Source organism: Notolepis coatsorum, assembly GCF_963971535.1.
Source record: "Notolepis coatsorum genome assembly, chromosome: 4".
Classification (NCBI taxonomy): Eukaryota; Metazoa; Chordata; class Actinopteri; order Aulopiformes; family Paralepididae; genus Notolepis; species Notolepis coatsorum.
In genome coordinates this window covers 54,201,617-54,340,137 of record NC_140168.1, presented here as the reverse complement: position 1 = coordinate 54,340,137, position 138,521 = coordinate 54,201,617, and the positions used below count along the sequence as shown (strand labels likewise).

The following is a 138,521-nucleotide window of genomic DNA, read 5'->3' as shown; positions in this document are numbered from 1 at the left end:
CAACTTATGAGAGGCATACAGGCATGTTATCCAGCCTCAGACCAGTTTCTCTCAGTGGAACTGCTGCAACCCCTCGCCACACATTACAATATCCAACTATTGCCAGAGGAGATCACAGTTGCAAAGTGTTTCCTGGTCAGGACAGGCAGAGGTGCAGTCCCTACTATCCAAAGTGTCTTTTCCCTCCTGGATGATAATAATAATAATAATAATAATAATAATAATAATAATAATAATAATAATAATAATAATAATAATAATAATAATAATAATAATAATAATAATAATAATAATAATAATAATAATAATAATAATAATAATAATAATAATAATAATAATAATAATAATAATAATAATAATAATAATGCATTTGATTTATAAAGCGCCTTTCAGGACACTAAAAAAAAAGTCCACAAATCGGTGAATGAAAAAATTATAGGATCAAATGAAAACTACTTACTAAAAATGGATGTTTAAAAGTACTAAAAACCAACAAAAAATACCAAACACTAACAAACATTCAGCACAAACAATGGGAATGCTGACATAAAAAAAAAAAAAAGTAAAAAAAAGTAAAAAAAAAAAATTATTTTTATTTTTTTTAGATCCGGGGCTAGGAGAAAAACATCCGGGGCTAAAGCCCCGGAAGCCCAGGCCTAACGACGCCACTGGTACAGAAGGGGTATAGAGTTGAAACTAATAAACCTCCGTACTGAAAATATCATACTTAAGAGGGTTTCAGACAGTATATAGGTGGCGGCTGCTGACCAAATTTCTTGGTGAAGCACAAATTATTATATTATATTTTTAAAACATCCCCAAGGCTGCAACACCCCCATTCCTCCCAGGTGTCAGGCTCCTCATTCGCTTCCATTCATTTTGGGGACCATGTTTAAATATCATACTTCTGAAGTATAAACAAACTATACTGCTGTGACGATTTCAATAAAACAGACCATTCTGAGTCAATGGTACATGATTGTACAACTGTACAAGCAAAACTGTACATTGGAATATCTAACATGTATTTACCACCTTCTCGAGGCCACAGATGGGTTTTATGTAACACAAGGACAATTACGTGGGTAATTCGAAAGTAAACGCATGCATTTCAGCCACACACACGTCACTGACACACTGGACGCAGCGGCCCAATATATATATATTTTTTAAATCCACTCACCATTTGATGTACTTCTTTACAAGGAGTGTCCCTCCCATCTGATCACTTGTAAATTAAATCCATCCTTCGATATTTTCTGATGAAACGTTCAATGACCTCGTCTGCTTGCAAACAGTTGCAAATCAGGCAATGCAACAAACAGCAGTCTTTTGTGATCTAATCGATCCTTCATTTGCATGAGGATGCTGTCGAAATACACTAAACATTGTTCTGTTGATGCGTGACACACGTTCCATTTTCGGGACTCCGACTCCGACAGGTGGTCACTCAGACAGTCACCCAAGCGATTGCCAAAGCAGTGCACTCATCAAAGCTGTGGGCACCTATCCCATCTTCCTCTTCTTCTTCTTCTTCTTCCTCTGGGTGAATGTTTCGATGACTTAGCTATTAGCTCACATTAGCTACAACATGTTAGCTTACAGAGTCGGCACGTTCACGTCAATTACACTACTTCAACTGAGATAAAAAAATATATATATATCATCAAACGATGCACAATAAGTTCATGAACAATTGAATAAAGATCTTATTCTCTATGTCAGTCTCTTTCAAGACAAATTGCACACAGTCAGTCTCAGTGGTGAGATGATGACAGAAAGATCTAGAACATTAGATGGCTATTAACGCCACAGTCAATAGGGTCTAGCTGCAGTTCCGTAGCATTAGCTGGCACCATTCTCTGATTGGATTTCAAGGCTGTCAACACAATGTGGTACGACGTGAACGCCAATCAATCAAGTGCGCTCTGTCTCACTACCCGGATTTTTTAAACTCAAATAGCCTATTTTGATTGGATAATTATATTCTTATGCCCAACCCGTTTTTTTTTTTTTGCAGTAAGTGATTGACAGCTGGCCATTACTGCAGTCAGGTCAGAGAGCTCAGAGCTGTCACTTAGGGAATTTTTGAAGAAAAAAAAATTCACTGGCATTGTTTTTGTTCAAATTCACTGGCATTGTTCAGAGAGGAAAACATTTCTAATACAAAAAAATTATAATAATAATTAAAAAATATATAATAATAATAATAAAAAATAAATATATATATATATGTATATTAATAATAATATATATATGTAAAATACTAGTGAAGTACTGCCTCACTAGTTGTCCTGCAATAACCTCTGACTGACTGCAGTATATAAAACACACTGATAAAACGCAATCTAATCATGACAACAGACATGGTCATACCCATGGAATAGGATTTGTCTCCAGAAAAAGAATGCATTATTATTAACTAACTTTTGTTTACCTACTGCCCTCCACCCCACATTTCTAACAGATATTATGTAACAGATAGTATGCAGCGTCAACAGTGGTCAGGAGGACGGGCCCTAATCTAGACCCTGTGTTTTCACAGGGGGTCTGTCGTGTCAACAAGGTTATATAAGCACACAAAGCCATTTATTCTCCACATATCGGTGCTGCAACGCTTTCTCGGGGGCAGTGGAACATTGTAAATTATGTAAGTCCAGTCCAACTGGTGGTGAGAGATTGAAATGAAAAGGGCCATCTGCCTCGACTATGACAGAATGGAGCACTGTTGCTGAGCAGACTTGAAGGCAACTCAAGAGGGAAGAAGCAGCGGAGACTGTGTTGCTATGAAATACACCGATGGTTGTGAAGCTGGGCTTAACATTAGAAAGCACTTAAAGCAGAGTGCCTTCCATGACCCTGGACTGTTTTCTGTGTTTGTTGAGGAGAGGAGAGGAGAGGAGAAGATGGGAGAGGAGAGGAGGGGAGAAGAGAGGAGAGGAGAGTAGGGGAGAGGAGAAGATGGGAGAGGAGAGGAGGGAGAAGGGAGAGGAGAAGATGGGAGAGGAGGGGAGAAGAGAGGAGAGTAGGGGAGAGGAGAAGATGGGAGAGGAGAGGAGGGGAGAAGAGAGGAGAGGAGAGTAGGGGAGAGGAGAAGATGGGAGAGGAGAGGAGATGAGAGGAGAGAGGGGAGATGAGAGGAGGGGAGATGAGGGGAGAATAGAGGAGAGGAGAGTAGGGGAGAGGAGAGTAGAGGAGAAGAGGGGAGAGGAGAAGAGGGGAGAAAAGGGGAGAGGAGAGGAGAGGAGAGGAGAGGAGAGGAGAGGAGAGGAGAGGAGAGGAGAGGAGAGGAGAGGAGAGGAGAGGAGAGGAGAGGAGAGGAGAGGAGAGGAGAGGAGAGGAGAGGAGAAAATGGGAGAGGAGAGGAGAGGAGAGGAGAGGAGAGGAGAGGAGGAGAGGAGAGGAGAGGAGAGGAGAGGAGAGGAGAGGAGAGGAGAGGAGAGGACGGTTGGAAGTTTAATAGAGACCTGACAGGACGGCACACCCTGACAAATCAAAAACCCTGGGTAGACAAATCCGTCCGTGAAGCTCTGAGAGAGCGCACCAAAGCATACAATGACGGCCTAGTGGCAGGCAACATGAATGACCACAAGGTGGCGCAACACAACGTAAGGAGGACAGTGTCAGAGGCCAAACGGCGCTACAGGGATAAAATTGAACTCCAGTTTGAACAAGCTGACTCTAGAGCTATGTGGCAGGGGCTCAAAACGATGACAGACTACAAAGGCGCCTCCCTCAAACTGAACAGTGACATCTCCTTAGCAAACGACCTCAATACCTTCTATGCGAGGTTTGATGCTGGTAATAACAACACCAGCTCACAAGCCTCGGCAATGGGGGGGGGGGGGTCGGCTGCTGATGGAGGCGCAGTGTTCAGGGTAACAGAGCATGAGGTGAGGCGGACCTTTAAAAAAGTGAATATCAGGAAGGCAGCAGGTCCGGACGGCATCCCCGGCCGCGTCCTAAAAGTCTGTGCCGACCAACTGGCCCCAGTATTCACTGACATATTTAACCTGTCCTTAGAACAGGCTGTCATCCCCACCTGCCTGAAGAAGTCCACTATTATCCCTGTACCCAAAAAATCCAAGCCTGCTTGCCTCAACGACTACCGCCCTGTAGCTCTCACCTCCATAGCCATGAAGTGCTTTGAGAAGCTAGTAAAGGGCTACATCTGCTCCTCCCTCCCCATCAACATGGACCCCCTGCAATTTGCATACCGCCCCAACAGGTCCACGGAGGACGCCATATCCCATGTGCTGCACACAGCAGCATCACACCTGGACAAGAGGCAGGGGAACTATGTGAGAATGCTATTCATCGACTACAGCTCGGCATTCAATACCATAGTCCCCTCCATACTCATAGCCAAGCTCAGGGACCTGGGCTTGGGCTATGACCTCTGCCAGTGGGTCTTGGACTTCCTGACTGGCAGACCCCAGGTGGTGAGAGCAGGCAACTGCACCTCCTCATCCATCACCCTCAACATAGGGGCCCCCCAGGGCTGTGTTCTGAGTCCCCTCCTCTACTCCCTGTACACACACGACTGTGTGGCTCAGCGGAGTAGCAATACAATCGTCAAATTTGCTGACGACACAGTGGTGGTGGGCCTGATCTCTGCCAACGACGAGAGGGCCTACCTGGAAGAGGTCAAGGTCCTGGCGGGATGGTGCCAGGAAAACAGCCTCTCCCTGAACGTCAGCAAAACAAAGGAGATGATTGTGGACTTCAGGAGGTCGGGGGTCAAGGACTACAGCCCCCTCAGCATCGACGGGGCACCGGTTGAGAGAGTCAACAGCTTCAAGTACCTCGGAGCCCACATATCCGAGGACTTGACATGGACCATACACATTAACAGTGTGGTGAAGAAGGCACGACAACGCCTCTACTTCCTCAGGCGCCTAAGGAAGTTCCAAGTCAGCCAGAAGATCCTTAAGAACTTCTACTCATGTACAATAGAGAGCATCTTGACCGGCAACATCACCTCCTGGTTTGGGAATAGCACTGCAAAAGACCAAAGCAGACTACAAAGAGTGACACGTTCAGCCGAACGCACAATTGGAGGGGGGCTCCCCACCCTCCAGAACATTTACTACAAGCGTTGCAAGGGGAAGGCTAAGAGAATTATTAAGGACTCGAGCCACCCGAACAACTGCCTCTTTGAACTGCTGCCGTCAGGCAAGCGATACAGGAGTCTCAAGGCGAGCACAGAAAGACTCAGAAGTAGCTTCTATCCCCAGGCCATCAGGCTGCTAAACGAACAATGAATGAACACTACACAACAACAACCACCAAACACACATAGCACACACATCCACACGCACACACTCACTTTAAACAAACACACTGTAGCACCCACTACACACACTTTATAGCACACACCCACTTTAAACAAACACACTGTAGCACCCACTCCCCACACTTTATATTTATGGATGAAGGATTGCACTACAACTCGTACACCTTACTGTAAATTGTACCTAAAATTGTACCTCATCCCATTTCTGCTTTGCACTAGATAGTACTGTACATTAGTACACTGCATAGTATTGTGTATTGTATATTATATGGTAACTCAGAACATTGTACATATGTCTATACCGAACAACTGTGACCTCATTTTCTTCTTCTAAATTCATGCTATATTATGTTATTATGTTATTTGATACTATCTTGTCTAGCACAGTCTCTGGAGCGTAACAGTAAGAAGCATTTTGTATGAAAGTATTCTGTACTTCTGTATGACAACTATTAAAGAACTTGAACTTGACAGTTTCAAACAGTGGGAGGAGAAGAGGGGAGATGAGAGGAGGGAGATGAGGGGAGAATAGAGGAGAGGAGAGTAGGGGAGAGGAGAGTAGAGGAGAAGATGGGAGAGGAGAAGAGGGGAGAAAAGGGGAGAGGAGAGGAGAGGAGAGGAGAGGAGAGGAGAGGAGAGGAGAGGAGAGGAGAGGAGAGGAGAGGAGAGGAGAGGAGAGGAGAGGAGAAAATGGGAGAGGAGAGGAGAGGAGAGGAGAGGAGAGGAGAGGAGAGGAGAGGAGAGGAGAGGAGAGGAGAGGAGAGGAGAGGAGAGGAGAGGAGAGGAGAGGAGAGGAGAGGAGAGTCCGGTTGAAAGTTTAATAGAGACCTGACAGGACGGCACACCTTGACAGTTTCAAACAGTGGGAGGAGGCGGCGGATAAATAACGGTTACATAAGGTTCGGCGGAGAGGGAGACAGACGCAGGGTATGAAGATTATTTTGGGGAAAGAAAAACAGCAGGGGTTGGACACAAGCTCCGGCATGCAGGCTAGTCTGCACACATAAATACATAGCCCTGCTGCACGATGTGGAACAAGTTACATAAGAATCAGGGCTGAATAGAAAGGCACAATGTTTACCGCCCAACGGGGCTGTAATCTTATCACCTGGTGATTCACAGATTTGTTGCTGCTGCTGTGTTTTTGACCTGTTCTTCGGTGCGAGGGCCTGAATGCCTCCGTGCCTGTGCACATTGCTGCTCATCCTGGTGCATTGAAATCAAACTGTAAGGCCCTCACTCCTCGTTTTCATTGTATTCCATGGCTGGTTGGCCAACCTGTTGTCTTAATTTATACGGCCAGTATGGGGAAAACTTCCCTCATACTTGAAAACACATAGGACTTGTTTTCTATTGAATGTTACCCAAAGCTTAAAGTGTGATGGGCAAGAACGGTGCCCCTTTTCAGCTTGGAATAGCCTACAGAGAGCTGTGAAATGTAAGGAAATATCGACATAATCACTTAATTTAAAGCAAATAGCGAAGACCTCTTAATGGAGTGACTCTGCACAAACCGCACCCTGAGCCTGTCAACGGGTGAAATGCATTTGACTTACAGTGCAATTGGACATTACCAGTGTTTACTTTATGTAGACGCTGGCTGCACTAGATTGCTCTATAATACCATGGAGCAAACTTTTCCTGGGAGTTTTTTTTTTATGGATATGGTCGCTCAAGTCTTACATGGATGTATGCAATGCACTGTTACATTCTAAGGGGTGGGGGTGGAGGTGGGGTTGTGTTCTTCCCACTGACTCACACACTCACCCACGGACAATCTGGCAGGGACGTTTTGGGACGCATGCGCAGTGCCGTGGGTTTGCGCGGTTTCGGGCTTACATGTTATTATATACGCTTAAATGTCCTTGTTTTTAATCATTATTCTGCCACGAGCATTCCCAAGGTACATTTTCTTCCTAACAACTGAGGTGTATCAATAACGTATTGGATCTGGAAACCTCGATCTGTCAAAGTGTGCTTAAGTTGTTCTTATCTCAGAGAGGAAACCCAAAACACCAACAGCCATCTCTGTCGACTACTTTCTGTGTGAGTAAGACGTCACCTCTGAACCCCGGGAGAAGCCAACAGGTTGAGAGTCAAGGATCGAGGCCGGAAAGCCAAGATATTCCCACCCTCTAAGTTAACAAAAGTCCGCTCAGACCAAATAGAGCAACCCAGTTCCCGGCCTGACTCTGCCCTCCTCTACCACCCCCCCAACCCCCCCCCCCCCCCCCCCTCCCCCCCAAAACCAACACATCTGCCAGCCACTGCTTTATCATGGGCGAGTGGGTGCAGAGGGATCCGGTCCAATTCAAAGTTTACTCTAATAAATTACATAAATATTCTGACCCCTCCCGTCTGGAGCCACCGAAGGTAAACAGCCAATCACTGAGACAAATACAAGACGTATCACCCTGGTGAGTGATATAAATATGGAGATGTTATTAGAACGGCGCTGGAAACTACTGAAAAAATGGCCTACAATGTCTACTGAGTCTGGTTTTTATTCTGGTTGGTTCTATATTGTGTATTCAGACACACACACACACACACACACACACACACACACACACACACACACGCACACACACACACACACACACACACACACACACACACACACACACACACACACACACACACACACACACTGCACATCAGAGGATTTTCTTTGGTCTGGATAATGATCTTTTCGATAATTCCCAAAGATACAAAATTACCTCTAATCAGAGTTGCCTTTAAATTGTATCTGGTGTACACAGCATTGGCACATCAAATAGACTTGTAAAAGGTATTTGATTACAGTTAGAATATCATTGAAGTGTAAGGTTCACTTAGGAATACCTCCTTTCGCAAACAAGGAGAAACAAAGAGGGAGAGGAAGAGCAAAAGCAAGGGAAAAAGCGAGAGCGAGAGGGACACTTCTGTGGAATTGGAGAGTGTAATGCCAGTAAGCCCTGGCACGATAAAAACGTGGCCTTTTTTACAACTGCTACAGAACACAGGGTACAAGGTGGTTTGTAACCCGGCTTCCTGAATGGTGGGACTCCGCAGAAACTACACTCCCACAGGGGCATCAACGCGCCAGTTCACACTTCAGCTTTCATGTTGCCCGTGGCTGGGAAAATAAATCCACCGAGCGAGCGAGCCACCGCCCTCCTCTCGACCACTCGTAGTGGGGAGCCAGCTTTGTTCTTTTTAAGTGTCAAGACAACTAGGGCAGAATCAAAAGCTTCCCGCCTTTTGGATAGAGAAACCACAGTGTTAATAAAGACAGAAATAGCCCCTTTTGTAAAAGATAAACAAGCAGGAACATCAGGTTTGTGTAAACAACCACTGACTTTGATTCAAGTTCAACAGAGATGACTAACAAGAACAATGATAGAAAAAAAAGAACCAGGATGTCCTGCAAAGTTCATGGTTATGTAACAAGGTGGAGTAGCCTACTTTTTTGCTGTTGTTACAGGTGTTCTGTGCCAGCGATGGGACATCATATGTTTCAACCGGTTTATTGCATTGACATCTCTTGAATTAGTATTAGTAACTTAAAGTTTCCATGCATGCTGAATCAAGTCGTGATGAAACAATGAGGTAATGAGATAACATTGAGTAGAACAAACTCAAGTAGAACTGTCTACGTCAGTCACCTGAAATACACTAAAGAGGTTGTTTTTCTCCCTGGAATCAGGCTACACTCTAAATAGTGACTACATGTCCAGCAATCAAAGACACGTTAAAATGCTTAATTTGACGGCAATTATGCAACTCGTTAGAGCCTTTAGTCATTGTTGATAACAAGCAGGCCTGGACTGGCCATCTGGCATACCGGGCAAATGCCCGGTGGGCCGACGTATCTTTGGGTCGTTATGATTTGATAAATAAAAAATAATATTTTTTTTTTTTTTTACTTTTTTTTTTTAAAGTTTGGTCAACGACCGGCCCACTACTAGGCTGGGACAGCGGCCCATTGGTACTGACTGACACTGGGCTGGCCCAATCACATCTCTTACTAAGCACCCCCCCGCCAGTCGTGCAGGTACATGACTGAGAGGGGGGCTGGGACATGACTGAGATGGGGCTGTGGTACATGACTGAGAGGGGGCTGTGGTACATGACTAAGAGGGGGCTGGTACATGACTGAGAGGGGGCTGGTATACATGACTGAGAGGGGGCTGGTATACATGACTGAGAGGAGGCTGGTACATGACTGAGAGGGGGCTGGCTGGTACATGACTGAGAGGGGGCTGGCTGGTACATGACTGAGAGGGGGCTGGTATACATGACTGAGATGGGGCTGGTACATGACTGAGAGGGGGCTGGTATACAGGACTGAGAGGGGGATGGTACATGACTGAGAGGGGGCTGGTATACAGGACTGAGAGGGCGCTGGTATACATGACTGAGAGGGGGCTGGCTGGTACATGACTGAGAGGGAGCTGGTATATATGACTGAGATGGGGCTGGTACATGACTGAGAGGGGGCTGGTATACAGGACTGAGAGGGGGATGGTACATGACTGAGAGGGGGCAGGTATACAGGACTGAGAGGGCGCTGGTATACATGACTGAGAGGAGGCTGGTAGATGACTGAGAGGGGGCTGGTACATGAGTGAGAGGGGGCTGGCTGGTGGTACATGACTGAGAGGCAGTGGCGGCTCGCCACCGGGGGCGCTAGGGCGCCGACCCACCTGTTATATCAGAGAAGAAGAACAAAAAACTTTTTTGTTTTTTGTTTTATAGCCCTATAAATAATATAAACATGTTTAAAATGAATAATATTTATTAATATTTACTAAAAATACTCGTTTTCCTGAACAGGAAGTGACTCACTTTTTTAATTTTTTTTAATTTTTTTGTATTTCTCGGCCCGGGCTAGACGTGATAGCGCTCTGAGTGCGCATCACGGTTTGATCGCTGTATCCGTCGCAGCCAATCAGTGTGTAACGCGTTGTGCGTTGAAATATGACTATTATGTTGGAATCCGGGCGCGATTTGAAGCGGTCTAGGCAGCAGCGTCAAGAATTTCTGTAGCCGCATTTCGCGGAGACGCTCTCTGATTGGCCGACGCAGTTTTTTTTCCGTAGCAGCATTTCGCGGAGACGATCTCTGATTGGCCGAATCCAATTTCTAATGTTCCAATTCTAGCTTATTCCTAGGTTGGTGGTAGAGATAGTTGTGTTGTTGTGAGATGCAGCTGTTTGTCTTAGAGCGCGACTGCAAGTTCTTTAGACGGTTAAGCTTAGGCACTCTTTCAAAGTTGGTTAAGGTTAGAGTTTGTCTTAGAGCATGGCGATAGAACGCCAGGTAGTTTGCAGTCTGTTCGACGCGGAAATGGACAAAGAAATGAAGTACTTGTGTTGTGTGGTGCTAACTGCTAACAAGCTAACACTTGGCTAACAAGCTATATGGCGGATGCAGTCTGGACACAGTGGACAGTGGTCTGGAATACATCAACAGTGGATTATACACTTTATCAAGCCCTCCTGCCCTGGACGTTTCAACTAAACAGTGAGTCTCTCTCTCTCTCTCTCTCTCTCTCTCTCTCTCTCTCTCTCTCTCTCTCTCTCTCTCTCTCTCTCTCTCTCTCTCGCTCTCGCTCTCTCTCTCGCTATACACAGCTGTCTCCGCGAAATGCGGCTACGGAAAGAAGTATTGACTGTGCTTGCTGAGACGATAATAGGCTAGCGATTCAAAACGCGCTGCTGTGTTGTGAACTATAACATTAATTTAGCTGCTGCTGATGCATAATGAATGAATGGTGAGTTGTTTAAAATGACAACATACATGTGTTAATTATTTTATTTGATTGATCCGAGAGACAGAGAGAGATTGCTCCAGAGCATCTCAGAGCATTACATTTTCAACTCGACCTCCTAACGTGAACTGCGACCCACAAGGCACCAGCGGCACCAGCCGCTACTGCTGAGAGGGGGCTGGGACATGGCTGAGAGGGGGCTGGTACATGACTGAGAGGGGGCTGGCTGGTACATGACTGAGAGGGGGCTGGTACATGACTGAGAGGGGGCTGGTACCATGTATTGTCCATCATTGTAGGTCAAACCATTAAAAAGTAAATTTCCACAGCAGCCATTTTGGATTTTGGTCTCTCACAAATTTCCCTCGCCTTTTTTAAAGATACATCCCGGCTAAATTTGTCTATTAACCCTCCTAGATGACAAATCCATTGAGAAACGAAGTGCCATAGATGACCCAACTACTAGGTCCATATCGTATCATCATAATATTATTAAAAAAATCATTAGGATAAGGGTTCCCTTGATAAAGATGCATGAAAAGGCTGTATAATATACAACACCTGTTGCTCAACTGCAAAAACAGCTTTTTTGATTTGATTAGATTTGTATTTGGAAATTAAAAACACATCATAAAAACAAATTATCTTGACCAATTTGTATTCCTGAGGATATCACCTAAAAGCATTCATTAACACTTTGAGTGCCAAGGGTCCGGTGCCCCGGAACCCTGTTGCTTGTCAACACCCACTTCAAACATAGAGCTCTCATATTTGCGAACGCATAAACTATATCTTAAATTATAGCTATGTGTATAATATGGCCGTCGCTTATCAATGACTTATTGTTTGCAGTCAACATTGTCAAAACTGATTGTTTTTTAATCGGTTAATTTCCATTTTATACCATTTTGAAAAACGCTCGTTTCTTGAAAGTTTCAGAAAATTTCAGAAGATTCTGTGATAATCGCCCTTTACTGGAATATACTGGAATACACTAAAAACGTAGTCATTTTTCGGCCTATTTATGAATCGTTTTCAAATAAACGCTAGATTATCGATAGTATATGTGTACTTATGCACGCTAGGGAAGTGGGCTGAAAAATCGATTATCTTATTTCCTGATCAGGACACACACACACACACATACACACATAGGGCCCACGTTGATATATCTGTGAAAAAAGCTCTGATTATCCCAAGACTGGTAAAATAGATTCCTTACCTCAGATCAGATGTTCTCCAAAAGAATTATTCCAATTCCTGATCGCCATTCCAAATATCAATCGCGTTTATTGATCCAACGCTGGGTACTGGAAACACACATTATCCGCTGTTCTGGTGGTCGGCGATGACTTCGATCGTCTCTGGTTACTTGTCTGACAAGTAAAATGTGGAAGCAGGACTTTTTTTTCTCCATGCGTTTCATTCAATCCAATCCAAAGGGGTGCAGTACCATCCGGAGAGACGATAGGGGGCGGTATTTTCCCAATGGAGCTCAGAGAGAGTACCAGTGGTAACGTGAGGCTAGATTGATGAAATATGAATGGAAATCGCTAATCTCTCGTCTCTCTGGCACTCAGCGGTTGGCATGAACTAACGAGAAATCTCGTCGTTGGCACTCAAAGTGTTAAAACACTTATTTCCAAGGTGGTCCTCGATGGAAGACATAAAAACACAGCACGTATAGCCTACTCAACTGCTAATTTTTGCTCAACTGCAAAAATGTATGCCTACTTATGTATTAGCCTACAGGGAAAAACACATTCACAACAGGCAGCAAAGTTTATTTTCAGCCAAGTATGGTAATATGGTAACTATTAGGATATATATGGTATGGATTACTTAGTCTTATTACTATTTGTGGTAGCTCTAGTCTCCACCTACACAAATTGTTTTTGTCCTGTCCATTGATCATGCACCTTCACGTGGTAGGCACATTAACTGTAGGTCAAACTCCCCAAACAAACAAGCACACCATTGATTTAATTGCCATATAAATCACATCTAACTCCTCTCTATTAACTGTGTAAACCTTATGCAATATTCATCATTGATATTTGAATACTTGAAATCTGTATGAACTGAGTAGTTACTATCAAATTAAATAAGATGGAACAGCTCCATGCATTAATTGAATAAACAACTATTTGCTCATTACCAGTATGGTATTGTTTAAATTGTACAGCTTTTTGCACATCTTTGTCAGGGAATTCCAACAATTCTGGAACTGAATGTACCAGTTAATTGTAATCATCTCTCTCTCCTTATGTCTAGTCAAGCCAGGTTGTGGAGGAAAGAGACAGGGAGGAACAGGTTATAGACTACTTTGCCCATGATCCTGAGCCTGCTATGATGCAGGTGTTTTTACATCACCACCCAAAACAAGATTCAGCCAAGAGCGAGTGAGTACACTGGTCCACTTGCACTTAATACAAGATACAAGATACAAGAGTTTTATTTGTCACGGCATACAAGTATACAATGAAATGCGGGGGGTCTTGCCCGCAACGATGTGCATAATTACAATAGTAATATATAATAATAATCCAATAGAATGACATTGTCACGACAGGCACGACAACGCCTCTACTTCCTCAGGCGCCTAAGGAAGTTCCAAGTCAGTCAGAAGATCCTTAAGAACTTCTACTCATGTACAATTGAGAGCATCTTGACCGGCAACATCACCTCCTGGTTTGGGAATAGCACTGCACAAGACCGAAGCAGACTACAAAGAGTGACACGTTCAGCCGAACGCACAATTGGAGGGGGGCTCCCCACCCTCCAGAACATTTACAACAAGCGTTGCACGGGCAAGGCTAAGAGAATCATTAAAGACTCCAGTCACCCGAACAACTGCCTCTTTGAACTGCTGCGGTCAGGCAAGCGATACCGGAGTCTCAAGGCGAGCACAGAAAGACTCAGAAGAAGCTTCTATCCCCAGGCCATCAGGCTGCTAAACGAACAATGAATGAACACTACACAACAACAACCACCAAACGCACATAGCACACACATCCACACGCACACACTCACTTTAAACAAACACACTGTAGCACCCACTCCACACACTTTATAGCACACACCCACTTTAAACAAACACACTGTAGCACCCACTCCCCACACTTTATATTTATTGATGAAGGATTGCACTACAACTCGTACACCTTACTGTAAATTGTACCAAAAATTGTACCTCATCCCATTTCTGCTTTGCACTAGATAGTACTGTACATTAGTACACTGCATAGTATTGTATATTATATGGTAACTCAGAACATTGTACATATGTCTATACCGAACACTGTGACCTCATTTTTCTTCTTCTAAATTACATGCTATATTATGTTATTTGATACTATCTTGTCTAGCACAGTCTCTGGAGCGTAACAGTAAGAAGCATTTTGTATGAAAGTATTCTGTACTTCTGTATGACAACTATTAAAGAACTTGGACTTGAACTTAACAAGTAACAAAGTAGGGCATATCAGTGAGTTATTTACAGAGCATGGTAGGACATGCTAGGTCCTGTGGTAGTGCAATACACTGTTAGCTACAGATGAGGCACTGGGTCTTTATGTACACTGCTATACAATGCTATATTTTACAATCTCAAGCTATACTATACTATTCTTAAAGTGACCTTTCCTTCTGTAAAGTGACCATAAGTGTGAGCGTGTGCAGCATGAGTGTGTGTGTGCTCATGTTAAAGTGGCTGCTAGTGTGTGAGCGTGTACAGTGTGTGTGTTGTGTGTGTGCTCATGTGTGCTTGTGCGTGGAGAGTTCAGTGTTCAAGGCTCTGATGGCCTGGGGGAAGAAGCTGAGCCGAAGTCTCTCTGTCCTAGTTACTGGTGTTCGCAGGCGTTTGCCTGACCGCAGCAGCATGAACAGACTGTTGTTGGGGTGGTGAGGGTCTTTCATTATCCTGCAGGCTCTGGATTTGCACCTCTTGTTGTATAGGACCTGCAGGGTTGGTAGTCCAATACCCGTGGTACGCTCGGCTGAGCGCACCACTCTCTGTAGGGCCTTCTTGTCCTGTGCCGTGCTGTTTCCATACCAGGCAGTGATGTTTCCAGTCAATATGCTCTCTACAGCTCCGGAGTAGAAGGACTGGAGTATCTCCCCAGATACTCTGAACGTCCTTAACTGTCTCAGGTGGTAGAGGCACTGCTTCGCCTTTTTTACGACTGAGTCTATGTGTGTTGTCCATGTCAGGTCCTCTGAGATGTGGACCCCCAAGCTGCTCACCCTGTCCACGGTAGCCCCGTTTATCCTCAGTGGTGTGTGTGTCTCCTGCTGTCTCCTCCTAACTACCTAACTACCTAACTACCCAGCTTTGTAATGGTTTGGGGGAATAGTACAGTAGGTACGCATATTTAAGGGGAACGCAAGGATCGTGTACTGTCGGGTCGTGTCCGACCGATTATGGTGGGCCGGTCTGGGCCAAAAATGCCAGGGCCGATTTTTGGTCCCAGTCCAGCCCTGATAACAAGGCACACAATTGATTACTGTTAATAAATGTACAGATATATATATTTTTTTATCAAACTAATGTTGATACTGCAGGTGAAATGATTGACAACATTTAACACTAACATTACAGTAAACTCAAATAATTTCCACGACATTTCCCTCCTCGGGTCAGAGAGAGACACGCAAATACTGTGGAAAAGGAAGGGTCAAGGGGGGGGGGGGGGGGTGTTAACCCAGATTTTAACAATGCGTTCCAAAAAGCTCTGATGTAATTTCCTGTTCTCTGTCCCAGTGTGAAGCCAAGGGTGGATACCGTGTGTCTCTTTGGGGCTGAACAGCAGAGCAGCGGGGCTCTTCTCAGGAAACCGAGGCAGGGGAGCGGTTCCTTATCAACATGCGCCTTCCTCTGCTCTCTGACGACCACGCCGTCTACGCCCGCCCTGAAATCTAGGGGGGGGGGGTTAGACCAACGGTTTTTATTAAATCAGCCTCCACCATGAACAATAGACACAAGTACTGACACATTAGCACCTTCTGTGAGCACTATGCGACGACAGTTGCAGCTGTTTTTACAGTGGCAGGCTTCAAATGTATGGTAATCCTTCCAAGGCCATTTCCTCAGCAATAAGGCAGAGAGAGATCAAAGGACAGAAGGACTGTATGAGCCTGAGACGGATGACACACTGTCTCTACTGCACACTGGTGTTCATATCGTTTCAATCAGCCCACTGCCGGTAGAGTACATCCAGTACGATGTTCTCGAGGAGAAGGAACAGAGTGCTACTTAGTCCACTGCCAGCGCCTGCGTTTCGCTTCAGTTAGTCCCTGCGATGGAGAAAGAAGTCTTTAATATGTCATTGAATGTCGTCTCTGAGCTTATTTTACTGGGGGGGGGGGGGGAAGAAAGACAGCATGAAAGCGGAAACTATTTCACTTGTTTCAATACAGGTGAGATTGTGTTGCAAGGAATTTATCAAAAACGGGTAACATCTTAAAAAAACAAGGCATATTACTTTACTTGTTTCAAGGTCATTTAGTTAGTTTTGAGATGAGCCATCCTTGAAAGCTGAGCTGTATCGAAACAAGTGAAACGACCCCATATTGGCAGATCTTATCACTTGTTTCAAGAAACACAAGATGTTGAGACTGAATAGAAGATGAAAATGTGAAGACGGAGGCTTTGTTTTCGGTATGTGAACTGTGTTGGCTGGTACATGTCAAGGGCAGCAGGATCTCTCTAACCAGCTGCAGTAAATGAAAAGGTTAACAGCACCAGATTGTCTCCACATTCCTTCATGGCAGCCTTTAATGACCATGTGCATTTTGGGCTTTTTTATCACGGCAAGCTCTGACTTTTATTACCGTATGGCCGAGTACAACGCCATGCAGAGGATTGGCGGGCCCGGGGGGAGTGGCAGGGGTGGGTTCTGACGCAGCCTTGTGGGCCAAAGTCGGAAGCCCTGCGACACCGGTGGGTCTTGGGGTCTCGACTTGGTCCGCTCGTTGTACAGTAATCCCATGTTAATTACAGCACTGGGGATCAAAGGGAAAGGGGCCCAGGCGGGCAGGATTTGTGCCGTTCCGGGAAGGGAGGGAGGGGAGGCTGATAGCAGGGTATGGGAACAACCAAACCCTGCGGCCCCCTGTCACTCCGATAAACTGGGTTGGTTTCTGCTAGCTGAGGGCCATGGGAACAGGGTTGATAAACTGGGTTGGTTTCTGCTAGCTGAGGGCCATGGGAACAGGGTTGATAAACTGGGTTGGTTTCTGCTAGCTGAGGGCCATGGGAACAGGGTTGATAAACTGGGTTGGTTTCTGCTAGCTGAGGGCCATGGGAACAGGGTTGATAAACTGGGTTGGTTTCTGCTAGCCGAGGGCCATGGCAACAGAGTTGATAAACTGGGTTGGTTTCTGCTAGCCGAGGGCCATGGGAACAGAGTTGATAAACTGGGTTGGTTTCTGCTAGCTGAGGGCCATGCGAACAACAGGGTTGATAAACTGGGTTGGTTTCTTCTGGCTGAGGGCCATGGGAACAGGGTTGAGGTTTAACCTGCCATGCCACCCAGCCCTGCGTGAGCTCTCTGTGAAAAACAAAAACAACGGGGGGCCCCAGGCATACAGCCATATTGACCCGGAGGAAGACGAATGGAGGCTACAGCTGCTGTACGCAGCCCCCCGCCTCCACCACCACCATCAGCTCCCCAGCTGTTACCAATCACTTCCTGCTGATGAGAATTTCTACTTCTCCAGGTGTCATTTCAAAACGTTGATGCTGGTACGTTACTAGTGTGAAATATATTTGTGACCTTGTTATCAAAATCAGTTCACCCCTGTGTAGTTGAAAATGATAGAAATGTGGAATTCTGATAGATGTAAATATTTTAAAAAAAGTTCACATAAGTAACTCCCGCCATTTTACATTTTCTTTGGGCCTGTCGGACTCTGAGGATGAGTGGCGTGACTGGGAGCACATCATCACCTGCATTTTGGCGAGACAATCCGCCTGCATTATTTCATCATCTCTGAAAAAAAATGTAAGCGCGTGCCAGCGTCTAGGGTTCACGGAGACCTGGGTGACCTGGAGGCACTGTGCCTCTTATGAGAGCGCCACTCCAGTCCCAGTTACCAGAGAGGTCCCAATCAGGGGGAAAGACTCCAGTGGAATCACTCCTAAATGGGTCATCCGCTTTGACCAGTCCCCCTCTAGCTACCCCCACCCCCTTTCTTCCCCCATCTCGCTTGTGTCCGTTATTGTTGTGAGGAGGGCCGTGTCCTGGGCCAGAACTGGCTGTGCCCACACTCAGAACCCCGTACCGCTACCAAAACCAACATCCCAGGACAACTAAAACCGGCCGGTACATCCGAGAGCAACCCGTTCACACTGATTCCAAAGCAAATGAAACCAGATAAGAGGTTATTGCTTAGTAGAAACAGAACACACCGGGTTCAACAAATGCTAACCCAGAGAAAATGTGCCGGTCTCTTATATAAGTTTAGACAACTTTTATCATGTTTTTATAAGTATTTGATTTGAGCTATGATGATTGCTAAGAGAGACAAGTGCATGTGAGAATTAGAATCCCGACGGTCAGGGCGGCGTCGCCCCCCCTGGATCAGAACTGGTTCTAAACACAGCTCCTCCCACTGTGCTTTTCACGCATCTACTCCCTCTTCCTATTGCACATCCTCACCCCTCAATGGTTCACTGTTGAACTTGAATAGGTCTCATCAGAGAGTCTGTGGTATGGGAGTGCGCACGGCTGGCAGTAAATCTAGAGTGGTGAAGGCTAAAGTAGAACACGGTCTGTGTGAAAGCACATGACTGCCAGGGATGGAGTTCACCGTGTTCCATGATGCAAAAAAAAAGGAGGCCGTTGTGTCCAGCTATTCCTAACAGGTTTGGGATCAATTCACTTTAAATTTAAAACGTGAACACAAACGGATGTTGGAACTTGCAGACGATGATGTAACACCCATACATTTTTTCTCACCAGTATACAATTCGAATTTTTAAGAAAATCCACTTCGTGAATTAATTTAAGTGATCCCAACCCCCGATTTCCCAAAACCCTCCTAGCACTAAGATCAACCGAGTGTCATTTGGAATCAGTATGCAAAGATGCTTTTCGGAAATGGGCCCCAGGAATATCGTCACTGATTGTCATTAACTATCTATTGTGTACAGTCAGTGTGTAAATGATGTCATGAGTAGAGAAGTGACCTAGTATGGGCTGTGCTCTGATTCTGAACCACCCGTTTGCTACACCGATGAGATACAAAACAAGAAACATTGTCATGATGTCATAATCACCGTGTCTCATTTATTAAAAAGGTGAACAAATAGGATGAAACACATAAATATGAACACCCCACCAAACACACAGAAGGAAAGGGTGACATGGTAACAGCAGCCATCTTTTAACATCATCTTTTTTTTATTATATAGAAACGCTTCTTTCGAAGCAATAGTTGTACTTCTTCTAGTATCATAAACTTCATACAAGATTTGATCAACGAGAGTTCCATTTGAAGGTCAGAAAAAAACAGACCTATAAAGTGCTTTTTTTTTTTACACTCCCATATCTAAAGTGAACGTGTCTTTAGATACAGTAATGAGGTTGGCTCAGTTTGACACCAGTCCGCCTCTGATTGGGATGGAGACTTGACAGCAGGCCAAGGCGTATTCCTGCTGAGCTCCACTGAGCCTGTCAATCAGCAGAATTACACCAGACAGATCGGTCGAGGCTGGGGCCGGTGCTAAACTCTTACCACCCCACCCAGCACCCAAATCAAGATAGTCACACACAGTGACTGATCACCGCTGTTCCTTTGACATTTTAAATTGAACCACCTGTGTTCTCTACTTCGTGAATCATTAAGCTATAATATAAACCTCTGTGGTCCCTCCTTCCACTGTGCAACATGGAGACAAAATACTTAAGATTGAGACTAATTTATAGTAAAAGATTGACATATGCACCTTGTTTATAGTTCCATCTTGTGTCTACTGTGTGTCCCCATCAGCAATCTCATCTCAAGCTTTGGTAAACAAAACAATACATTGAGAACAGGTAGGTTACAAAATACTTCTTTTAACACTTGAGATATCAAAGTGTCTATTCTGAGCTTTTTCTTCGACTTTTGACACGTTTGAGTGTTCAGTGTGGGAACATGTTGTGGCTGGTCACTTTATGGCAGAATACTTGCTTTACAAATTACATTTGTGTCCTCTGCCACTGGCACAGGATCAGTGATATCCAAAGTCCACAAGGTAAATCAATTCCATTGGTCTCTGTGAAAACAGCGCCTTGCTTGACCCGAGCAAACAGTTCCGTTGGACTAATCAATCGCACTCTGCGACCAATCAGAGTATCAGACTTAACATGGCAGTCAGCTGACTAACCACTCGTGGTGAACAGACAACAGCCAGTAGCTTTGGATCAATCTCCCATAAGAGTTCCCATCGGCTACCTTGGGATGGGCCCTTCATCATCTCTTCTTCTTCTGTTGCCGGAGCACCTTCCTCCTCTTCATGATCATGGCGTGGAGCTTCTCCAGCCCTTCCTGCAGCCCCTCGCCGATGATGGCGCAGGTGGGCTGCAGGTGCCAGGGCGTGGAGGAGCCCAGCTCTCCCAGGGCCAACATGCGCTCCATCTCGGCCAGACTGAGAGAGTTCCTCAGGTCCTGCTTGTTGGCCACCACCAGCACCGGCACGCCCTGGTTCTCCGCCAGCCGCGTGATCTTATGCAGCTCAGTCTTGGCCTCCTCCACGCGCTCCGCGTCCACCGAGTCCACCACGAACACGATGCCGTCGGCGCAGCGGGTGTAGGAGCGCCACAGCGGCCGTAGCTTCTCCTGGCCGCCCACGTCCCAGAAGTGGAAAGACGCCGTCCGCCGGTGGGACCCCAGGGACACTTTGATCTTCTCCGCGTTGAACCCCTTGGTCGGGACGGTGTTCACAAACTCATTGAAGCGCAGGCGGTACAATACGGTGGTCTTGCCCGCACAGTCCAGTCCCAGGATGACAATGTGGAGCGCCTGGAAGGACGGGAGGCAGGGCAGGAGAACATGGTGGTCGGAGAGTCCATTACCCATGTTGATGGGTCACGTTTGAGAGGAGACAAGCAGCTAGGAGGGGAGGGGGTGGTGTCACTCTTTATTTCACCAAATATTCACGAGCTCTCATTCCTGGGGGGCTGCAGCAGGAACCTGGAGAATAAAGAGAGGATACACTGTAAGCAACAGTAAAAAGCATTATGCAAACAACTAGCAGTCCATTGCTTCACAATCAATAGGACAACCCAAATACACTTCCTCTCTCTCTATCATTCTAAAAAGGCCATGCATGTTTAAAAACTACCTGGGCAGTAGCAGCAGTAGGGGATCAAATGAATGAGAAATAAAACAGTGGGGTGTATGGGAGCTCATTTACACATGTAGCGCCGCGGCGGGGGAAAGGGGATTTGATACGCTAATTTATATTCACGGTAAACAATAGGGTAGCAGCTTTTGATCCTAACCAAAAACAGTTTAAAACGCCTTATTTTTGCGCACAGGGTTGACAATCGGAACTGGGGTATTTTGATGGCCGCAGCTCGTCTCACGAACCCACAAATTAAAAGGTGTTGCCCGGCAACATAGCAAGCCTACTACTGGCAACAAGTGTGTGTTACAGTCCTTACAGAATAAAAGCTGGAAATAAATCATTTAAGACCGAGCCTGGCATGTCACAGGCAGACAGTAGTGGTGTGGCAATAATATCCTGAATACACAGGTAACGTTATGGTTATGATGGTATATCAATATTGACAGCCAAATATGATATTCCGTGCGCACTGTGAAAACTGAAAAGCAGGAACCCTGGAGCCAAATAAATGTCAGCCTACCTTTATGGTGTATCAGCCGCTTCGACACATTAGACATCTAGATTGTTGCTGTAGTAGGGAGCGTATCCTTGCTTGATCTCCTCTCCATGTCTCCACACACGAGCACTAGGAGATAAAGTGCGTCGACTCCCTCTCTGCACTCCGCGGCTCAGCCCACTCATTAGAGGACGCGGTGGTTGGTTGACGCTTCAAGTGGCGCTCCAGACTTCTCGTGATCTGATTGGTGGAGAGCAACGCCTGTCATTCTCCACACAACACACCCCCACACACACCACCTGTTTATGTCTGTCAGCCAAGTTTGAAGCAGCCGCGAAAGAATTTACAGTAGTTCAGCTGGAGACTTGTGTGGAATATAGCCTGTTACATGTATCTGCCAATTAGATTATGCAATAACGTTTCAGGACATACCTAGGTAGGTATGAATTGAAAATGGGGGACCCTGATGTAACAAGACGAAAGTCTTTCTGGTCTCCATCCCCTTAACAATTATTGAGCTGTACTGTACTGTACCCATTCTGCAATATATTAATAAAGTTTTCAATCAATCAATCAATCAATCAGGTTGAAGGAGTACAGTTCTGATGACTTTCCCAGCAGCACTGAATACAAAATAAGGCTTAATTTAACGTAATAGTCTCAAACAATTTCATATAAATGCAGTTCATTTTTACTACTATCACTGATTTAACACATGATTTCACGAACTATTTTACATTTGCTATATTTGTTCTAAACTGGTGTCTTGTTGGACATTCCCAGGAAAATGATCTGGTGCACAGGAAGTGGTGTGTTTTACATCACCAGCAGCGAAAATGCAACATGAATGACTGCTATATTGACCATAATATTTTATGTCACACTCAGGTTGGCTCGGGTTGGGTCCCTTTCCACCCTGTTCCCACAACAAGTTGTCAATGCTGTGGGGGTAATTATGGGCCATGTAATACATTCATAGTGTGTAGTTCCATAGCAGTATTTCATAAGTATTAATATGTTAGACTTTCCTTTGGCAATGGGAGTGGGTTTCTTCATTGAGCATTTATCCTTATCATTAGGGCACAGGTATCTTGTGTTTTTATTATGAACTGCTAATTGTCACAACAACTAAAATAATGGGTATCTTGTTTACTTCGTGTTAAATATGTGGGACAGACCATTGATTTAAGATTATTTAATTTAGACGGGGATAAAAACTCAAATCAGACATCAGATCAATCGTTGAGAAAGTGTAGCCTTTCCACATCAATGGGTTTTGATAAGTGTCAGTCAAACGGCCAGTCTGTCATTCTATGTTGTTTCAAAGGGTTTGATCTCAATTGCCCATAGATTACATCAGGATGGTCCATGGGAATAACTAAGTACTCTGGGGCAGACTGGCTATTCTTTATTCCAAATGAGGAATGGGACAGACCAGACGGACAGTTGTATCACAGGTTATTCTGACCAGTCGAAACCAGCCTACCCAGTTCACCTAAATATCGCACTATTACAGTATTTGAAGAATAAATGCACAACGCAATCTGTCAATCATGCATTATGAAACACATAGTTGTGGATGAATTTGGGAGTCAACACGTGTCAAGATCAAAGCATGTGAAGCGTGAGCACCACCGTGTGGGCAATGACAACACAACCACACAGTATCCTACAATTCAGTCTAAACAGCAGAGAAGGAGATCCTAAACATTTCCCCACAGAGCCCAATATTGATACAAAATGATGTCAGATTTTGCCCCAGGATTTTGCCCCACATCTGAGGATATTTGATGTTTGATAAGATTTCGTACATCACATAGCTGGCTATACGATAGTTGGGTAGAAGTTTGAACAGTGTGGAAACTGGAAAGTGAAACTTACGACCAAAATAGCCCTCTTCATTCTTTGAACGAGGAGTTATGCTTTGTTTCGCTGGGGATCCCTGAAGATCTTTATGACTGATGGTCAACAACCCTATTCAAGATCCAGAAACCAGACTTAAGACTTAAACTTGTGAAGCTGTGCAATATGTTGAGTCTGGCACTCCTCCATGGACATTGAATGGGTAAGTAATTTAGTTTGAGTTTTTGCTTGGGGTTTACAACTTGATGACATCACATACAGTTGTTAAAGGTCCGATCAGTAATCCAACACCAAAAATAAAGAAACAGGAATATGAGTCATGGTGTCATTCTGTGGTTGAGCTCTTTATACAAGGACTAAGTAGCCTAAAACAGACCCATATTCTGATTTACAATTGATTAAAAAAGTTCCAAAAAGCCAATTTTTCATTTACTGATCAAACTCATCAAGAATGTATGGTAAGAAAAACTCTGGATTCAATTATATAGTGTTTAAAAAAAAATATATATATATAACGGATGGTACCACGAAGCGCAGCCAAGTAGGGCTGCGGTGAGTAGTGGTGCTATGGGTTAAACTCACTCTCATCCTCAAAAGACACATAGACACGTTACAAAGCAGTGAGTTCACTTCTTGGTATAGCGGTCTGTGTGGGTCCTACTAATCACCACAAAGTACCAGAAAATACCCTAAAGTACCCCAAAATACCCCAAAGTACCCCAAAGTATACCCCAAACTTTAGTATACCCCAAAAATACCCCAAAGAACCTCAAAGTTCCCCAAAGTATACCAATACCTCAATGTACCACAAAATACTGGCTCAGAGGTAGAGCAGGTCAACTAATGAGTAATGATCATATGGTCAATGGTTTGGTCAGTGGTTTGAATCCCAGCTCCTTCTGTTACCATGCCAAAGTGTCCTTGGTAAAGCTCTTTGTGCAGGTAGGAAAGCGCTATAGGCCTATATATGTGCAGTCCATTTCCCATTCCCAAAGTACCACATATTTTCAAAACAAATGTTTATTTTAATATATTATAATCTCCAAATGTAATAACATCTGTATTGAACACTGAACAAACAGTATAATTTTTTTTTTTATAAAATCTTTTTTATTTACAATTTTCAACAATAATTTCTGTTTGGAAGCCTGGGAAATTCTTCAGAGAATAGTGAATCATAGTTGTTGTCATCATCTTGTCTGAAATTGTTTACGTTAACCATATTGTCTTGGAGGTCAGGGTCACACTTCCTTTTGTCATTGACTTTAATTGTTGTTTTAGTTGTGTCATGGTTGTCTTCAGTGTTTGCACGTTTTCTGGTTGGAAGCCTTGGAAAGTCTTCTTCACTGAATAGTGAAGGTATGTTCATGCATGCTCATAAGAGATTTGATTTCGTTTTTTCAATTTTTTTTATGTTTTTTTTTTTTAATATGACACAGAATGTAATGTAATGACACAGTTAGAATGTCCTGTTATGTTGTCACGTATAGCCTACTGTTGTCTCTTTTCTTCCGTCATTACTGGAATTTGTTAAAAAAAATTATGCTGTTCTGTTATTATTGTTGTTGATGTTGTGTTGTTGTTATTGTTGAATTTTTTAATAATTAATAATAATAATATATTAAAATAAACATTTGTTTTGAAAATATGTGTAAGGGGAACGTCAAGGGCAACGTCAGGAAGACTAGCATACATGTATTTTGGTTAAATAAAAATGGAAAAACATGTTTACAATACATGATAAACGGATCTTAATTCCATTAGTTTGCTGTGTGCATGAAATAAAACAGGGAGAGCTTGTGGAAACCTGCATATCTCAGGGTTTGGCATATTCTGTCCTGGTTCGAACAAACATCATAAAGAAGAATAATACGGACATCTTTATTCTACATCATTTATTATAATATGGCAAAACCTGTAAACTCTTGAATGAGAAAAGAAGCAATTGGCATTTTATGCAATCATATCTGGCTGTCTGATTTAGCTAGTAATAATATGTCAGTACAGCAAATTCTTGCACATTGGCCCCATATTTCGAAATAATAATAATAATAATAATAAAAACAACAACAGGGTGTGCAGTTGGACAGGGTGCAGTTGGACAGGGTGCAGTTGGACAGGGTGTGCAGTTGGACAGGGTGCAGTTGGACAGGGTGCAGTTGGACAGGGTGCAGCTGGACAGGGTGCAGCTGGACAGGGTGTGCAGTTGGACAGGGTGTGCAGCTGGACAGGATGCAGCTGGACAGGATGCAGTTGGACAGGGTGTGCAGCTGGACAGGGTGCAGTTGGACAGGGTGTGCAGCTGGACAGGGTGTGCAGTTGGACAGGGTGCAGCTGGACAGGGTGCAGTTGGACAGGGTGTGCAGTTGGACAGGGTGCAGCTGGACAGGGTGCAGTTGGACAGGGTGTGCAGCTGGACAGGGTGCAGTTGGACAGGGTGTGCAGCTGGACAGGGTGCAGTTGGACAGGGTGTGCAGCTGGACAGGGTGCAGTTGGACAGGGAGTGCAGCTGGACAGGGTGCAGTTGGACAGGGTGTGCAGTTGGACAGGGTGTGCAGTTGGACAGGGTGTGCAGCTGGACAGGGTGTGCAGCTGGACAGGGGGTGGAAGACGACTCCTGCGTTTCAGCTTGGCCAACCGAGGAAGTGATGGATCAAACAAACATGCCATGTACAAGCGAACCGACCGATGGACAAAACCCCACAGAACACGGTGATTATGAAGCTTTTCCTTCCAAGCAGGCAATACATAGAAAAAGAGCGGTGTCTTATGTGTGGACGGATCTCTACAGCTTCAGTGGACGGATCTCTACAGCTTCAGTGGACGGATCTCTACAGCTTCAGTGGACGGATCTCTACAGCTTCAGTGGACGGATCTCTACAGCTTCAGTGGACGGATCTCTACAGCTTCAGTGGACGGATCTCTACAGCTTCAGTGGCCTCCTGTGTGGACGGATCTCTACAGCTTCAGTGACCTCATGTCAGTGACGGCTTCTGAGACCGAGGCGTTCCATCCCAGAAACCAGCCGGTGAAGGTCGGCGGCTCGTGGCCCTGCTTCACTATGACCACGGGGGTCCGCTTGTCACGGCCCCCTGGGTCTGTCTCTATGTACTTCTTGGCTGCAGAGAAAACAAAGACATTTCCATGAAATGTTATCACTCTTCCTTATTTAGGATATGCAAAACATGGACACACTTATTTGTTGTGAGATGTGTGTATATACATTATATATATATTATGTATGTGTATGACAGTTATGTAATTATGTAAATATATAGAATATATACGTATATTGTATATGTCTTGATGCAGTCACAAACCAGAAACAACAGCAGTTACTGTAAGAACATCCTGTGTAAAGCCTGGTTAACAACATCTATTTTGCCCTGTTTGTGAATGCAAGGAATTTATCAATGACCTGTTTAGTATTAACTGCTCTTGATTTTCACTGTCCAACCTGATTGGGAATTGGGATTGATTGGGAGTTTATCAGAGGACTTTCTCAAAGCGTGTTTTGTGGTGTTGTTCCAATCTGCACCGCTAACGTTGGCTCTAGATTCTGATGAGTTCCTCAGCTGTAATCTAACTAGCAAACATCCCAGGAACCACTGAACACGTGACAGCACTGTTAGAAGAACCTCACCAGATTTAACGGATTCAGTTCTTTCCACCTCGTTGGCGTCCTTGCCGATCCAAATGAACACCTGCGACAGGACATTAGCAGTGTTAGTTTTATGCCACCTGGCGTCTCTGAGGGGTGGGTTTGATTTTCTCTCTACAGCTCCATACCTGATCCCAGACGTCTAGCAGCATCACGTCATCTTCAGCCAGATCCTCCTGGGTGAACTCTCCCGGGACCTCCTCAATCTGCACAGGACACATCATCATCCCACTGAGTACTGCTCACTTATTATTCAGGTACTGTACAATATTTATAGTAGTACACGACTTGCCACTTCCATGTCTATCATCATTGGTCTCAGTCCATTAACCTTCAGGTTGACCCGTTTCAGCTTGAGTTGAGGGAAATGCTTTTTTTTTTTTTTTTTTTTTTTAACTTAATTTTTTTAGCGTTTATCGCTTTTCTGGTCAAGCATGACCGACAGTTGTAGGGTGAAACGGGAGAGAGAGCAGGGGGAGACATTCGGCAAATGACGGCGAGTCCGGGAATCGAACTCGGAGTCAACCAGATCCGTGACGCAGCACGGAGTCCCGCGACGCAGCGCACCCCTTTTTTTTTTTTTTTTTTTTTTTTTAACCACTTTCTTTGCTCCATTACATCTCGTGACTTTTCCTTATAAGACATGCAAAAATACTTTTATTGTGAGATGTGTATTATGTGTAAGTGTATGTAGTTATGTAATTACATACCGGTAGACCAAATATAAACATGTCTTGACTCTTAATGTATTTTATAGTTATTAAATGTATTAATATTTGGACTTTGCAGTCACGGTTACATTACAGTGTTTGGAGTAAGACTTCAGCCTATACTTAACATAATAGAGTTTTTTACATTTATTGAAATTTGACATGAAGGTTAAATAAAGTAGGTGTTTCTGAAGGCATAAAGCTGTCCCGTTCTCTCCTTACAATGAACCTGCCGGTCTTGTTGGAGCCCCCAAACAGGCGAGGTGGCTGAGACAAGCTCAAACTCTCCAGCCTCTCTGATGTCTGGTACTCCTTCCTCCCCCCTAGTGCTGCCCAGAAGTCAGCTGTAATACACAAATAAACCCGTTAACTGGTAACATTAAATAGTCAGCTGTAATACACAAACAACCCCTTTAACTGGGAACATTAAATAGTCAGCTGTAATACACAAACAACCCCTTTAACTGGGAACATTAAATAGTCAGCTGTAATACACAAACAACCCCTTTAACTGGGAACATTAAATAGTCCGCTGTAATACACAAACAATAATAATAATAATAATTACTTGCATTTATATAGCGCTTTTCTAGACACTCAAAGCGCTTTACAATGTAGGGTGGAAACTGCCTCCTTCACCACCACTGGTAGCACCCAACCTTGGGCTACGCAGGCTCAATGGCTACCATACACTGGCACCCGGCACACATCATTGATTGATTGATTGATTGAAAACTTTATTAACAGATTGCAGAATGGGTACAATACAGTACAGCTCAATACACACAATTGTTAAGGGGATGCAGACCAGAGAAAGACTTTCGTCTTGTTTACATCAGGGTCCCCCATTTTCAATTCATCAGGACATATATGACATACATGACATACAGATAGTCAGTACTGCTACATCTATACATTTATGACATACCAGATTTGCAAATACAGTACTGTTTGTGATACAGAAGGAGTCAAGAAAAGGGAGTATATACATTTGACGTAGAAACTGTACATTGGAGGAGGTTGGGTGGGGGCCCGGGGGGTTGGGTACATTGGGATATTGACAACCATACTGGGTAATTTACATTGGAGGTGGTTGGGGGGGGGGGGGGGGGCACACTGTATAAACAAGTAAAACTGTACATTGAGGGGGGGGGGGGGGGAGGAGACACTGTACAAACAAACAAAATTGTACATTGGACTATTGACAAAACCATACTAGGTAAATGACTGTACATTGGAGGGGGTTGGGTTAGGATATTTACAGGGGCCAGTGTTGAATTGCAGTCTCCCGTAGGTGTCCCTTGAGAGAGGTTTTGAAAGTGGGTAGTGATCCATATTCCTTTACAGCTTTGGGTAGGGCGTTCCACATTGATGTGGCATAATTGCGAAACGTGTTTAGTACTACACAATGGCTGAACGGCTCAGGAGACAGGGATTAATATCAGCCAATTAATGGGAAGGGATAATTAGGTGGCCTTGATGTCAGAGACCTGATTGGGAATTTGGCCAGGAACGTCGGGGAACCCCCTACTGCCTACTCTTTACGATAGGCGTCCTGGGTTTTTTAACAACCAAATTCAGTCAGGACCTCGGTTTAGCGTCTCATCCGAAGGACGGCACTCGCAGCTGTACGGTGTCCCTATTACCGTAACAGGGGCATTGTTACTGACAAGTCCAGACAGAGGACAGAGTGCCCCCTGCTGGACAACAACACCACTTTCCGACAGCAGCCTTGACCGGGGCTCGAACCGGTGATCTTCCGATCATGAGTCCGGAGCTCTACTCATGTAGCCATGTTAAAGGTGACATGCATTATAAATGTCATTTTTCAGTCTCTAGCATTGTATTATAGTAATAGGAGTTAGTATCAATGTGTTTTAGTGTCTAAATACCATATTGGCGGATTGCTCTGATTCAGCTCAGATCATTTCCTGCCCCAGTAAATTAGGCCATCCTGATTTGAAGGCCTGAATGACGTTACTCAGGCTCTGGGTAGCAGACAGTGATGTGATTGGCTCTGTGGTTGTAGCTAATGCCCGCCCACATTCAACCTAGACTGACTGTTGTGAAGGATCAGATTAAACCGAATATATATATTTATTTATGGATATATATTTAATAGTATTTGTATATCGTTTGATATCCCTTGTATATTCCTTGTACATATACACTGAATATCCCTTTAGTCTACTAACAGCCCATAATAGTTTCATTCTCTCATTGGACAAGAACCTGGCGCCAGCAGCCAAGCCCCTTGGTTCAAGTTCAATCGTGCCGACGAACATGTCGTTACAAGCCCGGTTCCGCGTAGGAATACGTCTGGCGAAATACGAATGGTACTATTTGTTCACAGCGCATATATATATGGCGCAAGTAAAGTAGAACTTTCTTTTAGTCCATTAGTCCTTTACCCTCCAACCTAGTAACAGACGTGAAGCCTCACCCACGACCCACGTGTGGTGCAGTATGGCCTACTTGGCCTCAGAATAGGCATTGAGACATTGTGTGGATTAATAGTTGAATTGTCATAGTTTGGCACTATACCGTCGAGTGGGACGTATTTCTATTAAGTTAATAATAGTCTATTATGTATGGTGCATCGTTCGGTTAGAGTTATAAAGTGAGCAGTACCCCCATCGTTCCTGGCGTTATCTAGAGTCTTAACCAGGCTGGGCAGACCACGTGTGGTGCTTTCATCCGAGGAGTTCTGGGCCAGGACGAGTGGACCTGCACATTGGATTACTTTACCCGGACGACGGCGAGCCCTACACGGCTTGGATTATCTACTTGCTTTGGGTGCTTTGATTATGCCATGGATAACAGCCAACACTGCTGAGTGTTGGAACTACCCCCCGAGAGGAGTCCAGGTGAGACGGCGCTCTACCCCGAGTGAGGTCGCCTCACGTCTCTTCGTTGTGGACCGGCAGCTACCGTCTACAAGAGGGCCCAGCTGTATTCATCTGTGGACCGAGGTTCTGTGGGCACCGTGTTCAGCACTCTGAATTCTCCCAAGAAATCGTTGGCCAGATGGGATATCGCCGGCGGCTCTCCTAACCCCCCCCCCCCCTACTGACTTACAACCAGCGGGACCCCCCTTTAGTGTATCCAGCTATAATCATTTAAGTACCATCGCTATAGTTCCCTAAAGAACCAGGTTGTATACTTGCTCCCTGCGTAACCAGAGATTGGACATTCAATGTTGATTTGCCTACGAATACTCATTTGCCTTACAAGCAGGGAGCGAAATTAACTTTTTGACTCACCGGCCAGTGGCGGGTAGATGGGAAGAGTCTACCCGCCAATCATATTTCTTACCTGCCAAAAAAATTGATTAAAAAAATATATATATATATTTTATATAAATTTTTTTTTTTTAAATAAAATATATATTATATAATCATGAATGAATGAATGAATGAAAACTTTATTTAACAGATTGCAGAATGGGTACAATACAGTACGGCTCAATACATACAATTGTTAAGGGGATGCAGACCTGAGAAAGACGTTTGTCTTGTTTCCATCAGGGTCCCCCACTTGTAGTTGTATTATCTGCGAGACATCGCCACCACGCAATAAGTCAAAATGCTTGCTATCTGCAAACAGCTCCACTGTCTGTGTGTATACTTTAGCCTCCAGCTCCAGCAAGGATTCTCCGGCCCTGCAGCTAGACCCTATATTCAGCTAGACCCTACATTCAGCATGCAAGGATTCTCCGGCGATGCAGCTGGACCTATTTATAACGTTACCGTTCTTTTGTCAAATCACATTCAACATGCCCTCAGCTAGAATACGCATTCAATCAATGTTATAAGACATTGATATCAGGAGCTATCTGTAGCTACTGCTAGCCCGGTAGATAACGTTAAGACAATTTAGTTTACTGGGACAGATGGATCAACGGAGCTAGCTAAGCTAGCTAACGAGGGACCGGAGGTATTATGCACTCGAGTAGACTATTGCTGGAGCATTTGTTGATATCAGCAGCTATCAGTAGCTAGCCAGCTAGATACCGTTAGACAATGCCTCGTCATGTATTAAACTAAAAGTGAATAGTTGACTGGGTCATTGTTTAAACAGTAACGTTAGCTCTTGGAGGTCCGATATAGACTAGAGCAGATGGAAGTAAACAAGCCATTCCAAATGATAGCTTCCGATTGGTCATTTGCTTTTTTTCTCATGAAACCAGTCACGTTACTCTATTGTGATTGGACCTAGTGCGATGTGGGACTTGTAGTTTTTTAACGATCTCGCGGCGGAGAAAAAAAAGACGAGCGGCTATAATCTGTACTCGCACAAGAGTATCGTTATGAAGTTATGAACTACACGTCAACACGCCACACGGCGGGCAGCTCTCTAAGTGTCATGCGCCAAAGGTAAAAACAGCCCGCCCCTGGCGGGCGGCGGGCTTTAGTTTCGGTCCCTGCTTACAAGTGCATTCAAATCATAAATGTCATTAAGTGAACGTTGTATATACCCTTTGCTATATAAAATATTCGATTTATACATTTGTGTGGACTTCGTTTCATGGTGGGAAAGTGTTCATCATATCTATATCATGTACTGTGTGGCCAGTAGTTAAAGTACATAATCGGTAGTGGTTTAATGATACCATACTTATCAATACAGTCAGGGAATTGTACCCCTCAGTTACAATTGGTCCTTCGAGCCGGAGGGTAACTAGTGTAATATTAATATAGTGTTATTAATATTGAAATGGCCTATGATGAACACTCCACGAAACGGTCCTCCTAACGTAGAACGCCCGCGGCGCAGACGACAGACACCTCAGTACTTAGAGGATTACGCTGTCAGTCAACTACCTAGCCTTCGACAAACGGTAAACGCGGTAAAAGTAGAAAGTAAAATTATGTCTGACCTTAACGACCAGGTTACCCCGACCACAGAGGCCCTAGTGGGTTCTAATGTAACTGACCAAGCTCACGGTGGGGACCAGGAGGGAGCTGACATGCCTTTACCCCCCGCCAATACCGAAGAAGTAGTCCCCGACCAGCCCCGGGAGGAAGACAACCCTACAGAGAGAGAACTCTGCACGGAAGAAGAGGAGGAGAGCGCAGAGGAAATAGAGCTCCAGGACTCCCCAACGAGTACAGCCAGGAGCGGCTCACCTCTACAACCGTCTTCCCCCAGCGAAGCGGAGAGGATGCTATCACAGGCGTTCCTCGCCAGCCTGACAGCCTCTACCGAACGCGATCGACTTCAGGGTGAACGCGATCGACTTCAGGGTGAACGCGATCGACTCCAGACACAGCAACGGAGCGAGGAAGAGCGCATACGCCTGGAGATGAGACGCCTTCAGACGGAAGAGAATATGGCAAGAGACCGGGCCGACGCCCAGCGCGCCGCTGCCGGTGCCCAAAGAGAAGCAGATCTCACCAAGCGCGAAGCCGAGCGCGACAGACTACAAGCGCAGCTAATGGAGCAGCTGATCCTCAAGGCAACACCCTCTCCCTCCGCCAGGGGTTCAAGGAACTCGTCGAGACAACAGTCAAGGGCAGCGTCTCCTAACCGAGCAAGCGACCCTGAACTTGACCAACAGACCAAGCCTATACCCCCCGCAGACCCCCTTCCCAGACCGGTCCAAGCGAGACCCAGCTACAAGGAAGGAGCGGCATACACTGCGGAGAAGCTAAATAAACGACTACAGGATCTAGAGGACCTGATAGAAGAAGAAGAGGGAGAGGAGGAGAACCAAGCCCGACGACAGCACAGTACTCCACCGGACCAGGAGGTCCAGTACAGCCCAGGCTATACCCCCGCGGCGCTGCGCTACAGACCCCCGACTCTATTCACGGGTGAGCATGACGCACGACCAGCCCCGAGGAATAGCACCTGGACCAGCGGGCCATGGTACCCTGCCGGTACCAGCCCACAGAGAGGCGCAAGAGGAGACTCGCCTAGGAGGTCTCTCCCCCAACGCTCGCCGATGTATCAGCCATCCACGGCGTCATACATTGCCACACCGACGTTTCCAGACTTCACCTATGAGAATCGAGCACAGTACACGGAGCTCCGGATGTGCTTAGAGACAATGATGGTGGATGTCGCTGATGAACGCCACAAGTATGCAATACTACTGAAGCACCTGAAAGTACCGCGAGCGCACAATATAGCGCTAGCCTATGCCACCTCTACGACCCCATATACCGCGGCTCTAGCAGCGCTGGACCAGAGATATGGACGTATATGGGATTACGTAATCCAAGAGATAAGGCATATTGACCGCCTACCCCCAGCAACAGACAATCGCTCATTAGACGACCTGTCTATAAAAGTGCAGTCCCTGGTAGGGATGCTGGGAGCGCAACGGGAAAAGGGTATGCACGAGCTATACGCCAACTCTAACGTCGAGAGGATTTTAGAGAAGCTGCCACCCGCCAGACAAGAGCGCTTCAGGCGGCAGAGAGACCACCGTGATCCTAACGGTCCCGAACCATCCCTCCTCGATCTAGCCGACTTCCTGGCGAGAGAAGTCAGCAGCCTACGACTGGATACGTTCGGGCGGAGCACACCAAGCTCCAGAGAGGGACCCAGGAGAATAAACGATGGAAGAAGATCGGTGACTGTCATGCACCAATCAGAATCAGTACCGAGCAGTAAGAACCACAGTACCCCCTCGAGAAAAGAGAAGTGGAAGATGGTGTGCCCGTACTGCGAGAAGGAACACTGGCTGTCACAATGTGACCTGTTCACAAAGATGAATGCAGAAGAAGTGAGTCAATGGATAAAGTCCAACAGGCGCTGTTACCGATGTGCGCGCAGTCACATGGCAGCCGAATGCCGCCTAAAGAAGAGGTGCAGTCGGTGTGACGGAGCCCATCTAGATGTACTACACGACAGTAACAGAAGAAAGCCTGCACCTGCACCATCGAGCAGCACCAAGGCAAGTGTCATGTACATTGACCCCGCCAGCAGCAGCGGCGCCCAAGTGCTCTTAAAGGTAGTCCGTGTAACATTGAGCTACCAAGATAAAGTCATGGACACTTACGCCGTCCTTGATGACGGGTCAGAGAAGACCCTTCTGCTCGCGTCCGCTGCGGCCCAGCTGGGACTGCGGGGGAGCGAGAACCAAATGACGATTCGGACAATAAGAAGAGATTTAAAGACGATAAAGGGCGAGAATGTCTCCTTCACTATCGCAGCAAGCGGGCAGCCAGAGCGACGGTATAGGATTACAAATGCTTTCACCAGCCAAGAAATAGGACTATCACAGTACACCTACCCCATCGCCAAGCTGATGGATAAATATGTGCACCTGCGTCAACTACCTATCCCGCTCATAGACGGCGCCACCCCGACCCTGCTGATAGGCTCCGACCATGCAGACCTCATAGTCCCGATAGACCGGGTCCATACAGGACCCCGAGGCTGTCCTGCAGCAGTCGAGACCCGCCTAGGGTGGACACTACAAGGCCCCCTCGCTAAATCTCTCAACCGAACAGCAGCCACTAGCTGCCTCCACTCCAGAGCGACAGAAGAAGACACCACTCTCCTGCAGCATGTCGAGAGGCTATGGACACTAGAGACAATGCCCTTTAAGAACGAAAAGAAAGACATTCGTTCTAAAGAAGACATTTACGCCATAAACCTCCTCGAGCAAGGGACAAAGAGAGTCACAGTCGGCGGAGTGATGAGATACGCAACTCCACTCCTGAGGCGAGAGGGAATGCCCACCTTTCACGCAAAGAAAGACGCCACGGAGCGGTATCTATTGAACACAGAGCGGCGCCTAGCCAAAGACCCCGCTCAAGAGAGTGTGTACCGCGCTGAGATTGAGAAGCTAATCACAGCGGGACACGTGACAAAGATTGACATTAAAGAGGCCGATCAGACGACCGAATCATGGTACGTGCCGCACCACAAGGTCCACCACAACGGCAAGGATCGCATTGTGTTTAACTGCAGCTACCAGATCGGATCCCAAAATCTGAATAAAGAGCTCTTGCCCGGCCCCACACTCGGCCCCTCTCTACTAGGCGTGCTACTACGCTTCCGCCAGGACAAGGTGGCTATCAGCGGGGATATCAAAGGGATGTTCCTGCAGGTGAGACTAGTGGAGGAGGACAAGCCCCTGCTGCGGTTCCTATGGAGAGAGAGGATCGGAGATGAGCACCCAGCCATCTACCAGTGGGAAGTCCTCCCCTTCGGAACCACATGCAGCCCGTGCTGTGCTACATTTGCACTACAGAAACACGTCGCAGAGGACCCAGCAGCAGATGAAGAGGTCCGACACAGTGTGAAGAACAGTTTCTACGTGGACAACTGTTTACAAAGCGTTTCGACTCAAGAAGAAGCCGAGGTTCTCCTACTCAAGCTACGCGCCTCCCTGATCAAAGGCGGCTTTGATCTCAGGCAGTGGGCCAGCAGTGACCCGCACGTATTGCGCAGCCTCTCCCCCGCGGACAAGGCTGCCAGCAGCGAGACCTGGATGGCGACAATCCCAGGAGAAGCCCAAGAAATGACACTAGGACTAGTCTGGCGCTTCAAAACAGACTCGCTCCACTATAGACACAAACCCCTGACCACGGAGCAGGGAAGGTCGACGGCGATACCGACCACCAGACGGAGTGTGTACAGAACACTCGCCAGACAATATGACCCGTTGGGATGTATTCTACCTTACACCACCAGGGCAAAGATGATTGTACGAGCACTATGGGACAAGGACCAGGGCTGGGACGACCCAATACCCGCACACCTTGCCTCCACATGGAGAGAGTGGGAGACGGAGCTCCGCTCACTCCCAGGCGTCAATATACGCCGCAGCTACTTCCCACCCACAGTGAGGCCAGAGACATGCAAGATGGATCTACACGTCTTCAGTGACGCCTCCGAAGTAGCCTATGGATCGGTGGCCTACTTGCGTGCCCAAGAGAAGGGAGGAGAGATACACACTGCTTTCATCATGGCTCGCTCAAGAATAGCCCCACGAAAGCAACAATCTATCCCGCGTCTAGAGCTCTGCGCAGCCCTAGCAGGAGCGCATCTAGCCACGTTAATCCAACGTGAACTCACCATTCCGGTGCACAGAACAATCTTGTGGTCAGATTCCACGACAGTACTCACATGGATCAAGTCTGATTCATGCAGATACAAGGTCTTCGTGGGAGTCAGAGTCACCGAGATTCAAGAGTTAACAGAAGCAGCGAGCTGGCGGTATGTGGACACCAAATACAACCCAGCTGACGTCATCACCCGGGGAATGTCCCTAGATGACCTCACCCGTCGCAACATCTACAGTGACGGACCAGAGTTCCTCAAGCTCCCGGAAGAAGAGTGGCCTACGCCCATCCCACGGGAAGCGAGTAAAGAGGAGGCTGAGAACAAGAAACCTATGTTCTGTGGACTGAGCACAGTCGCCTCCACAGACCCCAACATAGATGATTGCATTACCCTACAGAGTGCGCAGCTAAAGACATTTCTGCGGCACCACCCAGAGATTCAGCCCACTGCCGACATTTCAGCAGCTGACTACGAAGAAGCAGAACTTCTTCTACTACAACGAGCCCAGAGAGACTCGTTCCCCGATGAGCTAGACTGTCTACAGGGAGGAAAGCCCGTCCCATCAGACAGCAGACTGCTCCACCTGGCACCCGAGAGCGACGCCCATAATCTCATCAGAGTGGGTGGTCGTCTGCGGAGAGCCCCCAATCTACCGGATGACGTTAAGTACCCGATAGTCTTGAACAGCCGACACAAGGTCACAGAGCTGATCATAAAGAAATACGACGAGGATGTACACCACGCAGGAGCAGAGAGAGTCTTCGCGGAGATCAGACGTCGCTATTGGATACTTCAAGGAAGAGAAGCAGTGCGACGCTTCCAGCGAACCTGTCTAGACTGCCGAAAGTGGCGCGCGCAGCCCAGCATACCCCGGATGGCTGACCTACCTCCCTGTCGCCTCCGACTCGGCGACAAGCCATTCCACTCCACAGGCATGGACTGTTTTGGCCCGTTGTATATAAAGAAAGGAAGAGGAACCGAGAAGCGGTGGGGTATTGTATTCAAATGCATGACCACCAGAGCGATACATATCGAACTCCTTCCGACCATGAGCACAGACTCATTCCTTATGGCCTTCCGAAGATTCACATCACGGAAAGGAAAACCGTCTACATTGTTGTCTGATCACGGGACAAACTTCAAAGGCGGAGAAAGAGAGCTGAGAGAGAGCTTCCAAGCTATGGGCCCAGAACTTAAGACCCACCTCGCTCCATCCCAGATTGACTTCCAGTTTAATCCCCCGAACGCACCCCACTTCGGTGGAACCTGGGAACGAGAAGTACATTCTATAAAGACAGCCCTGTACGCCGTGCTTGGGGCCCAGACTGTGGCGGAAGAAGTCCTAATGACAGTCCTCACGGAGATCAAGGGAGTATTGAACTCCAAGCCCCTCGGCTACGTCTCCAGTGATGTAGCAGATGTCGACCCAGTCACCCCCAACACACTCTTGATGGGGCGGCTGGACCCCGCGCTACCCCAGACAATGTACAGGCCTGAAGAAGCGAACGGCCGAAGAATGTGGAGGTACAGTCAAGTGCTAGCTGACAAGTTTTGGAACAGCTTTCTACTCCACTACCTACCGTCTCTACAGACCCGCCAGAAGTGGGTAAAAGAGAGAGACAATTTGACAGAAGGAACAGTCGTCATGATTATCGACCAGTCACTACCCAGAGCTATGTGGCCGGCTGGCCGCGTAAGCAAAGTGATCACCGGTGCCGATGGCAAGGTCCGAGCAGCTGAAGTGCTCGTCCAAGGGCGAACTTACACACGACCCGTGGCGAGGCTAATAGAACTGCCCAGACTCCCAGACACTATCGATGACGACCATGACCCCACGACTTTGTGAGTTGACTGACCCTTACAGCGGACCTTGAGTGGTAGACAGTGCGGTTAATCTGTCTCTGCTTAGCTAATTAGGTGGGACTAATTAGGGGGCGGCTGTTGTGAAGGATCAGATTAAACCGAATATATATATTTATTTATGGATATATATTTAATAGTATTTGTATATCGTTTGATATCCCTTGTATATTCCTTGTACATATACACTGAATATCCCTTTAGTCTACTAACAGCCCATAATAGTTTCATTCTCTCATTGGACAAGAACCTGGCGCCAGCAGCCAAGCCCCTTGGTTCAAGTTCAATCGTGCCGACGAACATGTCGTTACAAGCCCGGTTCCGCGTAGGAATACGTCTGGCGAAATACGAATGGTACTATTTGTTCACAGCGCATATATATATGGCGCAAGTAAAGTAGAACTTTCTTTTAGTCCATTAGTCCTTTACCCTCCAACCTAGTAACAGACGTGAAGCCTCACCCACGACCCACGTGTGGTGCAGTATGGCCTACTTGGCCTCAGAATAGGCATTGAGACATCGTGTGGATTAATAGTTGAATTGTCATAGTTTGGCACTATACCGTCGAGTGGGACGTATTTCTATTAAGTTAATAATAGTCTATTATGTATGGTGCATCGTTCGGTTAGAGTTATAAAGTGAGCAGTACCCCCATCGTTCCTGGCGTTATCTAGAGTCTTAACCAGGCTGGGCAGACCACGTGTGGTGCTTTCATCCGAGGAGTTCTGGGCCAGGACGAGTGGACCTGCACATTGGATTACTTTACCCGGACGACGGCGAGCCCTACACGGCTTGGATTATCTACTTGCTTTGGGTGCTTTGATTATGCCATGGATAACAGCCAACACTGCTGAGTGTTGGAACTACCCCCCGAGAGGAGTCCAGGTGAGACGGCGCTCTACCCCGAGTGAGGTCGCCTCACGTCTCTTCGTTGTGGACCGGCAGCTACCGTCTACAAGAGGGCTCAGCTGTATTCATCTGTGGACCGAGGTTCTGTGGGCACCGTGTTCAGCACTCTGAATTCTCCCAAGAAATCGTTGGCCAGATGGGATATCGCCGGCGGCTCTCCTAACCCCCCCCCCCCCTACTGACTTACAACCAGCGGGACCCCCCTTTAGTGTATCCAGCTATAATCATTTAAGTACCATCGCTATAGTTCCCTAAAGAACCAGGTTGTATACTTGCTCCCTGCGTAACCAGAGATTGGACATTCAATGTTGATTTGCCTACGAATACTCATTTGCCTTACGAGTGCATTCAAATCATAAATGTCATTAAGTGAACGTTGTATATACCCTTTGCTATATAAAATATTCGATTTATACATTTGTGTGGACTTCGTTTCATGGTGGGAAAGTGTTCATCATATCTATATCATGTACTGTGTGGCCAGTAGTTAAAGTACATAATCGGTAGTGGTTTAATGATACCATACTTATCAATACAGTCAGGGAATTGTACCCCTCAGTTACACTGACTGTACACAGCGAGTGGAAACCATTTCTTCATACTCTGCATGCCTGCATGGGGAGAGAGAGAGAGAGAGAGATAGAGAGCACTTGGGGGGGGGGGGGGGGGGGACCTGCAGCGCGCCACACACACGCAAACGGGAGATTGAAAGAAAGAAAAAAAAAAACCACAAGCTGCCGAGCGGACTCTCATCACCGAGAGGGAGAGAAAGGAAGAGAGAGGGAGGGAGGGAGAGAGGGGGCCTTGTCAATAGGCCTGTCTTTTTTTCTCTCTCTCTCTCTCTCTCTCTCTCTCCCACCCCCTCCCTCTCTCTCTCTCTCTCTTCCTTCCTTTCTCTCCCTCTCAGTGATGAGAGTCCGCTCGGCAGCTTGTGGTTTTTTTTTTCTTTCTTTCTTTCAATCTCCCGTTTGTGTGTGTGTGGCGCGCTGCAGGTCCCCCCCCCCCCCCCAAGTGCTCTCTCTCTCTCTCTCTCTCTCTCTCTCTCTCTCTCTCTCTCTCTCTCTCTCTCTCTCTCTCTCTCTCTCTCTCTCTCTCTCTCTCTCTCTCTCTCTCTCTCTCTCTCTCTCTCTCTCTCTCTCTCTCTCTCTCTCTCTCTACCAGTGCAGACTGTGGACTGACTGTCACTCAAAGTGCTTATGGGCGGAGCCAGGCCATAACAGCCTGAAATCTTGAGGCTGAAAAATGATGGTTTTGAGTACTTGATTAGAAATATAAAACAATGCATTTTTTTGAAAGAAACCTTACAAATGTCTTCAATAGACTAACAGGAATTGTGTAAAGTTGCCCAAATAGTGCTAGGAATAGCAGTACATAGCCCCTTTAAACAACCCTCTTAAAGGGTTTGTTTGTGTATTACAGCTGACTATGTAATGTTACCAGTTAAAGGGGTTGTTTGTGTATTACAGCTGACTATGTAATGTTACCAGTTAAAGGGGTTGTTTGTGTATTACAGCTGACTATTTCAATTCGCATTAAGGTTAACCCTTTCACTGCCACATGACAGCCGGTTAACCCTCGTCGGTTGTGTGATAGTAAAGGGTTAACCTTCTGTCGTGTGGCAGTGAAAGGGTTAACTGGGAACATTAGATGCGTTGTTCGAAACAAACAATGTCTCCCAAGCTTAAAGCTCTGCCATGTGGTTTTGGGATAACTAAATTCTCAGAAACACACCATGAAGCTACAGTAGACATTATTTGTTTGACTGTGGTGTTCCAACCCACCACATTTACAATACAAGGCTGATGTTGGGCAAGGTGATTGGTTTATGAACGTCATTTCTTGAACTTGTGTTGTGATAAGAAACAGAGTAATTCCCACAGGGATGGTTACCTGGTTCTTCACCTTCCATGATGCGCTTGGCGTTGCAGTTGAGCACTTCGCTAATAAACAGTGCCCCCTTGACCTCGTCCTCGCTGGCCCCCTTGCCCACCCACAGGTACCCTTGCGCCTGGGGCATCTTTAGCAGGTAGGCATCATTGGAGTTTAGACTGGCAGCATTGGCCTCAACCTGTTAGCATTTGAGATGACACACGAATCACGATATGATTCAAGAAATTATGTGCAATTGAGCACGCTCACACTTTAATCCTTGAGATCTATGAGCTTGCTTACCTCAGTGATTCTTGTGATAGTGCCCAAGTTCTTGCGCACCTGGAAGAGGCGGGTTTCGGGCACGGGGGCCTGGCCCCCTAGGCGTGATGTGCCGTTCTTATACACAATGAGGGGCTTGGATTTGAACAGGCTCAGGAGATGTGGTGGCTCTTTACCCTGGGACACTCTGACCTGATGCCACAGTGAGGACAGAAAACAGAAAGAACGACAACATGAAAACAACACAAGCTGGACTGAAAGCATTGCTAATACCATCCACTAGATGGTGTTTTATTGAAATTAGTGTTCAGGACTCAAGCAGGAGATCTCTCCTCTAAGTAAAGAACTCGAGCAGGAGAGCTGTTCTCTCTAAGTCAATTTACACAAGGAATTAATAACACTCGTGTGTTTGAGCAGTGCTGCTCACTGAAAATGCAATATGGTAGATTGGATAGACAGTAAGCAAACACTGACGAACACACCTAGAACCAATACCCCCCCCCCCCCCTCCAACACTGACTTACATATTACAATTACAATTACTAGATGGCATATTGAAATGTAGTGTGAAGGACTCTATAGGAGATCTATCCTCACTAAGTTCAGTTACACAATTCATAATAATACTATTGTGTATGAGAGGATCCACATAGAAATGCAATGTAGATGACACTGACTAACACCTAAAAAAACAAACTAAAAAAATCCCCCCACACTCTAAGGAAATCACCCTGATATGACTGTCAAATGAGGGCATAGTATGCAACTACAGTATATACTATGCTAAAACAGTGACAATATCCCTCAGCGTTGCCAGGCTTACACAAACAACACACCCCAGACATGCAAAATGAACACGACTGACAGGGTTTGTAGGGATTTGTCCAGACAGCCTTTTGCATATGGCTGTGCTTTTCCTCACGATGGTGAAGAAGGCACGGCAGCGCCTCTACTTCCTTAGGCGTCTAAGGAAGTTCAAAGTGGGTCAGAAGATTTTAAAGAACTTCTACTGATGCAAATTAGAGAGTATCCTGACTGGTAACATCGCCTCCTGGTTTGGGAATAGCACTGCACACGACCGCAGCAGACTGCAGAAGAGAGTGGCTCGATCAGCCGAACACACAATTGGAGGTGGGCTTCCTACTCTCCAAGGACATTTACACCAGGCGTTGCAGGGCCAAGGCTAAGAGAATAGTCTAGCCACCCAAACAACTGCCTATTTGCACTGCTGCGGTCAGACAAGCGCTACCGGAGTCTCATGGCCAGTACAGAGAGACTCAAAAGGAACTTCTATCTCCAGGCCAGATATCAGGATGCTCAATGACTCTATGCAACACTAACCCATCCATTCTACATTCATTGCGCACACATCCACATGCACACACCCACTTTAAATATTCACCTTTAACATTCACTTTAGACACTTTAAACACTTTTTAACACTACACCATATTTGATCTATTTATTACGAAAATATTTGCTCTCTCTACCTAATTCTAGCATTTTGTTTGCATTTTTTACTTTAGTTTTGTATAATGTATATTATTTTGTATAGTGTTTGGTCTTTATTCTTTTAATCTTTTTTATACATATATTCAGGTGCAGGCAGCTCTCTGCACAGGTGAGTCTCATAAAGTTAATGAGCCATCCACTCCACCATTTGCAGGTAGAGTGGGTGTCGTCACAACGAAGCACACTCTCAGGAAGCTCATACAGAACCAAGCATTTCACTGTAATGTACATGTATCATATTTAAATGGCAAAATGGTAAATGGCTGCATTTATATAGCGCTTTACAATTTGTTCCTCACATTTTACCCATTCGCTCACACATTCACACACCGACGGCAGAGGCAACCATGCAAGGTGCCAACCTGCACATCGGGAGCAATTAGGGGTTTAAGTGTCTTGCTCAAGGACACTTCGACACACTGCCCAGGAGGAGCGGGAATCGAACCGGGAACCTCCGGAATACCAAATGAAACAAAACTTGAACTGGGTTATTCACCTGAACCGCGCTGCCTCCCAGCGAGCGGTCCAGCTCCACCGTCAGGAAGGCGGAGGCCGTCAGCTCGTCCATAGTGCTGCATGCCCCCTGCCTGAGGACAGGGACGAGGAAGGAGAGGAGAGACAACAATCTGATCGTTACCTATACAAACAAGGAAGAGTGGTTATGTGGAGGAATTCAGAGCGCCGTGTGTAATCATGCAAAACCAGTGGTGTGATTCGCTTGAGAGGCTCGCCAGGCTCACCATGATCATATAAAATAATTATGTACTTTTACTATTGTCTTTTTTAACTTTCACTTAAGAAGTATTTGGAGATGGAGGACCTTTACTTTTACCAGGGTACTATTTTATCTGGATATTTACACTTTTACTTAAAGGTAGAATCTGTAATGTTGTCAAACAGTGACATCTAGGGCAAAAGAGCCCCCTTTGGTATTGTGCTTTGTTTATATTTTTAGTTTTGGTCTGAATTTCTCCAGCCCTCTCTTGGTAGAGGCTGAGGTGTGGCAAGCAATAGCAACTGCTCCCCCCTATCTCCCCACTCAACTCCAACCAGCACATCAGACCAAAACAAAATAGGTAAACAAAGTGCAATACCAAGCGGGGCAATTTTGCCCAGAGAACGCTGTGTGACGGCATTACAGTAAAGGAACTGTGTACTTCTTCCACCACTGATGTTACCTATACAAACAAGGAAGAGTGGTTATGTGGAGGAAGTGTATATAATCATGCAAAACCAGTGTTGTTATTCGGTTGGGAGGCTCACCAGGTGTAAATGACCTGTCCCCTGTTGTACGTGTAGAGGATGATGTAACAGTCCCCTCCGAAGAACTGGCCATAAGTCTTGGGGTCAACAGGAACCCTGCCGCTGCTTTCCACCCTCCAGATCTGCGAGGGTCAAAGAAACAAGAGGACCTCTAAAGGTTTAGACCACTGGGCTGTAACTATACGTCACAGCCTTTGATCTCATTGGCCGTACTGTGATATAATATTATTCGATTTGGAAAAGTCTAAAATAGTTATCATGACAATAGATTTTAGTCTGCATAGTACACAAGTAAAATAGCCACAAAGGGGTGGCAGGATGGCCCAGAGGTCAAGAGGCCGGCCAGTAACAGAAAGGTTGCTGGTTCAAATCCTGGCACTGGCAGGAAGGTGTATTCCAGCTGTGCATTTTTGATGGAAGGGTGGCAGGTATTACATCTACTGTACCCACCATCTCTGCCTGTAAGTACCCTTAAGCAAGGCACGGAACCCCCCCAAACTGCTCCAGGCGACCCCGCACTCTGACCCCTGATGAAACGCATACGTGACTACGTGTCTACGTGTAACTAGGAGGGAAATGTGAAAAGACACATTTAAATTGCAAATAGCAGCAATCTGTGCACGTTCTTGGTCAACACAGGGTTTGCATTGTTTTACATGTCATTTTGTGATTTGACGTGTCATGTGATTATTGCTTGGAGATATCTGATTTAAATTAACTAGTGGGTGTACAGTCTAGACAGTCTTTCATACAGTCCAAGAACCCAACGGAAATGTCCTTTAGGTACTTTTATTGAGCGTGGGCAGCGATCCAACACCAAAGGCCAACAAGTTGTGTTGGATCGCTGCCCACGCTCAATAAAAGCAGCAAGGACATTTCCGTGAGTGCTGGCTATTTCTTTTCCAACATATCTGATTGGCCCTCAGGTGGAATGCAAGGGTGATTAGGAGTTCTCCCATCAGTCTGGCCGAGGTCATGGCTGGCGGTAGACACACCTCACCCGAGTCTGTTCTCCCCCTTGTGAGGTATTGAGCTGCTAATAGACCTTGGAGTCCCTGAAGTCATTGTCTATGGTTCCCTGAGGTGGAAAGTATTTTTACTTTAACTTTACTTTACATGAATTTTTTTTTTCAAATGCAAAAATTACTTTTTGAGTATCTTTAAAAGCCTGTATTCTTACCTCTACTACAGTAAAATGGGATCTGTCATTCTGGAAAGTACTGATAAGAGCTTTTTTGGTATGATTAAAAAGGGTCAATCACAAATCTTGCATTTATAGTGTCTGATCAAGGTGGTAACCCCAGACGGCAACAGTGAAGAGTTTGACATTCTGGCTGGGGTGATGCAAGGGGACACCCTTTCCCCCTTCCTTTTTGTCATAGTCCTCGACTATGCGCTCAGGAAGGCCATCAATGGACGGGAGCAGGAACTTGGTCTCACAATAACCCCAAGGAGATCGAGACGACACCCCGCCATAGTCCTAACAGACCTGGATTACGCGGACGACATCAGCCTGCTCTCTGACCGCGTAGAGCAGGCACAGGAACTCCTGTGCAGAGTGGAGACGGAGTGCACCAAGGTTGACCTTAAGCTAAATGCCAAGAAAACCGAGGTCATAACGTATAACATCCTCCCGGATCATCCACCTCTAACAATAGGAGGCACTGCTCTAAAGGAAGTCAGTGACTTCAAATACCTGGGCTCGTGGGTCAACTGATCCGAGCAAGACCTTAGTGAGGAAGGCACTTGCGTGGAGGGCTCTGAACGGCATGACCAGTGTGTGGAAATCCAACCTCCCCCGTCAAATCAAGCTCAGCTTCTTTTATGCAACAGTAGTGTCTGTTCTTCTGTATGGGAGTGAATGCTGGACCCTGAAGCCCACCCTGCAGAAGTCCCTTGATGGGTGCTACACCAGAATGATGCGTGTGGTGCTTAACATCAACAGGGATGAGCATGTTGCTAATGCAAACTTGTATCGGGGGGGGCGCTAAGGGTGAGTGGGAGAATGAGGCTGGCAGGTCACTGCCAGAGACACCATGAGCTGCCAACCAGCAAACTTGTGCTGTGGGAGCCAACACACGGGCATCGATCACGACTCACGAGGACGTCCCACATTAATGTATGTGGATGTACTCAGGAGAGATGAAGGAGCAGAAAGTACCGGCGAGCTAGCCAGATGCATGGAGGATCGGGATGACTGGAAGCACCGATGGAGGGCCCGTCCAAGGACTTCCTAGATAGATATAGCCCTCTCTTGGCAGAGGCCGCTCCCCCTATCTTCCCATTCAAACCATCAGACCAAAACAAAATATGTAAACAAAGTGCAATACCAAGCGGGGCACTTTTGCCCAGAGGACGCTGTGTGACGGCATTACAGTAAAGGAACTGTGTACTTCTTCCACCACTGATGGTTTCCTCGTTCTCCTCATTGAAGCGTTACAGCAGCCACTCACCTGCGTGTCTCCGGTGCCGTTGTCCACCATGTTGTACTGGGCGGCCATGTGGCGAGACTCGTGCAGTTTGGAGGCGTTGAACTCCACCTGCTGGATCTTGGCGATCCTCTCTGTGACGTAGACCTTCCCAAAGCCCTCGCTCTGGCCTCTGTCCTTCCACCCCCGGAAGAACTGCTTGAAGATGGGTGTCTCTCCGCCCTCTGGGAGGACCTGGATCTGGAAGGAACCATTGGGACTCCTTAAGAACTTGGCATCTCATGTATAAACCTATGCCTATAGGGGCAGTTCACCTAAAACCTTACAAAAACATATTCAGATATCTCTACGGATAGATATGCCCCAAAACTCTGCAATTCCCACTGAAACTATCTGGATGGATAGATAGCACTCCGGGTAAGGGGGAAAATAGGTTTTGGGGAATTTTGGGTGAACTGCCCCTTTAACCCTAAGATTAACTTCACTGGACCTAATGCCCCACCTTAACCCCACCTTAACCCACCTCAACTTCCTTCAGCTAAATGAAAATAAAACAGAGATCATTTTGTTTGGCCCCCCCTCTTCCACCAAAACACTCTCCAACAGCCTAGGACAACTCTCCACCCACCTCAAACCCCACGTCAAGAGCCTGGGTGTAATATTTGACCCAGAGCTCAAATTCGACCGGCAGGTAAATGCCGTAGTCAAGTCATGCTTTTTCCAACTCTGCAACATCACTAAAATAAAACCAATCCTTTCCCCCATCGACCTGGAAACAGTAGTTAATGCGTTCATCACTTCACGCCGTGACTACTGCAATGCCCTCTACACCGGCATCAGTCAGGCAGCCATGTCCTGCAGCCATGTCTAGCACTCTGCAGCTAGGTTGCTAGCCTCCCTACACTGGCTCCCAGTCCCACTTAGAATAGACTTCAAAATCCTCCTCCTGACCTTTAAGGCACTATCGGGTGCAGCACCCCTATACATAACAGAGCTCATCACCCCCTACGCAGCACCCAGGTCACTAAGATCCTCCAACCAGGCTTGGCTGGTCCCCCCCGCACCAGACTCAAAAAGAGAGGCGACCTTCAAGGCCGTGGCCCCCAAACTGTGGAACCAGCTACCCCTGGAGATCCGATCTGCCCCCTCGCTGGAGACATTTAAGGCCCGTCTAAAAACCCACTTTTATTCCCTAGCCTTCACACACCCTAACTTCTGACGTCCGCACGTCAGAAAATAGGAGCTTCGCACTTGGACTCTGCTGTGGTTCTGCTTTGAGTACCCTTTGGGTCAGCTTTGAGCCCGTGGGAGTCTGCTCCGTGTATGGTCCGCTCGACTATGGGAGGGGCGTAACTCACACACTCCCATGCAATTTTATCCTGGCCCCTCCCTTTTGCATCTCCTCTTGTGCTCCTCTGTCCCCTGTGTGCTATATTGTGCTTTGTGCTCCCCTATCCGCTTGTTGGCCTACTGTTGTCCTATTTTCTGAATGTACTGTCTTGTCCTGTTGTGCCTTTTTGTATTTGTGAATTTTATATTAGGACATTGATCTTATGCTTTGATTGTACAGCACTTTGGTTGGCTCTTGAGTTTTTAAACGTGCTTTATAAATAAATTACTTGACTTACTTGACTTGACTACTTAACACATTGACCGCCAGCAGCAGGGGGCGCTGATACCCCATTCATCGCCAGGTCTTTATTCAATGGATATAGTTTTAGACTGTGAGATTTGCGAGTGCTTAAAATATATCTTATATTATATCTATGGGTCTAATAATGCCGTCGGCTCTCAGTGAGTTGCTTTTAGTCAACATGCCCGAGACAGATTGTTTCATCCGTACATTTCCGTTTTATACCGCTTTGAATAGAGTATGGTTTGGGTGTTTTTCAGTAATCCCAGGAAAAAAGGCGAGAAAAATGCATTTTACTGTAATCCAGTCATCACGTTGTAATTTTTCGGCTGATTATCTAATCATCCTGAAATCAACGCTAGATTATCACTATTATGTCTCCTCGTCCATACATGAAATGACCGTCGTAGCGGGGTTAACTCGTTTATGGCGCACATTGTGTTAACCGTCCATCGGACCCAGTGCATGACACAAGTCCCAGGAACCATTATTGTTAAAGGGTAATGATCTCTCAGAGGGCTACTTCCAGTTTACATTCCAATCAGTTAGTTTGTGAGTGAGGTCCACAATAAGACATCTGACATCTGCGAGAGGAGGTGAACCGAGGGTCGAAACCATGACGACCAACTCGACGCAGGATTTAAACATCTCAACACCCGATAGCCGGCTAGCCAGCAGAGCTAACAGCGAAAACATCCAGGAACAAAGGACTCTGGAACGAGTCCTTTGTTGTACCAGCACGGCGCGGGACCCGACCCCCCCCTCCACCCTTCCCACCCACGACAACAAAGCCCCCCCAACCGGCAACCCCACGGTCAAATCGGCTGCTAAATTAGCCAACCTAGCCAGGCTGGCTATGTTTACCAGCCCAGGAGGACAAAGGGTTGCCGCCAGAGAAGACACAGGACAAAGGACTCCCCCCTCCCCACACACCAACACATAGACCTCACGGAGACAACAACAAAGCCCCCCCCACCCTCCCCCACAGCAGCACCAGACACAGACGAAGACAATTACCTGGAACTTGACGACATCAATACCACAGCAAATAAAAACGGACTACACATTTTTCACCTGAATGTAAACAGCATAAAGCATAAGCTGGATGAGATAAGAAACCTGTTTATGAGCGGTAAGGTAGACATAATATGCTTTACTGAAACTAAACTTGACCCATCTGTAACAGACCCTGAAATAGAGTTAGAAAACTATACTATAGTCCGTAATGACAGAAACCAGTATGGAGGTGGTGTTTGTATGTACATACATAAGGACACCAAATTCATTACCCGTACTGACCTTCATCATGAGACAATTGAAACTGTATGGGTGGAAATTTTATTTGAAAGGGCAAAATCTGTTCTAGTCGGCACAATATACAGACCGCCAGATCAAACTGGCTTTTATGATACTCTGGATGTGTGCTTAGCTGGAGCTGAGGATGCGGAAAAAATTCTTATTGGGGATTGGAACACGGATATGCAACAAAAAGATGCACCCGTCTTCAAATCCTTCAATAGGTTTTGTGATCTGCACGGCCTCAGCCAACTAATCACCCAACTCACAAGGATATGTGAATCAACTCAGACTACCATTGACCTCATACTGACCTCTGACAAGTCCAAGATCTCCAATAAAGGGGTTATAGCATGTGGGTTAAGTGATCATTATATGATATTCTGTACCCGCAAAAAGCTAAAACTAAAGGCTGGCTGTCACAAAACAGTCACATCTAGAGACCTCAAAACCTACTCTAGCGAGGCCTTTAACCTTGAACTGGAGAGTCTGGACTGGTCAGATGAACTCAATGGTACGCTGGTTGAAGAAACTTGGCTTGGCTTCAAAACCAAATTTTCATCAATACTAAACAACATGGCCCCCCTAAGAACCACCAGGGTAAAAAATCGCGCTGAGCCATGGATGCACACTGAAATACTGACCGCTATGAAAGCCAGAGACAAAGAATGCTCTGAGTTTCGTAAAAAGCCAGTCAAAGCTTACCAAAAGCACGAGCAGTGAACTCCAAGACCACATGACTGAACTCAAACTAGAAAGAAACAGACTAAGAAATGACGTAAACTCCATGATCAAAACTGCTAAAAAAAAATGCATCAATGACAAAACCGAGGAAAACAAAAATAAACCACGTGAACTTTGGAAATTACTCAACAATCAACTAGGCTGCAGTAAAAAACTTAAAACCAGGTTCTCAAACATAAACATAAAGACGGACAACACGCTCATCACAGACAAGCTGGATGTAGCCAATTACTTAAACACTTTCTTCACAAACATAGCCACAACACTGGTAAACAAACTACCCTCCCACTCAGGGCAGTATGGGGTAGAACACATAGTAGCATACTACAAGAACCTAGGCGTCCACAAAGACGATTTCAAACTGGAAATGGTAACTACAGATGAGGTACTCAAAAAACTGAGCGCCCTCCAACCAAACAAGGCCACTGGCCATGACAACATCCCCTCCAAATTCCTCAGAGACTCAGCAGCAGCCATCACCCCAGTCATCACACACATAATAAACCTCTCCATAAAACAGGGACACGTCCCCAAGGACTTCAAAATTGCGAGAGTAACACCCCTGCACAAAAAGGGCAGCAAATTAGACCCGGGCAACTACCGCCCTGTTTCTATCCTTACATCCATCTCGAAAGTCATGGAAAAAATAGTATACGAACAGATCGAAAAGTACCTTGCGGAAAAAAATCTAATCTACGAATTCCAATCTGGCTTCAGAACATCCCACTCCACTGACACATGCCTTCTCTACTTGAACGACCACATCAAACAAGAGGTGGACGTGGGCAAATACTGCGGCATGGTCATGCTGGACCTACAAAAGGCCTTCGACACTGTCAATCACACCATTCTGATTGACAAGCTAAAAGCAATTGGTTTTGATAGTTTATCAGTGAGCTGGATACAATCATACCTGGAGGGGAGGGAACAGATGGTGGAGGTAAACGTACCCTATCCCCCCCCCCCTCACAGTGAGCTGTGGTGTTCCACAAGGAAGCATACTAGGACCGCTACTATTCCTAATTTATGCAAATGACATGTCGTCAGCTTGTGACTGCAACTTGTTCCTGTTTGCGGACGACTCAGCCCTGCTGGTCTCTGACAAGAATAAGTTACAGGTTGAAAAAGCCCTCAGCTCGGAACTAGGCAAAATCTGCATATGGCTCGCCGACAACAAACTATCATTACACATGGGCAAAACAGAGTCCATTCTCTTCGGTTCAAATAACAAACTCAGCAAGACCGACGGCTTCTCGGTTACAGTGGGTGACAATATTATCACAAGGAAAGATGAAATTACCTACCTGGGTTCCATCCTAGAGGCTAATCTTTCCTGTGACAAAATGGCATCCAATGTAATAAAAAAAGTCAACCAACGAATGCGATTCTTGTACCGGATCTCCTCTCTGGTAAACAAGAATACCCTGAAGACTCTAGCAGGAGCACTCATTCAAGGGTACTACGACTATGCTTGCACCTCATGGTACCAAAGCACCTCAAAGGCACTAAAAAACAAATTACAAACATCTCAAAACAAGCTAGTCAGACTACTGCTTGACCTGACTCCTAGAACCCACCTCACCCCTGCCCACTTTGACAACCTAGGATGGCTTAGAGTAGACGACAGAGTACAGCAACTTGCAATGGGCCTGGTCTACAAGATACACTACGCGACCAAGGTACCCATGTACATGTCAAAATACTTCCCAAAGGTCAGTGAATACCACGATCACAACACCAGAGGGAGCTCCACAAATCATGTAAAACCCAGATTCGGCTCAAACAAGGGACTAAACACGTTTCGCAATTATGCCACATCAATGTGGAACGCCCTACCTAAAGCTGTAAAGGAATGTGAATCACTACCCACTTTCAAAAACACTCTCAAAAAACACCTACGTGAGACTGCAATTCGAAACTGGCCCCTACAAATGTCCTAACCTAGTTGTACAGTAAATGACCAAGTAAGGCTTTGTCAGTATTCCAATGTACAGTGTAAAATGTGTGTGTGTCCCCTACCCAACCCCCTATCCCCCCCCACCTCCAATGTACAGCCCTCACCCACCCACCCAACCCCACCCCACCCACCCAACCTCCTCCAATGTACAGTTTCTACGCCAAATGTATATACACTCTTTTTCTGGACACTTTTGTATCACAAACAGTACTGTATTTGCAAATCTGATATGTCATAAATGTATAGATGTAGCAGTACTGTCTATCTGTATGTCATGTATGTCATAGATGTTATGATGAATTGAAAATGGGGGACCCTGATGTAAACAAGACGAAAGTCTTTCTCTGGTCTGCATCCCCTTAACAATTGTATGTATTGAGCTGTACTGTACTGTACCCATTCTGCAATCTGTTAATAAACTTTTCAATCAATCAATCAATCAATCAATCAACATCAAATATACATGAAATAAACAACAACAACATTATCACCCAGAAAACACATAATACCGTATGTAACTACCTGTAGGTGAATTCCCTACAAGTTCAAGTTCTAATACAAATGTACTGATGTTATTGATTTGTTGCTAGTTTTAGTAACACACACACTGGATGGAGTGAAAACCAAGGTTGATTGTCACAAGATGAACACTGTGGACCATTAATTGTGATGAATAAATATAAGGGAGTGATGAAAGATAATGTTCATGAATGGCCCAATCCGTGACCCAAATCAAATGTAAACCAATGGGCAGCCCCACCACAAACAGAAAGGGAGACTTCATTTTCATTCATAGAGGACTTTCATTTTCTATGACAACTCTATTCTGAGTGATGGTGGATTAAAACGTTTCTAAAAGCAAACTCCTCCTATATATATAAAGGAAAAAATATATGTATACACTTATAGTATATAGTAACTGCGGTATATAGTTAAAAACGGATTGGGGCTTTAACCTGTGTGCTACTAAGAATAAGTGATGATGGATGATAATGTTAACCTGTGTGTTTGCTGGGTAGCCCATCTGTTTTATGAAACCCTCAGCGCTCTTCATGGCCTCCTTCCTTTCGCTGGGGTTGGCGTTACGGCCTTCAGACATCATGAGAGTTGTGATGGAATAGAGGGGAGAGCATATAAAAGAGATGAGATTAATCCTTTTTTTTTTTATCCACTTTTTCTCCCATTTTCTATATTTTCTCCCATCCCAATTTTCGTATCATCCAATTCAACCCTCCCCTGTCACGAACGCTGTTTCTTGCCTCCCACAAGCCGGCTGCAATGTGGACTAAATCATACATAGCACAAGTCCCCTCCGGTACTTGAGGTAACAGCAGTCGCATCTTTTCACCTGCGCAGCTCGATCTCTCAGTGGCGAGGAGTAACGCGTGGGAGGCTCACGCTGCCCCCGACACTTCCTGATTCTACTGCGCAGGCGCACCAACCGACCTGTAGGAGTCGCTGTCCACAACGCCCGATCCCCACCCATCAGTTTCCCACCCCCTAATACGGCCAATGTGTATTAGTACGGACGACCAGCTAAACTGAAAGCAAATGTGGAGCGCTGGGCTCGAACAGGCAAGCCCAGCGTCTCCAGATTTCGTGGCGAGCGCCTTGCCCACTACGCCACGTAGCCGCCCTAGAGATGAGATTAATCCTTATGTGAAAAACCCAAATGACAAGCTATTCAAAACAACATTGGAGCCATGAAGGGTTGCGTCCCAATATTACTGTCCAATTACATTTACATTTTTATCATTTAGCTGATGCTTTTATTCAAAGCGACTTACAGGTTCTGTACAACAAGTCAGCAGGAAGGGTACAACTCTTTCAGCTGAGTAGCAATGTTCAACAAACAGTGTTGAAACTTGGGTGCTGCAGTGTTGAGTGCATAGTAGTAGAGACATATTAGTAGGTAGTAATATAGGCAAGGAAGATTATTTAGTGGAAGAGTGCATGATAGTAGAAGACAATAAGAGGTTAGTGGGTTTTCTTTTGTGTCTTTAACTAAATTGTGTTGGTGATAGTAGAATTTGAGCTTTAGAAGGTCTGCCTAATTCCTAAAACATCATGCCAGACCATGTTTAAACAGGGCCTGTGTTAAAAGAAAAAAGTGAACCTTGTCCTTTAACAGTGGCCAGGAAAAAACTAAACGTTTGAGTCCTTACAGCTCAACATCAGATAAGATCAGAGTAATTCAGGGAGGAAGTGGGCGTCTCTATTTTTAAGATAGTGTGAACCAAGAGTTAGATTATTCTCCGATAGTAAATATGAATTGTCAACTAAATTGTTCCAAAAAATATGGAAATGACAGAATAGTCCAATAGATTTTGCTACCATGGTTCAATAGAATTAGGTAGAGGACAGAGGTACAAAGATTTACAAGAATATAATCAAATACTGTGATTTAACCCCATTTGGTAACACTTAATAATAACACTTATGCAGTTATAAGACATTTATAAGGTATTTGTAGATGAACTAATCATGAACAAACCATTTACATTCATAAATGATTATTAAATCAGTTATAGCTATATTTGTATAACATTTACAAATGATTTATAACTCATTATCAACATTGTTTGTACTTGATTTGTTCATCATTAAATAATGTTATTTAATGTGTAGTAACACATTTGTAGATGCTTTGAAAAATGGATATGAAAAAACTACTATACCCATTTATTTGTTCATGTTCAACAAATGATTCGTAAAACATTCTTAAAAGATCTATAAATCATTTGCAGATGTTATTGTGTGCCCTAATCTAAAGTGAATACTATTTATCGTTAACAAATGTTTAATAGTTTGTTCATTATTTGTTGACTTTTTCATCACATAGGTCCAATTTCAAGTCTAGGGGGCGCATGCTTTTGCTGTCGCAGCCCCTGACCTCTGGAACAGCATCCCCATGTCCATAAAATCTGCCCCCTCCATCGAGTCCTTTAAATTGAAACTCAAAACCCACCTATACTGCCTGGCCTTCCCTGACTCACTCTGACTCTTGCCTTGCTTTTTGACTTGTTGTTTTGTTTCCTTGTCTATCCGTTGGTTGTTTTTATTTTCTGTTTATTTTATACTTCAGCACTTTTCTTTGTTTTGAGCTATGTGAAGCACTTTGGTTGACAAGTGTCATGTCTGAATGTGCTATATAAATACATTTGATTGATTGATTGATTGATTGATTGATTGATTGATTGATTGATTGATCACCTGTTATGAACGATCTGGCTTTTATGAATAGACACGAAGCAATTACCAGACTTGTCTTTTCATGTTTAAGGCGCCCCCCAAAATTGGCCATTTTAGTTTTCGTTTTTGAGGACTGCATACTTCTTTTGCAAACCAAAATACTATACTTTATACTTATAGCACATGCATGAGCCAGGTCTCTTTTGAAAGATGACATTATTTTTTATTTTTATTTTTTTTATTTGTCTTTTTTCCCCTCCATTTTCCTCCGATTTTCTCCCATCCCAATGTTAGTCGTATGCCAGTTCCCAGTCCCTTCCTGGTCGCTGCGCACTTACCCCCCACAGTCAGATCATCTGGGAGAGTGGAGGCTACCACGTGCTTCCTCCGACACACACGTCCAGCCAATCACCGCTTCTTTTCACCTGGCAGCGCGGATTCTCATCGAGAGGGCGTAGCGTGTGGGAGGATCACACTATCCCCCTCAAGTCCTATCCGCGCTTAGCAGGCGCCCCGACCGAACTGTAGGAGTCGCTGTTTACAACGACCCGGACCCACCCCGCCAGCTTCTCCCACCCTCTAATACAGCCAATTGTATTAGTGCAGACGGCCAGCCAAGCTGGTGACAACCCCGGAGCTGTGAGCTGGATTCGAACAGGCGAATCCAGCTCACAGCTCCGGGGTTGGTGACGAACGCAATCTCCGCTCGGCCACCTAACCGCCTTGAAAGATGACATTCTGACGTTTCAGATGCAATAAAGAAAACTCACTTTTAGTGCTAATGAAATAGAGTAACATAGGTCTGAACTTGAGTTGTAGAAAAACTTGTTACTCATATTTGAAATTCGTTCAGAAATGAGTAATTAGCAGCGGTTTTGGTAAAAGGTGAGAGGGCTCGGAAAACGATTTTCTCATAGACTTCATAATTTTTAATATTTGAAATTCGTTCAGAAATGAGTAATTAGCAGCGGTTTTGGTAAAAGGTGAGAGGGCGGGAGCTCCAGTAGCTCACCACGTACCGCGAGTGCTATTTCAGCGCCGTGGACAACCGCGCTCGCGCGGATCTGGGGCTGAGCGAGTTCGAATCCCGGACGGCAGCCGTGCCTTTCCCAGAGTGTCTTTCCCCCCCATCTGAACCCTTTCAGCCTGCATCTGTCGGTCGAACTTGACCAAGTATGAATGCGAAGAAAAAGCGATAAACGCTAAAAGAACCAGGTGACTGGTCAAAGTTTAAAAAAGAAAAAAAAAAGGTGAGAGGGCTCGGAAAACGATTTTCTCATAGACTTCAATGCATTCGAGGGAGAATTCTCTTCCTGTTTTGGCTTGTGACTTTTCACCTAGATCCCTGATTCGCTCATTCCCCCGTGGGGTACCATTGGAAAGCCCTACTCATTGGTTACAACCCTGTCCAATAATGATTGACGGAGGTAGAGGCTCAAGAGTCGGGAGTGGTATTTGTACAATGGAGTGTACTTCGGCGCACGCCTCACATATCGGCATGTAACTCGAGAACCGCTGAACGGATTCACAGGGCTATCGACAGGCAACAAATAGGGCTTTAAATCGATATATATATATATATATATTGTATTAAAGATTATGCACACCCGAGCGGCTAGAGGTCACCAAAGAGGGCCCACATGTGGGCCGTTGCAAATGATTTGTTAGACATTCATAAAACATCTATAATGACAAACTCACTTTTAGTGCTAATGAAATAGAGTAACATAGGTCTGAACTTGAGTTGTAGAAAAACTTGTTACTCATATTTGTCTGTAGTAGTTAGTAGTCCAGAAGTAGTATTTCCAAAAACATTGGTATGGCTGAAAAGACACCCTGCCTCCATAACCTGAAGTATTTTGTAGTACATGTCCAAATTTAATAGAAATTCGTTAGAGGTCGCCAAAGAGGGCCCACATGTGGGCCGTTGCAAATGATTTGTTAGACATTCATAAAACATCTATAATGACAAACTCACTTTTAGTGCTAATGAAATAGAGTAACATAGGTCTGAACTTGAGTTGTAGAAAAACTTGTTACTCATATTTGTCTGTAGTAGTTAGTAGTCCAGAAGTAGTATTTCCAAAAACATTGGTATGGCTGAAAAGACACCCTGCCTCCATAACCTGAAGTATTTTGTAGTACATGTCCAAATTTAATAGAAATTCGTTCAGAAATGAGTAATTAGCAGCGGTTTTGGTAAAAGGTGAGAGGGCTCGGAAAACGATTTTCTCATAGACTGCAATGCATTCGAGGGAGAATTCTCTTCCTGTTTTGGCTTGTGACTTTTCACCTAGATCCCTGATTCGCTCATTCCCCCGTGGGGTACCATTGGAAAGCCCTACTCATTGGTTACAACCCTGTCCAATAATGATTGACGGAGGTAGAGGCTCAAGAGTCGGGAGTGGTATTTGTACAATGGAGTGTACTTCGGCGCACGCCTCACATATCGGCATGTAACTCGAGAACCGCTGAACGGATTCACAGGGCTATCGACAGGCAACAAATAGGGCTTTAAATCGATATATATATATATATATATATATATATATATATATATATATATATATATATATATATATATATATATATATTGTATTAAAGATTATGCACACCCGAGCGGCTAGAGGTCGCCAAAGAGGGCCCACATGTGGGCCGTTGCAAATGATTTGTTAGACATTCATAAAACATCTATAAATCATTTGCAGATGCTCATATACCTTTCCATACAAATATCATCTTGCTCTTGCCGTGGTCGAGAATAAAGCATTCGTCTGACAGAAGGTGGCTCTGCAGGAATGGGTTCTCTTCTGACACAATGGACACTTTCATGGACCCTGATGCATCAGACACCTGAAATCAAGAAGAAGCAAGAGACCAGATACATTGTTAGTGATTGAATATGAAAGTTCTGTGTGGACATTGTGTGTGTGTGTGTGTGTGTGTGTGTGTGTGTGTGTGTGTGTGTGTGTGTGTGTGTGTGTGTGTGTGTGTGTGTGTGTGTGTGTGTGTGTGTGTGTGTGTGTGTGTGTGTGTGTGTGTGTGTGTGTGTGTGTGTGTGTGTGTGTGTGTGTGTTGATTGATTGATTTGGGATCAAATTGGACACACATTTCAGACTAGAAACCAGTGGGCTAGTAGGGGATAAAATCACTGGGTCTCATTCACCAACGGACTTACGCCAAAAAGGGCTTTCTCTTAGGGCCATTTGAGACCTTTTCAGGCAAGACATGAATATAGACAATATATTATAATATAATATAATATCCCAAAATCGGTCCGAAAAGGTCTCAAATGGCCCTAAGAGAAAGCCCTTTTTGTCGTAAGTCCTTGGTGAATGAGACCCACTGTCCGTAACTGAAGAAAAGGTGATTCCTGGGTTCATATTTAGGTTAAGGGTTACATTATAGGACAGGTTCCCTTTTTTTTATCCACTTTTTCTCCTCATATTTTTCTTGTATTTTCCTCCCATCCCATTTTTTTGTCGTTATGCCAATTCCCCCTCCCCTTCCTGGTCGTTGCGCGCATTTGCCCCCTACTTGCCGGTCTAGGGAGCACTGAAGTCTATCACATGCTTCCTCCGATACATAGGAGACAGCCAGCAGTCTCTTTTGCAGGACTCTCATTGGGTGAGTGTAACGCATGGGAGGGCACACTACCTCACCCAGATCCCTTCCTCGCTGTGCAGGCGCCCTGACCAACCTGTAGGAGTCGCTGTTTACAACGACCAGATTACCACCCACCGGCTTCCCTCCCACTCACACTGCCAATTGTGCCAGTATGACGACCGGCCAAGCCGGAGGCACCGCTGACAGCTGGATTCGATACCAGTGTATCTGCGGTGGTAGACAGATGCTTAGTCCGCTGCACTACCCGGCCGCCCCGGACAGGTTCACTTTTGTATTTTTCTATTTTATTTATTTAAACATTGGCGGGATATTGACTAGTACAGGCCATCATTTCACTGCTGCATCCTCTCACCGCAGGCTCCAATCCAATCTAATGGGGACAAGTGTTTCAGCCTTCATGATACATAATCAGATGTGTCTTCATATGTTCTTCTACTGAGGAAACGGTAGTATCTACTGTGTGTACTGTGATGTGTGATATGCAACCATTTCCTCAGTATGATATATGAAGACACATCTGATTAAACTGTGAGCTTCCTGTTTTGGAAAAGGATTATCTATCATGTCTTTTGAAGGCTAAAACACTTGCCCCCATTGGATTGGATTGGAGCCTGGTGAGAGTGCTAAGTTTCTCAATACTAAAGTGATCAGTGAAATGATAATATATAGTCAACATCATGCCAGACAATGTTTGAATAGGGCCTGGGTTTTTTCTTTTTAAAGAAGAAAAAAATAGTTTAGGGAATTTAATCCAAATCATTGTCCCCGATGTGTGTGTGTGTGTGTGTGTGTGTGTGTGTGTGTGTGTGTGTGTGTGTGTGTGTGTGTGTGTGTGTGTGTGTGTGTGTGTGTGTGTGTGGGTGTGTCTGTCTGTGTGTGACGGGGCAGGTAGACGCTCTACCATGTATAGTTTGGCCATCTTCCTATTGGATAGGTCTGCCACCACGTCATCACTGTCCTCTCCCTCTGGTAACTCTGGCTTGCTGCCAAGGACCTGTTATAGGGGGGAAAGTGAAATGACAAGCTTCCATTAAACACTCACGTAGACAAGACCACATACCATAACAATGCAATTAGGACAATAATGTGGTTCAACTGTCAGCAAGCTGGAATGGGATGCAGGAAGCTCTAGGGCAGGCTATATCAAAATATCAAAAGCAACACAGAGCACTTTCATTTAGGTCACGATGAGAAATATTCAGGGCATAGAAAGAGGCTAAAGTCATACGTTGTGTGTGTGTGTGTGTGTGTGTGTGTGTGTGTGTGTGTGTGTGTGTGTGTGTGTGTGTGTGTCAGAGAGACAGACCGTAGTGAGCTCAGAGGGCTCGGTCCCCTCGTCCACGACCACAAGCTTAGCTCGGCCGTTCCTCTCATTGTCACGGATACCGGCAGCCACTTGTGCCGCCTTCAGTCGCTCAAACCTGTTGCACCTGGAGCCACACCACTGGTAGATCACCTGGAGATGAATGGACAGATACACAGACAGACAGACAGACAGACAGACAGACAGACAGACAGACAGACAGACAGACAGACAGACAGACAGACAGACAGAGACAGACAGACAGACAGACAGACAGACAGACAGACAGACAGACAGACAGACAGACAGACAGACAGACAGACAGACAGACAGACAGACAGACAGACAGACAGACAGACAGACAGACAGACAGACAGACAGACAGACAGACACAGACAGACAGACAGACAGACAGACAGACAGACAGACAGACAGACAGACAGACAGACAAAGAGACATACATTACCTAAGTGAAAGGCCTGGTAGGCTACTGTCAACATTACTTTGTAAATAAGGTCTAGATCATTTCTGGCGACATAAACCCTCCTTATGTAAACATACAGCAGTACACAAGCAATCATGTGTGAAGTTATGTACAAAAAAATTAGTTTTTATCTTTTTAATTACCTTAAATGATCCCGTAGACGCACTCTAAATGGATCAAGGATCATTAGGATCTTGGTAGATCTATCTGGGTCCATCAATCTAATAATGCTGTGTTTGCTAATTTGATAAATGTTGGTGGTAGTAGAATTTGAGCTTTAGAGGGTCTGCCTAATTCCTAAAACATCATGCCAGACAATGTTTAAACGGCCTGTGTTAAAAGAAAAAAGAAAAAATTAACCTCGTCCCAGTGTCCGGGAAAAAATAAACGTTTGAGTCCTTACAGCTCCGAGGTCAACGATGAAGCAGTCGCCTTTGTTGAAGCTGGACCAGTCGAGGGTGACCTCGGTTGCCCTGACCACGCGGCGGCCTTTGATGTGGAAGAGGCGCTGGGCAGAGAGGTCGTTGGTGACAGCATGATGGAAGCCAGAGGCCACACCTCCTGCCTGTTTGGGCAGAGAAAACACTGTTGCTATTCCTGTCCTCCTCCTCCTCCTCCCCTCCTCTCCTATTCCTCTTTTTCCCTGATCTCTCCCTTCATTCTCCATCCCATGAGTCACTGCTCCCCGTGGCCAGTAACGTTACATCAGGCTCTGTGGAAACCAGTGGCGTGTGGTGGAATAAACTGGTTATCCTATGCAACGTTAGAACAGTACAGGGGTGTCTTGTATGTTGAGAGGAGTTTGTTTTGTTTCTTGCTAGTCGTCATACTCATTCATTCATTCATTCATTCATTCATTCATTCATTCATTCATTCATTCATTCATTCATTCATTCATTCATTCATTCATTCATTGTAGCTACACATATGTTTATTATTCCCAGGCTATTGACACTGTTTATCTAAAAGGGACATCTTGTAGTCCTTTTCAACAAATTAATATAGATCTTTGAGGTCCTCTAAGCATGTCTTTGAAGTTTGTTTGCTGAAAAAAACTCTGCATTCTAGCAGCCTTTCTACCCCTCTGTTTCAGTCCTGTTTCTGTGCCTGTAGACCAGCACACTGGTGCAAATAAACCAGTATATAGCACATTGTGAATGTTCTTGATTGTATACAATATACAGTATAAAACAAATGTAATCCTTTCAAACAAAAGGTTGCCTTTAATTTGGTCCTAAACACAAACAACAATTACTTGCCAGCTGCTGAGCGATGTGAGGTACGAGTCATACTGTGGTTATAAGTACACATGCAATGTTTCTCTTCCAATTACAATGTGTGTTTGGCACTAAATGTTGTATAACTTTTAACTTAACTTTATGCTTTTTTTGTCTACTGTGTAAGTGATAGTAGAATTTGAGCTTAAGAGCATCTTCCTAATACCAAAAATATAATGGCATGTAAAATAGATAGTATTGTTAATAGTAAGGAAGAATGCCATACTTTGTATTTGATTCCTCCCTTGAAGTGGCTGTTGAAGGCCGTGGACTCAACCCCCTGCAGTTCTCTGTACTGGACCGCTTTGCCACCCAGGTAGTCGTCCAACTGCACACTGAAGATGGCTGCAGCTGTACTCTCATCCTGGCTGCACTCCTTACCTGTGGTAAACAGAAACGTATCTATAGTTGACTATATCAGTGCCCCTCATTTTGGCAACTTGATGTGTTGGCGATACACACATTTAAACTCCTTCCACTGCATGTTGCTTGTCTACTCAGTCTACTGTTGTAAGTCACTCAGGGGCCAGGCGTCCAACATAGTAAATGTCAATCTCAAAATAAAGGACATTTTGAGGTGTTCTGTTTGTCTGGATTCAGCCCCTGCATTCAGGGTCTGGTCCTGCTGCCCGTATTGTTGCGTTGGAATTCCAACCAGGCCAAATGTCAGGCAGAGTAATTATTTCTTTTTTTTTTTTAAACTTTGGCCATTCCCCTGGCTCTTTTATGTGTTTATCACATTTATACTGGTCAAGGATGACCGACAGAAACAGGCTGAAAGGGTTCAGATGGGGGGGAAGACACTCTGGGAAAGGCACGGCTGCAGTCGGGATTCGAACTCGCTAAGCCCCAGATCCGTGACGAGCACGGTTGTCCACGGCGCTGAAATAGCGCTCGTGGTACGTGGTGAGCTACTGGAGCTCCCCGAGTAATTATTTCTAATAAAACACAAGATACTTGTGCCCTGATGATAAGGATAAGCACTCAATTAAAAAACCATTTCCAAAATAAAGTCTAACATGCCTATAAATACTTATACTTAGTATGGAATTACACACTACAAATGTATTTCCCCCAAACATTGCCAACTTCACCGGTGCTCCTTTGATGTGAGCTCCAGGTACTCGTAATAATCCAGGTACAATGCCGATGCTACATCATACCACATGGCCCCTAATGGCCACCACAACCCAACATGTAGATGTTTTCTAGCGCAAACCGAAGGCTCATCATGTTTGCCATTATAATTTTGTGGACAGATGCATTTAGTGGCACTGAGGGGAAGCCAGTTGTTAGTGTGATGCATGATGGGAAGGAAAACGCATTAGACATCCGTTTACATGTTGCTGCTGGTTAATGATTCATGCTTGGTGGGAGTGTGCGAGTGAGCAAGGACATGAGAGCATCTTAGTGGTATCGACCTTTCTTAGAAGGGAAGTGGAGAGAGAGAGATACATAGATTGATAGGTGCAGTAAAAAAGGAAGGAAGTATGGTCACTGATCACAGGCTTTGCATGTTTTTAACAGTCTTTGATCTCAATATGTTGTATTTCCAGGTCGAAGGAGAAGCGGTCTATATCTATATAATTATGCTAACAGAACTTTCTTAGAATAATTGCAAAAAGAAAGAAGTAAGCATTGTAACCCGCCCACCCACCCAACCCCCTCCCCCACCCAATGTACAGTTTCCTCCGCCTCGAATGTATATATTTTCTGTTAGGATCTCTGTTAAACAGTACTGTATATTTGTATATCTTGTATGTCATAAATATAACAGTACTGTATATCTGTATAATGTATGTCATAAATGTCATGATATATATCTGTATATCTATGTTGTGTATGTCATAAATGTCATTATGAATTGAAAATGGGGGACCCTGATGCAAACAAGACGAAAGTATTTTTCTGGTCTGCATCCCCATAACAATTGTGTGTATTGAGCCCTACTGTATTGTACTCATTCTGCAATCTGTTAATACAATTTTCAATCAATCAATCAATCAAATGGCAGTTGTGTCTTAAACCGTCTCTCATACATAACTTTCATCATGATGAAGACTAGCCAGGAAGATGTCAGTTCTGCATAAGAATACATTAATTTAGGAGCCTCAGGAGGTAGGCATTTTCAGTTGTTCACGGCAACCTGGCAAGCCTTTAGCTTCTGTTTTCTTAGCTGGTCTGTCTGCTTACCTCAACTACTTGTGAAATATCTGGGGTGGCCTGTGTGACACTGGATGTGCCGAATGACTGTGTTGAAAACACAAGGAAAGAGCTGAACTGCACACATCTGTTCACCAGGTAAGTGTGCCACAACCCGGGAGGTGTGTTATCATCTCCGTGCCGACATAGACCATATAACTTCAACAATGACTTCCTCTTCCTCAATATCCTCACTGCTCTTTGAGCTCTTCTCAATAAAAACAGAAAATATCTCTTTCCATGAATAGGCTGTAAACACACAGACACACACACCAATAAATACCACTTTACTCTGCCCCTTTAATCACACACACACATACACCCTGACATGGCATACACACACACACACACACACGTCAATCCAAACAGTCATTATCACAATTACACACTCAAATCCGTTTCCCTCACTGTAAAAAGGCAACGGGTTTCTACAAAACTCACCCTCCTGTGAGAAAAGGAGAACAGCCCAAACGAGGCTCCTCCAATAACTCACCCAACCAGAAGTGCAGATCGTAGAAGACGCTGCCCCTCTGCCTGGCTGTGCGGAGGATCACGTAGGCGTCTCCTACGTAGAAGTTGCCGTGCAGAGGGTCGGGCACGGGGACCAGCTCCATGCTCTCGATCCTCCAGATCTGCAGGCCGGCAGCTTTGCCCGCCTTGTCGAACTCCTTGTGGTGGAGGACCATGTCTGCTGGTGCTGGAGGCTGCTGAGGTGGAGGGGTACGCTGGGTGGAGGTGGATTCCAGGTGTGGTGAGAGAGAGAGTAAAGAGGACTGTGTGTGTGTGAGCAAGAGAGAGAGAGGCACAGAGTGCTGCTCTGTAGCTGAGCAGGGACTGAGTGAATGGCAGTAGTGTGCAGGGCTTTTGCTTTGTTTTTGCTGGTGGGTGTGTCTGAATGCTGCCAAAGTACACATGCATATGCACACACACACATGATGACGATGCGCATGAGGTCAAAGAGGGGGGGGGGGGGGGGGGTTGAGAATATCTCACACACATGAGAACGTGGATGTGCAAGATACAGACACACGCACATACAGTGCACATACACATACTGTACACATGCACATACACATGCTCAGACACACACAAACACACACATATAGTGAAATATAGTGGGTAGTGTGAAGATACAGGATATGACTGTATGTGTTATTTTCCTCTTCACCTACATTATGCATATATACTATTCAGGGAAGTCACAATTTCACCATATACGCGTCCCCTTTACATCTTCCTTATGTTTTGGAATTGCACGAGAAAGCATTGGTTCCACATTGCTGTTGGTTCCCTAAAGTAAAAGGGAAGAGATCAGTAACAGCTACTGGAAGGAGCGGAAATCGAACCGGGAACCTTTCGACTACCAGATGGCCGCTCTACCTCCTGAGCAATTGGGTTGTAATTCTGCTGATTTCTGTCACCAATTCTGAGTTCACTCTGCCACCATCTTGATAACAGGGACTAACAAGACCATCCGTATCCAAGAATATGTCATAGCTACATATAATTGTTTTTCCTTTCATATTTCAAGTTAAATTACTTACAACACAGCATATTAAGTCAAAAAGGACAATTGTTTGATAGAAAAAAGAATTTTTTTCCCAATTAGATCATCCTCTACACATGTGCCATGTGGTGGAATTTCTCTGGTTACTTTGCGTAAAAGAAAGAATTTTCCACAAAGGAGTACAGAAATGTAAAAGTTTATTTCAGTACCAGGACATATAAACATATTATTATAATTCTTATTTTTTTATCTTTATTTACCCAGAGTAGGTTCACTGAGCATGAATGCTATTTTTCAGCAACGCCCTGCTTCACACTCACACAGTTACATACTGTATATTCACACCTGGGTGCTGCCCAGTACAACCACAGTCCATCACCGTTGGCCAGGGCCGGACTGGGGAAATAATTCATACCGGGAGATATAGCGCGAAATATAGCCCCAATCAGGCCACTTTTTAAGCGGGGGGTCTGGGGGTTCCCCACCAGGATTTTTTTAGTTACAAAGACTTAATTTCCTGCATTCTGGTGAATTTTAGTGCATGTGAATCACACACTAATGAGCCAACAATTGCTTAGTACAATGTACTGTTATGAACCTCAAATAAAACTGTTGTGGCACTAGCAATGCTACTCTCTCCACCTTCAAAAAGAAAAAAGCAAGAGCACAACATATTTTTCTATTTACTATTATAATACAGTTAACCACTCTCTCCTGTAAGGGCATTTCTTTTTCTTTGTTTTATCCCTCTCTCCTCCACCCTTTCTCTTTCTTCCACTGTCCATCTTGACATCAACGTTAATTGACTTTCGCTCTACTGTATCTCTCCCGAGTCCCACTACCTGGCTCATTGCCTGGCTGTTATTCTGCATCTGAGTGCCGTCTGCCATTCCATTCGCCGCCTCCGCTGTCAATCAGTTGTATCGCCTGGTCCCGCCTCCACCAATCACATGCGGCAGCACGGCTCCATTGTGTGTGTGAGAGAGAGAGTCAGATAGTTCTCCAACTCTGTCGAAGACAGTGAAATCCTGGTTGTTCCCCACCAACCTAGGTTATCTAACTATCGCGCCGCGCCGCCGCCACAACTAGAAACAATGGCCTGTTTTTTTTTTTTATCTGTGCACGCCAGGCCACCGGGAAAACTCCCGGTGCTCCCGATGGCCAGTCCGGGCCTGCCGTTGGCCATTTTACCCAAAGACAGTAAGGTATCATAATATTGCCATACTACACACACACACGCACGCACGCACACACACACACACACACACACACACACACACACACACACACACTACACTGCGTGCGAACACATAAACCTCAGTTCTTGCAAGATCAAATCGTTTTTTGTGTAATACTGTTCATAACCATAACACCAGAAAGGCTGACAATGGTGATATTATGTGAGCCAAACCAAGAACTAACTTCCTGAAAAGAACAGTGTTTTATAAAGGCACTATAATTTGGAATAATTTACCTCTTTATATGCGCAAAGAAAAAAACGAAATATTGTTCAAAAAGAGACTGAAGATGCACTTATTAAGTGTTTGATGACAGGTTGTTTAATTTTCTTTGTTTAGTTGGGTTGATTGGACGCTTATAGAGACATTTGCTTTTGGTTCATGTTTGTGTAGGATAACAATGAGTCGTTGGGTTAAACTGGATTTGTTTTTATATTTTTACTTTTTATATCAATAATTGTATGGTCTTCTGTGAATGTTTTTATTTTGTAAATATATTTTTTATTATTTACTGTATTAATGTATCATTTGTTGTAGGGATGTTCGATATCGGCTTTTTTACCGATACCGATATACCGTTTTTGTCCAACTCTTAATTTCCGATACCGATATCAACCGATACCGATATATGCAGGGTTCCCCCTAGCCCCTTACGTGACTGCGGTGTGCAAGCCTGGGGCTCTAGTGACCGCAGTCACTCTCAGCTGTGCCGCGACCAGGCTAAAAAGAAACTACCAAGCGATGATCGGGGGCTGGGGGTGGGTCAAAAATATATCAGATATGAATTTCAAAGATACCCAGCGTACAATATGGGTTTAACACAGCTTTACAGTGGGGTCTGGAAGCTCGGAGTTGCTAATAAACAGTTTAAATCATTGTTACAAAGCGAGTGGTACTTACAGAGCGAGCCGTGTATTTCCGCCATTGGTGTCACCATGCATGCGCACCAGGCATTATAGGTTTTTAAGATATAATGTATGCTCTCAATTGTGGCAATCCTCATTTATTGTTTGTGCTGTATGATGTGTGGTGACCAGCCGGCCAGGTGGTGCACTGTGGGCGTGTTCCTATGTTGTGGCCATGTGAAAACCTATTTCAGTTCCTGTTCCAGCGTGAGTGTTATTCCTCCGTCACATGTTAGCAAGATGATTACTGAACTAGCAAGCCCTGGGTGTCACGCCAAGATCATCCTACTCTGTCAACACAATGTGTGCTTTTATTTATTTGTATTTATTGTAGAAACATCATGTCATTAACTTTGAGGACGGGATTCTACCACAGTAGGGGAGAGTGGGGTAAGTAGTGCCAAGGGGCATGTAGTGCCACCCCTGTTATCTAGAAAACCATAGAAGAAGTTGGTCATGTGACAACATATTTTTGAAGAGGCATCCATTTCACTCAACCTGCAGAGAAGGGAGACACCTGGCTTGAGAGGTAAGCACATTTAAGTTAAAAAAACATTTGTTTGCCCTCCAAAGTAAAATTTGTATGATCAAGGTTTTTTGATTGCTGTGTTTGAACAATTATAGACAACTTTGAAAACAGTTCAGTTTAGTGCTTTAGTAAGCTACATCATGAGTCTATACAGTTAGCATGATGCTAGCTCAAAACAGCTGGGGGATGCATTTTTTTTCAAAATGGTAGGTTTGGGGTGATTTGTGCCAAAGGGCCTGGGTTAAGTTGTGCCAGGTGTTCTGTTTGTTAAGTTGCCCCAACTTATAATTATTAACTATATATATTACTTTATTGTATTTTATTGTTATTGTACATTGTATTCTTACATTTGATCACTAAAACTATGTGATATATATATATTTTTTTTTTTATTGGTCTTTTTCCCCCTCCATTTTCCTCCGATTTTCTCCCATCCCAATGTTAGTCGTATGCCAATTCCCAGTCCCTTCCTGGTCGCTGCGCTTTACCCCCCACAGTCAGATCATTTGGGAGAGTGGAGGCTACCACGTGCTTCCTCCGACACACGTCCAGCCAATCACCGCTTCTTTTCACCTGGCAGCGCGGATTCTCATTGAGAGGGCGTAGCGTGTGGGAGGACCACACTATCCCCCTCACGTCCAATCCGCGCTTAGCAGGCGCCCCGACCGAACTGTAGGAGTCGCTGTTTACAACGACCCGGACCCACCCCGCCAGCTTCTCCCACCCTCTGATACAGCCAATTGTATCAGTGCAGACGGCCAGCCAAGCTGGTGACAACCCCGGAGCTGTGAGCTGGATTCTAACAGGCGAACCAAGCTCACAGCTCCGGGGCTGGTGACGAACGCAATCTCCGCTCGACCACCTAACCGCCATACTATGTGATATTCTTAATTTTAGACCAAAATCCATCATGCCACGCAGATAAGACAGACAGGGTTTCAACTCCTCTTGAGAAGTTGGAAAGAGCAGTGAAAGAGGTGCAACAGGGGAAGACTATACATCAGGTTGGAAAGGAGATGAAGATCTGCAGGATGCTTTTACCGCTTTTGAGATTAAAATTATCTGTTTTACGTAAAATGATCAATGGCACAATTTACCCCAGTGTATTCTCTCTAATGTCACAACTTACCCCGCACCGGGGGCAAGTTGTGCCACAAAACCACTTTTTTTTTCTAAAGCTATATTTCTGAAACAGTTTATTTAAGATCCAAAGTGATTGTCCCCCAGGGATGCACAACATCCTAAACTATATGTACATATTTTAGTTGGGGGCATTACTATAATCCCCTTGCTTTAAAGGCACTTTAAGTAAAAAGTGGCACTACTCACCCCACTCTCCCCTATTGGACAAACAGAAAAATTGTGTTGTATAATTGGACCCTTGCACTGAAGAACTATAATATACGTTTGTTTAGAAATTGCATGGACAGCCCATGTATTTGCAGTTGTGAAGTTAATCTAAATCACTTGGTGTGTGAATCGTCACAATAATAATAATAATGACTTGGATTTATATAGCGCTCTTCACTGACCCAGAGCGCTTCACAGAGTCCATTATTCGTTCATACACAGTCATACCGGTGGTGGTAAGCTACAATTGCAGCCAGAGCTGCCCTGAGGCAGACTCACGGAAGCGTGGCGAATAATCAACGCCTACGGCCCCTCCGACCACCACCAACATTCATTCACATGCATACACATTCATACGAGGTTAAGTGTCTTGCCCAAGGACACAACGGCAGTGGGATGGACATGGGCTTGAGCGGGATTCGAACCACCAACCCTTGGATCATTGGACAACCCGCTCTACCCCTGAGCCACACCGCCCCACAATAAACTACTCAACTTCTTTGACTATGAGTGAACACAACACTCTAACTTACCATCTTTAGATAATAACATTTATATGGTCCTTTGCCTGAGGTACTCAATTGTTCTATAGAATTCTCATTAGTATCACTTAGTCACGGACTGAGTTGCCTTAGAATGGTGCCCGTGGGCCCAGCTGGAGCAGGACGGTTTATGTCTTACAAATAAATAAGGACAGTGGATATCCACTCCCCCCAGTAGTATCTCTTATTGAGACAGTAGGAATGTTGAGAGGGAGACAGAGTAGGGGAGACACAGGAGAGAAGGTTCTTCATAGAGACAGTAAGGCTGAGAGTGAGACAGATATAGGGGAGATGCAGGAGAGAAGGTTCTTCATTGAGACAGGAAGACTGAGAGGGAGACAGAGTAGGGGAGACACAGGAGAGAAGGTTCTTTATTGAGACAGTAGGAAGGCTGAGAGGGAGACATAGTAGAGGAGACGCAGGAGATAATGTTCTTTATTGAGACAGTAGGAAGGCTGAGAGTGAGACAGAATAGGGGAGACACAGGAGAGAAGGTTCTTAATTGAGACAGTAGGAAGACTGAGATGGAGACATAATAGGGGTGAGACAGGACAGAAGGTTCTTTATTGAGACAGACTGAGATGGAGACATAATAGGGGAGAGACAGGACAGAAGGTTCTTTATTGAGACAGACTGAGATGGAGACATAATAGGGGAGTGACAGGACAGAAGGTTCTTTATTGAGACAGTAGGAAGGCTGAGAGGGAGACAGAGTAGGGGAGACACATTTTACATTTAGTAATTTAGGTTAATAATGGCTATGAATGACCTCAAGTGCACGTCTTCCCTAATGAGATGTCCAGCTCTGAGATCTGACCACATCATGGAAGCTCCACGTCACTCCTCTCTGTCCAGAGACCAGAAAACACACTGCTGTTTGTCCTCTTCTCCTCCTAAAAACCCTATTTCCCCCCCCCATCCACTGTGAGCGATTTGCCAGTTCTGAAATGAAACACACATTTCTTTATAGAAATACACATGACGATAAAACACTACATTTCATGTAAACTCTTGTGCTTTTACTTTCTCTGCAGTTGTGATTATTACATAAGAATGACTTATGTAATACCTATAGTAGATGTCAACATTCGACATTAAAGCAACACACCAACATTTTGGGAAATGCTTACCGTGTTCTCCAGAGTCAGACGATAGATAGATACCAATTTCCTCTCTGTGCGTTCAGTAGAAACCTATATCTGGCTGCAAGCGAGCCTAGCTTAACATAAATGGAAGCAACAGCAAGCTAGCCAAAAACACCTCTCCCAGGGTTTCAAGCTAAGTTAGCTGTATCCGCTTCCATTCATTTGTGCTAAGCTAGGCAAGCTTGCAGATAGCTGAATGCACAGGAAATTGGTGGAAAATGTTCTTGCCTGACTATGGAGAAGACGGTAAGCGCATTTCTCAAGATTCAAGAGATTTATTTGTCACATACATACACAAGACATGTAGTGAAATGAAGGTGGCCATGCCCGCCTTGATTGTGCAAAAATATAAATAATAAAATAGAAAAATAATGAAATAGACATGATAAAAAATTATAAGAATAAAATACAATACAATGCTAAGCTTAAGAATTAAAGGTAATGAGTAATATACAATAATATACAAATATACAGTTGTGTTTTTTAAAGTGACCTTTTTTGTACTCTGTGTGTGAGAGAGTGCAAGTGAGGATGTGTGGTGTGTGTGTGTGTGTGTGTGTGTGTGTGTGTGTGTGTGTGTGTGTGTGTGTGTGTGTGTGTGTGTGTGTGTGTGTGTGTGTGTTCATGTGTGCTTGCTTGTGTGTGAAGAGATCAGTGTTCAGTGTTCACAGATGTTTCCCATAATGTTGCTGTGTTCCTTTTAAATTAGCACAAAAATATTCGACTTCTACTGGTACTATGTGCTAAATGTTAGACATGGTGTACATTATTATATCTGTGGACCTCTATTAATTCATTACATTTATATAGCATACATTTTTTTTTAAATTAAAAAATTAAAAGAAGAAATCTATGCATAGAAGAGGGAAATTAAATGATTGAAGAGGAATCCTTGAATTGTATTGAAAGGTAGGCACTTGACAGAAAGGTTCATTGTGAACATGATACAGTTCAGGCTGTCATCAAAATAAGACACATCAGAAGTAGGGATGCTCGATATTGGCTTTTTTACCGATACCGATATACCGATATTGTCCAACTCTTAATTTCCGATACCGATATCAACCGATACCGATATATGCAGGGTTTTCCCCTCCAAAAAATTTAATAATTTCAGGTAATTAACATTACATATATCTTGTTGTGGAATTAACACAACATTATGCATACTTTTGACAATAAATAAAATCAGAATGTGTTCTTACTTGCTTGCCTGGGTAAATAAAGGTTATAAGAAATGTAATTTTTTTTAAATTCTTTTTTTTGAAAACCGATACCGATATTTTCCGATATCACATTTTAATGCCGATATCGGCCGATAATATCGGTAGGCCGATAATATCGGACATCCCTAATCAGAAGTTTACAATATTTAGGGACAACGATGGAAATAAGTCCTGGACTTTTCGTTCTATCCCTGACCAGGCAAATACAAATGTTGATCTGTCAATGTTGTTATATGTTTGTTGTCAATTAATCAAATCAAATACTGAAACAAAATGGAGAAAGAGAGCAGAGACATGCCGAACTTGTGGTTTGGCAATTGGCATGGATGCACCCGTAGTGTGCTCACCCGACTGCTGGCCGGGGGGAGAACATGCAGCTCCTGTAAGAGGCACAAACACGTTATATATATAGATTCACAGACACGAGCCAAAACATTACTAGAGGACAAGTTAACGTTGTGCCGGACGGCAGGTAGACAGTGAAGTGAAGTGAGTCACTGGCTCAAGTGAAATCAAATTAAACCTGTTGTTGTTACATCAAGTACAAACAAGGAGTGCTCTACTTAGTGACCAAACATGACACTGCAACCAAATAATATCACAAAAATATAGTAGGCACATTTGTGACTGTTATAGCGTGCCACCAGGTAGCTGGCCTGTAGAGGTGAGAGAAGGCGAGTGGTGTACATGCACCTTTATTTTTTACAAGCAAGAACAAGAGCTAAGAATAAATGTAAAGTGCACATTAAAGAATTAAAACAAATAAACAACTTAGCTAACACACAATAATAACAATAACAAACAATAAAAGAATGTGCAAATTTGCTTTCAAAGAAAATTAAGAAGAAATGTAAAGTGCACACTAAAGAATTAAAACAAACAACTTAGCTAACAATCAATAATAATTAGGGATGTCCGATATTATCGGCCGACCGATATTATCGGCCGATATCGGCAGTAAAATGTGATATCGGAAAATATCGGTATCGGTTTAAAAAAAATTAAAAACAATAACAATATTTGTTATATATATATCCAGTGAAATTATTAGTTACCTGAAATTATTCAGTTTTTTGGACGGGAAACCCTGCATATATCGGTATCGGTTGATATCGGTTGATATCGGTATCGGAAATTAAGAGTTGGACAATATCGGAATATCGGTATCGGTAAAAAAGCCAATATCGAGCATCCCTAATAATAATAATAATAACAATAACAAACAATAAAAGAACATGCAAATTTGCTTTAAAAGAAAATTATGTATTGTAAAATATGTTACACATATATAATCAAAATATAATATGCTAAATAAACAAACAAATAAATAAAAATTACAAATTCACTTTGTCTAAAGAACTATTTACATTCCACTCCCTATCATCACACTTCAAGGTTAGCCTGTAGCTCATACTGGTTTCCATTTACAGTGCAATCCTTCTGGCCTTCCTCGCTGCAAAGTCATCAATCACATCATCATATGAAATCTGACCACCAACCTCATGGTTAATACTGATTACAGCCAGACCACTGAGGCGTTCTTGAGCCATGGTTGACCTCAGGTATGTTTTCAAGAGTTTTAATTTGCGGCCGGGTAGCGCAGCGGACTAAGCGCCTGTCTACCACCGCAGAGACACTGATATCGAATCCAGCTGTCAGCGGTGCCTCCGGCTTGGCCAGTCGTCATACTGACACAATTGGCAGTGTCAGCGGGAGGGAAGCCGGTGGGTGGTAATCTGGTCGTTGTAAACAGCGACTCCTACAGGTCGGTCAGGGCGCCTGCACAGCGAGGAAGGGATCTGGGTGAGGTAGTGTGCCCTCCCACGCGTTACACTCACCCAATGAGAGTCCCAATTCCGAAACTGCACTGGTTAAGGTCATCAACGACCTCCTCATCTCCGCTGACTCCGGTGCCCTCAACATCCTGATCCTACTCGATCTCAGTGCAGCCTTTGACACAGTGTGTCACTCCATCCTCCTCCAAAGGCTGCACCAACTGGGTGTTGAGGGCACAGCACTTGACTGGTTCTCCTCCTACCTCACTGACAGACACCAATTCATCTCCCTCTCCGGCCACACCTCCTCCCCCTCCCCAGTCACACAGGGGGTCCCCCAAGGCTCAGTCCTTGGCCCCCTGCTCTTCATCTGCTACATTCTCCCCCTTGGTCACATCATCCGTAAATACCACCTCAACTTCCACTGTTACGCTGACGACACCCAAATCTACATCAGTACACAATCCCCCCACAGCCCACCCCTCAGTCACATCGAATCATGCATCACCGAACTCCAAACTTGGATGACACACAACTTCCTCAAACTGAACAGTGACAAGACTGAACTTCTCATCATTGGCACCAAAACCACCCTCACCAGATCCGGACCCATCACACTCACCATCAACGACTCCAACATCACCCCCTCCCCCCTAGTCCGCAACCTTGGTGTCCTCCTTGACCCCACCCTCTCATTTGACCCCCACGTCCGCTCCATCGTAAAAATATCCTACTTTCACCTCTGCAACATCGCAAAAATCCGTCACTGCCTCTCCCCCCCCGCTGCTGAATCCCTCATTCACGCCTTCAAGTCCTCCCGCCTGGACTACTGCAACTCCCTCCTCACTGGTATCACCTCCCGCTCCCTCCATAAACTGCAAATGGTCCAAAATTCAGCCGCCCGCCTCCTCACTAACACCCGGTCCCGCGAACACATCACTCCTGTCCTCCACTCCCTCCACTGGCTCCCGATCAAACACTGCATTAACTTTAAAACACTACTCCTCACCTTCAAAGCCCTCCACAGCCTGGCCCCCCCCTACCTGACTGATCTCCTTCTCCCCTACCGCCCCACCCGTTCCCTCCGGTCCTCCTCCACTGCCTCCCTCACTGTCCCGACATCCAAGCTTAAAAACTTCGGAGATCGGGCCTTCTCTCGCACTGCACCCCGACTCTGGAACTCCCTCCCCCAGTCCATCAGTGACTCCCCTACACTCTCCACCTTCAAAGCTCGCCTCAAAACCCACCTGTTCTCCCTTGCCTTCAACCCCCCCCACCCCTTAAACCCCCCCCTCCCCTCCAACCTGATTGATATCTGTCTCCAGTCTTTTTTTGTGCTATCAGGCCGTCTCCCCTGTTCCCCCCATGGTCTCATGTTCCTTTTGTTTTTGTTTCTTTGTTGTTCTTGTTTTTGTTTCTTTGCTTTCGTTTCTTTGTTTGTACCCCTGCTCCCGACTACTGTCAGCGACTTCGGGTTATTGAGAAGCGCTATATAAATTAAATGAATTATTATTATTATTAGTCCTCGCTGCCAGGTGAAAAGAGGCTGCTGGCTGTCTCCTATGTATCGGAGGAAGGATAGACTTCAGGGCTGCCTAGACCGGCAAGTAGGGGGCAAATGTGCGCAATGACCAGGAAGGGGAGGGGGGAATTGGCATAACGACTAAATTGGGATTGGAGGAAAATACAAGAAAAATAGGAGGAGAAAAAGTGGCAAGTCAGGTACATTTTCCAACTCCTGAGCCAGCTCCTTCCCATCCAAATCAGATTGCCCTCCATGGTTTAAGGTGTGTACAAGTGCCTCTGCTTGCTTCATCAGCTCTTGGTGTGGCAGGTCTTGGAAGTTGTACAAAATTGCATACCTTTCACCTTGGCATGTTTCTCTTCTTCTTCTTTTCTTCTCTTTTTAATACTGCGACCTGCATGGCTTTTGTCTTTTCATAGTTCTCTACAGTGTGCGATCCATAGCATCATCTTTGGGTGAGCCCCGTCGTCGGGGGGGGGGGGGGGGGGGGGGGGGGAATGCGCGGCGCGCCTCTCAGCGGAAAAAAACTCAGAGCGTGTTTTTATAGTCACATATTTGTCATGTGTAGGTGGGTTTTCCAGCAAACTCACCACTCTCGCTGCCGTTGAATTCGTAAGGGCTGCTACCACATAGTAGTACTTGGTGGCATCCGCGGTAATATTCCTGAGATCGAATAGGGCTTCGGCTTGCGCGAACCAAGCGTTGGCACCAGGGACGTGCACAGGACTTTAGAGGGGCAGGTGCTCAAAGGCTGAAAAGGGCACTACACTTGTGTGTATATATAAACCGAGCGCACGTAGCGCGCGTGGGCGATTTTCAAGGGCCCTTTCCGGGCGGGGAGCCCCCTTTTTATGCTTTTTGGGGGTTTTTGGTGATCAAATATTGAATATTGAACTATAATAATCAGTGCAGGAGCTCACTTATCCTTGAAAGACACTTTTATCACTGACTTAAAAGGCCCACACATCTCCATAAATGTTCAGGGGGGAGGGAATAAGTGCTTACCCTACAGACCCCAAGAAGTGCTGTATATTCTGTATTGTTTAATATAAATGCATTTTTTATTCCAATCCCGATTTGTATTTGAGATTCCCAAATCCCATCGGACTTGACTTCTTCGTGTCCCTCAATGAGTGTAATACCAGCATTCAACAGCGGTTTCTATCATCATCATCATCACCACCCACGCTATGCATAAAATATATAGGTCCGCGGAGAGGCACGCTGAGGAGGCCGTGCAAACTGCAATGGAATATTGCACTAAGCACAATATGGGGCATCTCTCTCTTTACCTAATATTTTGATTATATCCTGACATTTTTCAGTTGGAAGGGCAGTCTATATGCGGAACGGTAAAACATTTTTTTTTTTTTCAAAAAGGGCACTTTTTTGATGAGGCTCAAAAAGGCAGGTGCTCAGGCCCCCCTTGGCCTCTATGTGTGCACGTGCCTGGTTGGCACTCTGCGCAGCTTGAGTGAAACTGCGTTCAAAGTTCTGCGATCTGCGTTCTGTTGTTCAGTTGACATGTTCGATATAATCTCCGAAATACGTCCAAGGGTCACAAATGTAGGAATGCAGTAATGATAGCGTAGACGGAGTCGTGTTCCGATGCAAAAACGCTAGTTTATTACGCACTCTACTGTCGCACAAACAACACCCATTCAACTTTCACTGTCTCTCTTTAACTACGTCATCCCCCGCTAAGGGTCATGGGAGATGTAGTAAACACCACAAAAGGATAGAATGCCGTGAATTGTGTCCCAGTAAGTAGCCACTACACGCAAATCATTAATCATACATCCAAAATAGCATACGTTTATTATTATACACGATGATGATACAGCTCCCAGGGGAGCTTTAGAGACCCCCAGGGGAGCTGATGTCTGATCTAGGGGAGCTATAGCTCCCCGGGCTCCCCTCTTGGATCGCACCCTGGTTCTCTAACATTAGTCTTTCTTTCCTCGACGCTCAATTCTATAAACACTTGACCGATACCCATCAATGCACAGCACTCTAGCATGTTCTGACTGTGAACACCTAAAGCTGAGGCTAAAACCGACTGACAGTTTTATTTAGATTTTGGGCAAATTTTCCCTTATGTTAGAATTTTTTTTAATGTAAAAATAATGGTTGCAGATATAGAGGGGGGTGCCAAAACCTCTGGGTGGCGCCCTAGGCAACCGCCTATATCGCCTGTAGGAAGCTCCGCCCCTGCCCCTTACACTAACCAAGCTCCTGCCCAGATGGACTAGTCTCTTCCGTGTGTTATATTGTGCTGATGTTGTGCTGTATTTATATATTTATAGCAAGTATCACGTGTTCAGGGAAGTCAAACGCATGCTCTGTGGGGGTGGAGTGCAAAGTGCATGATAGAAGACAGTACGAAGGTTAATATTATTATAATACTTTTTTAATCATTATCTGAAATGAAAAAAAAAAAATAAAAAACCTAACATCTTTTATCATGCACTTTGCTACTAAATAATCTTCCTTGCCTATATTACTACCTACTATGCTAATTATGTCTTTACTACTACACTCAAGACTGTAGCGCCCAACTACAACACTGTTTGATGAACATTGTTACTTAGCTGAAAGAGTTGTACCCTTCCTGCTGACCTGTTGTACAGAACTTGTAAGTCGCTTTGGATAAAAGCATCAGCTAAATGACTAAATGTAAACATAAATGTAAATGTAGGAGGTGCAGATCATTCTCTCTCTGAGGGGGGCAGAGAAACTGAACTGATTTGGCTGGTGATTAACACACATTCACTCAAATGTATGATGTTTTATTTATAATGGGCACATTTCATCTGCAAAATGCTGTAATACAGTAGTCTCAAAATGTTGAAAGCAAATAAGTGAATCAATCAAAACAGAATAATTTCTTATATAAAGAAAAGCTTTGTTTAAATACTGTAAATGTAAATTTATTTTAATCAGACACAAATTTGTGAAACTTTTTTGAATACATGCCACGAAAGCAAATAAGTGCATCAAAACAGAATAATTTCTTATACAAAAATACATTTTGTTTAAATAAATACTATCACAACATTCATTTTGTATTTCCATGCTTCCATGTTTTTATTAACCCTCTCTATAGCATGGTGTTGCCCTCAGACAACAAACCACCTTTTTGGCCCTCACACTGCCCCTTTTAAAATATTTTTAAAATATAATATCACATGACAAGTAACATGACAAGTCTGTGACCCATGAAATGAGGGGCATAAGTTGCAGATGCCTGCAAAAGAGTTCCAGCTAAAAGGTTGGAGCTGGAAAACACAATGGTTCCATAGCCTGAAGTCTTATCTAGTACAAGTCCAAAGTTGAGTTGGGGCGGGGGGGGGGGGGGGGGGGGGGGGCACTGGCTGAGACAAGGGACCTATGACCTTGCATGAGGAGAGAGGGGAGGGTGGGTGGGGTGTACTGGAGAGTAGGAATAGACAAGTCTGCAGGTGCCGCAAAAGACTGAAAGCTATATGCGTAGTGTGCCGGATATGGTGCATAGATGGATGATCATATGGAGTGGCAAAGGGGGATTGTACAAAGTGATAGGGTCAGAATTGACACATGGTGGGAGGGGAGAGCAGCATAGTTGTATAGCAGTCTGTGTGAGGAGATATGGGGTGGGGCCTTGGGAAGCGTGCATGAGGAATGGTGATGAGTGTAATTGTTGTAAGCCTGACTCCCGAAAATTCCATTATGAATGTCCAATTATATTACAGTTCCAGTTAAGCAGTTGTAGAACAAAAACTGGTATACTATCAAACCTTTTAACACCCCCTTGTGAAGTAATAGGCCAAATAATTGGATATTTCATTGCCTGATGAAGTTCTAAATGGTAAATGGAAGTTCGAAATGGCAAATGGACTGCATTTAGCACTTTTATTCAACTATTCATCCAACTTATGCCTCACAGTCACCCATTCACTCACACATTCACACACCGACGGCGGAGGCAACCATGCAAGGTGCCAACCTGCTCGTTGGGAGCAGTTAGGGCTTAAGTGTCTTTGCTCAAGGACACTTTGACATGCTGCTGGGAGGAGCCAGAATTTAACCGGGAAGCTTTCCGATTACCAGACGATCACTCCTGAGCCACTGTCACCATTCTAGAATAAAGGGTTTGAATATTCTTAATGAGACTGAGTGTGGGAAACGCCCACGTCAATTACCAGGCCCTTATCCCCATACTGCTGGACCCTGAACGGGCCATCGTAAGGGGGACGTAGGGGTCCGCGGTGGGCGTCATGGCAAACAAAAACGTAATCCGCCGTGTGTAGGCGCGTTGTCCGGACGCGGACCAGGGGGTCATCGCATCAGGGATAAAAGGGCCCACGAGGTCAACGTTGATGTGGTCAAATCCCCTCTCGGGGACCGTGAAGGTTTCTAGCGGGGCCTTAGTATGGTGGTGTATTTTGGCCCGTTGACAGGCTACACACGCGTCGACCCAGGCTCTCACGTCCTTCTTGAGCCACTGCCACTGCCACTGCCGGGGAGTGACAGGCCTTGCACCGCCTCAAAGGCGCACCGTCGCCAGCCTTCGGGGACCAGCGGTCGAGGCTGTCCGGTGGAGAGGTCGCACAAAAGCGGCGCACCCGAGCCGCCAATCACGACGTCTTCCAGGCGTAAACTGGAATCAGCGGTCCTGAGGGCCTGGATCTCGTGGTCGGAGGCCTGTTCTGAGCCCATGCTGACATAGTCAAGGCCCAGCTGTACAGCCCCAATGATAACCCTGGAGAGGCAGTCTGCGACCACGTTGGACTTCCCGGTGATGTGCTGTATGTCCGTGGTGTAGTCGGAAATGTACGCAAGCTGGCGCTGTTGTCGTGCAGACCACGGCTCCGCCACCTTTGACATAGAGAACGTGAGGGGTTTGTGGTTGACGAAGGCCGTAAACTCCTTCCAGGCCTTCCAGTAGGAAGCGAAAGTGTTGCACCGCTAACCAGAGGCCTAGGAGTTCTCTGTCAAACGCACTATACTTGCACTCCCTGAAGGTCAATTGGCGGCTGAAAAATGCGAGCAGCTGCCAGGCGCCATTGACTCACTGTTCATGCACCGCGCCAACGGCTTAGTCTGACACGTCTGTGGCAATAGCGACCGGGGCCCCGGGTGACGGGTGAGCCAACATGGCGGCTTCTCCCAGGGCGGTCTTGGTGGCTGTGAAAGCCGTGGTCCTCTCGGCCGTCCAGTCGATGGCCTGGTTGGGAGACTTGTCTTTCAAGGCCTCGTAGAGTGGGCGCATGGTGTGGGCTGCCCGGGGGATAAACCGGTGGTAAAATGTCACCATCCCGAAGAATTCTCGGAGGGCTTGAGCCGTCGGTGGTCGGGGGAATGCGGAAACGGCCTCCACCTTTGACGGGAGGGGGGCGGCCCCCCTCTTGTCGATGAGGTGCCAGAGGAAATGGATGGAGGTCAACCCAAATTGACACTTCGCCGGGTTGATGATCAGGCACCGGAGGTGAGCCAGGCGTTCCTCAGGGGAGGAGCTGGCGACAAGGATATCGTCCAGGTAGACAAAAATAAACGGCATGTCTCTGAGCGTCGAGTCCATTAGCCTCTGAAAAGACTGTGCTGAATGGCATTTGCAGGAACTCGAAGAGTCCGAATGGTGTGACCACTGCTGTCTTAGGGACATCTGAGGAGTGCACCGGAACCTGGTGGTAGCCACGCACAAGGTCCACTTTTGAAAAAATGTGCTTACCCACCAGGTGTGCCGAGAAGTCCTGGATGTGGGGGACTGGGTAGCGGTCTGGCGTGGTAGCATCGTTGAGGCGTCGGTAGTCGCCGCATGGTCGCCATCCACCGTCCGCCTTGGGGACGATGTAGAGCGGTGAGGCTCAGGGGCTGTCTGAGCGGCGAATAATTCCAACCGCTCCATATTAGCGAACTCTGACCTAGCGACTGCTAGCCTGTCGGGGTTGAGCCGTCGGGCCCTCGCATAGACGGGGGCCTCCTTAGTGTCAATGTGGTGCTCGACCCCATGTTTGGTAGTCATGGCGGAGAACGTAGGTTGTGTCAAGCTGGGAAATTCCTGTAGCAGGCGCTGGTATACATCACCCTCTGCGAGGGAGCTGGTTAGCCCGCTGTATGTCGCCTCGTCCTGGATGCATGCGAACGAGGCATATGTCCTAGCATCTATGAGGCGGGCATGTTTGACGTCCACGAGGAGCCAGTGTGTGGACAGGAAATCCGCCCGAGGAGTGGAAACGAAATGTCAGCCGTGACAAAGTCCCACGTGAATCGCTGGCCTCCGAAACATAGTTCTACAGCTCTCGACCGTAGGTGCGGATATTGGTGTCGTTTGCTGACGTCAGGCGTGGGCCTCTAATTCCGCCGGCGGTGTTGTCCACTGTAGCTGGAGGACGCTCCTCTGAGCACCGGTGTCGCAGAGGAATTTGCAACCGGAGAGGGTGTCTTTGATGAACAGCAGCCGGTTAGACATGGCCGCTACTGAGCGCAGGCCTTGGCGTTTCCCGCCGTGACGAAAGTGCAAGGGGAATGGCATCTTGTTGCTCTCACGCCGAAGCGTGGTAATAACACAGGCCTGTGCTATCACGGGTATGGCCATAGTGGGGCTTCTGCCCTTCCGCGCCCCTCCCCCCGGCGGTGTGTAACCGTGTGTCGGGGCAAGTACCTCTGGGGCTAAGCGTTGAGTAAAAAGGAAACCAGGTTCCTCCATGCCTAGCAGGTTTAGCATAATTTCCATATGCTCTGAAGGCTTGCTGTCTCCCAGGCCCTGCATCGTGAGCAGGCGTCGGGCTCGCTCCGACCACGACAGCCCGAAAGTCTTAAGGAGATGAGCCTTAAACGTGTAAGTGGGTGCTGCAGTGAGTTGTTTGTTTAAAGTGAGTGTGTGTGGATGTGTGTGCTGTGAGCAGGGGCGTAGCTGGGGGGGGGGGTAGCTTAGGATGATTCCAAGGGCCCAGCACTGGAAGGGGGCCCCAAATTTTTTTATTTTTATTTTTTTTACTAGACATCACTCAGGTATTGATGCTCTCATTGATACTATGTTTGTTTCTGAAGTGTGTGTGTGTGTGTGTGTGTGTGTGTGTGTGTGTGTGTGTGTGTGCCATATTATGCGTTTTCATCAATAAAAAAATGGCAAAAAAAATTCGCTTGCGCGCATATGCGCGCTCGCATTCACTGGGGGCCTACAAATACATTCTTTCATGGGGCCCAGAATCTGTAGCTACACCCCTGGCTGTGAGTGCATTTGATGGTTGTTACATAGTGTTATTGTTCGTTGAGCATCCTGATGGCCCTCCCTACTTTCCATTTCCCCAAGTGGAATGCACCTGATTGGATCAACATGCTGGTGCTCTAGTGCGACATCTAGTGGCTGAATGTTGTCTATAGCACCTTTAAACTCTAAATAAAAAAAAAATAGATGTTGAAGGGACAAAGAAAGCTTCTCAGAGACGTCTGTAGTGTGTCTTTCAAAACATGGCAGAAAGGGGCGTCACACGTTATAGAACTTGGATGGTAGAACAGATTCTGGAGATTCACGTGAGACATTACGTCTCTAGTCCAGTGGGGGTGGGAGGGTGGCGTGGCATCTTTCCATTTGAGCAGTGGTGGAAAGTAACTAAGTATTTTTACTCAAGTACTGTACTTAAGTAAAATGTCTAGCTACTTTATGTGAGCATTTTCCTTTTAGGGAACTTTATACTTTTACTCCACTACATTTCAAGGGAGATATTGTACTTTTTACTCCACTGCATTTATCTGAACCCATCAGTTACTACTAGTTAATTTGAAGGAAATTATTTTGCATAGAAAACATAACATACAAAAGGAAAAATGTATGAAGATTATATACTTTCACATTTGAAGCCTGTCAACTTCAAGAGGACCTAATCAGAGCAGCATAACTGGACCACATACAACTTAACATAACATAGAGGTCAATGGATACACAAACATCATGTAGAATGTGTACTTTTACTTTAGATACTTAAGTACATTCAATAGCAAATACTTCTCTACATTTACTTAAAAGAACACGCCAACATTTTGGGAAATTATCCTATTGTCTTCTCCAGAGAGAGACAAGAAGATAGATACCAGTTTCCTCTCTGTGCGTTCAGTAGAAAGCTATCTGGCTGCATGTTAGCCTAGCTTAGCACAATGAATGGAAGCGGACATGACCGGTTAGCCTTCGGGAGAGGTGTTAGTTGGACAATACCTAGGCTAATCAGTCATGTCCTCTTCCATTCATTGTGCTAAGCTATTGAATGCACAGAGAGGAAACTGGCATCTATCTTCTGGTCTCTCTCTGGAGAAGCACCAAATGTTGGCATATTCCTTTAAGTAGAATTTGAATGGAGGACTTTTACTTTTACCAGAGTACTCATTTATCTTTTTTTAACTTTTACTTAAGTAAAGGAACTGTGTACTTCTTCCACCACTGCATTTGAGTAAAACAACTCATCGAGCCAATTTGCTTTGAGCAGGTGCAACTCATCTGGGGTAACTAATGCCAAAGATGGCAATTAGAGGAATCAACAAATAAGGATTTGTGAAAAGGTTTTAAAAACAGCCAGTACATGTGAAGGGATCATAAGTAGGGTTCACCTCAGGGTGTATTCGTGCTAGTTTTGTTTTGGATATGTGGACTACTTTAAATTGTAGTCATGCAGACATAGAAGAGTTCTTTTTTATTTTAATTAAAAAAAAATTTAGACTTGGATCTGGGGCTAAACAAACTGTATTTTTTCAATTGCCAATGGACACAGCTAATACGATTTGAAACGTGTTTTACCAGGTACACCGAACGAGTCAATTTGGAACTTTGACCTTTGATTTGACATAGTGATGGAGGACTTACTCATGCCTATTCATAAATGGAGATAAAATATGGATCTGGACCATTGCATTTTCTCAGTGGAATGGCGAAGATTATGGACATTCCATTCATCGCTATGACAACATCAGCAGCATTCCAATTCCACTGTCTGGGAATGTGATTAGTATTGTAGTGCAAACGTTTATTTGAAATCCAGTAGTAACCGAGACGAGTGTCTCCAAACGCATATAGAGACAGTTGACATTTCACCTCTACATAACCTGAATGTTAGATGAGGTGAAATTACATAACAGTTGATTGAATCTATCAAGCTGCCTTGCAACAGAGGGTTCTATTTAGTTTAGTCCATTTAATGAAACAATTCAACCACATGGCAGTACACATGTACACACACACGCACGCACGCACACACGCACGCGCACGCGCACACACGCACACACACACACACACACACACACACACACACACACACACACACACACACACACACACACACACACACACACACACACACACACACACACACACATATACACATACACACACACACAGGGGTGCAGTCGTAATATGGGCGGAGGCCAAACGGTATCCTATTATTACACACAAGAAGGCACAGCAGCGCCTCTACTTCCTTAGGCGTCTAAGGAAGTTCAAAATTAGTCAGAAGATCTCGAAAAAACATATTTGTTAAGAGCATCCTTACTGGTAACATCACCTGCAGGAGGTTTGGCTTCCCACTCTCCAGGACATTTAAGGTCCCAGGGCCAAGGCTAAGAGAGTCGGTTGGGGCGCCTGCACAGCAAAGTCAGGAAAAATGGCGGGGGCAGTGTGAGCCTCCTACACGTTACTCCTCGCCAAATGAGAGTCCGCGCTGGCAGGTGAAAAGATGTGACAACCGGCCGGTTGTAGGGAGGATAGAAGCCTTAATAACTTTAATAATAATATAATAATAACTTTATTTGTATAGCACTTTTCATACAGAGGTTGCAGTTCAAAGTGCTTCACAACAGTAAAAAATACATTTAGGATAGAAGCCTTGCATCACATGTCCCCTCCGATACATGTGGAGGCAGACTGTCACATCTTTTCACCTGCCAGCGCGGACTCTCATTTGGCGAGGAGTAACGTGTAGGAGGCTCACACTGCCCCCGCCATTTTTCCTGACTTTGCTGTGCAGGCGCCCCAACCGACCTGTAGGAGTCACTGTTCACAACGAACAGACTACCACCCTTCGACTTCCCACCCGCTAACTCTGCCAATTGAGTTAGTACGACGGCCGGCCCAAGCCGGAGGCACATGTCACTAGTATATAGGGCTTCCCGAACTGCTCCAGTCACACTGTGGTACAAACATGGTCTCTGGATCAAAGCTAGTTGTTTGGAGAGGGGAGGGAGCTGTAGAGCAGAGAGGTTGGGGTTGATTGGAACCTCCGATCTTACTGCAAAATGTCAAGAGCCTGGCTACTTATTCTGCATCTTCTTCGACTGGTGTGGCAAGTATTCTTTCCAGGCCATCCTACAACATGTCTGAATGTCAACGTGTCGGTACAAGTGAGGCATTTTCACATAACTCAGTATCTCTTAGTGGTGACTTGATCATCCTAGGAGACCATTGTTGTTGTTGCCCTGGCTGCTCCTGCCCTGTTGGAAGCGCTACTAAAACCATCAAGGTCGGTCTCCACTCCGTTTTCTATCACTCAAGGCAATCCCTTCCAATCCCTTCCCCTTGACCTCGCTGGTGCTCTGGCTCGGGTCTTGGGCCTCACATTATCCACAGATTGGTGTACTTTGCTGCCTCCTGCAGGATATCCTGCCTGCATGTAAATTGAGTTGGCAGTGGCTCTGATATGCTGAGTGTCTTCAGTCCAGTCCAGTGTTTTTGTTTCAGCCTTGGGATGAAGCATTTCTTCCTTCTCTTCTTTGTTGGTGAGCTTGTTGGTGATGATGATACCCCTGGTGTAGCCCACTTTGGCATTGGTCGGAAGAGGAAGTGAAGACTAGGGTACACTGACAGGTTAGCCCAGGCTTCCGGTATTTGACACAGCAAAAAAATGCTTCTAATACAAACATAAAATTGGACGTTCATAATTAGTCAGCAACTTTTAATTCAAGAACAATAAATCCACAGGAACATGTTCACTGGTTTGGCACAGGTTCTAGGTCATGTACAGATGCCAGACATTTCAGTGACACTAGCTTACCATATATTATGTTGGCTGCAATGGTTGCTTACTTTCCAAATTGTGCTGAAATTCCACATTTGTAATGTACCTTCAGCCACATAAGGAAAGGAAGTGAAAAGAGGGGGCAAAACCCTCCTCATTAAGGTTCTGAAATAACTTTGAGCTATCAGGAGATGGTGGGGTAAAAGTGATTGTGATTTAAAGGTCCCACCCACTCAGAAACTCCTAAGTTAACTCCTCTTGGATTGATTGATTGATTGAAAAGTTTATTAACAGATTGCAGAATGGGTACAGTACAGTACAGCTCAATATACAATTGTTAAGAGGATGCAGACCTGAGAAAGACTTTCGTCTTGTTTCCATCAGGGTCCCCCATTTTCAATTCATCATATGACACACATGACATACAGATAGACAGTACTGCTACATCTATACATTTATGACATGCCAGATTTTCAAATACAGTACTGTTTGTGATACTAAAAAAATCCAGAAGAAGAGTATATACATTTGACATAGAAACTGTGCATTGGGGGAGGTTGGGTAGGTGGGGTGGGGCTGTACATTGGAGGTGGGGGGGGGGGGGGGGGGGGTTGGGTAGGGGGGGGGGGACACTGTACATTGGAATACTGACATACATTTGACATGGAAACTGTACATTGGAGGAGGTTGGGTAGGTGGGGTGGGGTTGGGTGGGGCTGTACATTGGAATACTGACAAAGCCATGCTTGGTCTTTATTGTACAACTGGGTTAGGACATTTGTAGGGGCCAGTTTTGAATTGCAGTCTCCGTAGGTGTTCTTTGAGAGTGTTTTTGAAGGTGGGTAGTGATTTACATTCCTTTACAGCTTTGGGTAGGGTGTTCCACATTGTTGTGGCATAATTGCTAAACGTGTTTAGTCCCTTGTTTGAGCCGAATCTGGGTTTTACATGATTTGTGGAGCTCCCTCTGGTGTTGTAATCGTGGTATTCACTGACCTTTGGGAAGTATTTTGACATGTACATGGGTACCTTGGTCGTGTAGTGTATCTTGTAGACCAGGCCCATTGCAAGTTGCTGTACTCTGTCGTCTACTCTAAGCCATCCTAGGTTGGCAAAGTGTGCAGGGGTGAGGTGGGTTCTAGGAGTCAGGTCAAGCAGTAGTCTGACTAGTTTGTTTTGAGATGTTTGTAATTTGGTTTTTAGTGCCTTTGAGGTGCTTTGGTACCATGAGGTGCAAGCATAGTCGTAGACCCTTGAATGAGTGCTCCTGCCAGAGTCTTCAGGGTATTCTTGTTTACCAGGGAGGAGATCCGGTACAAGAATCGAGTTCGTTGATTGACTTTTTTTATTACATTGGATGCCATTTTGTCACAGGAAAGATTAGCCTCTAGGATGGAACCCAGGTAGGTAATTTCATCTTTCCTTGTGACAATATTGTCACCCACTGTAACTGAGAAGCCGTCTGTTTTGCTGAGTTTGTTATTTGAACCGAAGAGAATGGACTCTGTTTTGCCCATGTGTAATGATAGTTTGTTGTCGGCGAGCCATATGCAGATTTTGCCTAGTTCCGAGCTGAGGGTTTTTTCAACCTGTAACTTGTTCTTGTCAGAGACCAGCAGGGCTGAGTCGTCCGCAAACAGGAACAAGTTGCAGTCACAAGCTGACGACATGTCATTTGCATAAATTAGGAACAGTAGTGGTCCTAGTATGCTTCCTTGTGGAACACCACAGTTCACTGTGAGGGGGGGGGATAGGGTACCGTTTACCTCCACCATCTGTTCTCTCCCCTCCAGGTAGGATTGTATCCAGCTCACTGATAAACTATCAAAACCAATTGCTTTTAGCTTGTCAATCAGAATGGTGTGATTGACAGTGTCGAAGGCCTTTTGTAGGTCTAGCATGACCATGCCGCAGTATTTGCCCGCGTCCACCTCTTGCTTGATGTGGTCGTTCAAATAGAGAAGGCATGTGTCAGTGGAGTGGGATGTTCTGAAGCCAGATTGGAATTCGTAGATTCGATTTTTATCCGTAAGGTACTTTTCGACCTGTTCGTATACTATTTTTTCCATGACTTTCGAGATGGATGTAAGGATAGAAACAGGGCGGTAGTTGCCTGGGTCTAATTTGCTGCCCTTTTTGTGCAGGGGTGTTACTCTCGCTATTTTGAAGTCCTTGGGGACGTGTCCCTGTTTTATGGAGAGGTTTATTATGTGTGTGATGACTGGGGTGATGGCGGCTGCTGAGTCTCTGAGGAATTTGGAGGGGATGTTGTCATGGCCAGTGGCCTTGTTCGGTTGGAGGGCGCTCAGTTTATTGAGTACCTCATCTGTAGTTACCATTTCCAGTTTGAAATCGTCTTTGTGGACGCCTAGGTTCTTGTAGTATGCTACTATGTGTTCTACCCCATACTGCCCTGAGTGGGAGGGTAGTTTGTTTACCAGTGTTGTGGCTATGTTTGTGAAGAAAGTGTTTAAGTAATTGGCTACATCCAGTTTGTCTGTGATGAGCGTGTTGTCCGTCTTTATGTTTATGTTTGAGAACCTGGTTTTAAGTTTTTTACTGCAGCCTAGTTGATTATTGAGTAATTTCCAAAGTTCACGTGGTTCATTTTTGTTTTCCTCAGTTTTGTCATTGATGAATTTTTTTTTTGCAGTTTTTATCATGGAGTTTACGTCATTTCTTAGTCTGTTTCTTTCTAGTTTGAGTTCAGTCACGTGGGCTTGGAGTTCACTGCTCGTGCTTTTGGTAAGCTTTGACTGACTTTTATGAAATTCAGAGAATTTTTTGTCTCTGGCTTTCATAGCGGTCAGTATTTCAGTGTGCATCCACGGCTCAGCGCGATTTTTTACCCTGGTGGTTCTTAGGGGGGCCATGTTGTTTAGTATTGTTGAGAATTTGGTTTTGAAGCCAAGCCAGGTTTCTTCAACCAGTGTACCATTGAGTTCATCTGACCAGTCCAGGCTCTTCAGTTCAAGGTTAAAGGCCTCGCTAGAGTACATTTTGAGGTCTCTAGATGTGACCATTTTGTGACAGCCAGCCTTTTGCTTTGGCTTTTTGCGGGAACAGAATATCATATAATGATCACTTAACCCGCATGCTATCACCCCTTTATTGGAGATCATGGACTTGTCGGAGGCATGACTTAACTATAGATTGTTATTAACTCTTCTTGGAAGCATGACTTTGACTATACAGGTTATTTGTGCAGAATTTGTCACCAGAGCGCCCTTTTCACATTCTTTCCCTGAAGGGGGTGAGTTTCTCTCTACTACATTAAAATCTGAGCTGGCTATATGACGCAAATAATCTTGGGATCCTATCATGGTCGCTATTGTCCAGCTGGCCTCACTGTCTTCCAAGGATATAAATGTATATCCTTGCTGTCATCCTGGTAATGCGAACGTGAAACTATGCAATCTATGCACACAAAGATTTCTTTCAGCAGATTTCTTAGTTATAACAAGATTGTGTAAGCGTTGTAAGTGTTGTGAAGCACCCTATGTACATCAAACTCTCACACTCCTTATTGCTAGTGTGAAAACCTCTAGTACCATTTTCTATTAAAGTACAAATATATATACATCTGTCCAAACAATGACAACATAGTTAAAAAAAAAAAAAAAAAAAAAAATCTAACCCCGACTAACCTTACTGTCATGCACTTGTCCTAATAAACTAACCTACACTGTAACACGCAACACTTTGATGAACATTGTTACTCAGCTGAGTTATACCCTTCTTGCTGTCTTGTCGCACAGAACTTGTACGTCGCTTTGGATAAAAGCGTCAGCTAAATGACTAAATGTAAATGTAGTTTTGTATGTATTCTTAATGGTATTTTAGTTTGTAATTTCCTGGAAAATAATAATAAAGAAAATGTTGATTAGCCATCCTGCAGACAGGGCGGCATACACATTTAGCGTCCAATGAAATGCTTTCTAGAATGGCATTTACAGCACATTGTAACTAAGCTAGCACTAGGCCTCTTTAACTAAATTGCATTACTATTGTTGTGTAACATTGCTAACATTAGCTTGCTAGTTAATGGGTCAACCTAATGCATTCAGCGCTATTGGCTACTGTAAATGACAATCAAAAGTCCCTCCCTAGCTTCCTGCTTTTACAGGAAATACATAAATACGAGGAATCAAATAGCATTCGGCTAGCCGTTTCATGGGGACTTTAAGCCTGTGTACATTATAATCATACATTGTAAGTAAGGGATACTGTGCAGTTATCAAAGAATAATGCACATTGTGGGGCCTAATTACTATGCCTCCGCAAATAACGTTTGTGTGCATTATCCTTTATGTATACAAATACATACACAAATGCCATATATTCAAAACAGAACTAAGGGTTTTAAAACTTTATTCATGCTGTCAAGAAAAAAATACACATGATGAATAGTGATTCAAACATTTTGAAAAATAATTATAAATAAAATGCACAAAAAAAAGACATCTAGTAAGATAAGAAAAAAAAATAAAGAAAGAAAATTCCCACTATGACATACTGGTAGTTAGGAGAACCTCTACACACAGCAAATGTAAAACAGGGAGAAATCAATTCTAGACAATGAGCCAGTGTATTCTTTCCCTGTACCCTCAAACTTCAATATCCGATTAAAGCGCTTAGCGAACTATACAAATGTTAGTCGTACACTTTCTCTACGATGAAATTTGAGGGGGAATTGAGTATTAAGTCAAAATATGAGACACCGTTTCAATGTATTTATGTGATGGAAAAATAGATATCGTTGTACTCCTGTTAAGTTTAAAAATATCTCAACAGTGTAGGTAGAAATCTTACTAAAATCGAATACAAAACAGCTATCAAGTTCTAATCAAGGTAGTCCTTCAAATTCTCAAGGGTTTGATAATATGCCAAAGTGCAACTTTAGGAAAACATATATAGAGCCGCTCACAGAGGCTGTCCTTTTACCAATTGAGACATGAAAATAATGTGGGGGTGGAATGTAGAAAAATTACTTGGTCAAATATGTGTTAGTTACCTTCATTTAAAAACAAGCTTCATGGATAAGAGAAGGGCGACACAAATGTTTTATGTAAAAGTCTCTTGTGGTCACAAACATGTAAAAGGGTATGCCACCCATTGTGAAAAATCTTCTTGTGCCCCAGGACAGACAGTGTGAACTGGAGTTCGATTTTTATGTTTTATACCATTGCATTGTCTATGTAGTGTCTTATAGATCCATGTAGACTGGGCACCCTGGCTGCACGACACTAAAATAATCAATCATAGACAATGAATGGGGATTAGACTTATTTCAGGCCTGCACTAGAATTAAAAAATAATTTAGGGATACAAGCTCACGCAAGCATTTTATCAACTCACAAATCAGTGGCCCATTCATTGTCTATGTAGCAGCCCCAGGCTTTAGGAGAAAGTGGTGCATGTTCACAAATGCTGACTGAACCGTCCTGAGGCACAGGTAGACCGTATGTGAATTCATAAAACCGGTGGCATTCCCCTTTAAGGATCTTCCACAATGTAGGTTAAGTATGTAACAGCAGGCTAGAGGGCAGCACTTAAGTACTGCCTTTTATTTTAGTTACACACTTTAAGTTTCATAGCAGCGGCCAAATTAACAGAGAGCAGCCCAACAACCCACACACTTTTCAAGTTTTATAGCAGCGCCCAAATTAACAGAGAGCAGCCCAACAACCCACACACTTTTCAAGTGTTATAGCAGCGCCCAAATTAACAGAGAGCAGCCCAACAACCCAATGCTGGATAAGTAAACATAATTGTACAGCTTCATATATACAGTGGACCGCACATGGGGCCACCATGTAAAACATAACCTTACACAGGTCCATACCAAATCTCAAAGCTGTGATAAGTCATTGTCCACCCTTTTTTGCTGCATCATAAATGTCTGAACTATTTCCAAAAATACTTTCTCCCATTATGTTGCAGCGGATGGATAGGCTACAGTGTATCCTAACTTAGGCTTATTAGGCTGAATCCCAATGTCTGGACTTGCAGACTAAGACTTTGCGTTCTCTTGACGTTCGGGAGGGTAGGGTTGTCCCATGTCAAAAATCAGTAGGTCTTTCAGCAAGTTTGTTGCTTTGTGAACTTCACCCAAAAATATTGCCCACTAATTCCAAGCAAAAGCAATGATTTAAGTGTGTGAATTTAGCTATTTATTTAAGAACTTATTTTAACACATTGCTTTACTTATAATCATTACCCATAAAAAGTCAGCTAAATGACTAAATGTACAAAAGGTAAAATACGCCTAGCATGACCAAAAAAGAAAAACGTGTGTAAACCTATATTAAGTAATATGATATTCCTTATATTTTTTATTAACTTGTAGCCCATTATCTTATTTCTTCATGCAGAACCTGCAGATTTATTATAAACCCACATTCACAGAATGTTGCTTTCTGTCCATTCAGTGTATTATTATAATAATAACATCCAAGGTCTAGGGTTGTCGACGCTGTACTGCATGGCTGATATTGATTCTGTTGACTGAGAGGTTCTGTACCAGATTCTCTTCCTACTCAGGACCCTTGCACCCTCTTGGACTCCCTACCTTGAGAACTCGGAGGTTAAAAGTTACATCAGTCAAGTCCCGGAGGGCTCAGTCCACGAGTCTGCAACCTGGAGATTGGGATTCAGTCTTTGAGTTCGGCAAAGTGGCATCGTGACACTTGACACAAACCCCCTGTGTGTCAATGAAACGCGCATTTTTTATTCATTCATAAAGTGCCTTGGTGGTTTGGTGGTTCCTAAAATACTTCTTGTAGTGAGTCTTTAAATAAGTTTACAATCCATAGTAATATTTCTTCAAAGGACCTTTCTTTCCTCCTTTTTTTCTGCTTAATGCTGCATTAGTTTATAGTCGGGAAGTTGTAAGTGGGATAAACTTTTTTGGCAATTCTTTCATACAATTTGTCTCGCATGAACTACAACTCACAAAGACCGTTTACAACGACATATAGCTAATGTACTTAGGAATGTACTCTTAAAACTGCTAATAACATTAACGCTTATACGATGTGGGTGGCCGCGTTGAAAAGACATCAAATCCTGAATTGGGGGTTGAGAAATCAATACCGGAGTTTGCGACAAGGAACTCTGATGCGCTGTTTTATCCAATTTTTCCTAGTAGGAAATCGGAATTTCTGACCTCCTGAGTTATAATCGAATGCAGCATTTCCATGCGACGCCACGGTAAACTAACACAAATAAAACATGTGATAGTGGGATCTGTTTGTTAGCTATTGTCGGTGGAGAAAGAAGGGGAAAAAACAGAAACAAAAAACCACAGTGAACCAAGGCTTCCTGCCCCCCGTCAGGGGCAGAGGAGGATGGTGTGGCAGTTACTCAGGAGGAAGAGCGGTTACTCAGAAGGAGGAGCGGTTACTCAGGAGGAGGCAGGACGTTGGACGGCTTGTTGAGCCCTTGAAGCAACGTCGTGTTCCCTCCACAGTCCACATACTGGTACATCTCCTGGGACACTTGCTCCGCGTGCCCGAAGTACGTCGTCGTGACGGTCACCCTGGATCGAACACAGAGCAGGACGAAAGGGATCAGTGAGATAAATGCACTAGGAGTCACAGGACTCGTTGTGGACGAATCCATTAGTTAATTTCATCAATATCTGTAAAACTGGGTTTCCCACATGCTTATCCTTCAGAGGGATCCCTTTAAATCTAGAAGTGATTATAATTTTTTCAGGGAATAACTACATCAGCATAATCTTTTTTCTTTTTTTTTAACACCCATAAAAAATTCACTCTTCCCGACTCCCCCACACTTAAGCACTCTCCCTGGGCCACGCTCTAGGGAGAGCATGCCCCAGCTCCATCACGCCCGGGGTACTGGCCCTCCTTATTCAAAACAGACTTGGTCGACCAAGACCAAATGAAGGGATTCATCGACTAAGATGGGTCAGCCAGTGCAATGCAAAAAGGAGCTTGGAACCAGCAACACTACTGTAAGCTCCAACACACCTTCTAATGACAAACATCTCTGCCCTTGTGGGCCATTGTCTGAAACATATATATATCAATGAATTCAATAAAGTGCACTGGAGCATAGTGTTGTGGGCTCTCCATGTCTTTTGTATGTGACAAGGTGATGCCATGAACCCACACTGTTGTGCATTATGTGTTCAAATAAACTGCATTCTATGTTGCATTCGATTACAACTCTGAGGTTGGAAATTCCGACTTCCTACTAGGAAAAACTAATAAAACTCAAGAGTTCTTAATCGCAAACTCAGGTACGATTTCTCAACCCGCAGTTCAAGCCTCAGCGTCATTTGACGTAATTTCAACACAGCCACAGACGAAACGTTAATGTTGTTATTAGCCGTTTTCAGAATACATTTGTAAGTATCTTACCTATATGTGGTTGTAAACTGTCTTTGTGAGTTGTAGTTTATGCAAAACAAATTGTAATAAAAAAATTGCCAAATATTTCGTGTGAGCATCTGTGTAGCTTGAACGCAGGTAGGTTGGAGATGACAGGTTTCCCACTTCCATCTTCCCACCTCAGACAATGAATCAACCACAAGACTTACTGCATCATGATGACGATGGTGTGCACCTTGATGGTCTGCAACGTGCAGTAATCACTGGGGGAAACAAAAGCAGAATGAATCACTGATATGCTTCAGTGTAGTTGTGAAACGATAATAATACAATCTGTCAGTTTGTACTTACTACATGTAGCTCATCTCATCTGCAATGACTGTGGGAACCATATAATCCATCTGTAAAAAGTACCACAAACGACAAAATGAGGAACAGGTTCACAATTGTACCCTCAGACAGACATAGTGCAGGGGGCAGATATTTGTACTATAGTTGTACTGTAGTTGTACCTGCTTCATGTCCAGCGGACTGATGGCAGTGATGTTATTGATGCGGGATTTGCCGATCACCGTCTTGGAGAACTGCACCTGTGCTGTGATGTTGGCCACCTCCACAGAGTAATAGTTGTTGTTGGTGATGTTTAGAGTGTTCTGGAAGAGGGGCAACAGCGTTGGAAAAGAGTAATAGTTGTTGGTGATGCTAGGTGGAATATAGTAATAGTTGTTGGTGATGCTAGGTGGAATATAGTAATAGTTGTTGGTGATGCTAAGTGGAATATAGTAATAGTTGTTGGTGATGCTAGGTTGAATATAGTAATAGTTGTTGGTGATGCTAGGTGGAATATAGTAATAGTTGTTGGTTATGCTAAGTGGAATATAGTAATAGTTGTTGGTGATGCTAGGTGGAATATAGTAATAGTTGTTGGTGATGCTAAGTGGAATATAGTAATAGTTGTTGGTTATGCGAGGTGGAATATAGTAATAGTTGTTGGTGATGCTAAGTGGAATATAGTAATAGTTGTTGGTTATGCTAGGTGGACTATAGTAATAGTTGTTCATTTAAAAATTGTAATCCAACCAAATGCCAACCTCTGATTTTATTTTCTCATTTAACTTCTTAAGCCGTAGCCATATTTTCTGAAGATTTGCCTAAAAGTACATACCTAAGTAAATGGAAGATTGCTCCACTTCTACAAGGTCCATTTTAAATTAAATTGTAATGAACCAAAGGAGAATATCAATTATTATTATAATCTTTATTTTTTCCATCTTTGACGGTGAATAACACCAATAACCACCAACATTGACCAGACGTGAGAAATTGCCACTGAGCTCATTCAGCACCTTCTTGAGATCAAGTGTACAACATATCTAAGCAAATTAATAAAGGGCAGATGATTTACAGGTTTTTTTGTAGATACAGTACTGAATTTTGCCATCCAGACACATTAATATAGAATATCAGGCCTATAAATTACCTTATTTTGGCCAAGTCATACATCTATGGATCGGGCCAAATCTCCTCTTTCTAATGGCTGGATGTAATACCACCAGGTGCCCATTACAGGGCAGCAAAGAACGTGAATGAAATCTAGTGCAAGTACAGTTACTTTTGTGGAGCTATAATGTCCATAGCTCCGCAAGTTTTTTTTGTAGATGTTCACAGAAAGGTAAAGAAAAAATATATGTTGTATTTATGTCAATAACATTCAGGTTTGTTCGACCCGTGCGATATAATCACGGAAATAACGTGCACAAATTATTTCAAGTCAAACGGCTCCAAGTGTGACAGGGGCTTGTGTGAGCTCAGTAGTATAGTTTTATGAAAATTCGATGTCCATCGAAAGCCCTGGGTCTCCTCTTTCTTAAGACTACAAACAGGACTGACGGTGTAATTTCCTCACGTCTATATAATCTGGTTTCCGATGCAATGCACGGAGAATTCTATAAATGTGTATTTTGCTAATAACACTTAATAAAATCATTGGTAAACAAACGTAGTGCTGAAAATATACTTTGACTGGTTTTGATAGGGTTAGGGTCTTTACTCTTTTACATTTGAAAAAAAAACGCAACATTAATTAACACTTTGATCGCCATGGTTAAATTCATAATTTACCATCCCTCGCCATCTCTATTTGTCTATGGAGAAGTACCCCTTCTTTGCAGGGCTATAACTTTTTAAATTGTATTGCTAAATTGACATTATTATGGCCCATTCAATGTCCTATATCTATTGTTCAGGGTGTAGCAACGTTATACTTTTTCATTCACATACTTTTTTTTTTGTTTTTATTTTTTTATTATTTTTTAAACAAACATATAAACAAACATGACAACACACGATAAGATATACAAGCATTAATTACAGTGCATATCCAATGAAATTACCATTTAGTCAAATGTCTTATACAGGATATACCCCTAATACCTGTTATCTAAAAACCTACACACATATGCTCCAGCTCGTACCCTCGTACACATATTCATACTAAAATACGGTCTAAAGTATAAGTATGTTTTTATCGTTTTCTGCAGCTTTCTCCAGAACTTGATTTATAGCCCCAAATGCATTATATTGATGATTGTATACAGTTTGATAGCAATCGGCGCGAGATAAAAAAATTCAAATGGACGTACTTCTAGAATGATCTACGTATGATCTGATGATGACCGGATGGGCGGGGGGTCGTTTATAATTCCGTGGGCAACGTTATATCATTCATCTAGTGTGGGTGATATGATCATCAGGGCCCTATTCCCCGTACCTGGTTCAACTAAGTCGATCAAGAGTCCCATTATCCAGATTCAATTAACCCGATGTTTGAAGCCGGGATTTTCCTGTTCCTCGAAGGTGGATTCAGTCTCGTTAACTCGAACCAGACTTGAGACCCAGGATAAGTGCGTGCGGCCGCTTCAGTTGAAAAGCCAGCACGTATCGATAGCAGAGATCCTGATTTTCTAACGGCATTGATTGATTAATTGATTTAAAACTTTATTAACAGATTGCAGTACGGCTCAATAGCCTCGCCGACAAGTTAAATGCATAATCTATAGGCTCATTTTAAGTCCCTCATTACCCCAATCAATCAGATTATATTTCTTTAAACTTGCCTGCTGGCAGTAGGTTTATGGATTGAATAATCAAATGAGATCTTGCTAGCGAAAATAATTAGTTCAACTGTTATACAGAATAAGGATACGGCTCTCTTACCCATTGATTGATGTATGGTGGATCTTTTACTTATCTGCACTGTGGTGTGACGGTTTGTGGTTTTGACTTTCACGCAGACGGCCCGGGTTCAAATCCCACTTCTCCTAGTCTTTTCCTTCTTTTTGCAATGTAGGAATAATTCAATTTGGTGCACGTTGAGAGCTATATAAATAATGACATCCTCAATGCATGTAGATTTATAATATTTTAACTTAAAACTAGGCTACTTTTGCGTATAATCATTAATATTATATTCCAAAAAATTTATATTGGAAACGCGGGGTTTCGAACTCCGGTCGCCCGGTTGCCAGGATTGAGCACTACCGCTGCGCCACTGTGCCAGACGGGATATATTCATTGTGTTGTGAAGGGCCAGATTAAACCGAATATATATATTTATTTATATATATATATTTAATTGTATTTGTATATTCTCTAATATTCCCTGATATCCCTTGTATATTCCTTGTACAATATGCATTGAATATCCATTCTAGCCTACTGAACATCCCATAATAGTCTCCATTCTACTATTGGTCGAGACCTTGGTGCCAGGCTGCCATACCCCTCAGACCCAGTTCAAACGTACCGCTCCACATGTACGAACAAGTCCTAGTTCCGCGTAGGAATCTGGCTACCGCACCACTAATGGGACTATTTGTTCATAGTGCGTATATATACTGCGCTACTAAAGTAGGACTTTCTTTTCAGTCCAGTTTCTTACCCTCCAATAGAGTCACAGACGTAAAGCCTCCCCGCGACGCCACGTGTGGGAGTAAGGCCAAGTTCGCCTACCATCGGTATTGAGACATCGTGTATATTAATATTTGAATAGTCATATTTGGCACTATATCGTCGAGTTGGACGTAGTCTATTAAGCTAATAATAGTCTGTTAATATATAGTGCTTCGTGCGGTGAGAATACTACCGTAGTCAGTACCCCATCGTTTCGGGCAGAGAACTGGCTGCTTACCCAGGGTGGTTGACCCCACGTGAAGCTGCACCCGAGGAGCCCCAGAGCCGACGAGCGAGTGGACCTGTATACCCGATTATTCTACCGACGACAGCCCGCCTTCCCAGGCACGGATTATGCTTTGTACACATTGATTATTCCATGGATAAAGACCCCCGACACTGCCGTGTGTTGGAAACCCCCCCCCTGGAGAGGACGCAAGGTGAGGAGACGCTCTGCAAGACGAGGTCGCTTCACGTCTCTCCTCCGTGGACCGGATGACGCCGGCCCACAAAGAGTCCACCTGCTTTCATCTGTGGTCCAAGGATCGCCGGCGCATTGAACGGCACTACAGTGGGTTCACCTGGGATACCCTTGGCCGGATGAGGCAGCCGGATTCTACCCCCCCCCCCTTCCTACTCCTGTCGGCTTACAAGCGACCGGATTAACCCCCTCTAGTGTATCCAGTATATAATCATTAAAGTATCATTGCTGTTATTCCTTAAACTATTCCAGGTCGTATATGTACCACCTGCGCCTTCAGAGATTGGACATTCTCTATTGATATACCGACGAATACTCTTGCCATAAAAGTGCATACTAATTCCATTCATAAATGTGATTGATTTGATTAAGTGCTTGTTCTACACACCATCGCTGTGTAGAAATAAAGACCTATTTCTAATTCGTACATTTGTGTTGGATCCGTTTCATCTACGTGACAGTGTTCATCATAATATATTTATGCCGTGTACTGGGTGGCCGAATATTAAGTACAAAGGTAGTGGTAGTAAGTATCATATCTAGTAATACAGTCAGGGAATTGTACCCCTCAGTTACACATTGTTTATCCATTAATGGACGAGAGACCCGTGTTTAGAATATTTTTCTTTTGAATGAAGTTCTCTCTTTATTCTCAAATGCATTAATGTGACGTCAACGGCTCATTCAATTTCTCAAATCCGTCAAACAGCGCATCTCATCAGACATTTTAATCCCAGTTACAATATCACACAAAAACCACAATCCACGCATAGACACTTCAATTTTATGCTTGAATGAAACACAATCCGGGCGCTCCGTTAAGCAAATCTACAGCGGAGAATATATGAAACTAATCAGAGCCAAACGGCCGATAGGTTTCATTCATTAAAAATATCCCCGCAGGATTCACATTTGCAATGCGCCGTTATTAAAATAACCACATGCATGCAGCGTGTATCGCGACTCCGAGCGCCGTATATGACGTGCATTATTTTATTTAGGACAAAGTAAATCTATAGGCTCAATATCATTTATTATCAGCATTTAGTTCTATTATTATACATTTCAAAAGCCCCCTCTAGGAAAACGAAGCACAGAAACATAATTCAGAATGGTATAAATGGGATCTCTAGACTGTGAGAATCATTTCAGGAAGCGAGCTGTCATTTATTTGCGGGGGCGTGGCCATGGTTCATCCGGCTAACTGAAGTTAACCCTGCTCCCGACCAGGCTCAAACTTTTTGATCTGTTGTCATGGTGATTTGGACAATCGAGCGTCGGGGAATGGAAAGGTCCGGCTTAAGTCAGGCTAGACTGGAAATTATCCGGCTAACTCAGTTATCCAGGTACGGGGAACGGGGCCCAGAGCAGTTAGTAAAGAACACGTTGGAAAATAACGCTGGATCTTACCGTATCTTCCTCGCGCCGTTGGGCGATGAGCAGAGATATTCCTATTATGGGATGTATAAATACCCGATCCATTTCCAGGTTGTATAATAGTATATACGTCCAAATCATGTCGTTTGTCGAGTTATTTGCACCGATCGGTGTTCACTGTGTCAAGATGGAGTCCTGCTAATGATAACGAGTGCCCGGACGAAATATGGGTGAGCACCACTTCATCCACATGACTTCCTGTTGGGCGATCTGCCACCAGATGGCGCTCTTGAACCGTTAGAGAGTTGAGTGGAGCTCAGCAGTATATCTCAGGTCCCCGGGGGAGAAATATGATTTCGATCACAGATTTTTGAAATATTGATATCAAAGACGTGTTACGGCGTATTCGGCAGAATGAGCATGGCGGGGAATGACGAGTTTCGGCGTTTCCGGCGATTAAAGTGTTAACACTTTCTCTGCCAAGGATAAACTCGTCATTCCCCGCCATGCTAATTCTGCCAATGATGCCGTAACACGCCATTGAGATCAATATTTCAAAAATCTGTGATCGCAATCATATTTCTCCCGCAGAGACTTGAGATCTACTGTTGATCCCCTCTCAACTCTCCAACGGTTCAAGAGCGCCATCTGGTGGCCGATCTGCGGATCGCCCAAACCGGAAACGGAAACTGGTGCTCATCCCAATTCGGTCCGATCACTCGCTATAGGTCCCGGGACTCAAGCTAGACACAATGGATAGCAATCCGTTACCAATAACTCGATAAACAACATGATTTGGACGTATATACTATTATACAACCTGGAGATGGATCGCATATTTCAACATCCGATAATAGGAATATTTTTGCTCCACGCTCATCGCCCAACGGCCCGAGGAGACTGGGGTGAGTTTCAGCGTTTTTTTTTACAGTGTTCGATACAAACTGCTCTAATGATCATATCACCCACACTAGATGAATCATCTAACGTTGGCCACGGAATTATAAACAACCCCCCCCCCCATCCGGTCAACATCAGATGATAAGTAGTAACTTCTAGAAGCACGTCCATTTGACATTTTTTATCTCGCGCCGATCGCTATCAAACTGTATACAATCATCAATATAATGCATTTAGGGCTATAAATCACGTTCTGCAGAAAGCTGCAGAAAACGATAAAAACATATTTATACTTTAGAACGTATTTTAGTATGAATATGTGAATGAAAAAGTATAACGTTGCTACACCCTGAACAATAGATACTTGATGTTGAATGGGCCATAGTAATGTCATTTTAGCAATACAATTTAAAAAGTTATAGCCCTGCAAAGAAGGGGAACTTCTCCATAGACAAATAGAGCTGGCAGAGGATGGTATAATGATGTACATAAGGCTGGCGAAGAAAGTGTTAATACGGATTGTATTGATCTATTTCTGGCATGAACCTGTTAAGCTTATCATAAATCGATCAATACAGACCGTATTAATTAATGTTGTTTCTTTTTCAAATGTAGCCAAGAGTAAAGACCCTAACCCTATCAAAACAGCAGTCAAAGTGTATATTTTCAGCACTACGTTTGTTTACAGATGTTTTAAAATTGTCCAAAAATAAGAATTTATCGGATTAATGCGAATTCGCTCTTTTATCGTAACACCGTGAGGAAATGACTAAATCCAGATTTAAGACTGCCATTGGAAAGAGGAGCTTTCTCCCTATCCATAGATGTATGATTTGGCCATAATAAGGTAATTTATAGTTCAATTTTGAATGTATAATTCAAATGGATTATAATTATTACTGTATCTACAAATCTTTCGGTTTAATCTTCCCTTTATTCATTTGCTTACATTTTTTGTACACCTCAAGAAGGTGCTGAATGAGTAATCAGGTTCTTCTGGTGTTATTCACCGGCAAAGATGCAAAAAAATATCATAATTTATATTCTCCTTTGTTTCATCACAATTTACTCAAGCCTAGTAACAGACACAATATTTCAGAAACTGGAAAGGAAATACATTCCCCGAGGTCCATAGATGTTCCTAGATATCAAGAACATGCAAATTGACCTTGTAGAAGTGGAGCAATCTTCCATTTACTTGGGCATGTACTTTTAGGCGAAATGTCTGAAGATAGGGCTACAGTTTAACAGGTTAAGGGGTTAAATTATCAATAATCCTTCCATTACCATGACATAGCATTGTGCTGGTACTAGGTTCTTGGTATTTAAGCCCGGTATCGGGGCGACACCGGTACCAGTGGACTTCCAACTACCACTTATATCACCGCTTACAGCCAACAACGGCAGCCTGTAGGCCATGTAGACATTTCCTGATCAGAAAAGTAACATGTAAGCTCTGACATGATGTAAATCAACACTGCTACTGTAATGTTTAACTGGGGTCAGGGTGCTTTACCGTGACATTGAGATAGACTATGCGCTTGTCTTGGTCGTAGTTGATCAACACAGACTTCACTCCCATGTAGGAGACGTCGATGCTGCGGGGGAAGAGGAAGAAGACGGCTAGGCCAGACAGGAGCAGACACACCAGGACCGAGGCCGTCACATACAGCTTCCTGTGGGAGGACACACGACCACCATGAGACTCCATTACAGACCAACAATATCATCTGTGTTCAGTTACGTTAAATCAATTATCTTTCCTTTCTGCAGTCCAAACACTGATCATGTCTGTATGCAGGGATCTACGCTAACCTTTTTCCCAAGGAGCACATGTGCTCCTAAATGAAAAAATTTAGGAGCACCCAAAAATATTTAGGAGCACAGTGAAAATATTTCAAGTAACAGAGTTTTTATTTTTTTCAAAAATAAATGTATATTTGTACTGTGCGTGCATGTGTGTAAATTAGCTCTTGCTACAACCCTGCATGTTTACATTTTGTATTTTGTACTTTATGTTCATTAACATGTGCTGTCCCTATCAAATAAACTATCAAATCAAACTACTGCTACAAAAGGTTCAGTCACTTAACTTTAGCTTTTGCCCCTTTTATGCATACAATGCTTATGTTTTGGCTGTGTTGCTCTTCTAGAAAAATAATCCTTTCAGGGTTGCCTATTGAAATACTGTACACCTCCAGTACAGAAACATTGTTTATGAGTTTGCGTGTCAGGTAGACCATTGATTGACAGTCAAGTCTGCCAATTACATCACACCGCTTGCACTCCGGCCGTCCGGCGCTGCAGCTGGACCCTATTGCCCATCTCTGCTGTTGATAACGCTAGCCAAGTTATTATACACACAGATACACAGTGGGCCAGTGACTTTGGTGTAGGGGTGTAACAATGCATCGATCCTAAGGGGGAAATTCAACTGCATCGATTTGAAAATGTTAGAATAGATTATCGCAATTTTAATGTGTACACGTTATGTTATTGTCATGTCCGTTACAGCCAACACACCGACATACGCTACTGCATCAACGCTATGATTAACAAAGCAAGGCATTCGTTTTGTTGCATTAACGTTATATTACTATTGCTATCGATAAATCTAGGTGTTCTAAAATCTATTGCTATTGGTATTGGTAAGAGAGAGACTATAATAAGTTAGTGTCTCGGAAAACGAGAGCCCTGATCGCAATGGCGGAGTTTCAGGAAGTAAACAAGCAAAATTAGAGCTTCCGATTGGTAATTTGCTTTATTTCCCATGAAACCAGTCACTTCACTCTACTGTGATTGGACCGTTGGCTTGAGTGCAATGTGGGACTTGTAGTTTTTTAACGATTCTCAGCGGAGAAATAAAAAGTACGACTTAGGCTGTCATCAGCACTCGCACACCGTGCGCGTAATTGAGTTTTGAGGTTCGCACACACATATTTTTAGGGGCATATGCGAGCAATATGGTCGCACTGTAGAGCCCTGGTATGCATGGAGTAATCCAGCCGGCCATATTACGGTTATAAGATATTCGGGGTTAACTCATTGACTGCCATGCTGTTTTCCCATCTTTACTCAATGGCGCCAGCGTTATTGACCATTTTCGCAATGTTTGCGGACCCATCGTGTGTTCTGTATTATAGCTATGGAGACAATAGTATGGCTCATTTGACAGGCTTTGTTTATAGTCCAACATTGACAAACCAGTTCATTTCTACATACTTTAGTTTGTGCGCTATTACATGCTAAACATCGCCCCTTTCCAAAATAATCCAGTATTTTTTTCTAGATTGCGAGATATGACGTGTTATATGCATATGCCCAAATCGTTCAGGTTGCCCGCCTGAAACCTATATTATTTCCAAATCAAAAAGGTATATACAATATATAGATGTTTCTTCACAAAATCATCGTTTTACGAAGATGCATCGTTACCAAAAGCATGTTTTAGGTTCGGTAAAAGACGACGCTGTGATCGACACAAAAGCATGTTTTAGGTTTGGTAAAATAGACATAGAATAGACCTTACCTTAGTCAGAAGGTACTCCAAAATGAATAATCCCAGTAATCCCATCGCGATCGCAATTATTTGTGTGCATTGGGTACGGCTATAATACGGGAAACGATAGGTTCCAGGCGATCAAATCTCCGACAGATTGTTGTGTGTGATTCACTTTGAGGGGGAAGGGATTCGTGCAGCCGGAGGTACCTTAGTACTGAAAAACAATTTAGATCCCAAGTTCAAAAGGTAGGCGATACTGCCACCTGGCGGGATTCAATCGCCATTGCCATTTTTACGTAGGCAGCGGTGCAAGGGAGACACAGGGAGGTCCGCGCGAGTGTTTAGAATGGGGATCAAAGGAAAAATATCAAAAGATCTAAACCCGAGAAATCTCGGGTATGGCGCTAAACGGTTGGTGACGAAACCCGAGAAATGTCGGGTATGGCGCAAAAAGAGTTAAAGGACGCCAACATTATCGGAAATGCGCTTACCATCTTCTCCAGAGTCAGACAATAAAATACTGTAGATACCAATTTCCGCTCTGTGCGTTCAGTAGAAAGCTATCCTGCGCGCGTGAATATTAAAGGCAACCAACTTGTGTTCAGCTTTTCTCTGATTGGCCGCGACCCCCCGCCCCCACGCGGCAGGCAAGCGGCAGCCGTCCCACGTCCCAAATGAAATCCAAGGAGCAAGCGGCAGCAGTGGAGGACGCAGGCTGCTGACTGATTATGAAATGCGCGGAGCATAATGTATACTGTTATTTCGCGAGGCAGATTCACTCGTCACTGTACATCACTTCTGAAGTATAAACAAACTAGCTGACTGAACTAGAAAGCGTAACGTTATTATGTTTCGCGTTTTTAACAACCAACTACCAGATTCACTCGTCACTGTACATCACTTCTGAAGTATAAACAAACTATACTGCTGTGACGATTTTGAATATCTTAACATGTATTTACGCCCATACAATTTTTTAGATGAATGATTGTGGATATAATATAGAAAACACATCATTATGATATTGTCAGATGGCGTTGTCAGATGTGTAGAATTCACCTACTTACAATTATGTACCTTACTGTACCTCTGCTTGCGCCTACAGCACAGCAGGTAATGGCGTTAATCAATGAAACATGTAACCTACACCTACTGTACCTTTGCTTGCGCCTACAGCACAGCAGGTAATGGCGTTAATCAATGAAACATGCAAATTGCTCTGTGCTGGCACAAAAGCTTGCACGTTGGCGGCAGGGTCCATGATCGCGAAATAGTTAGTTAGTTAGTTAGTTAGTTAGTTAGGCAGTTAGTTATGGCGTTAAGTGATGCGGTGATAGCGATATGGCATTAACCAACAACAACGGGCATTAACCAACAACGCAAACACAACAAGGAATTAACCAACGAGCACCTCTCGAGCACCTCTCAGAGCACCTGGGGGAGCCTCATGCGCATGCGCGGTCGCGGTCACTCTCTGCCGCGTCTCTCTCTGTTACTGACAACACACAGCGCGGATAAGGGCGTGTGCTAGGGCGGTCACGTGGCCGTGTGGCCAATCAGAGAAACGCCGAACGAAAAGCTGAACACAAGTTGGTTGCCTTTAATATTCACGCATCCTGCGAGCGTCTATTCGAATACCAACCGGTTCATGCTTCCGTGTTCGCGTATTTTGATTACGACCAGAAACATCAGTGGCCAATCAGAGCGCAAAAAGCGAACGCGGAAGCATGAACCGGTTGGTATTCGAATAGACGCATCCTGCGCGGGTTCCACAAATAAGCAGAATATTCCTGTCGACCTATGGTATCCCACTAACAAAATGGGCATCTGGCAGGTACCTTCCCCCTCTTTGACTGAGCAACAGAAGGTTACTATTATTGAAAGGAAAGAAATTATGAACATTCGTCTCCCCAGTAATGAGAGAATTTAGAATTTAGATGACCTGCTGCCACAAGCTATAATGTTGTACGAGGCTGACTAGTTTGAGCAGACAGCAATGACCAATAGTGAACGGAGTAGCATGTTGAATTGTCCCGTTTAATATTGGAGCAAGTCAGGCAATTTCCCAACTTAAGAAGGGAATTATGAGCGAATGAGTCAGTGTTGGCTTGGCAGTGTTAACCCAGAGCTTGGGAAAGACTGCTATAGACCTACAATAGCACTAACAAAAACACACTGGTCTGACCTGTTGATACAGACTCATACAAACCACTGATCTGACCTGCTGATACAGACCACCCTCAGTAAGTGGTTGAATCTAAACCAAATGTACTTGAATGTACAATATGAATGTCACTTACGTTCGTCTGGGCCGGAGCCTTTTGTCACTGTATGGAATCAATGCCACTAGCTGATTTTCCTGACCTGCAAAAGCAAGAAACAAATCTTTTGTCACCCTCCATTACTGGATTTGAAACAGAGCAGCACTGGACAAAGCAAGGATGCATACCAACGTATACACACTGATTTAAAGGTCACATATTATACTCCTTTTCAACAAGTTAATAGTATCTGAGGTCCCAAAACATGTAGTTTTTGCTGAAAATACCACTCTAGAATGCATTCTAGCAGCCTGTATACTAGGGGTGTAACGATGCGACCTCACAACGATTAATTTTGATTACGATTATTCAGGCAACGATTCAATGCATCATGAAATCTCTTCATTTGACCACGATTCGATTCGATTCATTTTCTATCAGTTAATTCCCCCAAAAAATTTGAATACACAAATGTGGCTGGGGGAACTGATTCACTCAGCATGAATGGACTATAGGTCAATAAAAACAATACACACAAAAAAAAATAAAAAAAAAAAAATAAAAAAAAAAAATAAAAATATGTATTTCGATTCATTTCGATTATAATCGATTCTAACATTTTAAAATCGATGCAGTTGAATCGTCACATTAGAATCGATGCATTTCGAATAGATTAATCGATGCATCGTTACACCCCTACTGTATACCCCTCTGTTTCAGTCCTGCTTATGCTGTTTCTGTGTCTGTAGCTTTAAATGCAAATGAGCTGCAACTTTCCAACTCCGTGCTCCAGAACTCCGGCATGCCTGGCTCACGGAATTCAGATCAAACTGTCAAACTAGGCGTTGCAGATCAAATATGAGGTAAGATTATTAAAAACACAATAAAACAAGACATAAAATACGTTTCGTACCCTGCACTACACTAAGAGAAGATGGAAAAAAAATGTAATCTCAAACCTACACTTCTTCCCAAAGAAGATAACTGTTAGTGTTGTGGTGGGAAATGAGAACATTTATGAGCATGCCGCCTTTTTGTATGCATGTTTTCACAGATTGATTATATGGTTCCAACAGTATTCACAGACAAATCAAGGACCACAAGGGTACAGACCACAAGGATCGTCTATGATTTCAGATTGATGTATGATGGAGAGACTAATTTGAATGCCTTGTTTTCAGACCTACAAGGCAGCCCAGAAATATCTGACTGGGTTGTCTTATTTCTGACTGGGTGTTTGTGTGTTAGTAGGCCCATCAGAGACCCAAAGCGTTTTCCATAATATGTGACCTCTAAACCCGGTATCATTTTTTTCATACAGTCATACCAATTGCTGACATAATACCCCGGTATACGGTATATGACGGTTTGACTTCATTTTCATCAAGGGGGGGGGGGGGAGCTAACAATATACTCGTTATCACCATACATAACGATTATATTGAAAAACGTTGAACCTAAATTCCTTAGCATTTAGCAACCCGTGTTACCAAGTAAACAAATCACGGAACGGTAGCTAGTTAGCACGCACCATCCAGGTACTACTATAACGTTAGCTCCCAGTCCCAGAACGGTAGCTAGTTAGCACGCACCATCCAGGTACTACTATAACGATAGCTCCCAGTCCCAGAACGGTAGCCACGTAACCCCGCACCATCCAGGTACTACTAACGATAGCTCCCAGTCCCAGAACTGTAGCTAGTTAGCACGCACCATCCAGGTACTACTATAACGTTAGCTCCCAGTCCCAGAACGGTAGCTAGTTAGCACGCACCATCCAGGTACTACTAACGATAGCTCCCAGTCCCAGAACTGTAGCTAGTTAGCACGCACCATCCAGGTACTACTATAACGTTAGCTCCCAGTCCCAGAACGGTAGCTAGTTAGCACGCACCATCCAGGTACTACTAACGATAGCTCCCAGTCCCAGAACGGTAGCCACGTAACCCCGCACCATCCAGGTACTACTACTACTACTAACGATAGCTCCCAGTCCCAGAACGGTAGCCACGTAACCCCGCACCATCCAGGTACTACTAACGATAGCTCCCAGTCCCAGAACTGTAGCTAGTTAGCACGCACCATCCAGGTACTACTATAACGTTAGGTCCCAGTCCCAGAACGGTAGCTAGTTAGCACGCACCATCCAGGTACTACTAACGATAGCTCCCAGTCCCAGAACGGTAGCTAGTTAGCACGCACCATCCAGGTACTACTAACTAGGGGTGGGAATCACCAGTTTCATCACGATACGATACAATATCGATTCTTTGGACAACGATACGATATTTGCCGATATCAAAAAGTCTCCCACGATACGATACGATTCGATTCAGGTGCCTGCGATCGATATGAGACGATATTAATTTTATATGCCCATTTAACACAATCAGTAACATTTAGATCAACCCAAAAAAGGCAACAGAAATATCATTTGACATTTTTATTTTTGAGCTCTTTCAGACATTTAAATGAAAAACAATCTCCTGTTCACTGTAGAGTGTAGAGTGCTCAATAGTGCTAACCAACTTTAATAACTTTAATAACCAACTTAAATAAGGTAATAACTTTAATAACCAACTTAAACAATAACAACATTACAACAATATAAACAATATATTAATTAGAACATAATAATAACCAAGGTCATCTCCACTGTCGATTTCCTGAGAGTCAAAGGTCACTCACCCTTGGATATATATTTTTTGTAGCATTATGTAAACAATCCCTTGTCTCATAAACAAACAATATAAAACGTACTTACGGTAGTAAGTAACAATAACCAAAGGCACCACTTGTAAGTGCAAATGCAGTGCAAATGCAGTACAGCATAGCTAGCTATTATCCACTATACTGGGATATGAATGATTCTGAACCAATTAAAAAATATAAATGTTGGAACAAAGCAAATGTAAACAATTCCACATGTTTCAGTGCAAATGCAGTACAGCATAGCTAGCTATTATCCACTATATACTGGGATATGAATGATTCTGAACCAAATAAAAAATATAAATGTTGGAACAAAGCAAATGTAAACAATTCCACATGTTTCAGTGCAAATGCAGTACAGCATAGCTAGCTATTATCCACTATACTGGGATATGAATGATTCTGAACCAATTAAAAAATATAAATGTTGGAACAAAGCAAATGTAAACAATTCCACATGTTTCAGTGCAAATGCAGTACAGCATAGCTAGCTATTATCCACTATATACTGGGATATGAATGATTCTGAACCAAATAAAAAATATAAATGTTGGAACAAAGCAAATGTAAACAATTCCACGTGTTTCAGTGCAAATGCAGTACAGCATAGCTAGCTATTATCCACAATACTGGGATATGAATTATTCTGAACCAAATAAAAAATATAAATGTTGGAAAAAAAGCAAATGTAAACAATTCCACATGTTTCAGTGCATGACATCTCAGGCAGTCAAGTATATTAAGTGTTCTTCTTTGGGAGGTTTTTCTTAAAAAAAAAAAACTGATCGACATGCTCAGCAGACAAACAGCTGCGTTCTGAACGGACAATGTCACCTGCAGTGCTAAAAACACGCTCAGAAGGTACGCTAGTACCAGGAATGCAGAGGTATGTTTTGGCAAGGTTTGCCAGGAGAGGAAGCTCAGTCTGCTGGCTTTTCCACCACTCTAACACATTACCTCCGAGGGCCAAAGATGCAGTCTCTTTATACTTAGCAGCTTCAGCCTGGGCTCGCTCTCTGGAGGACTTGGTCTGGCGAGGGTCCACATCGCAGAAGGTGTCACCAAACCATTGTTCAATTGCCTTTGACTTCTTGGAAGCGGGAACGTATTCTGAAATGACACAGAAAGACAAAATATCTCTTTCAAACACTTGTTAGCTGATTATAAAAGGGGAACTTCACTGAACAAATTAAAAGTTCCCCTTTATTTAACTAATTTACATGTTTATAACATTGAGTCAATAACACTTTCCACAAAAAGGAAACCTACTGTGTACACACACACCTTGTGCAGTGGCTTGAGCCTGAGACGTCCCCGGCACTTCATCAGAAGGTTGGTCATCAGATGCGTGAGGAGGTGTACTCGGCTCCACCCGCACCGCTGTCATTCTGTAGAGACGCACACACACACACAAATATTAAATATAATCATTACAACACTAAATAAAGTAATGAATAATACATCCATTATGAATAGTGTTTGCATTTCTAAAACACAAATAGACAAAATAATATGATCTTACTTTCTGGTCCCACAGCTCTGCAGCCTCATGGATGACACCCTGGAATGTTGCAGCTCTCGTCTCTCTGCCTCACTTAGAAATGGCAGCTTTTTTAATCTTGGGTCCAAGGCAGATGCTCTCTGCAGGACTTCATGCAAGCCCATATACCGCTCTCCAAGCTGGCCGGCCATTACCTCCTTCATCTCTGTCAGCAAGGTGGAGTCTTCCTCTGAGATGCTGAAATGCTCCAACAGTTTAGCTTTCATTGGAGCAATGACAGACAGAGTGGGCTGTTTTTCCTCACACATGATGGTGCTGGCACTTTACACTGGTCCAAGCAGGTTGACCAAGTCCTCAGCTGTAGTGATGTCACTCTCGTTGAGTGTATGCACGTCCTTTGCACCTTTTCTTAGTTTTCTGTCCAGCAGTGTGGCGCACACTGTAGCTTGTTGCTCCAAAAAACGCTTGAGCATATCATATGAACTGTTCCAGCGTGTTATCACGTCTTGCTTTAGCTTGTGCTCTGGAAGTCCAAGCAACTTCTGCTTCTCTTTTAAAAGTGCAGTTGCCACCGTGCTGCGGTGGAAATACGAGACAACCCGTCTCACTCTGCCCAAAAGACGTGCTGCACCAGCACATTTAAGGCCTTTCTGCGTCGCCAAGTTGATAGTATGTGCAAAGCATGTTATGTGTGGCGACATATTTGCCTCTACTCCGGCTACAAGCATGTTGCTGGCATTATCCGTTACAAGCGCAGGTCTTTTGTCGCTTATATTCCACTCTTCACATGCTTCGGTCAAAACTGTGCCAATATTTGCTCCTGTGTGTGAGTCATTCAAAACGCGTGTCTGGAGAACATAATTTCATTTGCCAGTCTTTGTCAATATGATGACAGGTCACAGCTACATATGATTCTGTGGTACATGACGTCCAACCATCTGTAGTGAGAGCGACTCGTTCTGCGTTCATTAGCTCACCTTTTATTTTGTTTCGAATAGTATTGTAGAGAGTCGGTATACACGTTTCACTGAAGTGCTTTCTCAATGGAATGGTATATCGCGGCTCCAGAGTATGGAGTAGATCACGAAAGCCGTCGTTTTCAACAACGCTGTAAGGCCTCATGTCTTTGCAAATGAAATTGGTAATTGCAGCCGTGATACTCATCGCTCTTTTGGAGTTGTGATTTAGTTTCTGCGGAAAGAAACTTGTCAAGACTGGTGTTGTTGTTGACTTCGCAGCCTCTGACGCACTAGCGGCGGCATGGGGATCAATGCCATGCTTCTTCTTGAGGTGCACAGCAAGGTTTGTCGTGTTTCCCGAGTAACGAATCTCTAATTTACATTGTTTGCAGACGGCATGCGATTTGTCTGTTGTCCCGTCTTTCATCCGAAACCCAAAGTATGTCCAGGCCGCTGATTTGTTTCCTTTAGGAGAGATAATATCCTCACCGTCAATGTTTTGGTTGTTAGCCATCCTGCAGCTGCTGTTGACTGTTGTGTTGGTGGTTTGATTTCCCGTTTCACGTGATGATCTCGCGCGAATCCAGCTGCCGGCGCTTTCGGTTTCTAGATGAGACTTGCGCGCGGCGCAACAGGAAAATTAATCGATAATGATCGATCGTTTTACGTGGCATCGATCCTACTTGATATTTGAAATTAGATCGATATATCGATCTGGATCGATGTATCGTCCCACCCCTACTACTAACGATAGCTCCCAGTCCCAGAACGGTAGCCACGTAACCCCGCACCATCCAGGTACTACTACTAACGTTAGCTCCCAGTCCCAGAACGGTAGCCACGTAACCCTCTGCTGGCGCGTGCTGTGCAGTGCACTACAATCAACTCCGTGTCAGTGTAATAGCAGTCTGTGACGTCACGGTATTGAGAATCATACCGGCGGGATCTCGAAATACCCTGGTATACCCTAATACCGTCATACCGCCCAAGCCTAGCACGCACCATCCAGGTACTACTAACGATAGCTCCCAGTCCCAGAACGGTAGCCACGTAACCCTGCACCATCCAGGTACTACTACTAACGTTAGCTCCCAGTCCCAGAACGGTAGCCACGTAACCCTCTGCTGGCGCGTGCTGTGCAGTGCACTACAATCAACTCGTGTCAGTGTAATAGCAGTCTGTGACGTCACGGTATTGAGAATCTTACCGGCGGGATCTCGAAATACCCTGGTATACCGTAATACCATCATACCGCCCAAGCCTAGTATAGATATGGTGTATCACTGAGTGCTGAACTATGAACAGGCCTGTCTAAGCAAGAGTGATGCCTCCATGAGCAAGTTTCAAACTCGACAAATACGGTCCAACTGCATTGATTCAAACCATGGTCTTTAGACAATCAGACCAATGTTTCCTTGACCACAATGTTGATGTTCCAACAACCACTTGGACCAGGATTGTATTCAGGGTTGAATTATTTTCCTTTATGATGCTGGTTCAATGTCAGCATCCGGAGATGTTCACTTCTACATTGGTGACTAAACCTTCATAATAATAAACCTTGATCCAAACCTTGATTCAAGAAGCTTTCAATTAAATACATACTTTTGTCAGTGACTCATGTCTCTGTGAGGAGGCTTACCATTTACAAAATAGTAGGGATGCCGCAATCGATCGGCCAGCAATCGGTATCGGCTGATATTCAGTATAAATATGATATTGGGGAATTCCGATCTAGACGCCGATTGCGAAAACCGATCGATGACGTGAAAAACATGAGCCAATTCTCAGCGTAGTTGTTGTCATTGTCGCATGCTAACTGACTTAAAACATGTCGGCAGTGTGGAACTATTACAAAGTGTCTGAGACAGATGCAACAAATGCCATCTGCAATGTATGCCAGGATAAAATACCTCGTGGGGGAAGCAATGTAAAAAGTTTCAACACAACAAATTTAATAAGACACTTGAAGTCCCATCACCCAGAGGAGCATAGTTTGTTAAGCTTACCGCGGAGAGTAAAAAGAAAAAGGCAGAGAAAGAACCAAAACGGCCACTAATGCAAACCACTTTAGAGAGAGCCCCTGTGCGTATAAGCGTGATAGTCAGAAAGCTAAGGCAATCACAAGAAAAGTCATGGAATTCATAGGGCTGGACGACCAGCCATTAAGTGTAGTCAAAAACATCGGATTCCGACGACTACTCTCTCACATTGAGCCCCGCTACACTCCCCCAGGTCTATGAAAGAGACGACACGCATTCCGTGAAGGCCGGCCCTACTCTGCCTCTGATTCGCAGACTGTGGGTGGGAGAATGTGATTGGACCAAAGCAGAGTAGACAGACACACAGACAGTGGAGCAGTCAGACATGCAGAGATGCTGCTCGCAGTGGAGATAGCAGAGAGTTGTGGCGATGTCTCGCAGATAATACTTGTGAAAAGAGACAGTTGTGGTTCGGTCCGGATCTGGACTGGAGTCCGGACTTTGAGAATGCCTGTGTTAGACCTACAGTATAATACTGCCAGCTGCTATAACAAAACCAAAAACAATTGGTATCGGCAGTGTATCGGCCGATATGGCTCATAGACGATCGGTATCGGTGGCAAAAAACGTTATCGGGGCATCCCTACAAAATAGACCTAAACTGAAGGTATCACAATGCCAGCTAGAATGTTCGACATGCCTATGTAGACTCCCCCTGCTTACCTCTGGGGATCCTCCCAGTGCCCTGGCAGGTTGGGCATGTTACACTGTCCCGTCCCGTGAACTCCACATAGGGAAACTGGGAAATGTCGCAAGCTTTCCCATCCTCGCCTTCCATGCCATCCTCTGGAGCAGATGTCAAGCCTTCATGCCCCTCATCGTGGCATGTCTGCTTGGCAAGGAGGGAGAGTGACTTCCCCATTGTCACACCTGGAACAACACATGATGGCAGTTTTATTTATTTAGTTTCATACAGAAAAATTATTATATATATATAATATATGGTGAGTTATATTGTGGGATGAGAGAAAAACATCTATCAGTATCAATGGATATATTACTCTATAGTTTCTATTGCTATTGTTGCAACAAAACAAAACAAAACAGCAGAATTGCTTTATGTCAGTATTTTACTTAATTCCTGACCCTGTGCACATGTGCTGGAATAACTAACAAACAAACGCAGAGGAACGTGACACACAATGACACTCCCTGCAACACCAACAATACAGAACAGAACAGCTGGACTGTGATGGAAATTAGGGCTGGGCGATATGGCCTAAATATGATACCACGATATTTTCTGACCTTTCGGCGATACACATCACAATGTTTTTCTTTTTTTCCCCAAACAATTCATTATGAGGCTTACCAAGACAGTATTTGAGTTTGCAAGCTAACATTAAAGACAAAATAAAATACCCATGCATTTAGCATTTTTATATTATATATTAGATTTAGATTATTAGATTATATATTGCATATATTTAGCAATGAGATATTATATGATTTAGATATGAAATATGATTAATTGAAAATGGGGGACCCTGATGTAAACAAGACGAAAGTCTTTCTCTGGTCTGCATCCCCTTAACAATTGTATGTATTGAGCTGTACTGTACCCATTCTGCAATATGTTAATAAAGTTTTAAATCAATCAATCAATCAATAGGATTTTAGCATTTTTATGAAACTACTGTATATTTGTATGTCTCTAAATGTTTTGATGAATTGAAAATGGAGGACCCTTATGTAAAAAAGCCTAAAGTCTTTTTCTGGTCTTCATCCTCCAGTCCACTGTTGTTGTATTGAGCTGTACTGTATTGTACCCATTCTGCAATCATTAATAACGTTTTTTTTCATTCATTCAATCATTCAGCCGGGAACAGAATAATTTTGATTGACAGTCGAGTCTGCCAATTACGTCACACCACTTGTACCCGCCCTGCTGTTCTTAGCACCAATCGGCAAGCGCTATTCTTTTTTTACATTCCTGAATGCCCTCCATTGATTTTAACGAGAGCTCAGCTCAACGACAACAACAACAGCTCACCGCGGCCGACGAGTGATTACTAGCGCACCGCAGCATGACAACGAGGCATAATGATTTTACTGCAACAAATGTTATAATAAAAGCCTTTCCATACATCTGTCTGATTGAAAACTTTATTAACAGACCGCAGAATGGGCACGCACAACTCGGCATGGGCTGAGATATGAACAGTAACGCTTGCTATCTATGTCGTCATCGGACGTTGCTATGTTTGGGTAAAAACGCTGATGTGTAACTATATAACGTGTAACTATATAACGTTAATGCCACAAAACGAATGCCTTTGTTAATCATAAGTACTAACTTTGATGCAGTAGTGTGTGTGTGGGAGCGGCGTTGTTCAAAAGTTTGAACGGGGTGGACCAGATTGACGCGACACAATCCTCTTGGGCAAAACATCACGATATCCACGATACGTTAAAAAAGTGTATCGTTAATGAACTGTACCCGATATTTATATAATATCGTCATATCGCCCAGCCCTAATGGAAATCAAGCATGTCTCATCTCTGCCTGCAGCAGGTAGAAAGAGATGCTAAGGTAAGAGACGTTTTCTGTGTGTGTGTGCATGATACAATTCAACTTTATTCCAGACACTTAGGAAAGGTCCATATAAAAAAAAACATAATACAATACAAAACTAGGGATGCACGATAATTATCGGGCCGATATCAGCAATTATGACGTCATCCCGATAAACCCGATAACGTTATTGATAGCTCCGATAATATATAATACATTTTTTGGTTAAAAGAAATCCGGTGTGGGTGGATTTGGATGAAGGACGCTTGTTTTTATTATAGCCTCCCCCCGTTTTGCCAGTACTGTGGTACGACTGACAGCGTGTGGTTTAGGAACAGGTAGGGCTGGGCGATATGGCCTAAATATGATATCACGATATTTTCTGACCTTTCGGCGATACACGATACGCATCACGATGTTTTTCTTTTTTTCCCCCAAACAATTCATTATGAGGCTTACCAAGACAGTATTTGAGTTTGCAAGCTAACATTAAAGACAAAATAAAATACCCATGCATTTAGCATTTTTATATTATATATTAGATTTAGATTATTGGATTATTAGATTATATATTGCATATATTTAGCAATGAGATATTATATGATTTAGATACGAAATATGATGAATTGAAAATGGGGGACCCTGATGTAAACAAGACGAAAGTCTTTCTCTGGTCTGCATCCTCCAGTCCACTGTTGACTGTTGTTGTATTGAGCTGTACTGTATTGTACCTATGCTGCAATCTGTTAATAACGTTTATATTCATTCAGTCGGCAAACAGAATCAGTTTGATTGACAGTCGCGTCTGCCAATTACGTCACATCGCTTGCACCCGCCCTGCTGTTCTTAGCACCAATCGGCAAGCGCGTATTAATTTTTTACTTCCGCTATTGGAGAGCTCAATGAAAACAACAATGGCAGCGGTAGCTCGCCGCGGCTGACTTTTACCTTTTAGCTCTGCAGAATGACTAAACGACTGGAGGCATAATGATTTTACTGTAACGGATGTTATAATAAAAGCATTTCCATACATCTGTCTGATTGAAAACGTTATTAACAGACCGCAGAATGGGCACAACGGAGTCAGCACGGGCTGAGATATGAACGGCTAATGCTTGCTATATCTAGGTCGACCTCGGTCGTTGCTATGTAAATACGCTGATGTTATTAAAAGTGTAACTATATAACGTCAATGCCACAAAACGAATGCCTTTGTTATCATAAGTAGTAACTTTTGATGCAGTAGTGTGTGTGGGGCGGCGCTGTTCAAAAGTGTCAACGTGTGGACCAGATTGACGCAACACAAGCCTCTTGGGCAAAACATCACGATATCCACGATACGTTTAAAAAGTGTATCGTTAATGAACTGTACCCGATATTTATATAATATCGTCATATCGCCCAGCCCTAGGAACAGGGAGTTTTTCACAAATCCAGCACTCCCTTTCTTGGCTGTGACGTAGTCACGTTACATTCGGAGGCAGACAGTTGATCTGCCAATTACGTCCCACCGCTTGCACCCACCTCTTCTTCTTACCACCAATCAGAAGCTCTCGTTCGTTTATTTACCTCCGGATTGTCGGCCATTATTCTACTCGGAGCTCAGGCTAATAACGTTAGCTCCCCGCCAGCCACATTGACAAGTACCAGCGCTTATACATTACTGGCAAATGTCTTGTTGCACTTGTGGCAACGAGCGTTGTCAGCATCGACTTTAGTGAAATAGACCCAGACTTTTGAACGTTTCGTTCTGTCCGCCATGATGAGAGCAGAGCTGTCTGTACTCGGCAGCACCCGTGTGTGTGAGTGAGTGTGTGTGTGAGCGAGTGTGTGTGTGAGCACAGCCCGCTCCTCGCGCAGGCAGACACCGAGGCAGGAGAGATATAGAAAATGGCCAACAAGATTAGTTTGCGACGTTTAAATTCCTCAAAAAAAAAACTCCATAATTTCTCGAGTACCGATAGCAGTACCGATGACGTCGGAGCCTATAAATAAAAAAAAAAAAAATTGATAAAAAAAAATATATATATATATATATATATACATTTAAAAAATATATATATAATACAATAAATATCGGTTATCGGCTTGAGGAGCATAAAGTTATCGGTATCGGTGTCAAAATCAATATCGTGCATCCCTATACAAAACATATAAAACAGTAAAAACAACTAACTAGAGTTGTTCCGATACCGATACTGGTATCGGAAATGCCGCCGATACTGCCTAAAATGCTGGTATCGGTATCGGCGAGTACACGTAAATTCTAGCCTCCGATCCCATGATGTAATTTATCTCCTGCCGAGTCCTGCGGAGAGTGAGGATTATAAAATGAACATGTTTTAAAGTGTGATGCTGTGTCATTTTAACAGCAGATACACTTTCTTAAATTCCATTGTCCCCGACAGTGCGGTGTGACAGGGAGCTCGGACGGGATGTGTTTTGCTGGTGTTATGATAGCATTAGCTGGAAAGATAGCTAGTTGGAACAACATCCGCTTTTAACGTTACATCAAATCAGATGATCGCCTGTCCTTTCTCCAGGACCTAACACTGTCCGTGACCGTCTATCAACAATAATGCACCCACGGTGAACTGTATTTAAGTTAAGTAGCTACGGACTAGCGTTAGCTGACTATTACTAACGTTATCTTAATGGCAATGCGGGAAGACGAGCTACGGAGCTAGGTCAGTTAGCTTAGCTTGATAACGTTACCGTGTCTAAAGTTGGTGCTATTCACATAATCCAGCAATAATGGCTGCAGACCTGCAAGCAAAGTACAGCAAGTGCCAAAGGATAAGAGTCTGAGGCGGAGTTTCAAAAGAGAATGTTGAATATTTATTTTGCATCAAAAATCCCAACATGAACGTTCTATCTGCCACTAGCTTACAGACTGAATAGGGTATATCTGCAGAGCCACTGAGTAGCGAGTGCAACACCGTTTAATGTCCGTGTGGATCATTGGAGTAGGGTATATCTGCAGTGCTGCAGCCCATACTCATTGATTAATGATACTAATACAAATCTATACAATCACCTGTTGTTGAATAAATACTATACGTTCTAGTTATTACTAAAAAACAGTATAACAGTATCTGAAAAAAAAAAAAAAAGTATAATTTATATAATTTTTTTTTTTAATTTTTTTTTATGCACTGGTATCGGATAAATATCGGTATCGGCCGATACCCAAAGCTTAGGTATCGGAATCGGATCGGAAAGGGAAAAATGGTATCGGAACATCTCTAAAAACAACAATCCTTGGTATCAAAAATACTCAGTCAAAAAATACAGCTAGGCTCTTTCACCAAATGTCGCCACAAGATAGAGTTGAACCTGGTGTTACTTTTGACAGGATTAATTAAGGCCACAATAACACTGTTCGCCAGGTGTTGCCGTTGAGCCCTTCGGAGGTGTCGTGGGCCTGTCAACGAAACACCAATGAAGGAGGGTGCCCACCTGAAGACCCCAGTGAAGCTTTTACCACTACCCCATTCAAAAAAGTGCTGATTATCTAAGGGATTGTAATATCTAGTCCTATAAGCTCAACTGATAAACTGGAGAAATCCAGTGACTGCTGTGAAAGTGCAGCTGACAACAAGGGAAAGACCATGTGACGGCTTGGAAAGACAGCTGACAGGAAGGAAAGACCCCAACGGGGCTGTCATGGAGAGAGCTGCGAGAGCGGGGGCGGAAGAGGACTCATCGGCTGACCACCCGGTAACTGACCCTGGAACGACGACGAACCAGATAATCGGCACATCAACTGAAGGACAGGAGCACAGAGTATGTAGCTGTGGCTGGTCCAAGGTAACATCCATCAGAGGCCTACGAATACATCAAGGCCGGATGAAGTGCTTGAAGAAAGTGAGGCCGGGATCTCGCATTGACCATTATCTTCTGAGAGAAAGGTCAAGTCAGGCGAGTGAAGCTCAGCGGCAGGATTTAACCCACAGTCCACTGAGCATCAGTACCCCGGCTGAAAGTAATTTGCCGTTGCCGTTGCCGTTGAGCCCTTCGGAGGTGTAGTGGGCCTGTTAACGAAACACCAATGAAGGAGGGTGCCCACCTGAAGACCCCAGTGAAGCTTTTACCACTACCCCATTCAAAAAAAGTGCTGATTATCTAAGGGATTGTAATATCTAGTCCTATAAGCTCAACTTCAATGAGTCATCTAACCGACACACATAAACCTGTACATAAGGTTTCTTACAAGTGCCTTATTAAATGTAGGTATACCCACACTGACAAACAGCTGGCTGGCACTGTGCCATCTAGGGACATGCAAGAACAGTCATAGATCATCATTATAAGCCACATTTAGTCTTTGCGTGCAGTTTTTCCTGTAGCTGTACAATACACTCTGAACAGTGCAATTTTTACATCTGAAGTGCACATGCATGCATGTGCGTGCCTTTCATTTGTATTTAATTCACACTCAGAATTATCTAAATGTAGCAATGAAGTATGTAGTAGTTATTTTGTATAGACAAATGTGTTATTGAATTGACACAAAACGTACTATATCGTTGTTGAGATATGGAATTTCCCATATCATGATGATATAATATGTTGTCCATATCGCACAGCCCTAGCAGGACCACCTTAATATGTAACAGAGAGGTAGACAGTCCACACTCACTCACTTGTTGTTGACAGGCTGCTGAGCTAGGCTATTGATTGATTGATTGAAAACTTTATTAACAGATTGCAGAATGGCTAAACATCCATTATGCAGCATGCCGTGGGTATTTGCACTTCTAGACAAGCAACCTAAACATAATACATAGTCTAGGCTTAGTCGCCACTCAATTCTTGTTAACACAATAATAATTGAACGTTTGTCATAACTGCTGTTAGCGAGCTTTACTACTTAACGCTAGTGGTTAGCTTAGGCTTGGCTTTATCAGTGGCTTAGCCAGTTAACGTTACATTCTTCTACCATTAAGGTTAGTTGGTTTTCAATGTGCTATAGTAGCTAACCACTGCCTTTAGCTAACGGTAGCAGAGTTAGTTCACGTTGACTGGCAATGGTACTAAGCTGACTACGTTCTCTAACTAAACAAAACAAACGAAGATGTATCACAAACGAACAAGCTGTATCACAAACAGTACTGTATTTGCAAATCTGATATGTCATAAATGTATAGATGTAGCAGTACTGTCTATCTGTATGTCATATATGTTATGATGAATTGAAAATGGGGGACCCTGATGTAAACAAGACGAAAGTATTTCTCTGGTCTGCATCCCCTTAACAATTGTATGTATTGAGCTGTACTGTACCCATTCTGCAATCTGTTAATACACTTTTCAATCAATCTGTCAAAATGGCAGCCTGTGGGGTTGGAGCTAATAGCTAGTTAGGTTAGCCAGCAGATTGCAGTACAGCCGTGTCTTCCTAGCTAAAGCTAAAAGTAGCTAAGCGGGTAGGTTAGCTACCTTTATGTTACAATATTTTGCAATAATAACAGTCTGACAAAAGACGATCATGTCAAACATTGTAAACAAATATAGCCAATGTGGGATAGTACAGTAATACGAACGCTACCTTAATGCGACTCTGTTTCCCCAGCTCGTCACGATGGGTCATGCAGCAGCGTGCATGTTTGTTTGTTTATTATCCTCTCTGTCTGGAATGATACGGTCATGCGCACAGTGTTTCCTCCGCATGCGCAGCCTCACCTGTCCGTAGCCTATGTGTGCGAAGGCGCTCTCTGATTGGCTAGCCGCGTACAGCGAAGACCCTCTCTTGTAGTCTATTTGCCAACACGATGAACCCGGAAATTTTGGAACCACCAAACTTTTATGATAGATATGGATAGTATGGGTCATCACTGTAATATTCATGCTTTGAATATATCATTTACGACAGGCGCGCCAGGCGCACCTTCCTATTATGTATACCTGTCAAGGGGTCCTGACAGTCAGTTGGCTGCCAGCCGTGGATGGAGTTACACTCATGCTTAACGAGTACTTACCTTTGAATAAATATCTAAATGCAATCTCCTCGTCCTGAAGATTATTCTAATCGAATACGACATGGTGTCAGAAGCGGGATGAACATGGATATCAACGGAGTCCCGTCGCCACGGATGAATTGGGATTCTCTGGACTTACCGGGAGAATGGAAGAAGTTCAGGCAGCATGCAGAGCTAATGTTTTCGGGCCCACTCAAGAAGAAAGGAGAGGACGAGAAATGTAGCTACCTGCTACTGTGGAGCGGAGAAAGAGGGAGAGACATTCACAACACATGGACTCTCAGTGCAGATGAAGCAAAGGTATTGAAGAGCTACTATGACAATTTCGAAGCATATGTACTTCCAAGGAGGAACACGATTTTCACCAGGTACAAATTCCATGAGAAAACCCAGCAACCTAGCGAGTCATTTGAACAATTTGTCACTGCATTGAAACTACTCGTGAAGGACTGTGCATATGTGAACAATGATGAGATGGTTAGAGACCGCATTGTGTTTGGCATACACTCAGCAAAAGTAAGAGAGAAACTATTAAACGTTGGATCAGACTTGTCGTTAGACAAAGCGGTAGATATAGCTAGAGCCCACGAGCTAGCACAATCACAGATAAAGAGCTTTACTGGCGCCACGAGCAGCGCGCAGGAGCAGCTTGTGCACGAGGTACACAGACATGAACAGAAGTATAGCGCACAGAGATATCGCCCCAGAGCAGAGTGGACAGAGAGAGCGAACAGAGCGAGCGACACAGACACACGTAAGAACTGTGGATACTGTGGGGGTAGAGCTCACAAGGAAGGGGATAACTGTGTAGCTAGGGGGAAACAGTGCACAAAGTGTAGAAAATGGAACCACTTTGCCAAAGTCTGCAGGGCCGGTAGTTTCCAGAAAAAGTCAGTACACGAGATTAGCATGCGCTCTGAGTCAGGAGAAGAGTCAGACGAACTGTATGTAGACACCGTGACAGACAGACGATTTGATGCAACAGAACAAGCGTTCGCAGACATACAAGTAGGCAAACAGGGCACAGAGCTTAAATTTAAGCTAGACACAGGTGCACAAGTAAATGTAATTCCTTTGAGAGAGTATCACAGTTTACAAGATAAACGCAAAATACAGCCTACTTCACGCAGACTGACAGGATATGGTGGAGAGAAGCTAGTGGTAAAGGGCACATGCACATTAAAGTGTAAATACAAAGAGCGTGGCATGTTGTTAGACTTTTACATAGTAGACACTCAGGCACCCCCAGTTCTAGGTTTACAGGCATGCCTGAATATGGACCTCATTAAACTAGTGTTGTCAGTAAATGCACACACAGATAAACAGACCATCATGGAAGAATACCACGACGTGTTTAAAGGGATAGGACTATTCCCAGGAGAGTGTCACATCCATATAGACCCAGACGCCACGCCAGTAGTCTGCCCACTGAGAAGGACACCGATCGCCCTGCGTGGCCGACTAAAGAAGGAGCTACAGAGTATGGAAGACACACAGATCATCGCTAGAGTCATCGAACCAACGGAGTGGGTCAGTGCACTGGTCATTGTTGAGAAACCACGCACAGGCAAGCTCAGACTATGTTTGGATCCTAAGGAGCTAAACAAGGCTATCAAGCGCCCGCACTACCCTCTGCCGACACTAGAGGACATCACACCCAGACTAACAGGCGCACGCTATTTCAGCGTACTGGATGCAAGGTCGGGATACTGGTCCATCAAGCTCTCCACAGAATCATCGAAGCTGACGACGTTCAACACACCGTTTGGACGATACAGATTCCTACGATTACCATTTGGGCTCGCTTCTGCCCAGGACGAGTTCCAACGAAAAATCGACGAGACATACGAGGGACTGAACGGAGTAGCAGCTATAGTAGACGACATCCTTGTATATGGCGTGACCAGAGAAGAACACGATAAGAACCTACATGCAATGTTGGTGAGATCACGGGAGAGAGGCGTTCGGCTCAACGCAGACAAGTGCACCATCGGAGCCACCGAAGTGAGCTACTTCGGGCACATCCTTTCAGCTGACGGCATGAAGCCTGACCCAGGCAAGATAGCTGCCATCAAGGAGATGGAGGCGCCAAAGAGCCGTGCAGAACTGGAGACCGTGCTAGGTATGGTCAACTATCTGGCGAAGTTCGCCCCGAGCCTCTCCGAGATCAACGCACCCATGAGACAGCTGCTTAAACAATCGAATGAGTTCCTGTGGGACGCGCAGCACGACGCTGCATTCCAAAAGATGAAAGACATACTTACCAGTGAACCTGGGCCAGTCCTCATCTACTTTGACCCAGATAAGGAGCTCAGCTTACAAGTGGACGCATCAAAGTATGGTCTGGGTGCTGTGCTGATGCAGGAAGGAAGGCCCATTAGCTACGCATCCAGATCACTCACGGACAGCGAGGTCAACTACGCACAAATCGAAAAGGAGATGTACGCAGTCCTTTATGGATTCAAACGCTTCCACCAATATGCCTACGGTCGCCATGTTATGGTGCAATCTGACCACAAGCCCCTGGAGTCGATCATGAAGAAGCCGATCGCCGCAGCCCCACCGCGGTTACAGAGGATGATACTGCAACTACACAAGTACAACTTCACGATCGTGCACCGCCCTGGGAAAGACATCCCAGTAGCCGACACGCTGTCCAGGAAATCACTCACCTCTCACGACGACGGTCTCAGTGAAGGGATGGACCTTCAGGTACACATGGTATACAACAGCTTACCTGTACACGACGACAGGCTACAGGAGATCAGAGAAACAACAGACAATGACACACAGCTAAAGCTGCTCAGCCAGGCTATCCTGGAGGGATGGCCTGAGGAAAGAAAACAATGCCCCCAGAACATCACCGAATACTGGAATCACCGAGATGAACTATCCAAAACGAATGGAATAATTTTCAAAGGGGAGAAAATAGTCATCCCTACCAGCCTCAGAGGAGAGATGCTGATCAAGATCCATGCAGGCCACATGGGAATGGAAAAATGCAAACTGAGAGCACGAGACATCATGTTCTGGCCTGGAATGGGTAGACATATAGAGCAAGTCGTGGAGAAGTGCTCAATATGCCAAGAGCGCCGCCCATCAAACACCAAGGAGACCATGATGCCTCATCGTATCCCAGACCGCCCCTGGCAGGTTGTAGGGACAGATCTCTTTAACTGGAACAACCAGGACTATGTTGTGACCGTCGACTACTACAGCAGATTCTTCTAACTAGACAGACTTCACAGCACCACATCGGCAGCTGTTGTCCACAAGCTAAAGGCAGCCTGTGCCAGGCATGGCGTCCCAGAGACCATAGTCTCAGACAACGGACCACAATACAAGTCTAAAGAGTTCGAGGCATTCGCCAAGTCGTGGGAGTTTACACACGTCACGTCAAGCCCACACTATCCGCAAAGCAACGGACTAGCGGAGAGAACTGTGAAGACGGCAAAATCACTCATGGACAAGGCTAAGGCAGACGGAAGAGACCCGTACCTAAGCCTCCTGGAATATCGTAACACCCCAGTCGACAACTTCAAGTCGCCGGCACAGCTGTTGATGAGCCGCAGGCTACGCTCAACCCTCCCGAGCACCAACCAACAGCTGCGGCCAGGGGTAGTAAGCCCCAAAGATGGACATGACAAGCGAGTGCAGAGACAACAGCACCAGAAGAAATACTATGACAGGTCAGCTAGACCGCTGCCCCCACTACATTGTGGTGAATCTGTCAGGCTACAAGAACATGGACGCTGGAGGCCAGCAGTAGTCATACAACCAGCCGACACTGCGCGGTCATACCACGTTCGCACCCAAGATGGACGCGAATACCGCCGCAACCGCAGGCACCTGAGGGACACAAAAGAGGAACACTTCCAGGACAGCGACGGTATGCCAAGTCCAGAGAGCGTCGATCAACCGCCGGAGACCAACGACCCTGAACTGTCAGAGGACTCAGAAGAGAACTCAGCTTCATACTACACCAGATCCGGCCGAGCAGTGAAGCCTCGGGACATTTTAGACCTATAAATGTACAGGGTGCAGGCGGATCGCTGCCCTATTATAACACCATTTACCCCAATAAAAAAAAAAAAAAAAAAAGGGGGTGGTGAAATGTAACAAAATATTAATGTATGCTGAAATGATGACTTACTATATGTGTTGAATCTATGACCTACTTACCTTGCTTAATTGTCGATATTTTCCCATTTTGTTAGCAAGCTAATTCTACAATAAGAACTGCATATGGTAAGAGTGTTGAGACACACGACCAAATAAGCCATGAATACATACCTTTTCACAGCTGAAGTATTCAAATATTAAAGCAGACTTTCCAGAATAAGAGGGCACACAATACGAACTGTAATACCTTGATACATGAATCTTTTATGTTTAACATATTAATCCTACCTGTTTACATTGCCTGGTCCTGACACAGGTAACGCACTTGTTATTGTTTACAAAGAAACTCTTACAGAGTATTGCACAACCTTTCTTTATTTCAATTTTGTTCATAGCTTATAAAGCTTTCTTTAAAAGAAGGAGGATGTAATATTCATGCTTTGAATATATCATTTACGACAGGCGCGCCAGGCGCACCTTCCTATTATGTATACCTGTCAAGGGGTCCTGACAGTCAGTTGGCTGCCAGCCGTGGATGGAGTTACACTCATGCTTAACGAGTACTTACCTTTGAATAAATATCTAAATGCAATCTCCTCGTCCTGAAGATTATTCTATATAAATCGAATACGACAATCACCAGCACTTAGAAACTGCCGGATGCTAAGTTTAACATGTTGGGCAATTTTTTTTATTTGCATAATTAGCATACATTTGCATAATCGCCTAAATGGACAAATCTCGGAAAGTACTTGATCAATTTCAACAATGTTGGAGTGGTTTTGGGGGTTATTCGGGATGCTGAATCCATTGGTGATACTCAAGAGTTATGAAATTGCAATATTTACTAAAATTTACAAAATTTCAACTCATTTTGGTGCAATTTTGGTGCATTTTCAGTCAATTAGAAAGTTTTAGAGGACACTGAAATGATTACATTTGGACAGCACAGACATTATGTATTCACAATATCTCTACTGACCCCAAATAGTTCATATGGTAATGTCATATTGACATAGTACAGTAGATAGGCAGGTGTATAAAGATCTGCGTTGTCAAGACAAAGACTCAGATGTGAAGGGCATCCGCTCTTTTATTTACTACCTGTAACGTCACAGCTAATTGGAAAAACTAAACAAAAACTGGTACAACATGCAACTGGTGTACAATAACATAGCTTAATAAAACAGAAATAACAAAAGAAAGGTATTTACATTACTCAAGCATATAGGCCACAACATAACAATATGCGCTTCCTCCTACTGCATAGTAGTAGATAATTACATCTCACTCAGAAAGTGGCTACCGTGTTCAGAACTCTGAATCCACATCATCAAACTCCTCATCATCAAACTCCTCCCCACTGTCTTCATCTTCCTCTGAATTTACTTTAATGTCATCTTCTTTTTGCTGCGAGTGTGTCAGTGAGTTGCAACATGTGCTGTCATTGCCTTTACAGAAGCAGTAGTTGGTACACGCCAGGCCTGCAGCTATACGCAGCTGCACTTTGCTTTTAAACATGGCTTCAAACCTGCTTTGCAGTTGCAACTAATCATTTCCAAGAGGGCAGGCGGAGCAACTGGGCTTCCATCCAGGACAGGCATGATGACTTCCTCTCCCTCCTTTTCACCCTCCTTCTTGTTCCATCCAAACTCTGTGATGTCCACAGCTGGTGGGTCTGGGCGGTCTGCTGCTTTCCAAAGCAGCACCTGTAGATGGGCACGTCGTCCATGGAGAAGAGCGTTAAGGTCTGTCGGAGGCAGTGTCTTCAGTGCTGGGGGGATTTTGCGCTTTCGGTAGATTTCATATCTGGCATTGTTGAGAGATGCTGATCTTCTCTGGTTGTATAGTCAGGAAGAAACTCTTCACTGTCTCTGTGATTTGTGAATCTGTAGTTCCCTCCTCTCCAATGATGTGAAGCAGATCACCAGATACTGCTGTCATGGCCTTAAGCGCAGATACCTTTCCTTTCCCACATGGAAAAGAGGTGGTGTCACATCCGGAGAGAGCATGGATAGCCAGGATGGAGTGACACTGCTCACCAAGGTTTTCTACTGTCAGATTTATGTTTAGGACAGTCCCATCCCATCTCTCCATCTGTAGATGACAGGTGATGTCCCTCTTCCAGCACCAGTAGACCATCAGGACAAACATATCAGTGTCATCGCTGAGAATGCAGACTGTTTTAACTCCACTGATGGTGGCATCCAGCATGTATGAGATCAGGGAGACATCGGCCTCGTCATGTGTGACAATGCTGTCTGCTCTACTAACCATTGTGATGTGATCTCCTATACTGTGTGTGCACAGAAGCTCACCCAGTCTCCGTTTGTTAGCTTTGTTCTTCATCACTTTTTCGAGACTAGGTAGAGGAGTTGGCACTGAAAGGTGGTACTCTGTGGAGCTCTCCCCAGCTCGTCTCTGCCTCTCATGGTCTTTGGCAGACACTTGCTCATAGCGGTCAAAGATGACACATGTTTGAGTGTTGTAGCGTTTAAGCCAGTGCCCCATGCCAGCTGCGAGGTCAGCAACGGTGCCTGATGATGGCCACACCACATGGTAGATGAGTTGCGATGCATCAACAAGTACGACATCTGGAACAGAGGAATCAGTTATTGGGACTTCTTTCAGAGCTGGTGGTGTCATCTTCTTGGGGCCTGTGTAATGTTCGATCACAAAACTGCTCTTGTGAGCCAGACAGAGTTTCCCAGCGTCAAGCTTTGTCAGACGAGGTAGTTTTAGTGACACGACCCCACCACCAAGAGTGGCTCTTGCAGGGAACAGAATACCTGCAGGATTCTGCACAAACTGAGTGGCCATGGCATGAGTCGTGCGGCAACCGTTCGGTGTGAAGACCACAAGATCAAAATTGTCACCCCAACTGTGGATGGGGCCAATCTGCCTCTCCAACTGTGCGCAGATACTTCTCTGGGTCCTCTGAAGCATATTTGGCAGCTGACTTCCGGAACCGTATGACTTCATCGTAGGTGGTGACAATGCCATGCTCGTTAAGATTCTTGACCAGCTCTGCGCTACCATATTTATGGTGGAGTCTTACGGCAAGCCCCAGGGTTGTCTGATTCCAGCACCCACTGATGTGCTGCTGGATGCACTGAGCGAGTGTAAGTGATGGTTTGGTCACTTTTCCTTCCTTTGATACCAGACAGGAGACAAACTTCAAAAGGGATGGACTTGTGGCTTGTATGATCTTGTCATGCTGGAAGCTGCCAAGGTCATATTCACGGTACAAGGGAATATTCTGCACCTCAGCTTGCACTCTCTTCATAAGCTTGGTGATAACTTCATCAGCGGCAGTGGTTTTTTCTCGTTTTACCAGTTTGAGTGACTTACTCATGGAATGTCTAAAACCAACAATAGTCTGGCACCCTTCCACCCTCATGACAGCTACAGCATCGCCATAAAAGTCACACAAGTTAGATAGCATCTGCTTACTGCAGAGGTGCCCGGAGTTGGCTACATATATATCATGTAACTCTGACACTGTCCAGGTTGATGACTTGTCTGCATTCATGTGGTCAATGACAGCAGCTAAATAGCTATCAAACGGTCTGCACTGGGAACTTGCACTTGAGGAAACTCTCTTGAAGTCATCGTAGCACTTGGTGTGATACTGGGCATCAGCTGCATGCAGGTCCAGGACGGCATTTACCCGTAGAGCCACTTCCTCAGCCCATTGATCCTGGCGCTCATCACATTTAGACAAGATGTTTTTGAAGGATTGCATTCCTGGTCTCTCAACAGTCCGGCATTGTTTCACTGCCTTCCATCTATCAGGGTGTTTGGTGTCTTTGGGTTCGCAAATGATACCACAAAACAGACATTGTTTAGAAAAGTCAAAGGCATGAGAACGAGACATACGTTTCCCTAGCTGACCTTCAGATGAGCTGAGCTTGCGTTTGGTTGCCTTTCTAGACTTAGAGGTATATGAGCTATAACATGATTTGTGACACACCATGGGTAGAAATGATGTTCGATAAAGTCTCAGTTGTAGCTGAATCGTCAAGCTCTTCACTCCTCTGAAGCAAAGCTGTAATGCCTTTTGGTCCAGATGTCTTGAAGTCATTGTCCTTGCCGTCACAGGGCTCGAATAGGCATTTCTTCCTTGACATGTCAATCTGAAATTAACAAAAGAAGAATGCACTATTTGTATCCTCCGTCTCTGCACTACCACACACTCTACATTACAGAGCAATATGGATACATTGCCAGAATGTACATTTCGGACGGGCTGTTCACTATTCCAATGAAAACATGTATTTCCCATGTTATTGGTATCTTGACTGGAACTTGACTGGTATTTGCATTACCTTTTGGGTCTCTCTCTGCCTCAGTGCCTCAGATCTTCTATCACACAATTCTACATTAAGGAGAGCAAAAGTACCATATGAATACTCTATACAATATTTAGAATCAAACTTGGTGCTTCTCTGTGTGACAAGGGATAGAGCCTGGTGACGCGAGGCTAGGTAATAATCACACATTCATGTCATTAGGGGTATAACGATTCACCGATGCATCGGAATGCATCGACTCTAATGTGACGATTCAACTGCATCGATTTGAAAATGTTAGAATCGATTATAATCGGGAAAAAAATATCTTTAAAAAGATTTTTTTTTTGTGTATTGTTGACCTATAGTCCATTCATGCTGAGTGAATCAGTTCCCCCAGCCACATTTGTGTTTTAAAAATTTTTGGGGGAATTAACTGATAGAAAATTAATCGAATCGAATCGTGGTCAAATGAAGAGATTTCATGATGCATTGAATTGTTGCCTGAATAATCGTAATCGAATCTAATCATAGTGAGGTCGAATCGTTACACCCCTACATGACATACATTGCTAACATATGCATTAACATTAGTTACCGTCAGATGGCTAACGTTAACCCTAAGAGCTAGCTTACTGTAGCTTACTGTGTAGAGCTAGCTTACTGTAGAGCTAGTTTACTGTAGTAAGCTATTAGGGTTAACATTAGCCATCTGACAGCTTGTGATCATATTATATTCAGTGTTTGTTATTGGATAGTAATAAAACCACAGTTTGTGTATCTGTTTATATTTTCTCAACTTACTTGCATTGAAACAACAATCCTTGAAAATCAGGGGTCTGTATTTGCTGCAGCTGCAGTTGCTCGTTGCCACAGTAGGAATGAGATCATGGTGCAAATTAGCCACTACTCACTTGGAAGTTTTGCGTTAACGATTAGCACACTGAAGTCTCAGTCAAGGCTAGGAACTGGGGTTCTGAGGACATTTTATAAGGTAACAGTTACATACAACAAAAATCCAGTAGAATAGTTTCTAGTTGTGGCAACAAACTGCTCTGCTGCCACGTGGACTCATGGCAGAGCTCACCTGCTGCAGTTACCCCAGTAACCAAGCATAAGCGCCTAGAGTACCCCATTAGGCGCTCTACAAATGAAAGTTATTATTATTATTATCATTCTGTTTACAATTGAACTTTTCATGAAAATGATCTATAAATTCAGCATCTTCTGAAACATTTATGAACTGAAAATTCATAAAAAATGGCACCAAAATTAGTAGAAATTTGGTAAATTCCAGTAAATATAGCAATTTTGAAATAAATGTCTTCTCTTAAGTATCATAAATGGATTCAGCATCCTGAATAACCCCCAAAACAACTCCAACATTGTTGAAATTGATCAAGTAGTTTCTGAGATTTGTCCATTTAGGCGATTATGCAGATTTATGCTAATTATGCAAATAAAAAAAGTTGCCCAACATTTACAACTTATCATCCGGCAGTTTCTGAGTGCTGGGGACCCGTACTATCCATATCCATCATAAAACTTTGGTGGTTCCGAAATTTCCGGGTTCACAATGGGGCTCTATGGGATGGCAAATAGACTATTGGGGGGACTGTACATAATTGGAGGTGGTTGGGTGGGTGGGGGACACTGTACAAGCAAAACTGTGCATTGGAATATTGACAAAGCCATACTTGGTAATTTACTGTACATTGGAGGGGGTTGGGTTAGGTCGTTAGGACATTTGCAGGGGCCAGTTTCGTATTGCAGTCTCCCGTAGGTGTTCTTTGAGAGTGATTTTGAAAGTGGGTAGTGATTCACATTCCTTTACAGCTTTGGGTAGGGCATTCCACATTGATGTGGCATAATTGCAAAACGTGTTTAGTCCCTTGTTTGCGCCGAATCTAGGTTTAACATGATTTGTGGAACTCCCTCTGGTGTTGTGATCGTGGTATTCACTGACCTTTGGGAAGTATTTTGACATGTGTACATGGGTACCTTGGTCGTGTAGTGTATCTTGTAGATGTAGACCAGGCCCATTGCAAGTTGCTGTACTCTGTTGTCTACTCCAGTGGTTCCCAAAGTCGGGGTCGCGACCCAAAGGTGGGCCGCGAGCAGCCACGGGTGGGCCGCGAGATGATTTAAAAAAAAAAAATAAAAAAAAAATAAAAAAAAAAAAAATTTATTTTTATTTTCTTTATTTTTTTTTATTTTTTTTTTGTCAGGCCACTGAACTTAGAAGCAGGCCAGGACAGTGTTTCTAGTTGTATTCTAAAATTCTATTCTATTGTATTCTAAAATGTGACTATATGGTTTTATATTAACTTAATAAATAAACAAAAACGAAAAATCTACTTATTTCAACGAACATTTCAAACTAAATAACAGATTATGCACATAAAACGCTGAAAACAACCGAAGCAACAATAGTATTTTAATGAGGCTATTATTATTATCATTATTATTTTGCAACAAGTTAGCCCTCTCATAAATAGCACATATAAATGAATAACTAACTTGAACTAACTTAATAGGATTGAAGTGATATTTGGCTTAAAAAATCGGTCGACTGGCAAAAAAAAAAAAAAAAAAAGCCTGACGATGTACATTGGGCCGCGGCTCTCTGACGCCTTATTTTCTGGGCCCTGGCCTGAAAAGTTTGGGAACCCCTGGTCTACTCTAAGCCGCCATCCTATAGGTTGTCAAAGTGGGCAGGGGTGAGGTGGGTTCTAGGAGTAAGGTCAAGCAGTAGTCTGACCAGTTTGTTTTGAGATGTTTGTAATTTTGTTTTTAGTGCCTTTGAGGTGCTTTGGTACCATGAGGTGCAAGCATAGTCGTAGTACCCTTGAATGAGTGCTCCTGCCAGAGTCTTCAGGGTATTCTTGTTTACCAGAGAGGAGATCTGGTTCAGCGAAGACCCTCTCTGATTGGTTTAGCGCCGAAGGGTCTCTTCCGCCTTGTACATATTCTCTGCTTCAAAGTGGTCATGCTTTGGCCCTCTTTCGAAGTGGGTTATGCTTAGAGTTAGGGTTAGGGTTAGGGTTAAGGTTAAGGTTAGGGTTAAGGTTAAGGTTAGGGTTTTGATTGATTGATTGATTGATTGAAAACTTTATTAACAGATTGCAGAATGGGTACAATACAGTACAGCTCAATACACACAATTGTTAAGGGGATGCAGACCAGAGAAAGACTTTCGTCTTGTTTACATCAGGGTCCCCCATTTTCAATTCATCAGGACATATATGACATACATGACATACAGATAGTCAGTACTGCTACATCTATACATTTATGACATACCAGATTTGCAAATACAGTACTGTTTGTGATACAGAAGGAGTCAAGAAAAGGGAGTATATACATTTGACGTAGAAACTGTACATTGGAGGAGGTTGGGTGGGGGGGGGTTGGGTACATTGGGATATTGACAACCATACTGGGTCATTTACATTGGAGGTGGTTGGGGGGGGGGGAGACACACTGTATAAACAAGCAACACTGTACATTGAGGGGGGGGGGAGGAGACACTGTACAAATAAACAAAATTGTACATTGGACTATTGACAAAACCATACTAGGTAAATGACTGTACATTGGAGGGGGTTGGGTTAGGATATTTACAGGGGCCAGTTTTGAATTGCAGTCTCCCGTAGGTGTCCCTTGAGAGAGGTTTTGAAAGTGGGTAGTGATCCACATTCCTTTACAGCTTTGGGTAGGGCGTTCCACATTGATGTGGCATAATTGCGAAACGTGTTTAGTCCCTTATTTGAGCCGAATCTGGGTTTAACATGATTTGTGGAGCTCCCTCTGGTGTTGTGATCGTGGTATTCACTGACCTTTGGGAAGTATTTTGACATGTACATGGGTACCTTGGTCGTGTAGTGTATCTTGTAGACCAGGCCCATTGCAAGTTGCTGTACTCTGTCGTCTACTCTAAGCCATCCTAGGTTGTCAAAGTGGGCAGGGGTGAGGTGGGTTCTAGGAGTAAGGTCAAGCAGTAGTCTGACCAGTTTGTTTTGAGATGTTTGTAATTTTGTTTTTAGCGCCTTTGAGGTGCTTTGGTACCATGAGGTGCAAGCATAGTCGTAGTACCCCTGAATGAGTGCTCCTGCCAGAGTCTTCAGGGTATTCTTGTTTACCAGAGAGGAGATCCGGTACAAGAATCGAGTTCGTTGGTTGACTTTTTTTTTTATTACATTGGATGCCATTTTGTCACAGGAGAGATTAGCCTCTAGGATGGAACCCAGGTAGGTAATTTCATCTTTCCTTGTGACAATATTGTCACCCACTGTAACTGAGAAGCCGTCGGTCTTGCTGAGTTTGTTATTTGAACCGAAGAGAATGGACTCTGTTTTGCCCATGTGTAATGATAGTTTGTTATCAGCGAGCCATATGCAGATTAAGGTTAGGGTTAGGCGGAAGAGACCCTTCGGCGCTAAACCAATCAGAGAGGGTCTTCGCTGTACGCGGCTAGCCAATCATAGAGCGTCTTCGCACACATAAGCTACGGAAAAAGATCATGCGTCAATCAACGATCAACTTTGGCTTGACTGGCAGCTTAGGCAACTAGTGTCGGGTTCAGTTCATTTGACCTTGGAGAGATGGTAAGGAGAAGGTTTTAGGTTCAAAGATTTATTACAGAGTGAATAAAACAATATTACAGAGAATACACATCACAGCTGTGGAGTGGACACGAAATCAGTACTTAGCTCAAGCTTCGCAAAGACGTGTGTCCCTCCCTGCTCCCTCCCTTGCCAATTTATACTCCATGCAACACGTCTAAACAAGGAGACAGACTGTAAACCGAGAATATCGCTATTTTAGCTTTGTCACAGGTGGTTCATTTGTGAAGGACAAACTGTGGGTCAAATTAGTGCATTTCTATATGACCATGGCCTGCTTTAATACAGTAAACAGCACATTTTGTACATTTGTAGATGGTTGTCTATACATTCTTACAATGGATAAATGGAACAATAGATTGATTCTTATAGCATATATTTGTGAATACTGTAACTAGTTTATTTTAGTAGGCCAAATCCTGCCTTCTCTGTCTGTGCTTCCTACCAACAGCTGCATGGCCTGGTCAGAAATAGCTGTTGGTATTGCCACTGAATAGAGGAGATTACAACACATAAGAATGATAGAAGAATAATTGTATTAAGGGTGACACTAGCTACTTCTAAAAGGCTCTGGCTACTACTAGCTAGTAACTTGCAGAGCGAACATGCGTACAATACATTTCATATTCGGCGTATAGTTTCCAATGATTTGCTTTTTGCAAGCAGCCAGTGACACATGATGACTATATCAGTGACACAGTGCAGTTCATTAGGGATCTCTTGGCCTAATGCCACGGTTGTCATTTAATGACAACAATCACATGCTATTTCATTAGATTTAGGCTACCTGTTGTTAGCCGATTGAATACTAAAGGGTCTGTGACACGCAGCTACTACCAAAATGAGCAATTGTACATGTCAGCCACACGATGTCAGTGTTTAACTGGCTGGTTTAATGGATAGCTCAGTATGAGGGCCGACGGTCCACTTTACTGGTTAAAGTTGCTTACTCGTGAGTAGTACCGTACGTTAATTGAAAAAGACAAATAATGTCCACAGCCGCTCCGGTGTAAAACAAAGATATCCAACTGGTTTATTTCTCTTCCACAGCGAAGTCTTTCTTTACAGAAGTGATTGATTGATTGATTGATTGATTGATTGATTGATTGATTGATTGATTGATTGATTGATTGATTGATTGATTGATTGATTGATTGAAAACTGTATTAACAGATTGCAGAATGGGTACAGTAGCCTACAGTGAGTACAGCTTAATACACAATGTGACCCTAAAGCTATTTT

General features: G+C 44.2%; 3 protein-coding genes across 3 annotated transcripts; all 3 read right to left on the bottom strand.

The window, feature by feature from the left end:
• Nucleotides 1-19,322: 19,322 nt before the first annotated feature.
• arl4ab (ADP-ribosylation factor-like 4ab) lies at nt 19,323-22,020 on the bottom strand. The gene is made up of 2 exons (XM_084312629.1): nt 21,908-22,020; nt 19,323-21,230 (listed from the first exon to the last, which is right to left on the bottom strand). Exon 2 carries the CDS (start codon nt 21,114-21,116, stop codon nt 20,511-20,513), a length of 606 nt encoding a protein of 201 aa, XP_084168755.1. The 5' UTR covers nt 21,117-21,230; nt 21,908-22,020; the 3' UTR covers nt 19,323-20,510.
• Nucleotides 22,021-25,657: 3,637 nt separating this feature from the next.
• scin (scinderin) lies at nt 25,658-65,758 on the bottom strand. Its single transcript, XM_084312889.1, has 16 exons — nt 65,474-65,758; nt 63,005-63,159; nt 61,905-62,066; nt 61,021-61,170; nt 60,616-60,708; nt 58,808-58,940; nt 53,896-53,984; nt 47,290-47,505; nt 44,837-44,958; nt 44,070-44,160; nt 42,083-42,253; nt 41,801-41,978; nt 28,340-28,461; nt 27,536-27,613; nt 27,390-27,450; nt 25,658-26,865 (listed from the first exon to the last, which is right to left on the bottom strand). The coding sequence occupies exons 1-16, from the start codon at nt 65,664-65,666 to the stop codon at nt 26,705-26,707; spliced, it is 2,175 nt and encodes a 724-aa protein (XP_084169015.1). The 5' UTR covers nt 65,667-65,758; the 3' UTR covers nt 25,658-26,704.
• A 26,303-nt stretch (nt 65,759-92,061) lies between these two features.
• On the bottom strand, nt 92,062-123,945 carry tmem106bb (transmembrane protein 106Bb). Its single transcript, XM_084312403.1, has 8 exons — nt 123,811-123,945; nt 116,408-116,614; nt 108,570-108,633; nt 104,284-104,443; nt 96,571-96,711; nt 96,410-96,459; nt 96,268-96,321; nt 92,062-95,241 (listed from the first exon to the last, which is right to left on the bottom strand). Exons 2-8 carry the CDS (start codon nt 116,604-116,606, stop codon nt 95,103-95,105), a joined length of 807 nt encoding a protein of 268 aa, XP_084168529.1. The 5' UTR covers nt 116,607-116,614; nt 123,811-123,945; the 3' UTR covers nt 92,062-95,102.
• Between the last annotated feature and the right edge of the window lie 14,576 nt (nt 123,946-138,521).

What these genes read in the sequence shown, in the direction of transcription:
- arl4ab (XM_084312629.1), bottom strand. Translation starts at nt 21,116, where the DNA reads ATGGGTAATGGACTCTCCGACCACCATGTTCTCCTGCCCTGCCTCCCG.
- scin (XM_084312889.1), bottom strand. Translation starts at nt 65,666, where the DNA reads ATGGTCCTCCACCACAAGGAGTTCGACAAGGCGGGCAAAGCTGCCGGC. An exon ending in ACGGCACCGGAGACACGCAG is followed by an intron (nt 44,959 to 47,289) that starts GTGAGTGGCTGC and finishes TGACCCTCGCAG; the next exon opens with ATCTGGAGGGTGGAAAGCAG. An exon ending in TGCTAGACGTCTGGGATCAG is followed by an intron (nt 27,451 to 27,535) that starts GTATGGAGCTGT and finishes GTCCTGTCGCAG; the next exon opens with GTGTTCATTTGGATCGGCAA.
- tmem106bb (XM_084312403.1), bottom strand. Translation starts at nt 116,606, where the DNA reads ATGGGGAAGTCACTCTCCCTCCTTGCCAAGCAGACATGCCACGATGAG. An exon ending in AGGCTCCGGCCCAGACGAAC is followed by an intron (nt 104,444 to 108,569) that starts GTAAGTGACATT and finishes GTCCTCCCACAG; the next exon opens with GAAGCTGTATGTGACGGCCT. An exon ending in TAGTCTATCTCAATGTCACG is followed by an intron (nt 96,712 to 104,283) that starts GTAAAGCACCCT and finishes CCCCTCTTCCAG; the next exon opens with AACACTCTAAACATCACCAA.